The following is a 138,266-nucleotide window of genomic DNA, read 5'->3' as shown; positions in this document are numbered from 1 at the left end:
CAAGAGTCCATACGGGGTGTTGAAGACCAAACTCAGGTCAGCTGCATACAAGACAAATACCCTACCTGCTGTTCTATTTCTTCAGCCTCCCATTGTTGCTTTTGTTTTGCTTTGTTTTTAGTTTGGTGCCATACCTGGCAACGCTCAGGGGTTACCCTGGCTCTGCATTCAGGAATTACTTCTGCCGGTCCTCAGTGGACCATATGAGATGAACCCAGGGGGTTGAACCCAGGTCGGCCACTTGCAAAGCAAAGGCCCTACCAACTGTATTATCACTCTCACCCCTATTTTTGCTTTTTGAAACCAGAGGCTATGCTCCTTAGAGAGCATTCGTCCTGCCTTCTTCCTCTCAGATATGGGGAAACTGAGGCTGAGACAGGGACTGATGCTCCTTCAAGCAGCCACCTCCTTTCGCCCATACCCTGACCAGGTCCTCCGTGCGCTCAGCCCCAGGCTTGTAATTTGCTCACCTCTCTGGCTAGACCAGAGCCCTCAAATCAACATGCAGTCCCGAGAGCACATTCAGGTTCTAATTAATTGTCCCCCTGGCCATCTGGGGGCCTTGCCTCTCACACACACAAAGACACCCACGGTGCTGCCCAGGAAGCTGGATTTGGAAGGAGCTGGGCCACGCTGTGTGCCAGGCAGCCCAGGGCTCTGGCCTCCCAGCTGGCACACCAGAGCCTGCCTGGTGCCCAGACATCTCCCTCTCTCCGCTGCCCCTCCAGCCTGCTGCCTGCTGGTCTCCCTGAGGGCTGACGGGGCCACCACCCCATTTACTTGGCAGGCTGGCTGTCCAGCATGCCAGCGGGGAACACAGGCCAAGTCTCTGCCTGAAGCCAGGCCTCTGGCCCCCTTTATCCATCACTGGTCAAAAGGGGCCAGGGGTGGGGGGCAAGAAAGGACCTCTCAACGGGACAGGAAAGGAACAAGGGTCTGAAGGAGCCAGCAAGGAACTCAGGGCGAGCGCACTTGCCTTGTACCTGAGTTCGGATCCTGGCACTGCAACAACAACAAAATATAATAAAAATAGCAGCAAGGATTTGGGGGAAAGAGGTTTCCCGCCCTCACTGGGGCAGAGCGATAGATGGGATGCGTCAGGGGACCAGAATCCATGGGGCTTGAGAAGTTCTGGACTCGTCGTTCCCTTGTCTTGGGCTCAGCAAACATCCCCAAAGCACCCATTCTGGGGCTCTGCCCTCCAGAGACTGGACGTCACTGTCCTTGCCCTGGGGTGGGGGGTGGGGAGCACTAACTGTCTCCTGAGGGGGCTTGATTGGCTCGGCCACCCCAGGGTCAGTGGGTCCTCTCCAGAGGGAGGGTAGAAAGAGGAGAGAGGACAAGCGCGTCTGCAGGCAGTTCAGAGGCAAAAGCCTGACCTTTGGTGCTGACTCAGGCCGGGCGGGGCAGCCGCAGCACCTGTGGCCTTGTGGGTCAGTGGTCACCTCCCAGCAGGTGTCGGGAAAGAAGGGCAGGATTTGGGGTGCTGGGCCAGAACAGGGCAGGGCTCGGGTGATAAGGAGATCATTCCAGGCATGTGCTGGAGAGATTTTTTTTTTCTTTTTGGGTCCCACCCAGTGATGCTCAGGAATTACTGACTCCTGGCGGTGCTTGGGGGACCATATGGGATGCCGGGGATTGAACCCGGGTCGGCCGCGTGCAAGGCGAACGCCCTGCCCGCTGTGCTATCGCTCTGGCCCTAAGATTTGAGTTTTGTGTTTTGTTACATTTCTCATTTTGGGGAGGGGGCACATCCAGCAATGCTGGGGGGTCGGCTGCTTCTGACTCTGTGCTCGGGGTCACTCCCAGTGGTACCTAAGGTTCCAGGCAGTGTCGAGGATGGAACCCTGGATTCCCTCATGTGAAACTTGTTCTCAGTCGGTTATCTTTCCGGCCCTGGAGAGATTTTGGTGAGGGGAGCTTCAGGGGGCCCTGAAGCCACTCCCAGCAGTACTTACCCTTACCTGGCTATGCCAGCCTGACATTCAGTGCCTGCGTGCAGTGGTGCTGGGGACTGGCACAGAGGCCGCACCAGGCAATGCTCATTGGATTGTGCCATACCAGGAAAATCACATGACGTATGTTGGCCGCGTGCAAGGCCAACACCCTCCCCAATGTACTGCTCTGACCCCTAGAGCTTTGCATTGCATGTGCGAGACTCCTGGCTTGAGCCCCGTCATTAAAAAAATAAAAAAAGTTTTGAAACTGAAAAAGCCAGGGTTGGAGTGATAGCACAGCGGGTAGGGCATTTGCCTTGCATGTAGCCGACCCAGGTTCGATTCTCAGCATCCCTTATGGTCCCCCGAGCACTGCCAGGAGTAATTCCTGAGTGCAGAGCCAGGAATAATCCCTGTGCATCGCTGGGTGTGACCCAAAAAGAAATAAAAGAAAACTGGAAAAGCTGACAGCATTGGGTTGGCATATGGATGAGCCCCTCAGGTGGCTAGAGGAGATCAGGAGCTACTCCTGGGCATCTAGTTTGCCACAGTCCCCACCACTCCTAACTGCCTGTCTAACCATGCTTACCTCAGAACGGCTGACAGCCTGGCTCTGCAGGCCCCTGGACTGGGCCTCCCTTCTGGAACTTGGTTGCCATTTTCTTTGTACTTCTCTCCCCTGTGGCCCTCAGCCCACTCACGGCCACTGACCAGCCGGCTGCCCCTCACAACCCCTCTTCCTCACTCAGCTCCAGCGCTTCAAGCGGTCCCTGTCCCTCAGGACCATCCTGCGGAGCAAGAGTGTGGAGAACTTCTTCCTCCGCTCGGGCTCGGAGCTCAAGTGCCCCACCGAGGTGCTGCTGACGCCCCCCACCCCGCTTCCCCCACCCTCCCCACCCCCCGCATCCGCAGACAGGGGCCTGCCCACCCCGACGCCCTCCCCCTGCCCAGTGCCCCGCCCCCTGGCACCGCTCAAACCCCTAAGGCTGCACAGCTTCCAGGAATACGTCTTCAAGCGTGCCAGCCCCTGTGAGCTGTGCCACCAGCTCGTCGTGGGTAGGTGCCTGGGCCCTGAGCTGGACAGGGTGGACACTGGGGAGGGGGGGAAGTGTGGGGAGCGGGCCTCAACCCGTGCCCCTCCTCCTGAGTGGAGAAATGTGCCTGGAAGGGTTGGAGGAGGGTTTGGGGGTCGGTGATGTGGATCCCTAAAAACCCGAGCTTCGGTGCCAGCTCATACCCCAAAGTGTGCTGGGTAGACACTAGGCCTCAAGGTTGGCCTGAGGGTGACCCACGCTCTGCCACTGTCCCCAGTCCTAGCACAGCCTCCTTTGCTCCTCCCCATGGGCGCATCCTCCCTTGGCAAACCCGGTTCCCCCTAGGCAACTCCAAGCAGGGCTTGCGCTGTAAGACGTGCAAAGTCAGTGTCCACCTCTGGTGCTCCGAGGAGCTCTCGCACCAGCAATGCCCAGGCAAGACGGTGAGTGCTAAGTGGGGAGGGTCCCCTGAGTGCCCCCAGAAACCACCGTCTCGAGGGGAGCACCAAGCCCTGGCGGGCTGTGACCACTCCCTTTCTCTCCACCCTTCCTGCCACAGGCCACCTCCTTCCGCCGCAACTTCAGTTCCCCGCTCCTGGTGCACGAGCCACTGCCAGCGTGTGCCACCAGCAAAGAGTCACCACCCACGGGTGAGTGTCCCTTCCTCCGCCCCAGGTCCCTGATCCTACTGGGGTAGGATAAGAAACCTACATGCCCCTCAAACAAGAAATGAGGTACAGGTCCCATGATACTGGATGCTTCTGTCTCAGTAGAGAGTTCCGTCCTTTCAATCACCCACTTATTCATTCCACAAGCACTTTATTAAGCGCCTCCTAAGTGCCAGGCAATGCTAGACATGGGAGATAGCATGGAAGAAGGTGGAGCGCACGGACTGGTAAGGGAGATGAAAGAGAAGCAGATAACAGATAACCTCATCCTTCCATCACCGCGGCGGGGGTGCCTCACAGAGAGGGGATAGAGGAGAAGCGGTACCCTCCAGTACAAGAGCTGCCAGCCAAGGTTTTCCAGAGACAGGAACAAAATATGTGGGCAAGGGTGTCAAGGCGGGAATGGGGAGGGAGTTCAAGGGAAGGTGGCAAGGCTGGGGCTGCAGGAGATAGCCAGTGAGGAGCTGTGCTATGAGGGGGAGCAGGGGGCAAGAGGAGCGAGCAAAGCCTTGGAGCCCAGTCTGGCCTTTGCTTCTATTTATTTGGGGGCCACACCTGTCAGTGCTCAGGGCTTATTCCTGGCTCTGTGCTCAGGGATCACTCCTGGTGGTGCTCAGGGGATCATATGGGGTGACAGGGATTGAACCTGGATCAGTTATAAGCAAGGCAAGCACTCTCCCCACTGTACTACTGCTCTAGCCCTTGCTCTCTATTTTAAAATATTCAGCTGGTGCAGTTATGGCATCTAACTTGCACATAGTCCAACCTCTGGCACCCCATATTGGTCCCCTGTGCCCCACTAGGAATGATCCCTGAGCACAGAGTCACAAAACTCTAGGCACTGTTGGGTGTGGCCCAACCCTCCCCCTCAACTTATTATTTTTTATTGTTTTTGCCGGGGGTTGAACCTGGGTTAGTTCTGTGCAAGGCCTTACCAGCTGTACTCTGGCACTGGTCTTTGTTCTTTGGAATTTGTTCTGAGAGCATCTGGCTGCTCAGGGGGATGAGAGGAGCTGGAGTGGATGAGGGTAGCTGTCTTGGTTGCCCAAAGACTTTGGTAGCTCAGACTGGGCTAGTCACTGGAGAGATGAAGGGAAGTGGCCGTTATAGAAACCGTTTGTGAGGTAAAGTAGGTGATGGAGTCTGAGGAGAGTGGGGAAGGGAGGGCTGAAGGTTGATGGGGTACCTGAGTGATAGCTGGAGCACAGGCTTTTCATGCTGGAGGCTGGGGTTCAATCCCTGGACCCCAGGATCCCCTGGGCATTGCTGGGGGGCACCAAGCATTGTGCTGGGAGTAGCTACCGAGCACAAGTGTACCTCCCCCCCAAAAAAAGCGTTTGATCTAGAGCAACTCTCACGGGGCTGAGGGGCAGCAGACCAAGGGGAGATGCAGCCCTCAAGCCAGAGCCGGCATCCTAATCTGGGCGGCCCTGGGGACGCCAGGCCCAGATCCAGGCTTTGTGGCAGAGCGAGGCGGACAGGCAGTTGTCCTGTCCAGCTCTGAGCGGAGGTGCCTGTTCCGGTGCCTGGTCGGCAGGGGCCAGCGGGAAGGTGGATCCCGTCTACGAGACGCTGCGCTACGGCACCTCCTTGGCCCTGATGAACCGCTCCAGCTTCAGCAGCACCTCCGAGTCCCCGACGCGGAGCCTGGTAGGCGGGGCAGCGGGGAGGGGGCGGGGCCCAGAGAGGGGCGTGGTCGGCACTGACCACGCCCCGGCCCCCAGAGTGAGCGGGATGAGCTGACCGAGGACGGCGAAGGCAGCATCCGCAGCTCAGAAGAGGGCCCTGGGGACAGCGGTGAGTGGGACGGGCCGGAGCGGGCCCGGGACCCAGATCTGGGCCCGTTCCTGCTGCCTCTCACCCGCCCTGGCCTCTCCAGTGTTCGCAGCCCCGGCGGAGAGCGAAGGGTCAGGCCCAGAGAGGAGCAGCCCTGGGCAGCAGGTGAGGCTGTTCGTGCAGACAGCGGGGAGAGGGGGCGTGGCCTCTCCTAGGTGCAGATGGGGGTGTCCTGGAGAGTTTGGGGTGCACCCAACGTCTGGCCACTTGCCCACTCCTGCTCGCACGAGGAACAGCGGCTCTAGGCTGCGGCTGGTCTCACCGTTCCTAGCGGGCGCCCCGGTGCCCAACACCCCCCACCCAGGGTGCGCGCAGCAGGCGGCGGGGCTACTGTCAGGGACCTGCACCCGCTGCCTCCCGTCTCCATGGGCACAGGGCAGGAGGATGGCGGAAAGCGTGAGGGCGTGGGGTCCTCCCCCCACTGACCCAGAGCTTTCCCACAGCCCCCCAAACCCGCCGTGCGGAAGGACGTGGGGCCCATGTACTCCTACGTGGCCATCTACAAGTTCCTGCCTCAGGAGAACAACGATCTGGCTCTGCAGTGAGTCCTCCAGCCCTCCCAGCCCCGGGAACCTTCTCTGTTCACTTCCGGCTAAGAGACCCCCCCAGAGTGACCGCTGACGTGTGCGTCCGGCCCTGTGCAGGCCATTCTAGAGGGCGTCCTTCCCAGCTAAGGGGCCGTGCATGCGGGGAAGCGGGGTGCAGAGGGCGGGTCCCCCCTGCCCATTGCGCTGCCCAGCTCTGTCCTCCCCAGACCTGGAGACCGGATCATGCTGGTGGACGACTCTAACGAGGACTGGTGGAAGGTGACTAGGTGGGGGGCGGTGGGAGCACCCTGCTGGCTAGCTTAGCAGCCCTCGCGCTCCGCGGGCACTGCCCCCTCCGGCCCTTTGCCCTGTCAAGTCCTGGACCCTCCCTTTCAGCTCGCTCCCTGCCGCAGCTGTGTCCCTCTGCCCACCTCGTGCCCTCCCCAGCCAGAAGAACCACTGAGAGCATCTGGAGGGCAGCTGGAGGACAGTGGCTCTGCGGGGGGGACTGGGTCTAGAGAAAGCGGAGGAGGAAGGGGGGCGCGGTGCTCACTGCCAGCCTCGTCCCCAGGGCAAGATCGGCGACCGGGTTGGCTTCTTCCCAGCCAATTTTGTGCAGCGAGTGAGGCCAGGTGAGAGTGTTTGGCGCTGCTGCCAACCCTTCTCCGGGAACAAGGAGCAGGGCTACATGAGCCTGAAGGAGAACCAGGTGAGCCCGAGAGGGGACGGGCCGGCGGGGGGCGGGCCCCGAAGAGGGGAGGAGGGGGCGGGCCCTGAAGAAGGGGCGGGCCCTGAAGAAGGGGCGGGCCCTGAAGAAGGGGCGGGCCCTGAGAAGGGGGCGGGTCCGGGGGGAGGGTGGATTTTGAGGAGGGGGACGTCCTGAGGAAGTGGAGGGTACCGAGGAGGGGGAGGGGCGGGTCCTGAGGAGGGGGGGAGGAGGGGGCGGACCCTGACGAGGGTCCTGAAGAAGGGGAGGGTACTGAGGGGGTTGGCCCTGAGGAGGGGGCAAGTTCCGGGGAGGGGGTGGGTCCTCATGAAGGGGCGGGTCCTGAGCGGAGAGGGGCGGGCCCTGAGGAGGGTGCGGGTCCTGAGGCGGGCAGGGCCCCGAAGAGGTGGATAAAGGGGAGGGTTCTGAAGAAAGAGAAGGTCCTGAGGAGGGGGTCTTGAGATGGGAGAGGGTCCTGAAAAGGGGGACGGTCTGGGGGAGCTTGCGGAGGGAGGAAGTTGGGGGGTGAAAAAGCAGGGGCAAGGCGGGGCCCTCCTGCCCTCCGCTGGGAAACCGGGTGTCCTCCAGAGGAAGGGGCTTATTCCCGTAGAGAGGGGTCTTGAGAAAGGGGGGGCAGAGGAGTAGGAGCCTAGAGGCTTGTTAGGACCCTGGAAATGGAGATGCCCCAGGGCCATGCAGTACAGCGGTGGAACCCAGGAGTGGGCTCACAAAGCCGGTGCTCCGGCGTCTGCCGCCTTCAGGCTTAGCTGGACGCGGCTCTGCCTAGCTGCGCGCTCGGGCAAGGCCTTTGACCCGTTCCCGCCTCTGCGCTGAGGGGCCGCTTCCCGGGCCTGCGAGGGCTCCCTCTAGCTGCCGTGCTTGTGCCCTCAGCCCCGGTTCCTGCCCTCCTCCCCCTGGTGGGCCCCGGCGCGCCCGCGGGACAGCTGGACTGGCCTCGGTGCGTGTCTCTGTGCAGATCTGTGTAGGCGTGGGCAGGAGCAAGGACGCCGATGGCTTCATCCGCGTGAGCAGCGGCAAGAAGCGCGGCCTGGTGCCAGCCGACGCCCTGACAGAGATCTGAGAGGAGCCCAGGGAGGCCAGATGCCCTTCCTGCACATCCCAGCCTCGCTCCTGGCCCTGACAGGGGGTCCTGGCTCCCCCATCTGCGTCTCATCTAGGGAGCTCACCTGGCCTGGGGCCTTCTGCTGCAGGAAGGTTTTATTTGGGGGGGTTACTCCTCTGGGAGTTGGGGGAGGAGAAAGTGGGAGGGAGGGGGGAAGCTCCAGGGAGACCCCGCAGGGCTCAGGGACCCCCAGCCCAGTGGCCATTCCAAGTCCAGCCCTGGGGGGTGTTCATGGGACACCCCCACTGCTGCTTCCGAGAGTCTTCCTGTGCCCCTTGCATGTGCCCACCTGTCCCCACAGAACCCCTGCTTGGGTCTATGTGTGTGACCCGTGGCTGACCTCGAGGGAGTGGGGCCTCTCTGGACAGGACAGCACCTGCGGGGGCTAGGGGGGGGCTCAGCCCTCCCAGCCATCAATTCTCAGGAAAGTTCTGTGGGACCCGCTCCCATTACTTGAAACCTGGGCAGACGGGGTGGGGCTCTCTGCGACTGGCCCTTCATGAGGACCAGTTCTCCTGGTCGATGGCAAAAGGACACCCAAGAGCGGTCCCCACAGAGAGCACAAAACCGGCCCATGCTCGATCAAGCAGCCCCATTTCACTGTTGGGAGCCTGGGTGTCCCCAGAGGCAGGACCCACGACCGGGCGGTGGGGGGAGACGCCAAGACTCCCCAGTTTCTGCCTGGGAGCCCCTGGCAGTCCTGACCTCCCATCGCCCTGTCCCAGCTCTCAGGGGACCGCCCAGGTGCTGTCCCCTTTCTGGCTATATCAGCTGTGTCCTGGCCACAGAGCAGGGGAGGGAGAGGGGGGTGCCAGGCCAGGGAAGCAGAAATTCTCTTGGGCCACCAGGAAAAGAAGGGGGGGCCCTGGAGGAGGCTAACACACAAAGGGGACCCCTCTGGTGCCCACCTCTCCTCCCAAGCTCAAAGCCTCCTTTTTGTGCCCTTGATCATGCCAGCCAATGCCACCCCTGTCCTGGGCACAGTCACATCCTCTCCCCAGTGGGAGGGACACTGCTTCCCGCCCACTGGCCACCCTCCCCCCATCCCACTTGCCCTCCCCCACACTGCAGTGGGAGAAGTCACACTGCCCTGTTTGCTGCCATGAGGCCCCCCCAGCAACACCCCCGGGGCGGGCCCCTTGCCCACTGTACATGAGGCTGCATGATGGGTCTGCGGGGGCAGTGCGGAGCCCCCAGACTCCTAATTAAATGTTTCTGGTCTCAGCCTGTCTGAGGTGTGTGTGCCTTGGGCCAGAGCAGGACGGGGCAAGGAGTGAGGTGGGGGAGAGGGGGCTGGCTGGCCAGGCGTTGTAGGGTCCTACTGCGCCCAACTACGGGCAGCCGGCAGCCAAGGTGCGCAGTCGGGGGCGGGAGGGAGAGGGGGGATGACGCATTAGGACCCGAGCGAGAGTGCGGAGGAGGTGGGGCGGCTGGGGTGCCACCTGGGACCTGCGCCTGGAGAGGGGTGCGCCACGTGTCTGACCCCGCCTGCATCAGCCTCCGCCTGCCTGCAGCAACAACGCGGTGGCTGGGACGGTGGGACCTGAGATGACTCAATCACGCCGTCATCGGGAGACTGGCAGCAAGGAGCCGGCGGCGCCCCTCCCGCAGCAGTGCCCGCCACCCACCTGCTCCCGCGCTGGCTGCCCCTCCCGCTGCCCCCTCCCGCCGCTGCCCGCGTCATCGCCACGTCCAGGGCTATTTATAGGCAGAGGGGAGCAGCAAGGGAGAGAGAGGCACGCTGCAGGGGGGGGGTGGGGGGGTGCCAGAACACACAGGGTGGAGGAGGGGGCGGCAGGTACCACCCATCCTGAGCCTCAAGGGTTCTGGCCCCCCAAAGCAAGGGAGGTCAAGTGGGAGCATACCTTGAGACCTTTCCCAGGAAAGGTCCTAGAAAGTCCCCCAGGGCTCCAGGGAAGCTCACCCAGGGAAGGTCCTGTAGCTTTGTAGGGGGTCCTTCCTAGGACCACCCACTCCCCCTATAGTGGAAATAAGGCTCACAAACCCAGCTGAGGAAAAATCCCTTCAAGAGGGGGAACCAGATAAGCAGGCATGCCCTGGAGCTGTGCCAGGAGCTAATTTTGATTTAAGCCTCTCCTGGATCCTGAGGGAGGGGTGGTGTACCCTTTTCTCGGAGGAAGAAACTGAGGCGTTTTCCTTGCATGTGGCCGACGACCCGGGTTCGATTCCTGGCATCCCATAGGGTCCCCAAGCACCGCCAGGAGTAAGTCCTGAGTGCAGAGCCAGTAGTAACCCCTGTGCATTGCCGGATGTGACCCAAACAGAAAAAAAAAAAAAACTGATTATCCAGTCCTCACTTTTCGTTCTGTTTTGTTTGTTCGGCCACACCTGGCTGTGCTGAGGGAGGAAAACTACTATCAGGCTCAGGGCCCAGGGGTCACTCCTGGCAATGCCCAGGGGATCATTTAGTAGCAGGGCTAGAACCCAGGACCCTGTGTGCAAAGCAGTGTCCAGGCCTTAGAGCAACCCCCTGCCCTGCGCCTGACCTTGCCTCTTATACCTTGGCTTTTTGTTTGTTTGTTTGGCAGAGGGGGGGCACACCCAGCAATGTTCAAGGTTTACTCCTGGCTCTGCACTCAGGAATTATTCCTGGTAGCCCTCGGAAAACCATATTGGTGCCATGGATGAACTGCACGCAAGGCAAATGCCCTACACACTGTCTATCGCTCCAGCCCTAGTAGTGGCGGGGGTTTGTGTCGCACTGGTGGTGCTGAGGGATCACTTTTGGGTCTATGCTCGAGGCACTATATGCAGGGATTGAACCAGGGTTGCCCACATGTAAAGCAAGCAGCTTGACCCAGTACTCCTGAAAATACCACCTCCTTCCTTTTGTTACCCTGCCAGCCTTTTGTTTTTCTTTATGGGTCACACCCAGTGGTGATCAGGGCTTACTCCTGGCTCTGCACTCAGGCTTCACTCCGGGGGTGCTCAGGGGATGCTCTGTGGTGCTGGGGATTGAACCCGGGGTCTGCCGCGTGCAAGGCAAGTGCCCTACTGGCTGTACTACTCTAGGCCCCTACCTTGCCTTCTTAACTGAGGCTCAGAGGAAGCCAGTAAGGAGGCTCAAGGCCAATTCCTGGTCCAGCCAAACTCAGAATCCAGTCTCTAACCTCCTAGCTCAGCTCCCATGCCAACCCCCCCCCCCCCACACACACACACCCAACCTAGCTCCAGGGTCCCTCAGTGTCTTAAATCAACAAAATGGAAATAGCGGCCTGAGATGCAGGTTCCTCCCCCACAGACTGGAGACAGGGAGAGAACTGCAGCCAAGCATCTGCACCCTCCCCGGTGTCTGCCACCAGCTGGCCTGGACCCCCGCCTCCACCCCGCGCATTTGCCGCGCTGCTGAGCAGAGCCACTTTCTCGGGTGACTGAACCCCTGACAGTGCACTCACTGCCTGGAGGCTGTGACAGCTGGTGCCCCCACAGTGGCCCGGCCCCCCACCCTCCTCCATACCCACCCTGGGGGTGGCAGACAGCAACACCCTTGGCCTGGGGCAGAGGCGGCCCAGGAGGTGCCAGTCCATCCTTGGCTCTGTTTTCTCTGACCTCCAAGTGCCCTCCGTCTCCCCCCAGCCCCCCAACCTGAGCTTAACCCAGCACTCACCACCTGAGAGGGAGCATTTGAGAGACCCCCCCGCAAAGTGCAGAGGACAGGGGGTGGGTTGCCAGGACACAGAAGGAAGGAGCCTCACTGAGCACCCCTCTTCTGTACCACATCCCTCTAAAGCTTGGAGCAGGCTGGGGAAGCTGCCAAATGGGGGTGGGGGGGTGTCTGTCCTCAGACATGGGGCAGGAGACGGAGAACTCTGGAACCCTTTACTAGCTCCTGGCCCCACAACAGCAGCTGTACCCAGCACCTCCCCTGCCCCCTCACCAGTCTGACTCACCCCTCCTGCTCTGGGTACACCTGTACCGAAGCTCTGGGGGTGGGGGGCCCTGTTTCCTCCGGGCTTCAGTTTCCTTGGTTAGAAAGTGAAGAGTTGGGACCCCAAGAATCAGCGCAAGGACTTCACCTGCCTTGCAAGCATGCTGCCACGAATTTCAAGTCCCTGATTTGCCTTACGGTCACGGTCACGGTCACAAGTTCCAGTTCTTGGAGTTCAGCGTGCGTGAAACATCCTCACAGCTCTGCTCTTTGTGATCTGGCAGGCAACTCAGGTGACTTCTCCTTTGAACATCACTAAAGGGGGTGTGGCTGCCCAGCAGGCACATGCTCCAGCCCAGTGGCAGACCAGAAAGTGTGACCTCTGGGGAGCACTGCAGTGACTCCACCCCCCCCCCCACACACACACACTACTATGACCATAACCTTTGTGCTTCAACTCAGTGCGAGCCACGTGAGCACCATAACAGACACGGTAGCCTGATGTGTGACCCTCACCAGCCCACAGCCAAGGAACAGAGCTCCAAGAGATAGGATAGCAGGTCAAACCTACCTTGCACACAACACACACCTGGGTTCGATCCCTGGCACCTTTATGGCTTCACTAAGTACCTCCAGGAGTGATTCCTGAGCACAGAGCCAGGAGTATGTCCTGAGTACTTCTTGGTGTGACCCCAAAACAAGCTCACATCTGGGTCTAGAGAGAGTACAAGGCACTTGTCCTGCAAGCAGCTGAACTGTGTTCCATCTCTGGCACCCCATAGCGTCCCCCAAGTCTTGTCAGGAGTGACCCCAGAGTGCCATAAGGAGTAAGCCTTGAGCACTGCTGGGTGTGGCCTGAAAAGAGAGAAAAGCTCTAGTAACTGTACCCTCAAAAAAAATAAATTAAAAAAAAAAAGAGGGGCCGGAGCGATAGCACAGCTGGTAGGGCGTTTGCCTTGCACGCAGCCGACCCGGGTTCGATCCCCAACATCCCATATGGTCCCCCAAGCACCGCCAGAAGTAATTCCTGAGTGCAAAGCCAGGAGTAACCCCTGAGCATCGCTGGGTGTGACCCAAAAAGCAAAAAGAAAAAAAAAAGAGGACAGCTCTATTTTTTTTTTCTTTTTGGGTCACACCCGGCGATGCACAGGGGTTACTCCTGATTTTACACTCAGGAATTACTCCTGGCGGTGCTCGGGGGACCATATGAGATGCTGGGAATCAAACCCGGTCGGCCGCGTGCAAGGCAAATGCCCTACCCGCTGTGCTATTGCTCCAGCCCCCAAGGACAGCTCTATTTTGGAGGAGAGGCACACCCAGTGGTGCCCAGCAGGTGAGGGTGAGGGGTTGCTCCCTGTCGTGCTCCCCAGGGGACCATGTAGTCCAGGGGATCAAAATCAGGGTTCCTGGGAGCCAGAACGGTAGTACAGAGAGTAGAGCAATCCTCGGCGTCCCGTATGGTCCCCTGAGCACCACCAGGAGTAATTCCTGAGTACAGAGCCAGGAGTTACCCCTGGGCATTGCCAGGTATGACCCAAAAAGAAAAAAAAAATCAGGGTGCAAAACATGCACTCAACTCTTTGAGCTAGTTCTCTGGTCCCTGGACTCATCTTTCATTTTTTCCTTTTTTTTTATTTGGAGTGGGGGCTACATATGGCAGTGCTCAGAGGTCATTCCTGGTGGGATTCAGGGAACCCTGTGGGATGCCTGGGTTGGAACCTAGGTAAGTCACTGCAGAGCAAGCACCCTACTGCTATACTATTTTTTCAGTCCCTGGACACGTCCTCTTCAGTTTCACAGAATCCAGAATCTTGGCGCTCTGGAGTTCCTCCAGGGTATGTGCCTGCCACGGGGGACCCTCTCCCATCTGGAGCTGCCCTGGAAAGGGGTTGAAGACTCAAAGTGAAAAGTGTTGATCTCTAGACTTCGGGGAGATTGAGAAAGAAGTGATTAAACACAAAGTGTCCCAAGAGATAAACATATAACCCTGGGACCCCCTTCTTTCTTATCCACACTCCACAATACCATCAAATAAAAAAAAATCTTTGATTTCGGTACACCTGCAGCGAGAAAACAGCGCCATCTCCTGGCTCAGGTTGGAAACAAGTTTTCTCAGCAGATGGCCCGGAAGTCTGAGGGAGCTTCCCAAGCTTGAGTCACCTAATTCTCCTTCTGGTCTTCCCGGTGTGGCTGGCCGGGAGGCATGGCAGTGGCCTTCCTCCTCTGGTCCAGGCCTCGGAAGGAGTCTTCTGCTCCAAGCTGATAGTTTAGTCAAGGCTTTCCCCGTACACTAATCTTTTGCCTTCCAAAAAGGCACTAAAGTGAGTGCCGAGAGATGGTACAGCAGAGAGGGCGTTTGCCTTGCATGCAGACAGCCCAGGTTCAAAAAATCCCTGAGTGCTAAGCAGTTGTAAGCCTTGTGCACAGCTGGGTGTGGCCCTAAAACCAAAAACACTGGGAAGACCAGGCCTGTAGCTTCCGAAAATGGGGCTGGAGTGGGAGGAGTAAGTGGAAGAGTTGAGATTTGGCTAGATTCAGTGGCAGCTGAGGGGCATATCCAGGTGGAAGGGATCAGTGAAAACAGGCATGTTGATGGGTGGGAAAGCTTTAGAATAAGGCTCCATCGGAGGGCTGGAGAGAGTACAGGAATATACAAGCCTGGGCACCAAATAGGCTTATTCAGAGCACCGATTATGGCCCCAAAGCCTCCCTGTTCCCCTCCCTGGCCCCCTTTCCCCTACCTGAACCCTAGCCCTTTACTCCTTAGTCAGCCTTCAGGCAAAAACCTGAACAGAGCAGTACCAGGGCGGGGGGGGGGGGGGGGGGAAAGAGGAGGGTGTGCGTGTGCATGTGCATGTGCGTGTGCGCGTGTGTGTGTAAAACAGAGGGGTGTGTGTGTAACAGAGGAGGGGTGTGTGTGTGTGTCTGTGTGTGTGTGAGAAGGGGTGTGTGTGTGAGCAGAGCAGTACCAGGGCAGGAAACAGAGGTGTGTGAGCAGAGCAGTACCAGGGCAGGAAACAGAGGTGTGTGAGCAGAGCAGTACCAGGGTGGGAAACACAGCGGGGGCAGGGGAAGGGTTGTGGCTGGGTGGGTTAGGCCCAGCCTGAGCAGTGCCCAGGGACCCTGGATTCTCTGTGACCATCTTAGTTCTTCCTTATGGTGATTTTGTTTTGGGGCACCCAACAGTGCTCAGGGCTTCTCTGTGCTCAAGAATCACTCCTGATAGGGCTCAGGGTACCATGAGATGCCAGGGATCAAACCTAGCTGGCCACGTGCAAGGCAAGGGACCCTACCTACCATTGCTGTCCTGCACTCAGGGATCATTTCTGGCAGTGCTGGGGGACCGTATGACCGTATGTGGTGCCTGGGACTGAAACCGTGTCTGCTGCATACAAGGCAAGTGAGCTCCCCACCTCTCTGGGTCCTGTCTTCCAAATTTTTTTATTTTTTTTTGCTTTTTGGGTCACGCCTGGCGATGCATAGGGGTTACTCCTGGCTCTGCACTCAGGAATCACCCCTGGCGGTGCTCAGGGGACCATATAGGATGCTGGGAATCGAACCCGGGTCGGCCGAGTGCAAGGCAAACGCCCTATCCGCTGTGCTATTGCTCCAGCCCCGTCTTCCAAATTTTACTAAGCTTGTTTTCCCTTTCCCTGCCATTAGTTCTAGCAGTGGCAAAGACTTGACTCACCTATTTATTTCCTTATCTGAGAATTGAAGACAATAGCCCTACTTTACAACTACAGAATAAGTCAGTGTAGTAATAGATGCTCATTAGAGAAACTTATTGGCCGTTATCTAATTTTATTCCTATAAGGGCAAGGTCAAAGTAATACAGTGGGTAGAAGACATACTTGCTCTACCCTGTCAGGAGCAAACCCTGAATTCAGAGGTGGAGTAAGCACTAGCAACCCTGGGTGTAGGCCCTAACCCCCAAAAGGGGCAAAAATAAAACCTATTTCCTGGGTTTGAGCCATAGCACAAGGGACCAGATAGCAGAGGGCGCAGCTTTTGTCTTATGTGTAGCACTGATACTGATGTGATCCAAAGTCATGCCTTAAGTGATGAGTGATCCACTAGCAGGTGGCCAGGTACGAGTTCCAATCTTCTCTCCATTGTGAAAGGGAATAGGAATTCCTCAGGGAATTCTCCAAGACTTTTCAAGTGTATATCTTCTGAGCCTGTGAAAAGCCTTCATGCCTTGTACAACTCTTGGTAGGCAGTTTTTAAAAACCGTGCTGCTCAAATGAGTGTTACAGCCCAATAGTTTAGGCGGTGCAACTTTGGTCTAACTTTAGAGGTTCAGAATTTGTGGCAGCTGAACCACCCCCACCCCAACCTAGAATTTTTTTTTTGGGGTCACATCAGAGAATGCACAGGGGTTACTCCTGGTTTTGAACTCAGAAATTACTACTGGCGGTGCTCAGGGGACCATATGGGATGCTGGGGACCGAACCTGCGTCGGCTACGTGCAAGGCAAATGCCCTACCCTACCTGCTGCGCTATCACTCCAGCCCCTCATGCTGGAATTTTAAGTATATTTCAAGCCCAGATCTCAGGCATTTGGAAGAGGATGCATACTGTTTTCTAACACTTTTTATGTCAACATGACCTGACCATCTCTAGGTGCTGTTCCTCCCTTCCCCATGTCCTCAGTTCTGGTTCTAGCTGGGGAAGTCCCACCAACAGGCGCAGTGGGAGAAGCACAAAGACAGGCAGAGACTTGCAGACAAAGTCTTGTTTAATTCAATGATCAACAGCAATGGAGGCCCTCTGTACAGACAGATAAAGTTGTCTTGTTCCTTGTACTGTTTACTTCTTGGTCTCTTCCTCCTTGGACAGAGTCTTGATGATTTCTTCCTTCTTTGCCTGGAGCCTTTCCTCACGGCGCTTGCGTGCTTCCTTGGTCTTAGACCTGCGGGCCTCAGCCTGGTCACTGGATAAATTGAGGAAAAAAAAAAAAAAAAGATGAGAAGGGATGAACTGCTGGGGCCAGTAGGATCTCCTGCTTCCAGGGACCTCCAGCCCCACCACCTGACAGACAAGGCACTAGTGCATGTCCATTATCTCAGAAGATCCCTAGCTGGAACTGGAAAACACGCAAAGTAACTTACGCCAGGAGCTTCTTGCGGGCCTTGTCTGCCTTCAGCTTGTGGATATGCTCCATGAGGATTCTCTTGTTTTTGAACACGTTCCCCTTCACTTTGAGGTACAAGCTGTGATACCTGCGCATCACAGAAGGATCAGAGTTGGCCCAAGAACTGCTCAATCTGGTATCCACTCACAACCCCATTTTGGCCAGCGCTGCCAGGAAAAATCTGTCAGCCACACGGATGGGGTAGAAATGATGGGACAGACAAATTCTCAAAATGCCCAAGATACACAGCACCCCTCCCCCCAGGTTAATTACAAGGTCTGTTTTTTCTTGGGGGTTGGGTCACTCCCAGCAGTGCCTGGAGGACCACATGTGCCAGGGAACAAACCTGGCTCAGTCATGTGAAAGGCAAAGCTACCAGAGAGGTCCAAGGTCACTTACATATGGCGGTCAATCTTCTTTGATTCCCGGTATCTTCTGAGTAGCCGGCGCAGAATCCTCATCCTCCTCATCCAAGTTACCTTCTCTGGCATTCGGGCATTGGCAGTACCTTTGCGCTTACCTATGCCCATATGCCGTCCCTTGCGGCGCGCCAATGTGTTTTTCCGGCACCGAGCCCGGGAATGGACCGTCACAGGCTTCCGGATTATCAGCCCATCTTTGATCAGCTTCCGGATCTGCTGACCTGTGACCACAGACCCTGGTCAGTTAGCTGCACGCTACCCCCAGTACCGGCCTCGACCCCAACAGGAAACGCTGGGGCATTACCCAGCAGCTTTACTCAGTTCCTTAAGCCTGAGGACCTCTCGTTGTGACCCACCCCAGGTAGAAATACACAAGTATTTACCAAAATAAATAATTTTTAAAAAATGGTCAAGGATCCATACCTACTTGTGCTCAGAGGAACATATCTGGGGAGCCAGGGATCAAACCAAGTTTCAGTTGCGTGTGAACAAGTACCTCAACTGTTTTAAATTGTTTAGGTAATCAGTGTAACCCTAGCTTCTATCTAATTCAATCACAGGAATCACGTTTGTTGTGAAACACACACAATGCACAAACAGATCAAGACCTTCACTAACTTTTGGGGAGGGGACCAGAGACATAACAGCTCAAGATGTTTGCATTTCATTGCCAACACCAAATAAGATTCCCAAGAACTGCCAGGAGTAATTCCACCTCCGGCACTCCCAATACTTCACTGATTTAATTTTATTTTTTTTTTCTTTTTGGGTCACACCCGGCGATGCAGAGGGGTTACTCCTGGCTCATGCACTCAGGAATCACTCCTGGCGGTGCTCAGGGGACCATATGGGATGCTGGGAATCGAACCTGGGTTTACCGCATGCAAGGCAAACGCCCTACCCACTGTGCTATCGCTCCAGCCCCCTAATTTTAATTTTTTAGGGGGTGGGGGATGTCACACCTGAAAATATTCAGGGATTACTCCTGGTGGGCTTGAGGGGCCATATTTCATGTCAAGATCCACCTGGAGTCAGCCACATGCAAGGCAAGCACTCTACCTGCTGCACTATCAGTCTCGTCCTACTTACTGATCTTAATGAAGATTCTCTTATAAAACTTTTTCAGGCCCCTAAACCCTCTCCTAGGTTCACCTGTGCACTTCAGTGTTTGTCTACACAGACAGAATTCTCTATTCTTGTTGTCAGATTCCTTTGGTCTGTCCTCAGAGAGCTCTGCTGTGGCAGATCAGGCGAGTCCCCCTTACCACTAAGCTTTCTCTAGCACATCCCAGCATTTCCCATTGCTACCCACCCACCGCCCCCCTGCTCTGCTCAGACTCTAGCCAACCTTCCCCCAACTAGGACAACTGCAGTGGTGACTGTGATGTGTCCCACAGTTCAAGTCGTTTCCCCTATCCCCTTTACAGAAGCTGCGGACCAGTTTTTACTCCCTGCAAACTAAGTAGATGGAAGGCTATTTGGCCTGCACCAAACACTTCATGTAGCAGTTTTTTATTCAACTAACCACAAATCTATGGTAAATCTTAACTTACAAACTGAACACAGTAAGAGATAAATAAACAACTGCCATAATAAAAGTCACAATAATGGGGGTCTCTCAAAGCCGTGGAGGAAGGCTTGCAGAAATCGTGTGTAAGTCATACTGGTGCAGTCCGCAGGGCATATTCACCTGCCTAGAATAGTTAACCCCAGGCCAACAGCTCTCTGTAGTCTCTGCTATAGCTGTAGCCCATCAGTCTTCCTAGCTCATCACTTCCTACCCGTAACTATCAACAAACCCCCCAGAAAGCAGCCATCACTGCTCTAACATGGTGGTCGGGTTCCTCCATGAACTACTCCATCATCCCAGCTAACGGCTCAACTCCCGGAGCCCCCTTTATTTCTGTCTCTCTCCCCATTTCGAGGACCCCCCCCACCCCACCCCGGAAGAGAATTCCCCAAGGCCTCATTGGGTCGCTGCCATCTGAACGAGGAGCGGCGGCCAGGGTCCCTCGATGGGCCACGGGTCACGAACTCACGCGAGTTGGCATTGGCGATCTCATTGGTCTCGTTGGGGTCCAGCCAGACCTTCTTCTTGCCGCAGCGCAGCACGCTGGAGGCGAGCCTCTTCTGAAGCCTGAGCATACTGGGGCCGAGAGAGCGGCGTGAGCGCGCGCCCGGCCCAGCCCAGTCTCCTGGGGAGGGGGTCCCGGCGGGCGGGCGCGCGCCCCCACTGCGCACCCCTCCTTAGGCCTTCCGGGCCCCTGGGCTCATGTCCCCCATCTCATCGCAGCGTCGGCCGTTTCTTGGGCCAACCCCCAAACGGTGAAACCGTCAGAAAAGCCAGGATCCCCCATTTTCGGCGGCGGGAGGCCACGCGGACGTCACACGGGCGCCAGGAGCCGCCGGGTCCCCGGGGCGCGCGGAGCTGCGGCGGCCGCGGCTCCTCCCCTGGCCCGCGTGTGTCGCCGCCGCCACGTCTGGGCCGCGCGCCCACCCCACCGACTCCCAGGCCCGCTCCGAGTCACCCCAAGGCCTGGGAGCTGCAGCTTCACCGCCGCCCCCATTTGACGCCCCCCACCCGGGGCCGCGAGGCCGAGCCCCGCCGCCCCGAAGAAGCCGAAGCCGAGAGCCAAGGAGCCTACCTCATGGCTGCGGCCGCAGCGGCGAAAGGAAAGAGCTCGGCCCGGCCCGGCTCTCCCACTACCCGCCAGGGGGAGAGCCCATCCCCCCGCCCCGCTTTCGTTCGCACTCCCCACGGTCCTTTCACCCTCCACCGCCGTGAACTTACCTACAGCCTCTATAAAAACCCCGGATAATAGAATTATAATATTAGAAATTGGATTTAAACTTTAAAAACGAAGAAAATAGACCCCTTTCGGTTCGGCAAAATGGTATCGTCCGAGTGGCTAGTCGGCATGCGCGGTAAGGGCACCCGGTCACGTGGGCAACGGGAGCCGGAAGTCAGGCTGCATCGCCCAGGCCGGGTGAAAGTTTTGGCTATAGTGGCCGCCTGAAGAGTGCTCTCTTAGCCGGGGAAGAAATTAGAAGCTAAAAAATGATGATGAGGGTACATATCAGGCAAAAGCACCTTCCATATTCATGTTCTCCGGCGCCGGGTAGCCCCCGAAATGCAAATGAGATCACAAGACATTTTGCCCCACTAAATGCCTAACATTCCTTCTACTATTTCTGTCTTGAAAATTGCCTGAGCTAACAGCTGACGTTCGCTACTTTCCAAGGAAAGTTTTAAGGTCTTCAACTCCTGAATGGTGGAAACCAGTCACATTCACAATAGTCCACAGCTGGCACAGAATTTCAGTTACAATATTGGGGAATAGTGCATTGTCTGAATGAATAAAAAAACTCAAAAATTTCAGTGTCAGGCCATCCATAGTTTTGGTTTCCTTCTGTTCTGGAAAACCCAGTGCAAAAAACCTAAGAAGATCCTGGTGTCTAAGAAACCTAGGATTGAGTTTTTGCTTCAACTCGAGCTGATCTGAATTTTTCAGGCTACTAAACAGGTCAAAAAGAGGAAAGATGGGGCTGGAGTGATGGCACAGTGGGTAGGGCATTTGCCTTGCACGTGGCCAACCCGGGTTTGATTCCCAGCATCCTATATGGTCCCCTGAGCACCGCCAGGAGTAATTCCTGAGTGCAGAGCCAGGAGTAACCCCTGTGCATTGCTGGGTGTGACCCCAAAAGCTTAAATAAATAAAAAGAGGAAAGATGGGAAAGAGGGATCAGTGGTAGAAAGTACCTTATGTGTGTGGTCCGAAGTTTGCTCCCCACCTCTGCAAGAACAAAAAAGTGGCTCACATCTATGTCACTTTCTCACAGCAACACAGTTAATGTCATCCTTGCTTTACTGCTGAGCAAAAATTGGAAGTCCAGATCTTTATAAGAGCAAAACATATATATTCTCTGCCAGATTTTCTTCTTGTGAGAGGTGTGGGTGCGCCACTTCTGGCAATGCTGGAGAGGCCTACTTCTAGCTCTGTGCTTGGATTACTTCTAGAGATGGTCTAGAAGCATCTATTACTAAGCAGCTCTGGGAGTCAAGCCTGGGCCTCCAGCATGTAAAGCATGAGTTCCAGACCATTGAGGCATCTCTCCATCTATGCCAGCCTCTCATGCCAAAGAACAAAGTTGCCGTACTTCATCCTCACTCTCCCCCAAAGTGAATGATGAGGAAAACCACCTAGGATGGCATTCACGGGTGGCGTCATTTTATTCACTAAAACCAACAAGTCTCTGTTGTCCTCACTAATCACAATTCTGTGGAATAGTAAAAGGGTTGGAGTAGGGAGGGGAGAGGTTCTTTTGTCAGGTTCTTTTGACCTCTGTATAGCATGTAAAGTATCTTGGGAAACTTCAGCACTCCAGGCCAGAGAGAGATTGTATAGGGGGCCAGGAACTTACCTTACTCTGATCAACCCTGGGCACCAGATGTGATCCTCTGAGTACAGAGCCAGAAGTTAGAGCCGAGTACTGCAGAGTATGTCCCAATCTCCTACCCCCAGTGTAAGTTCAGCAATTCATCTTATAATGTCATTGTCCCTCACCAGTGACAGACACAACAGTACCTGCAACCCCATCCTACAGAAAGGTGAAGTCATTTATCTGGGGTCATGTAATTAGAAAAAAATAAGAGTCTGAGTCAAACTGGCACTAACACCCTTTGCCAAAAATTCCTGTTCTTCCCTCCATAAACATCACCCTGGGTGTGATCAAACAGGAAAAATAAAAGGGGGGGAAGGGGAAGCAATTCTGGATCAAAGATCAAGATTTTATTTTTTCATATTTTCATTTTCACATTTTTTCATATTTTCTTTTCTGGGTTCTGCATTTCTCCCTCCTCTTTCTCTTTCAAGGACTCAACCCCATTCCCTAGAGTGTAGGTAGAGGTATTGGTGGTCACCTCCAGGGAGTTCTTGTCTTGTTCTTGTCTTTTTTTGTTTGTTTGTTTTTGGGCCACACCCGCTGATGCTCAGGGTTACTCCTGTCTTGGTACTCAGGAATTACCCCCGGCGGTGCTGGGGTACCGTATGGGAAGCCGATCATACCTGGGTCAGCTGCATGCAAGGCAGACACCTTATCTGCTGTTCTATCACTCTGGCCCTCCTATCACTCTTTTGAACTCCCTTTGGACACCCTCCTGGTAGACAGTGCAGGGGATGAAACCTTTCTGTTTGCTTCAAGCTTTGTGGGCCCGGGGCTGGAGTGATAGCACAGCGGGTAGGGCGTTTGCCTTGCACGCGGCCGACCCGGGTTCGATTCCCAGCATCCCATATGGTCCCCTGAGCACCGCCAGGGGTAATTCCTGAGTGCAGAGCCAGGAGTAACCCCTGTGCATCGCCGGGTGTGACCCAAAAAGTAAAAAAAAAAAAAAAAAAAAACAAGCTTTGTGGGCCCACGCAGGGGAGAAATCTGGGTGTCAGGATCAGGGGAAGTTCGGTGGCCCAAGCAGAAGTCAGGGCGGAATGGGGAGCCCCGCTAGCAACAGCGATTTGTGACAGAAGAGGGGGGTCCTTGGCAGCCATGCCAATCCGCACGTCCCCTCTATCAACACTTGGCACCCACGGGTAAAGCACAGCCCCCAGGACGAATTTCTCCACGCAAGGCCCCAGAGTGAAGCGCCCTAGGCACAGGCCTGGAGCTTGCTGGCTTCCAGCCTCCGGGTCATTGGCCCAGGAGGGCGGAGGGCCCGCGAGGGGAGAGGCCGGCGGGCGGAGGGGGCGGGGCCGGCGAGGGGCGGCTACGAGGGGGCGGGGCCAGCGAAGCGGAGGGCGGGGTCGGCGGCGCGGTGGGGCGGGGCCCAGGGCTGCGGGGGCGGGGCCGGCGGCGGGAGGGGCGGGGAGCGGAGAGGGCGGGGGGAGATGCTGAGTCTTCTGGGGCGGAGGAGGCGGCGGCGGCAGAGCAGCGAGCGCGAGCGGGGAGCGAAGGCTGCCAGGGGGCCCCCGAAGGCCGGGCCGGGCGGCTGGACCTGCTGCCGGCTGCGCGGCGCTGCTCTCGGTTCCGACGGCCTCTCTCACGCGCTGAGGGCGCCCGGCTGGGCCGGGCCGGCGGCCGAAGGGGAGGCTCCTCTCCATGGTCCAGAAGAGCAGCATGTCCCGGGGCCCGTACCCATCCTCCCAGGACATCCCTATGGAGGTCTTCGACCCCAGCCCCCAGGTGAGGCGTGGGGGCGGGCTCCGAGGGCGGGGGCCTCTTCCCGCGCGCCTGCCTGGGGTGGGCTCGAGGGGCTCCGGGAAGGAAGGGGTTATAGGCCCGGCGCGGAGGGGAGAGAGAGGGGCGCCCGCGCCCCCAGTCCCTGCGTGTGAGTGATGGATGGGCGCTGGGCCGGGAGTTGGGCTGCGGTGCTGCGGAACCGGGAGGGGGCGGTCGGGCCGCCTGGCAGCCTCCTCGTCGTCTCCCCCGCCTCGTCGGGGTCCCTCCTGCTCGGGGCTCGGCTGCAGTGGGTGGAGAGTGGGGGTGTTGGCGGTGGCACCCGTGGGGGAAGGAGGCTGGGGAGCGAGCCCGAGCCAAGAGGGCGACGCAGAGCACGCTCCCGGGCTCCGGGCGGGGTGGGTGGGGCGGGGGTGGCCCTGGAGAGGGGAGATGGGCGAGGCGGTGGTCAGAGGGCGGTGCCAGCCGGTCTGGCGAGCCGCAGACAGCGCCGGCCCCGAGGCTGGCGAGGGGGCTCACCCCTGCCGGGCCCCGTTCCCGCTACCTCTAAGCCCCTGTATTGGGCCAGCTCCCCTCCCCCCATTTCCACCTTATCTCGGCTCTCTCCCCCTCCAACCTGCACACCTACAAAGTTTGGAAAGTTGGAGGGATGCCAGCTCCCTGTCCTGGAGGGGGAAGAAGCTGGTTACCTGGGGGAGGGGTCAGCCGCCCCGCCCCCACTGCCTCTCTTCCCCTTAGCCCCAGGTTACACCTGAGGAGTGGTATTCTTGGGTGTGGGGTCGCCTCTGGAGTGACCAGCAAGGTCTGAGGGGTCCTGGGAGGGCATTTCTCTGGGACTCTTCTTTCTCCAATTCCGAATTAAAGCTCAGCTCTTATTAACCCTTTCCTTGCAGGGCCTCAGGATGGGAGTGTGGTTGATGGGGCACGTGGAGGGGGCAGGTCAGACCTAAAAATACCTCCCTCCACCCCAGGCCCCTTGGAGGCCTGGCCGCAGCTGGCTAGACCTTCCTTTCAGCTGTCCCTTGTCCCTCTGGGTGCCACTCCCTTTTCTCAACCCGGAGTGGTGGCATGAAAGAGAGGCTGGCTCTCAGTGGTAGAGCCTCATCCCCGAGGGATCTGAGTGGCTGGAGAGGGACTGGGAGCAGGGAGGGGATTGTTCCCACGTGCCCCCCTCTCCCATCTAGGTACCTTCCCTGGCCTCGGGCCCAAGGAGCTGGGCCGCCTTGTTTGCTTGGACTTGACCGTCTTCTTTAGCAAAGAAACTAGGATGGAGGCTGGGCCCAGGCTTGGAGGGCCTGAGCCCTCCAGCCTCTCCCCTACTCCAGGCTGGCCCGGGGCCAGTGTGTGTATTTGCCTTGGGGCGGCCCCGTCGGGCCCCTTACGAGGCCCAGAAGCTCCTGGGTGGAAGTGGCTTTTGAGGTCAAGCTGTGGCCACACCACCCAAGCCAGGAGCCCAGGGATCCGCGGGAGGCTGGGCCCAGTGGCATCAGGTGGAGGTGGACGTAGCCCAGTGGATGCCATGGGGACTGGGTGTGGGCAGTGGTGTCTGGGGGTTGACCCCCTCTTGCTGCCTTTGGGAGAAGAGTGACCACCAAGGAGGGGGCTGAGAAGATGACCGCGGAGCGGGGGGGTGGCCAGCCAGTCTGGCCCCTGGCCTTGGCTGGCCTTGGAGTTGAGGGTGGATGTTTACAAATATACTTCCCTGGTCCGCCCCTCACCCCGGAAATTAGCTCAGGGTCTCCAGTTGCAGGAACAGCCACTCCCCTCCCCATCCCTGAAGAACCAGGTGGCGAGTTCTCTTCCCTCGCGTGGGTGCTGCCAGCATACTCTGCTCCAGCTGAGGGGGCACGGAGAGCTCTCCCCCATTTCTCTCCGCCCCCCAACACTGCAGGCAGTCTCTCCCCTCCCCCCAGGCTGCTGCAGCCTGCCCAGCATCTTAATTAGCTTTGCTTCCTAACGAGCCTCCAGCTTCCCCGCGCCTCCCCCCCTCCCAGCCTCTCTGGCTTCTTGGGGTGGGGTGGGATGGGGGGGGTGGTTCCGGGTGTGCTTCCTAGAGCTCCCTTGCACAGTCCCCCTGGCTGTGGTCTGGGCTCTCGCTTGCTCCCTTGGGGCTGTACCATCTCAGGAGCAAGGGAGGGGGTGTCCAAGTCTGAGCATGCTGCTCCCCAACTTGGTGGCAGCTCCCGGCCCGGTGGGATGAGGGCTGGGAAAGGGCCTTTCTTGACTCCGCTCTTGTCCCTTCCTGGCGTCTCCAGGGCAAATACAGCAAGAGGAAAGGGCGGTTCAAGCGGTCGGACGGGAGCACGTCCTCAGATACCACCTCCAACAGCTTTGTGCGCCAGGTAACTGGGAGCTGGCAGGCTGCTGCCTGGCGTGGGTCGATGAGCTGGGTCTGAGGCTTTCTCCAGGGACCGACCTCGGGGTCGTGGGCACCTCCCCTGCCCAGCAGTTCTCCTGACACCCCATGACCTCTCTCAGCATCTCCCGTCAGCCCCCGCCCCCGCCCACCCCTCCCCCAGCACCAGCCCCTGCCGCCTGCGTCATCTCATTCAGGGACAGCCTGGCCTGCCTTGGAGCTGGCTTCGGGCTGTCACCCACTCCCCCTGCCGGCTGTCTGCTTCCACATCCTCCCCCAGAGTGTGTGACAGCCCGGGGTAGAGAGAGGCAGGTCTCAAGCAGAACGGAAGCCTGACCGCCCGGAGTCCCTAGAGGGCCGGGTAGGGAGAAGGCAGGGAAGCTTCTGGGCTTTCTCACGCAGAGAGCTGTGTGCAGGGAGCGGGGGAGACGACGCCGAGTGTGAGGCTTTGAGGAGCCGGAGCCCCGCACTCCCGCTGAGGAAGGGTCACCAAATTACCTCCTGGGGTCATCTATGCTCACAGAGGGAGAGGCCATTTCATCTTGGTTCCAAACCCCAAGCCCCCCCCCCTCTCCGTTCCTTTCTCCTCCCCCCAACCCCCCCAACACACACCTCAGGCTCAGGGCGAGGCAGCGGGAGGGATGTGGTTGCTATGACTACGGAGCATCTCCGCAAATCTGGTTCTCAAAATGGGGAGAGCAGGGCTTGGAGTCAGACTCCAAGGAAAGGCGGACACGGAGAGCAGCAGGGCAGAGCCTGTGAGGGCCGGGGTCAGCGGAGGGGGAGCCCCTTGGGGCCAGGAGAGGGACGTGCTCAGCGGATTCCTGCAGATTGCACGACGCTCTGCACTGATTTTTTTTTTTCTTTTTCTTTTTTGGCCATACCTGGAGATGTTCAGGGCTTACTCCTGGCTCTGTGCTCAGGAATCACTCCTAGTGGTGTTTTGGGGACCATATGGGATGTTGGGGATTGAACCTGGATCAGCCGTGTGCAAAGCAAGTGCCCTGCTCATTGTCATGTCTCTCTGGTACCCCTTTTACAAATCTTTTTTGTTTGTTTTTTGATTGTACACAGCAGTGCTCAGGGGTTACTCCTGGCTTCGTACTCGGGAATCACTCTGGGCAGTGCTTAGGGGACCACATAGGATGCCGGGGATTGAACCCAGGTTGGCAGCATGCAAGGCAAGCATCTTACCTGCTGTACTATCTGATTTTTGTCTCTTCCACACTTGGCACCCGTGAGCCAAGCCTTCCCTGAGGGGCCCTGACCCCCACACGGACAGGAAATCCTCCTCATCTGTTGGAGACTGGGCCAGGACCAGGGCTAGGAAGAATCTGGGCCCAGTGGGTGACCCCTTGACAGAAAAGAACCTTGGTTCCATGTGTGCGCCCACCAGGCAGCCAGACCCCAGCCTCCAGTCCCCCGTCCACTCAGCTCCCCAGCTTTGACCCCCTGTAGGTGGCAGGGAGTGCTGGGGGGACAGGCCTTGCCACATCTCTGAGCTAAATATACCCCAGCAGTTTGCACATGTAGCAACTCTGCTTGTAACCTGAGCCCCTGGGGGAACGGGCAGTTTGGGCCACCCCTAGGCCGGCAGGACCAGGCATGGAGGGCACCAGGATGGAGGTGCCCAGCCGGACCCTTGTAGTGGTGAGCTGCGGTGGGGGAGGTTGGGCTGGTGATCGAGAGTGGGTTGGGGAAGCCGGTGGGGGGTGGCCTGCACACCGTCTCCTGGCTCCCCTTCGCGCCGTGCCCCTGCCGTCTCCCTTTCTGACATGTCTGCGTGCGTGTGCCTGCGTGTGCCGGGGTGACTCTCTGCCTTCCGGCCTCTCTCTCGCTGTCGAGTCTGGTTCTGGGCATCTTTGGGCATCTGTCTCCCTGGCACTGAGTGTTCCTGTCAGGAGGGGTGGCAAGAGGCAGCTGAGGTGGTTTGCACGCTGCCGTCTTTATGTTTTTTGTCGGCTTCTCTGGGTTACCCTCCCTTCCACCCAACTTACACCTTTTTTCTCCCATTTTCATTTTTGGGCTGGAAAAGGGCTGGGCAGCTCCCATACCTGTGTCACGGTTCTCCCTCTCTCTCTTTTTTTCCCCCTTCTTCTTTTTTCTGGTTTTTGGACCACACTTGACAGTGTTCTGGGCTTACTCCTGGCTCTGTGCTCAGAGATCACTCTTGACAAGGCTGAGGGACCATATGGGGTGCCAGGGATCGAACCTGGGATGGCCACATGAAGGCCAGCGCCCTGATCTCTCTACTGTCTCTCCAGCTCCCTGGTTTTCTCTCTTTCCTATGGGGCCTCTGTTCTGGCTAGTGAGTCCCCCTGCCCCAGAGTCCCTTCCATACCCTCGGGAAAGAATGGCCACCACAACTGCACAGTCCTGCTCACTCCCCATACCATCTCCTGCCCCTCTGTGTAACCCCTACACTGTTTCAGCACCACAGACTAACATAAATTTGGATACCTGGGTTTTTCCCTCAAGTGCGTACACCCTCCGGGTCCCAGACATTGTGGGTGGCCCCCTCTGACACTCGTGTGTGCTGCAGCTCTTGTGCGCAGAGGCGCGCCCAGAGACCACTGGATCCCAGACCCCTGAGGGTTGCACATCCCAGCATGCAGCTAGGAGCCTGTTCATGACTGCGTCTTCCCGTCTGAGGAGGCTTGCCGGTGTCCTACACCATGTGCCTGCACACCGAAAAGAGTTCATTGTGCTACGGGAGGGACCGTGACCGTGTGGGCCCAGCCAGTTTTCTGGCACATCCACACTTTTGAAGCAGTCTTCTTGGCCAGCCCGGATCCCTAGGCCTGGGGAAATACTGGCTCCATATTCTTCATGCGTGTGTGTGTGTGTGTGTGTGTGTGTGTGTGTGTGTTTGTGTGGCAGGGGGCGGGGTATATGTGTGTGTGTGTGTGTGTGTGGTGGTGGTGGTGGTGGTGGTAGTGTGTGTGTGTGTGTGTGTGTGTGTGTGTAGCAGAGGCTGGAACCCATATTCTTCATGGCGTGTGTGGTATGTGTGTGTATGTGGTAGTGGTAGTGATTTTGTGTGTGTGTGTGTGTGTGTGTGTGTGTGTGTGTATGTGTGGTGGTGGTGGTGGTGGTGTGTGTATGTGTGTAGCAGAGCTGGAACCCAGGACCTCCCTGGCCAGACCCTTGCTCCACATGCCCTTGGATCTTGGGTTCTCTTCATTTCTTAGGAGTGTTTGAGGCTTGGAGCTCCCCTAATTCTGGCAGAGGAAGGAGGATTTTGTCTTCCCCTGCCTGGAGCAGGAGATGGCAGGGTTGGGGTGACCCTGACGTGCAGAGCTGGCTGCCAGGCCAGGAGCGCAGAGAGCCTGGGAGGCGGCGGGCATCGGCGGGCTTGCTGAGACTCCGCTGGCGCGGAGGGCGGGAGAGGGGTGGAGGAGCGGCCTGGGAGCCTTGGCCTCTGGCGTCCCTCCCCAGGGCCTGACCCTATCAGGTTCCCAGCCCTCCCAGGGCCCCAACCAGCTGTCCTTGGGCCTGTGTGAACTCAAACTCCCTGCTTGCTGCTTTCACCCTGCCTGGAGCCACACTCCCCCGGAGGCCTGCACACCTCAGCCCTGTGGTTCCCCTGCAGCTCCCCACGTGTCCTGGGGCAGCTCGCTGAGCTGGCTGGGCCTGGAGGCAGCGGGCATTGGTGGGACTCCATCAATGGGCACTGAGCTGGCCCTGTCTGCTTTCAGGGCTCAGCGGAGTCCTACACCAGCCGGCCGTCAGACTCTGATGTGTCCCTGGAGGAGGACCGGGAAGCCTTAAGGAAGGAGGCAGAGCGCCAGGCCTTAGCCCAGCTGGAGAAGGCCAAGGTGAGCGAGCTGGCGGGGCGGGGCTCCCTTCTGCCACTTCCCCACTCTACAGGGAGCCTGGACAGCAGTCCCCGGCCAGTCCCCCTTGCCACTTCCCGCAGTACCTTGGTGTGCGGGAAGTACAGGCTGCCGTATGGCCTCTGCTCAGAGCCGCACTTCCTCGACTGATCTACTCGCTCTGTGATCTTAGGCAAGTGACCCACCCTTCCGGATGGGTACTGTCCTTGCAGAATCCACAGAAAATAATATCTTAGTTCAGGGCTGGAGCCATAACACAGCGAGGAAGGCATTTGCCTTCCCTGCAGCTGACCCAGCCTGAGTTCGATCCCCGGAATCCTCCAGGGTCCCCTGAGATCTGCCAGGAGTGACTCCTGGGTGCAGAGCCAGGAGTAAGCCCTGAGCACCATTGGGTGGGCCCCCAAACAAACCAAAACAAGACAAAAATCTAACTTCATGTTATGATAACTAACGGGAGTGAAACATGGTCCATGGTCTCTTGCACACTAACAGTGGTTGCTGCCATCATCATCATCATCATCATCATCATCATTTATCATCATTCCTCTGCGGGGTACCATTCTGGCTGTATCACTTTGATACTTATCCCTGTCCAGTGCTACCCTCTTTTCTGAAAGGCCTGAATTTTTAGAAATTAGGCCAGGGGGCTCCCAAGAGATGCTCAAGGGACCCAGGAGCTCTTCCCACCTCCACAGTACTTATCCAGTTGGACTGGAAGTTCTGAGCTTGGGTCCGAGGATGTGCTCCTCAGGCCTGTGGGGCTGGGGACTGCCAGGGCCACCCCGGCAGTGTGCTTCCTAACCCAGAGGCTACTTCTGGCTCTGTGCTCAGGGGTCATTCCTGTAGGGCTTAGGGGACCAAATGCGAATCCAGAGATCGAACCACCAGGTCAGCCGTGTATAAGGCATGTGCCTTACCTGCTGTCCTTAACTTTTCGGGCCCCTAGTGCTTGTGAAATTTAATAGACATACCAAAAAATAAAAAAAAACAACCCTAGAAATTATTTAGTATACTGGGGGGTGGTTGCCCTAATAAGGAAGTAACCCCGAGCTTCTCACATGTGGTACATGTACTCTGGCCCCTCAGTGTATGTCTTCGTTACCTATAAAGCAGCCTCCTTCTTTGCCAGCCTGGCCAGGATGCTGTGTCTTGCACTGTCTTACTCCTTTGGTGATCACCCCCTAGACCAAGCCCGTGGCCTTCGCTGTGCGGACAAACGTCGGCTACAACCCATCTCCAGGGGACGAGGTGCCCGTGCAGGGAGTAGCCATCACCTTTGAGCCCAAGGACTTCCTGCACATCAAAGAGGTGGGCAGCACCTGGCATCCACACGGCGACGGGGAACTCAGTGGGGGAAAAAAAACTCTCCGAGCGTAGTGGGGCTGGGCTTCGTGTGCTGTGTGACCTTCCGCCCATTCTGCCACCTCTCTGAGCCTCTAATGCCTCATTACTAAAATGGGAGAGTGGGGAAACACCTTGGTTCCAGGCCCTTGAAGACTTTATGATGAGACCTGTTGGGAGAGTAGCATTGTGATAGGGACACTTTGGGGTCAGCAGGAGGAAGACTCTGAGCACGGGGGTGCCGAGCTAGGGCTGGACTGGTCTGTGGCCTGGGCAGACGCTGATTCCGGTGTGTCCCTGAGGGGTTCCCAGTGGTCAGAGCCAGTGGCACCACCAGCTGGGCAGGGCGGACGGAGCCCGGGGCTGCCTCCCCACGGCTGGCCCCTGCAGTCGCCCTTGTGGCCTCTCCCACCCGCCCTGCCTTTGTCGTCCGCAGAAGTACAACAATGACTGGTGGATCGGGCGGCTGGTGAAGGAGGGCTGCGAGGTGGGCTTCATCCCCAGCCCCGTGAAGCTGGACAGCCTGCGTCTGCTGCAGGAGCAGAAGCTGCGCCAGAGCCGCCTCAGCTCCAGGTGCCTGACTGCCCCCCCCAGCCGTGTGCCTGGACAAGGGGGTGTGGTGGGGGTGGCCGTGGAGCCACCTGCTGCAAGAGGAGCTCTCACATCCTGGGCTCACCGCTCCCTCTGCCTCTCTGTCCCCACAGCAAGTCAGGTGACAACTCCAGCTCCAGCCTGGGAGACGTGGTCACCGGCACGCGCCGCCCCACGCCCCCTGCCAGTGGTAAGAGCTGCCGGCCACCCCCGGGGAAGGGCAGGGGGTGCTCCTGGGCGGGGCGGTCTCCCTCCCGCCTGACCCTCCTCCTTTGCCTGGAGTAAGGGGCACCCCACTCATGAGCCCGCCAGACACAGTCAGTGGAAGCCCCCCCACACCCCCACTGCCCCAGAGCAGCCCCAAGCATGCGGTCAGGGCCCACCCTCTCGTATCTCTCCTCTCCCATTTCTCCGGTAGCTCCATCTCTCCGCCTGCCTCCCCGCCCCGCCCCGTTCATTTCTCCCAGCCCCGTTCCATTCACCTCTTCTTCTCTCTTTTCTCCCCCCCATCCCCCCTCCATCCCTGCGTTCTGTACTGGCGTCTCCATGTCCATCTCCCTCCTCCCCACCTCGCCTCCCTCCTCCCTCTCTCCTGCCTCTCCGCGCGTCCAGGTAACGAGATGACTAACTTAGCATTTGAACTAGACCCCCTAGACTTAGAGGAGGAGGAGGCTGAGCTGGCCGAGCAGAGCGGCTCTGCCAAGACTAGCGTTAGCAGTGTCACCACCCCACCACCCCATGGCAAACGCATCCCCTTCTTCAAGAAGGTAACCACTCTCCGGGCCTCTGGCAGGAAGCTGGGGGCGGGGTGGGGGGGTCAGGGCCCAGCTCTGGGGTGGGTGGGGTGCAGGGAGGACTGGGATGGATTCGGTAGGTGCCAGCCTGGATCTGGGGGCCTCTGGGCCTCCTGCCCAGTGGGGGTGGGAGGGAGAGGGGTGAGTTGGTGCAGGAGGACAGGCGTACCTCTCTCCCCTCTCTCTACGAACCAGCATTCCGGCCTCCCTCCCCAGAAAAGGCCGCTGCTCTCATCCCCTGGGTGGGAAGGGGCGAATAGAAGGGGGTCCGTTCTCTGCTCTGGTCGGGCCTGTGTGCGTTCCCGGGGGTCTCCTGGCTACACAGCGAGGCAGTTACGGGAACGCTTAAAATGGGCAGCTTGGCACATGCTGGGGCAGGAGCTGGGCACCAAATAAGGAGCCGGCAGCCTTCCTGCTCCTTCCCGTGCCCCAGCTGCAGAGTAGGCTCTGATGGAATGTCCCCAAGACCACTGGGCAGATGGCCAGTCCCGCGTCCCGTGCCACCCACCTCTTGAGTGCCCCATGGCATGGGGTCCCCCACCCCCGGCTCTGTCTGTCACTAACACGCATGCCTGTTATCTCTCCTCGTCCGGCCCGCTCCCCCTCCCTCTCTCCTGGCTCCTTCCTTGCCCCCTGCCCCGCGTGGGTCCCCTCCCCTCTCTCCTCCCTGTCCCTCCCTCTTGGCAATCTCTGGACCCAGCCAAACAGAAGCAGAAGTCGGTGAGTATCACAGCTTTCTGTGTCCTCCTCCCACCCCACCGGGATGAGCTAAGGGGACCTTCTAACACCCCCCACCCCCCATCCTTCCTGTGCTCCCTGCATCCCCCACTCCCACCCCCTCCTCCCGGGCCAGGGGAGGAAACGCTGCATGGGGAAGCCTGAAGGCGGGGGAGAGGGGCTGATGCTCTCTCCACTCGGGCATTTCCCCTCCCTGCTTCCCCCCCAGACAGAGCACGTGCCCCCCTATGACGTGGTGCCTTCCATGAGGCCCATCATCCTGGTGGGACCGTCGCTCAAGGGCTACGAGGTAGGAGCCCGAGAGGGAGTGGTCTGGAGGGCCCCGTCTCCAGGGAGCCGCCCTGAAGAGCAACCCCTGCAGACCCAGGTTCCTAAGGGGCCACCCCAGAGGCTTCCGGATGTGCAAAGAAGCCCCCCTGAAGGGCCTGGCCCATAGCGACCCCAATCTGGAGGGTCCCCAGCATTCCCCGCCCCCCCCCCGCCTACCCCCTGGATTCTCTTTGGAACCAGAGACCTCATTGGGGGCTCTGGTTTGACCCGGAAGGAACCTCCTGTCCCCCACCCCACCCTCAAGAAGTGATGGCTTCATCCCAGGAGTTTGGGGAGGAGGGGTGTGAGGGTCGGGGGCAGCACTCCCAGCCCCTGGCATTGGAGGCCTGACTGTCCCCCACGCCCAGGTGACAGACATGATGCAGAAGGCTCTCTTTGACTTCCTGAAGCATCGGTTCGACGGCAGGTGGGTACCAGGGGCCTCTGCTGCCCAGCTGGGACAGTGAGGGCTGGGTGGGCGCCTGACCCCGCTCCCGGCCCTCCCGCAGGATCTCCATCACTCGTGTGACGGCAGACATTTCCCTGGCTAAGCGCTCGGTGCTCAACAACCCCAGCAAGCACGTCATCATCGAGCGCTCCAACACCCGCTCCAGCCTGGGTGAGCCCCGGGGACAGGCTGGGAGGTGGGCGCGCCCCTGTCCCTGCTGCGTCCAGGGGCCCTTACATTCCCCGTTCCCCAGCGGAGGTCCAGAGTGAAATCGAGCGGATCTTTGAGCTGGCGCGGACCCTTCAGCTGGTGGCTCTGGACGCCGACACCATCAACCACCCTGCCCAGCTCTCCAAGACCTCGCTGGCCCCCATCATCGTTTACATCAAGATCACCTCTCCCAAGGTGGGTGCTCGGGCAGCTGTGTGGGGACGGGAGTGCTCTGCGGGGGGACTGTGTGTGCGGAAAGTCGGCTGCTGCTTACTGATGGTAGCGGGAGCCCCGCCTTCCTTCCTGCCCCGCTCTGCTCTGAGGGTACGGGGGAGACGCCAGCTGTGTGGCCGAGCCCTCTGTCATGTCCATGGTTGATCAGACTCTATCATGTGATCGTTATTACAAGCGTGAGTGCCAGGGGGACCTGCCCCATCACGGGCCTCCCCTCTGTTTGTCTTTCCATCCTGAGGTTCTGGGGCCAGAGAGACAGTTTAGTCTTTTGTTTTTGTTTTGTTTTGTTTTTGCTTTTTGGGTCACACCTGGAGATACATAGGGGTTACTCCTGGCTCTGCACTCAGGAATTACTCCTGGCAGTGCTGGGGGACCATATGGGATGCTGGGAATCAAACCCGGGTTGGCCGCATGCTAGGCAAATGCCCTACCCGCTGTGCTATTGCTCCAGCCCCAAGAGACAGTTTAGTCTTAACACACTGGCTTCACTCACAGCCTTCAATTCCTGGCACACATGTGGTCCCTTGAGGACTGCCAGGAGGTATCCCTGAGCACAGAGCTAGGCGTAAGCCCTGAACACTGCTGGTTATGGCATCCATCCTCCCGAGTAAGTGAGGGACCAGAGGGATAATACAAAGGCACTTGCCCTGTAGTACAAGTGCTGTGTAAGGCACTTGCTTTGCAGGTAGCTGACCTGGCTTCAATCTCTGGACCACTATGTGGTCCCCTGAGCACTGCCAAGAAAAATGTGATTTCTTGTGCCTGTGTCACCAACCGGGAGGTTGTATCTGTCTTCATTTCATTCTTGTGCTGTTCTCACTTGGGCAGAGGCTGAGAAAGAATCGGGGATCAGGGAAGGGGTCTAGTTTACTTGTGTTTTGTTTTTTGACCACACCACCAGTGCTCAGGGCTTACTCCTGGCTCTGTGCTCAGGGATCATTCCTGGCAGGCTCAGGGGATTGTATGGAGTGGTAGGATTGAACCTGGGCCAATGTGTGCAAGGCAAGCACCTTACTCTCTGTACCACCTCTCTGGTCCCTGACTTATTCCTATTTTGGGAGCAGTTTTGGGACATACCCTGAGGTGTTCGAGGACCACTCTTGACATTGCTAGAGGACCCTTTGATGCTGAGAATGACCCGGACCTCCTCCCTGCAAACCCTGAACTTATTTATTTATTTAGGCTTTTTTATTTATTTAACCCCGGAGATGCTCAGGGGTTACTCCTTGCTCTGTACTCAGAAATAACTCCTGGCAGTGCTCAGGGGGCCATATGGGATGCCAGGGATTGAACCTGGGTCAGCTGCGTGCAAGGCAAACGCCCTCCCTGCTGTACTGTCGCTTCAGCCCTTAACCCCTGTGCTATATCTGCAACCCTATTTTTTTTTTTTTCTTTTTGGGTCACACCTGGCGATGCACAGAGGTTACTCCTGGCTCTGCACTCAGGAATTACTCCTGGCGGTGCTCAGGGGACCATATAGGATGCTGGGAATCGAACCCGGGTTGGCCACGTGCAAGGCAAACGCCCTACCCGCTGTGTTATCGCTCCAGCCCCGTGCAACCCTATTTTTTGACGGGGGTTTCTGGAGTTTGGGGCCACACTTGGGTGCTTGGGTGTTGCTCCTTTTGGTACTTGGGTCAAGTGATGTCTGGGATTGAATTATGGTCAGCTATATGCAAGGAGGTAATAAACCTTTTTTTTTTTGTTTTGTTTTTTGGGTCACACCTGGCGATGCACAGGGGTTGCTCCTGGCTCTGCACTCAGGAATTACTCCTGGCAGTGCTCAGGGGACCATATGGGATGCTGGGAATCGAACCCAGGCAAACGCCCTACCCGCTGTGCTATTGCTCCAGCCCCAATAAACCTTTTATTTTTTTTCTTCTTGGTCCCTTTGTTTTGTTGTTGTTGTTGTTATTGAGCTTGGGATATTGAGGGCATTATTTAGCTTCTGAGCTTTGGTTTCTTCACCTAATAAAATAGCGAAGGGGGGGGCATTAGAGAGAGAATTGAACAAACCGGAGCATATGCTTTGCATGTGGCTGGCCCAGGTTCAAATCCCAGCACCGCATGGTTCCCGGAGCACCACCAGGAGCGATCCCTGAACAGCAAGTGGGGAGTGGTCCTTGAGCATCGCTAGGTGTTCCCTCCAACGTTTAAAAGGGAGTTCTATCTCTTGTGATACTCATTTTTTAGATATGGGGCCACACCCGGAAGTGCTCAGGATTTACTCCTGGTGGGACTTGGGGGAACCATATGAGAGGGTGGGGCTTGGGCCCAGGTTGGCTGTGTGCAAGGCAAGCACCCTGCCTGCTGTACTGTCTCTCTGGCTTCCGTCCTTGTGATATTCTTGAGCAGAGTAGATGGAATGACGTAAGGAGTCAGTGTTCTCTTGGTGATAATCTGGGATGATGGCAGCCACCCCTCATGCCAGTAAACCCCCGGGCCCCTTGCTAACCTTTCTAAAGAGCCTAGAGGAGACACTGGTGTGAGCTGGGGCCTGGCTTAGGGGACTAGAGTGGCTTTTTGCACCCTGCTCGATTTTGTTTTTTTTTTTTCAATTCTTTTTCTTGGGGGAAACTCACTCAGGCTTACTCCGGGTCTGTGCTCAGGGAGGCCAGTGCCCTACCCACTGTGCTATCTTTCCAGTCTCTCTTTTCTTTGTTTGCTTTTGGGTCACATGTAGTGCTCAGGGATTACTCCTGACTTTTCACTCAGGAATTACTCCTGGCAGAGCTTGGGAGACCATATGGGATGCTGGGGATCAGACCTGGGTTGGCTGCATGTAAGGCATGTACCTGCTATCACTCTGGCCACCCCTTCTTTTTTAAAGATTTTTATTTGAAATCATTTCAAATTTTCTGAAGCATTATAAGACTAATATAAATTTTGCACTCAGATTCACCAATGGTTTGATAGCTTCACTGAGATACAGTTCACATATCATTCGATTCAGCCATTTAAAATATACAATTCCAGGAGGCTGGAGTGATAGTACAGTGGGGAGGGTGTTTGCCTTGCACGCAGCAGATCCAGGTTCGATTCCCAGCATCCCATATTGTCCCCTCAGCACCATCAGAGGTAATTCCTGAGTGCAAAGCCAGGAGTAACCCCTGTGCATCGTTGCGTGTGACCCCCAAAGCAAAATATATATATATGTATATATAATATATATATACACATATATATATACATATACAATTCCAGTTTTTTCAGATTCACTAATTTTACTACATTTACTTTCTTGGTGTGAACATGACAAAGATATGTGTATGAATATGTATTTTTGTTCTTGTATACTTTGAGAGTAAGCTGTAGATATTGTAGATATTTATCCTTAATTATTTCAGTCTGCATATATTGTAGGCCAGTGGTGCTATAGAGCAAGAGAGAAGGCGAGGGAGGGATTGAGCCCAGGGCCTTGAGTGTAAGGCACGTATTCGACCCCTCACACTGCAGCTCCATCCTTCAACATGGATGTTTTCTTTTTACTCTTTTTCTTTTTTTTTTTATTTTTAAAAATTAAAAAAAAATATTTTAAGAAGGTTGTTCACATTAATTGATTACATTCAATATTTCAACACCAATCCCACAACCATTACACCTTCCCACCACCATTCAAGCCTGCCTGCCAGGGGCAAATGCTAAATAATTTATTTTCTATTGCTTATGATGAATATCATGAGAGGTCATGTGGCCGTGAAAGCTGCTGTGCGCTTCTGGAATTCTAAAATTGTTAATGTTTGGTGTCCAGAGACATCTCTGTAGGGAGCTAATTCATTTTGAGATTCATTTGTGAGTCTCTGGATCAAGGCCATTGATGCGCTGAGATGGTGCCCGGAGGCAGATCGTGGGTGTGACAGCCAGGACCCCAAGCGGGTTGGGAGACTGGAAGGGACGGCCGTCTCCGCTGCCGCCATGTGGCCTGGAGCCCTAGTCCTTGAACCCGCGTATCTGGGTTTTGCTTCTGGAAGCTCATGCCCATCAGGGTTTCATCTGGAGTGGGCAGACCTGGGACACCCACTCCGTTTGCGGTGTCCCAGTGAAATTGGCTCAGTGTGGGTTCCAGAGAGATCTCCAGCGAGCTGCTGTTTTCTGGGATTCACTGCTGTGTCTCTGGATCAAGGCTGTTAATCATTTTATTTGTTTTGTTTTGTTTTTTGTCTTGGGACCACATCCAGCAGTGCTCAGGGCTTACTCCTGCCTCTGTGCTCAGGGATCACTCCCGGCAGGGGTGGGGGACTATATGTAGTGTCAGGGATCAATCCTGGGCCAGCCACATGCAAGGCAAGTACCTTAATTAACCCTTGTACTCTTGTATTTCTGGTTTTTGTTTGTTTTTGGTGCTTGGGCCACCCCTGATAATGCTCAGGGCTTACTCCTGGCTCTGCACTCAGGAATCATTCCTGATGATGGCTCAGGGGACCATATGGGATGCTGGGGATTGAACCGTGGTTGGCCGGTCCCTCCGTTGTCATTGTTTGTGCCAGTAATGGCCTTTGTGTCAGTCCCTTGGGCCAGCAGCCAGTCTGGGTGCATGCAGTATTCTATCATTAAGGGGAACAGCTCCTCAGCCTTTTTTGCATTTTCATGACACTGCCATTTTTTATTTGTCTGTGTTTGAGTCATACCTGGCAGTGCTCAGGGGGCTGTGCTGGGGCAGTCACTCCCGACAATGCTGAGAGAAGAGGGGACTGGGCTTGCGTGGGACTGAATTTGGACTCTCAGGGTTGGAGAATACAGCAAGCAGTTGACCCAGGTTTGATCCCAGCACCCCATTCAGTCCTCTGAGCACTGCCAGGAGTAATTCCTTAGTGCAGAGTCAGGAGTAAGCCCTGAGTATTGCCAGGTGTGACCTAAAAACAAAAAAAAAAGGAAAAGAAAAGAACTTGGGCTTGCATATACAAAACTTGCACTCTAGCAGCTCTTGGAGCCATCTCTCTGACTCCACGCCCCACTTTTTTTTTTTTTGCTTTTTGGGTCACACCTGGCGATGCACAGGGGTTACTCCTGGCTCTGCACTCAGGAATTACCCCTGGCCATGCTCAGGGGACCATATGGGATGCTGGGATTTGAACCCGGGTCGGCCGCGTGCAAGGCAAACGCCCTACCCGCTGTGCTATCTCTCCAGCCCCACTTTTTTTTTTTATAGTACTAGGGAGAGAACAACTCAGGGCTTCACACATGCAAGGCTAATACTCTATGGCTAAGCCACATCCTTGGTCCTGGTATCACTGGAGGTGTTAGCCTATATAATATATATATACACACGCATATATATGTGTGTATATATATGTATGTATGTATTGGTTTTGGGGCCACATCTGGTGGTGTTTGGAGATTACTCCAGGTTCTGCATTCAGGAATTACTCCTGGTGGTGCTCGGGGGACCTGATGGGTTGCCGGGGGTTGAACTCCGGTCATCTGTGTGCAAGGCAAACATCCTCCCTGCTGTACTGTCTCCCCAGGTGGTGTTAGTTTTGGTCACTCAGTTCTGCTTCTGTCTGTGTGTTTTAGCTGTTTTGATAGTGGTGGTTTGGGGGCCACACCCAGCAGTTCTGGAGGCTACTCCTGTGGGCACCGCGCTCAGAGGGCGGTATGCTGGGGAACCGTGTGGTGTCAGAAATCATACCTGGGGCTCCTGTGTACAAAGCATGCACTCAGTCTGTCGAGCTCGCTGGGTTCTGCCTGTGGGGCTCGCTACGCGGTGCTCGCCTCTTCTTCCCTCCACACCAGGTCCTGCAGCGGCTCATCAAGTCTCGAGGGAAGTCTCAGTCCAAACACCTCAACGTGCAGATAGCGGCCTCGGAGAAGCTGGCGCAGTGTCCCCCCGTGAGTGTGCAGGCTGGGAACAGCGGGGCGTGATTGGTTCTCGTGGTTGGCCTTCTTGGAAAGAGCAGGAGCCAGAGAAGGGGGTTCAAGCCCCAGAAGCTCATCTCCAGGCTTTGGATGCTTTCTCTTTTAGATGAGGAAGGTGGATAGTTTTGGGTGCGCTTGTTCACATTTGAGAGGCTTCTCTTCCTGGTCACCCTGAGATCTCTTTTTTATTATTATTTTATTTTTATTACTATTATTATTATTATTATTTTGAGATCTCTTTAACTTGGCCCTTCAATCCCTTGACTCCACCCACGTGCACCCAGGCCACACCCCTCCCCTTGACCACGCCTTGTTCACCCTGGCCCCGCCCCTAACCCCGCCTCCACAGGAAATGTTCGACATCATCCTGGACGAGAACCAATTGGAAGATGCCTGCGAGCACTTGGCCGAGTACTTGGAAGCCTATTGGAAGGCCACACACCCGCCCAGCAGCACCCCGCCCAATCCACTGCTGAACCGCACCATGGCTTCCGCAGCCCTGGCCGCCAGCCCTGCCCCAGTCTCCAACCTCCAGGTACAGGTGCTCACCTCCCTCAGGAGGAATCTCAGCTTCTGGGGCGGGCTGGAGGCCTCGCAGCAGGATGGGGCAGTGCCCCAGCAGCAGGAGCACGCCATGTAGGTGGCCCGCCCTGGTTCCCTCTGCCCAGAACGCAGAACTGGAGAGCAGGGAACAAGGGGAAGGAAGGGGAGAGCTTTTATTTTGTAAAAAATGTGGTGAGCGGCAGCTTTTGGTGTCTGTGGTTTTTGGTGGGATTGGGACTCACTGGTGGGGCCTCCTTGGGCCTCTGGGGTAGGGACTTTCTGGAGAGGCAGCCTGCTCGGGGACCCTACAAGTGGCCAGTTGGAAAACACCAGGAAGAAGAGTCACATAGCCACTTGCTGGGCGCCACAGGGCAGGGGCCCTCAGACTCTCAGCCTACCCCATAGAGCAGGGGCTGTTGCTCCAGCATCCCCTCCCCAGTGCCCGTCCCTGTGAGGCCCCTCAGAATGGACGTCTTCTGAGTTGGTGCTCACCTTCGAGCATTCTCCTCATGCCATTACTTATCTGGCACTAGATTGAGTCCAAAAGAAACCTGAAATTATTCTCGATTTTCACTTTACACATTGCCTCTCTGCAGAGCCCCCTGAATATTTTTGGTGGGTGGTGAGGGGGGTCATGGAGGGTTGAGTCACACCCATTGGTACTGGGGGTTCCTTCTGGTGGTACACAGGGGTATCGGCCACATGCAAGCAAGGCATGTACCTTAACCCCTGTGCTCTCGTTCCGACCCAGCCCCCTGAATCTGCAGCCTACAGATCCTCAGAGAAGGCTAGGCCCATGTTTTCTGTTCACTCCCATGCCGCAGGGACTCCAGAAATACTTCTGGGCCTTACCCAGTCAAGCCCGCCATCTCTAGGGGACAATTAGAACATTGCCACTCGAGTCTAATCTGCACCACACCACCCAGAGAAATGAAGCCACAGAGAGAGGGAGAGACCTTTGCTCCGGGTCACAGGGTCACACAGAAGTGACCGGAGCAGGGATCAAACCCTCCTGTAGCCACCATGGTGGCCATGTCTCTTGAGTCACCTGCAGGTCATATTTTTAAAAGAATTTTGGACTATACTGGGTGATGCTCAGGGGTTACTCCTGGCTCTACTGACAGGGATCAATCCTGGCTGGCATGGGGGGACCAGGCGGGGTGCTGGGGATCGTACCTGAGACGGCCGCATGCAAGGCAAGCACCCTGCCTGCTGTACTATCATTCAGGCCCCTCAGGTTACAGTTGTTGGGGACATTGGGCCGCCTCATTGCCTCTAGAAGGGCAGAGCTGCCCATCAGCCTGCCCAGCCTGCTGCCTTTGATCAGGCCTGAGGTACCCCACCCACCTTGGGGAATACCTTCTGCCTGGGGAAGGGGCGCAGGCTGCCAGGGAGGTGTGGCTGAGTTCGGATTAGCGACCTGGATTGTTCCCCGCCTCAGAAGGCGGGACTACAGTGACTAACCCCAGCCTGCTAACCAGTGGCCGAACTAATGAGCTGTGAGCACTGAGTTCCCCAGCGGCTTAGGTGCCATGCATGGAATAAGTGATGAGTGGTGGTCTGTGGGCTCTCTCCATGGTCACCAGGAAAGACCACCCCTCCCACATGTAGGAGGGTGGGGGGGGAGCCTCGGTCCCAAGAGGGAGCAGAGGCCCCGAGGTCTGGCGCCTGGCTGCCCTCCCCTAGAGCCAGTGCCCTCCTGCCGCGGCCAGGCGGGGGTCTGGGTGCCCTCACTAACTGCCTTGCTTTGTTGTGTTTCTCTCACCCCGCCTACCTGCATGGTGTGCCACCTGTCTGCTAACCAGGGACCCTACCTTGCTTCCGGGGACCCATCGCTGGAACGGGCCAGTGGGGAGCACGCCAGCGTGCACGAGTACCCCGGGGAGCTGGGCCAGCCCCCAGGCCTTTACCCCGGCGGCCACCCACCAGGCCGGGTGGGCACCTTGCGGGCCCTGTCCCGCCAAGACACCTTTGATGCCGACACCCCTGGCAACCGAAACTCTTCCTACACGGAGCCGGGAGACTCGTGTGTGGACATGGAGACAGACCCCTCAGAGGGGCCGGGGCCCGGAGACCCTGCAGGGGGCAGCCCCCCACCGGCGCGCCAGGGATCGTGGGAGGAGGAGGAGGAAGACTACGAAGAGGAGATGACAGACAACCGGAACCGCGGCCGGGATAAGGCCCGCTACTGCGGGGAGGGCGGGGCGCCGGTTCTGGGGCGCAACAAGAATGAGTTGGAAGGCTGGGGCCGGGGGGTCTACATCCGCTGAGCGTGGGGGACCGCGTGGTGGGAGAAAGGGCTCGGATCAGGGCCAGGGAGGCGCTGAGGGGCTCGGCACCCGGCATGTTTCCTGCCTCCGGGGACCGCTGTGTCCCCTCAGCTGCCTTGGATCCATGTTGGGGTTTTTTGCCAAGGGGGTAGCACCCCAGCTCCCGGGAGTGTCCCTGAAGCCCCAGCTGCAGGTTTCAACCTACCTGCTGTGGGTGAGTGGGCGCCCCCTTTTCTGCCGCCCCTTCCCCCCCCCCACTTCCCCCACCTCTGGGGGCTCTCTCCCAAGAAAAGGTGCACTTCCTGAACTCTTTCTAGCCCAGGAGCTAATTTAGGCCCCTAACTGCAGTCACTCATTCTTTTCCCAGCCCGGAGTGTTTGCACAGCTTCGGGGGGCTTTTCCTGGAGGAGGAGATTCCAGAATCTTCCCCATGTGGGCTCACTTCCCTGAACCCCAGATCGAGGGCCCCTCCTCATGCTCACCCTCCCTCCAGCTTCCCGGCAGCACTGTCCCAAGCATAGGTGACAGCTACAGCACGGAGCCCTGGGGGAGACTGGACTGGAGGGTCCTCTGCCTGCCCCCCCGGTCAGATCCCCGAGGAGTGGGTGGCGGAGATGCCGCATCCCACCCCACTCCCTCCATGCCTCTCCCCAGCCTTCCCCCAGGAATGAGCTTTGCCTATGACATTCTCTGCCTGCTGCCATCAGAAGAGGGGCGTCCCCTCTGTCTGAGCCCCCTCCAACCCCCCAGTCCCCATCACCTGGGTATGGAGCTGTCGGAACATGCTGGTCACCTCATCTTGAAACCAAAAAACAAAACCTGCTCCTTCACTCTCCCCGCGAGGCCCCTGAGGAGAGGCCCTTGGGGTAGGGGCCCAAGAAATGCCAACTGTTGAGGGGTGCCTTGGGGCCTCAGCACTCCCCTTGGGGGGTTGGCTGCTCGCTGCTCCGCTGCTGCTGCGCTGTACTTGCCTCTTGCCATCCTGTCCCCTACACCCACACCCCGGGGAGAGGCCTCGGCCTCACACCCCGACGCCCAGCAGCCCTGCCCCTCCCCGGCACCCCTGCTGGGCCAGAGCGCCAACTGTGCCAACGAGGGTGGGCCCTGCCGCTGCCCGCCTCAGGGACGGCCCCACGTCTGTCGTCACCTCCTGTGCCAACGTCATCCCACCTCCCGCCCGGAGGGCTGGGTGCCGCTTCCACTCACTGGTTAGAAGACGCCACTGCCCAACCTCTCTTGCCCTCCCTGTCTGGTGTCCTGTGCCCGTCTGTCCGTCTGTCTGTCCTCCCCCAGGAGAAGTATTTTGCCATCTATAAACTGCCGTCCTGTCCTGACGGCCGCCTCTGAGCCTGCTTCTTTGTTCCCGCCGCCCGCTGCAGGCCACACGAGGCCTGGGAGAGCCGCCCCCTCGCCTCCCCACCCCAAGCAGGGAGAGCCGGACCCGTCCCCACCACCATGTTTGCTCAGCAGGGCACTGGGACGTGCGGCTCCCTGATGTCAGGCATCTGCCCAGTCAGTGCTGACCGCAGGCCCGTCTCCCCAGGTAGCGTCAGGGCAAGAGGGAAGCTGAGTGGGGGCCAGTGGGGTGGTCGGAAGGGGTCACTGAGGCACTGGCTGAGGGGCTGTTTCGTGCTCTGCCACAACTAAGGAGCTCCAGTCCCAGCTTTGGGGCAGGAGAGGAGGGGCCGAGAGGATGACGACAGCCCGCTCGATGCCAGAGAGTCCGGGAGAAGTTGGCTGGTGACCACCAGCTGGCTGGATGTGGACTCCCGACAGTTGTCGCTGCTGTCACTGTCTCCTGTTTCACACGGTGCTTACAAACCAGGAAACCAGCTCTCTCCACACAGACATTCAGTCCGTCTGGGGACCGGAGCCCCGGAGTTCTTAACCTGAGTGTTCTCGCCCAAGGCGCATGTGTGTATAGTATGTGTATATGTAGACTGTGTAGTATGTGCATAGTGTGCCTGCAGTATATGAGTGTTTCTGTGGTGTGTGTGGAGTGTGTCCGTGATGTATGAGTATAGTGTGTCTGTGATGTGTGTGTGTGTGTGTATATTTAGAGTACCTGTGGTAAGTGTATACAGTGTTTGTGTGTGGGTGTGTGTAGAACACAACAGACATTCAAACCTTTTGCCGGAGAGGTGAGCAGGCGAGGTCCACGGGGCTAGAGTCTGGGGTGCCCATCCTATGATTGGTGACTTGGAGCTGACCCTTCCTGCCAGCGGGGTGCTGGCCCCTTGCCTCCCAGGGAATCAGGCCTCCACCTCTGAGTTGATGTATTGAGCAAACACTTCTGAGCACTTACGGTGTACCAGGTACACGTGTAAGGGGCCCCAGCCAGCAGGCCAGCACTCCAGGACGCTGAGTAACCATGTGGGAGGAAGGGCCCCTGCAGAGGACTCGTGCCCATCCAGGCGAGATGGGCTTGAGTAGAACCTAGAAGCTTGGTTAGGGGTGACTGGACGAGTGGTGGGCAGAGGAAGCAGTACTGAAATCTGGCACACTTTCCCTTTCCCGGATAATGTGCTCTGGGGGCAGTACTCAGAGAGGCCAGTAGGCACTAGGTCTTGGGGGCTTTGAGTCCTGCCTGGCCTCTGTCCACAAGCTGGAGGGGAAGGGGGTCAACAGCGGAGGTCAGGCCGCCTGGGCTGTGGTGAGGATGAATCTGAGAACTGTGCTGGGAACAGGGTAGACCTTCAGGGGAGAAGCAAGGGGGGACATCAGGCCCCAGTGGGGCAGAAAGGGATGCCAGGGACATGGGTATACTTGTAGGTGACCAGAGATAGCAGAGTCTGGGGTGATGGTGACTGTGTTCTCCCCAGTCAGACTGGAGGAAAAGTGGGCAAGAGGCAGAAGCAATGTCTAGCTCTGCCTGAGCTCATAGTCTCTGTGTGGACTTGAGAGAGCAGAAGACGCTGGGTGCTTGTTATGCATCTTGGAATTCTGCAGAGCTCATATATATATAGATAGATTGTGTGTGTGTGTGTGTGTGTGTGTGTGTGTGTGCGCGCGCGCGCGCGCGCGCGCGCCACAGCTGGTGCTATTTGGAGGACCATGCTGTGTTGTGGATCAAACAGATTAACTGCATGCAAAGAAAGAACCTTAACTCCTGTACATCTCTCTGGCCCCATATGGGGTTACATCACGGAATGTGGGGGGTCAGGAAACATTTGGCAGTAGTAGAAAGGTGTATTTTTTTTTCCTTTTTGGGTCACATCCGGCGATGCACAGGGGTCATTCCTGGCTCTGCACTCAGGAATTACCCCTGGTGAGTATGGTCACAGGACCATATGGGATGCTGGGAATTGAACCCGGGTCAGCCGTGTGCAAAGCAAACGCCCTACCCACTGTGCTATTGCTCCAGCCCCAGTAGTAGAAAGGCTTTAAAGTGAGTTACCACCAAACATTAATTCAAAACCAATCACAAAATTTATTCAAAGAGTCTCTGACAGTGCTCACTTCTGTTGCATTTCCTGAGTGAAAAGACGTCACGAGTGGAAGAAATTTGTAAACCTCCGGACTTTAGGAAGGAAGAGAAGGACGCACAGGTTTTCCTGCCTGATGCCTGGTTCTCCTGAATGTCCCTGGACCCTGGCTTAGTTTTCCTCCGCTTTCCTCTTTTCGTTCTGTATTTTCCAGCTTGAACATAGAAGGAAATTCACAAACAAGAGGCTGCTTTTTCCTGTCCCTTTGCCCTCCCCGCCCCCACTCCCCTCTCTTGGCCCAGGTTCTCTGCTAGTGTCTGGGATCTCTGGGAAATCGCTTCTTGCTCTATTCCTGTCTTCAGTTCCCACTCTCAGGGGACCGCAGAGCTGAGCCTGAGCCATCGGGCTGTCAGTGAATTCTAGAAGCAGTGGCTCATTTATTCCCACAAGTTGCTTATCATCCGGGGACCTGCAAGAGGAGAGCTGGAGAGCTGCTCTTCCCCAAGGGAGCTCATTTGGAGGGGACCCACAAGACTCACACAAGTGTAACAGCAGCACTGTGTCAGGGACTGAATCCTTCTTCCAGCTCAGAGGGGCTGCCCGGGCTGCCTGCGCCTCCCAGCAGTAGGTGCAGAAGGCCCTGGTGTAGGATAGTGATTCTCAGCCCTTCCTACCTGTTTCCTTCCTGGGCCCCCTTGCCCACTGGTTGACCCCTCATTTTAGGTAATGAGCCCCCATTTACACGATTTTTATCCGTGGCCCCTTGGAATATACTAGGGGATGCACAGGAGGCTAAGTGGCCCGCAGTTGAAACCCTCTGGCGGAAGGTCTGCCTTAATGACCAGGCTGGCAACTGCTGATGGGCCGTTGAGTCAGGTACCCTCGATTTGCAGGAACAGATCCCCACAATTCTGGAGTTTTCTTTGGATGAGGGGGAAGATGTGGAGCCTGGGTCCCATTTTCCTTGCATTCCCAGGGCTCCGGAAGGTAAGAGCTTCAAGGTCCTGAGTGCCTGGGATGGTGAGCATCCTCCAGGGTCCTAGGCAGAGACGGGTGGAGCCTCAGTGAGCTCACTGAAAAACTTGCTGGGCCCTCCCCAGGGAGAGGGGTCCAAGTGCCCAGGGAGAACCCTGGGGTGTACCCCCAATGGAGCAACTGGTCATCCGGGGCTCCAACTCACTTGATCCCTCTCCCTCCCAGAGCATCCAGAGATGAGGACCTCCGGCTCAGAGTGCCCCGACTTCCTTTCTTGCCGACCTGGCGATGCTCAGGGCTTACTCCTGGCTCTGCACTCCGGAATTACTCTTGTGGGTGCTCAGGGGACCATAACGGGTGCTGGGGTGATAGAACCGGGGGTCCGCTGCGTGCAAGGCAAGCATTCTACCCGCTGTACTATCTCTCCAGCCCCACGCCCCCGGCATTTGGCAGTTTCCTGGAAATGTGGAGGGAAAGGTGGGATGCTCATTTCCGGTGTCCAGAAGGGGCGCAGGTGTCCGGGCCCGCTGGAAGGAAAACTGCCTAGTTTGGAATCTGCCCGTAGCTTGAAGGAGGATGCGGGGGTTGGTGCCGGGCATTTGTCTCCTTCCTGAGGCTCTTGGTCACCGGGTTTAGCCCTGACCCTGCCTATCCTTCACACCCTCTCACACTCGTCGTGGGACTGGACTGCACGGCCGGCAACACGGTCGCTACTAGTTGTAAGCGCCTCTGCGGGGAGCGGAGGGGGCTGGTCTTCACCCCAGACTGACAGGCACGTGGACCAATCACCAGAGCCCTTCCTTGCAGTGCTCTTCTTCGTACAGTGACTTTTATTCATTGACCCCCTCGGCTTGACATTTGAACCCTGAGGTATCGGGTACCCGCTTCTCCCGCCATGTACCCCCCCCCCAGTCCCTGCCAACCCCCTCTGCTAGCTTGACGCCCTCGGTCTCCTGCCTCCGGGCTCCTTGCTCCCCCTAGCGGCTTCCCTGAGTCCTGCACTCAACTTTGCCTCTTTCGAAGCTCAGGCTTGCAGCGGGTCGCTAGGCTACAAACGTGGTTTCTGTTCCTTAACTGAAACAAAAGCTCTTTCTAGTCTTCGCTGGTGTCTGCCTCGTTTTTGCTTTGCTTTGTTTTTGAGTAGCAAATAGCAAGTAACTCCTTGATACTCTAAGTGAGATACACAGAACAGACCGGCCGCGTGTTGCCCTCTCTCAGGAGAAATGCCTGAGATTTTAAAAAAATGTCAAATTCTGGGCAGCTCCTGTGAATCAGGATGCATTTTAACTAGGTGACTCAACTGCCTACCAAAATTTGGGGAGTCTGCTGCTTTTTTGTTTTGTTTTGTTTATTTGCTTGTTTTTGTGCCACATAGTCAAAGATGCTCAGGGGTTTCTCCTGGCTCTGCATTCTGCAATCACTCCTGGTGGTTCTCCAGGGAACATATGGGTCGCCAGAGATTGAGCCTGAGTCAGCCGCGAACAAAGCAAGAGCCTTACCGGCAGTACTATCGCTTCAGCCCCATACTCTATTATTTTTTTAATTTAATTTTTGAACTTCACCAGGTGGAGCTCTGGGGACCAGGTGGTGCTGGGGGCATAGGTTAGAACATGGGGCTGCTACACGGATGTGCTCCAGCCCTTGGTACTATCTCCAGGCGGCCTAGGAAGATTCTCTAATGGGTCCTACCCCAGAGCAGGGCACTCAGTCTCACTCCTGTTGATGTAGGCAGACAGCCAGATAGGGAAGGCCCCTCCCCACGCGAGGGCAGTAAATTTCCTGGGAAGCAATAGCTCTGAATTTGCAAAGGCCAACCTTGCAGAAACTGGAACTAAGGCCTGATAAAACCCTCACCTGGCCTCAGCAACGGACCCTGAGGAGATTGGAGCCCTCTCTGTGAATGACCATGCCACCCTGAACGCTCCCAATCTCATCTGATCTCGTAAGCTAAGCAGGGTTGGGCCTGGTTAGTACTTGGATGGGAGACCCCATGAAGGAAATTCCTCAAATACCCTTAGACCTCTCCCTTAATCCGATTAATTTTAGTGATTCAGCCCAGAGAAGACTTCAGAACATTCCAGACCAAGACATCCCGAGAAGATACTCTATCAAAGCCACCTTGAACAAAGGAAGGGCGGGTACATGCTGTCCCAGCCCATGTGTTGCTTGCGCCCAGGTGGCCAAGCACAGACGGTGCCTGAGCACATGTGTCGCCTGCATCTCCTCTCTTGAGATGTGGACTTCCATGCTTTCGTGTCTGATGCTGGGATGTGTGCAGGGGCTCTCTCTGCCCTTGGAGAAGCCCGGGTTCTCTCTTGAGCATGTTACTCTCCACTCTCTTTCACTTTCTCTCCCTCCTTCCCTTCAAACCCTCCAAATAAAAACTGCTCGTCTACTCCTGAAATTCCTTTTTCCATGCCAAGAAAAGAACCCAGTAACCCTAGGTCCCGGGTGGCAGAGGCAGATGGGGAGAAAGGGACCATCTTTCTCTTCCCTGCTTCACATAAGCCACCCATGGGCCCCACCGACATCACTGTCTCTTCCCGGTGACTTGTTGCCACTTGGTTAGTGTGAGCTGAAGAGGATGAGACTGAGCCCTTGGTGGCCTGATGAATGAGGCGCTCCTCAGAGCCCACCCCCCAGTCCTCAGCACCCTTCGTGGAGGAGATTGTTCCATGCACACCAGGTCTTCACCTAGAATACTTCAGAGAGCACTTACGGCCTCAACACTACTGCTGAGTTGGGGGGGGGGGGGATGCTCCGTTGAGGTGGCTGTGGGACTCCAGTTGGTCACTTCACCTTTCTGAGCCTCGGTTCCCTTGCTTGTGAGATGCAGAGCTTGACATTTGCCTCTAACGCATACACGGTGAACACTTAATGCAGGATAGCATTAGTTTTTTTTTTTTTTCTTTTTGGGTCACACCCAGCAATGCACAGGGGTTACTCCTGGCTCATGCACTCAGGAATCACCCCTGGCAGTGCTTAGGGGACCATATGGGATGCTGGGATTTGAACCCGGGTCGGCCGCGTGCAAGGCAAACGCCCTACCCGCTGTGCTATCACTCCAGCCCCAGGATGACATTAGTTTTCCAAAAAAGATTTCTACTTATTTTTTTAAATGTTTTAAATTTTTATTATAAAAATATTTTTTAAATGAAGTACAGTTACAGACTTACAAACTTTCGTGCTTACGTTTCAGTCATACAATGATCAAGTACCCATCCCTCCACAGTGCCCATTCTCCACCACCAATGGTCCCAGCATCCCACCCCCCTCCCCCTTCCCCCCAACTGTGGCAGGTGCATTCCCTTTTACTTTCTCTTTCCTTTTGGGTGTTGTGGTTTGCAATACAGGCATTAAGTGGCCATCATGTTCGGTCTATAGTCCACTTTCAGCACACACCTCCCATCCAGAGTGGGCCTACTTGGTGGTCCCTTCTCTATCTGAGCTGTCTTTGCCCCCAGCATGGGAGGCCGGCCTCCAAGCGGTGGAGCAATCCTCCTAGTCCTGATCTCTATTATCTTTGGGTGTTAGTCTCCCATTCTGTTACTTTATATTCCACAGGTTTCTGCTTTTTGGGGCATCGTAATTGTCTTGTCCATATTGAGGGACGTGGGGAGGCCAAGCAGTGCTGGGGATGGACCCCAGGCCCCACATTGTCAGAGCACATGCTCTACCAGTTCATCCACATCCTTGCGGATCCCTTGCTTGGGGGCTGCATGGTGGGGGCGCCTCGAAGGACTTTGTCTCGTGTGTGTGTGTGTGTGTGTGTGTGTGTGTGTGTGTGTGTGTTGTGTGTGTGTGTGTGGTGATCGTCGTGGTGGGGTGTTCCCAGGCCCCCGGGGGAAACTCGATGACCCGCTGTAAACATGCCTCTCCTAACCTTTGCTCTGGCGGGAATGAAAGACTCAGAGCCCCAGCACAAAGCCCTAAGCAGCTCCTGGTGGAAATGGGAACCTGGGGCTCTCAGGCTGGAGAAATCTGCCTTGACAACCGAGGGCTTCTGCTTTGGGGCGTGGGGGTGTGGCACCGGCTCGGGCAGGGGCTCAGGTGACCGCGCCTGGTCGGGCGGCACAGGTTCCCCCGGGCTCCGCTGGGGTCTAGGGGAGGAGCGGAGTCCCGACTTCACGGAGGAAGGAACAAGGGCAGAAGCCCGAGTCCTTTCTAGAGAAAGTCAACGAGCCGGGCGAGCCTGGGGTCTGACCTCTCGCGAGAGTTTGGACAGTCCCGGAGGAACCAGGATCGCCCATCCCGCGGCTATTCCCAGGCTGTGGCCGGGGAGGAAGCCGGGAACGACCGTCGTCCGCACCCAGAAGCCGGCTTCTTCCTCCTCGCTAGGCTCTCGGGGCATAGTCCGCAGATAAAAGCACGGCGGGAAGCCGCGAACCTGAAGCCTTCTCCTACAGAATTCGATTCTAGCGAGGCTGCGCCTGCACCCGGGGGGTATAGCTCAGTGGTAGAGCATTTGACTGCAGATCAAGAGGTCCCCGGTTCAAATCCGGGTGCCCCCTTGCCGGCTGAGGCAACGTTTTGCTTCTGCTTTTGTTATTTCTACCCCTCTCAACTCCGATTTCTCTCTTCCTGGCGGGAGTGCCTGCAACTCCGGGCCGGCTGTTTTTGCACGGAAGGACGCGGTCTTGAGCGGGCGCGGAGCGTGTTTGAGGGTGGGATGCCTGGTTGCCCTTGGTGCACTGTCGTAAGGGTAGGGTGGGCGCCCCCGCCAGGTCGGCAGGTCCTCACTCTCCAAGGCTGCTCCCTGGAAGGGGCTGCGGAGGAGGAATACCCGGAGGGGCCCGTGGGAACGCGCGCTCCGGAGAGAAGCTGCACCGCGGGAGAAGCTGCACCGCGGCTCGGGAACGTGCGCCCACAAGACAGTTCGTTTGTTAAGTGAGGAATTATGAAGGTTGTTTTTTTTTCTTTAATTGCACTTTACTTAGATCATGAGGAGGCACGAGCTCGTAGCTTTAGGAAACATCCAGAATGAGTAATATCTTGAAATCTGTAACTTTTCTCTTTTTTTGTAAACCGTAAGCACCACTTTTTCCCCCTTGAATTTGTCACGGCGCTTGCATAAGAATACTAGATAGAATTATTTGCAGCCACTGCCCGGCAGAGGGGGTATAGCTCAGTGGTAGAGCATTTGACTGCAGATCAAGAGGTCCCCGGTTCAAATCCGGGTGCCCCCTGCGCGGTCTTTTTCTTATTTTCCAAAGTATTATGTCTCCGGTAACCAGTCTCTTAAAAAATTTCATTTATTTCTCCACAATTTTATGTTGACATTTCCTTCTCCGCCTCTGTTAGGGAAGACAGATCGGGTCAAGAAGTGGTAATTCTGGAGCTGTGACTCGTGGACCAGCACCGCCACCTGGCAGAAGATTAGTGAACAGAACCTTGGAAACTTTTTGGAGCACAGAAATCTGTGCAGGAAATTCTGGTATCCCCCTAATAATTCTCTAGGAACTTGCAGTCTAAGAAATTTACAGGTCCTTTTGCATCTAATGTTTCCAACTTGTTTCAGCCTGAGCCCTATAGGAGACCTGTAAGACAAGTACCCCGGACGGGGGACGGTGGGATGCACGGAGAGACCGGGCTAAGGAGCTGGGGCCAGAGGTCGGAAAACGACAGAAAGCGCGAAACACGCGCGTTGCGGCGTGCCGCGAGGCCACTAGGGGGCAGCAAAAAGCCGCAGCTGGAAGCGTCAATCTGATAGTTCCTTATGTGAGAATTGGCAAAATTGGGGGAATTTAAGTTAGACATCAGGGATCATTTACAGCCAGCGCTTGTCTTGTCCTATAATGAAGTTTAGGACGGGAGGAGGAGGTCGTTTGCAGCTTCCTGGGTCCCGAGGAAGGAGGGACCGGGGGTCTGAGACATTAGAACATTAGTAGACATTAGTCTACGTGTCCTGGGTCCCCCTTTTGGGTTTAGGGTCAGCAAACCTGCCCCCTCAGCTCACCCTGTTCCATCTTAAGGGCCCACGCCCACGCGATCTTCTTTCTGGAATCCTCCCCCGCCCCCGTGCTCCAGTCTCGTTCATTCTCTTGGCCACGCTCCAGTCCCGGAGCCCCTCGCCGAGCCCCTCGCCGAGCCCCTCGCCCGTCACTCTTCTACCCTCCAGCTCCTGTCCCGGCGGGAAGTAGGTCAGAGTCAGGGAGAGGCGCCTCTCCTGATTCCTGACCTGATTCGTCTATTAAGTCTCCGAAATTGCGGGTATTTTTATTCTGTCCTGGAAGGGGAGGAAAAAAAGATGCTGTGTCCCCTGAGCCCGGTCCCAGGCGGAGGCGGGTGGGGCCTCCTGATCTGTCTCGGGCTCTGAAGATGGATCGGGTGGGGCGCGGAGTTGGGGGTGGGGATTCCCAGAGAGGAAGAAGGTGACCTCGGTTACTTTGTGGCAGTGGGGACAAGTTTAGGGTATTGCAAAGTCGGTGTGAGCCGAGAAGAGGGCCCCTTGCTCCCCGTCTGCTGGGCCGGGGGTGGAGGGGGGGGGGGACAAGCCGCTGCTGAGCAGAGAGAGGGTGGTGGGCTAAGGTGGTGAGCAGCTCAGTTGGGGAGGGAATCTGGGGGAGGGGGTGTCTCTGCGCCAAGGGGAGATTCCTGGGGGCGGGAGACAAAGCATTAGACATCCACAGAACTCTGGGGAACAAGCCACGGGCAAGTCCGGGCTCCCAGAGGGACGGGGATTAAGGGAGACCCAAGGCCCACGGGGCCCGTTCTTTCCCGGGACCCCTTCCCGGGACCTGGTCCTGCCGTCTGTGGCTCTTTCCCGGAGCGTGGAGGACAAGCGGGAGGAATGAAGGTGGGGGGCCGTCGATGCTCTCGGGGGTCCCGGGGCCGGCCCCCCTCCTGGGCCCCCACCCGGCCCGGGGGAGCTGTCGGGCGCGCTCGGGGCGGGCGGGGAGAAGCGCCGGGAGAGCTCGGAGCGCCGCGCCCCCCGCCCCGCCCCCTCGGTCCCCGTCGCCGCGGCCGTCCCCGTCCCCGTCCCCGCTCCGGGAGGCGCCGCTCGCTCGCGCCCGCGCCCGCCCGCTGCAGCCCGGGACCCCGCGCCCGCCCGCCCGCCGCGCCCTCGCTCGCCAGCCCGGGCCGCAGGGCCGCGAGTGCGGGCTCCGCCATGCGGGCTGAGCTCTGGCTCCTGGCGCTGCTGCTCCGGGGGGCGGCCCGGGCGCTGAGCCCCCAGCCCCGCGCAGGTAGGACCCGCCCGAGTGGGCGGGGTGCGTCCCCACGAGGGGCGAGGCGCCGGGTGGAGGGGGCTGCTCGCGGGAGGGCGGGGGGCTAGGCAGGTGGACGGGACCCCGCTTTGCTGAGGACGGGTGTGTGTGTGTGTGTGTGTGTGTGTGTGTGTGTGTGTGTGTGTGTGTGTGTGTGTGTGTGTGTGTGTGTGTGTGTGTGGGTGGGTGTGTGTGTGTGTGTGTGTGTGTGTGTGAGGGTGACTTGTCCTTTCCTTCTGGAAGGACGCGGGGGACCCTAGGGCGGAGGGGCTCCTTATCCACATTTCTGAGCTCCCCAGAGGGACCCTTGGCGGCGCGGTAGGACCTGAATTCTGCTAAGATGGGGAGCGGGGCACCTCCAGATTCGCCTCCTTCCTCTCTTCCCTGCTTCCACCCCCCAAACGATCCAGTCCCGTTGGTTGCGGGGGCCTGAGTGGGAGCAGCCAGGGTGGAGGTGGGGACCCCGCATCTCTCACCTGAACACTTCTTTTCCATTTGGGTACTTCAGGCGGCCTGCACCTGGGGCTCAGGAAGAAGCAGCTTGCTGTCCCCCATCACTAGCCCTGCTCTGGGAGGCCTTTGGGGACCCCCTCTCCTGCCCTCAGCTCTCCCCCCTGCAAGTCCCTTCTGCCCACCCACATCCCCTGTTGTGTAAGAGAAACAGTTTCCAAGTGAGACTTCCAGCGCCTTTCTCAGTGCCTGGGGAGGAGGGAGGTTTGGGTTGAGCTTCTGGGGAAGGGGACTGGGCACCCCTTGGGGGGGCTGGGCTGGCATCAGGTCCCAGAGACCAGGTTCTTGACTTTACAGGGTGGAGATGAGGAGGCTTGGGGGGGGGCCTGCGGAGAATGGGGCACAGGGGTGGGAAAAGCTGTGATGGCAGGAGGATGCTGGGGAGAACCAGTAGGTTGCAGGGAGGCCAGGCAGAGACTTGGCTTCTCGTCCCAGCATCTCATTTGCTGTGTGACCTTGAGCAAGTTACTTTCCTTCTCTGTGCCTATCTTCTCACCTATGAAGGGAGGTTGTGGGCTAAGTGGCTGGTGTTGGTGAGACAGTAAACCCAATTTTTCTTTCTGGATTTTGGCCATACTAAAAAAACTGGGGCTTACTCCTGGCTCTCTGCTCAGGGGTCACCTCTAGGTCAGGGGAACTGTATGTGATCTTTGGCATCCAATCAGGGTTGGCTGCATGCAAGGCTTTACCTGCTTCTTCTCTGGGTCCCCTTTTGTTTTTTTACAATTATCATTTTAGACTTGTTGGGGAAGGGGACAGGAGAGGTGCAGTCGGGGCTGGGGAGGGTGTATCTTCATTTGGGGTAGTCGATTCTTGGGGAGGCCCAGGAGAAGAGGGGCAGGCAGAAACTTGAACCCCGTATCAAAAGTAAGGATGCTCTGTCCTCCCAGCTGTGACAGGCTCAGTGAGCGGTCTAGGGTGGGAGCGAGGCTCCAGCTGAGGGCACTTTGGGGTCCCCCAGTCAGCCCTGGCTCTCAGACTCCTGCACACCCCACCGGGTCAGGCTGTCCCTGAATAGCCTCTGGGGCTCAGTTGGGGAGACTAATGGAAGTGAAAAGGAAGGGGCTGACCCCCTGGGTCCTGGAGCCGTGAAGCCCCCTTCACTCTGGGAACAGGAGCAGGACAGAGACGTGATCTAGTCCTGAGGTAGGGAGACAAATGTTCGGAGAGGGCAGGTGCAGCGGGCAGGAGCTCAGAGACTGGAGAGAGGCAGAAGCTCGCGAGATGATGTTGCTGGGGAGCGAGGAGGTTCGGGTGAAAAACATGTATGTGTGGAGCGCCCAGGCCAGAGGGCAGGGCCGGCTGGAGAGGGCTTCCGGGGGCCAGGCAGCTGGAGGGGTGAGCGGGGACCCGCCCAGGGCCCTGTGTACCAGGAGGGAGGCCCCAGGGAGTAGGGAGCGGTGGCGCCAGGGGCCTCAAGTGGGCAAGCTCAAGGCGAGTTCCAGGGCATAGAGCGGGGGGTTGAGGTGTGGGGTGGGAAGCCACACCAGGATGGCTGAGTCATGGGGGTTAGCACCCGGCCTGCTGAAGGCCGCCCTAGTGCCTCATGGGGGGGTCCCGGCTGGACTGCCCTGCCCCCACTACCCCTCTGGAGACCTAATTTTAATGTGTGAGTGGGACTAGAGCGATAGCACAGTGGGTAGAGCGTTTGCCTTGCATGCGGCCGACCAGGGTTCGATTCTTCCACCCCTCTCAGAGAGCCCGGCAAGCTACCGAGAGTATCCCGCTCGCACGGCAGAGCCTGGCAAGCTACCCGTGGAGTATTCAATATGCCAAAAACAGTAACAAGTCTCACAATGGAGACGTTACTGGTGCCCGCTTGAGCAAATCGATGAACAATGGGACTCCAGTGCTCCAGTGCTCCAGAGTGGGTGTGACTGTGTACTTGAGTGTGAGCGATTGTGGCGATTGTGTGGGAGATTGTGTATGTGCGTGTGTTTTTGAGTGTGGGCGAGTGTGTATTTGAGTGTGGGAATGTATTTGAGCTTGTGATGGTGTGTGTTTGAGTTGGAGTGATTGTGTGCGCATGTGTGTGACTGTATATGTGTGGCATGAGTGAGTGTGAATGTGAGTGTGGGGGTGTATTTTTTTTTTAATTTTTTATTGTGGAAAGTTACAAAGTTACAAAGTTTTCAGGTTTAAATCTCAGTTATACAATGCTCGAATACCCATCCCTTCACCAGTGCTCATATTCCACCACCAAGAATCCCAGTATAGCTCCACCCCGCCCCCTCACACCCCAAACCCCCCCACGCCCCTAGCCCCCCCACCCTAAGCCCCCCCCCCGCCTGTGTAACTAATAAATTTCACTTTACTTTCACTTTGATTGCATACAATATTTCAACAAAACTCACTATTATTGTTCGGAGAGTCTCTCCCCTAAAGTCAGACCTGCTGAAAAGGAAGCATTAGATAATTTGTTTTCCATTGCTGAGGATGAAGAAGTGTGAGGTCGAGTGACCACACTTAGCGGCCTCTCAGTTTTGGGTTTCTGTAATTTAGTATTTTAGTGGGGGTGTATTTGAGTACGTAAGTGTGACTGAGAGTGTGACTAAGTATTTGAGTGTGTGTATGTGAGTGCAGGGGTGTGAGTGTATAAGTGTGGCTGTGTGAGTGTGAATGTATCTGAGTGTGAATGAGAGCATGTGAGTGTGTGTTTGTGAATCTGTGAGTGAATGTGAGTATATGAGTGGGTGGGTAGTTAGAAATGTGTGAGTGGGCTGGAGCAATAGTACAGCGGGTAGGGCATTTGCCTTGCACGCGGCCGTGACAAAAAAAAAGCAAAAAAAAAAATAGAAATGTGTGAGTGTACTAATGCGTGAATGTGTGAGCCAATGTGTGTGTGTGTGTGTGTGTGTGTGTGTGTGTGTGTGTGTGAATGTGTGTGTACGTGAGCAAGTATGAGCGTCAGGGGCCCATACAGGCACATGGTCCCCTGCACACACATATGTGAGCTGCCAGCTGTGCTGGTTCCTTCCCTGAGCTGGGGCGGGTATTGTGTCGTGTTTAGCCAGAGGGTGAGGGGAGGGGCAGGGAGACGGATGGGGTGTGGCTTTAGGGGGTAAGATTTCAGGGCTGGCCAGGGCTCCCCAACAGCAGCCTCCCCAGGCTCCCATTCTGGACTCTGAGGTGAAACTTCCATCCCTGAAACTTCTTCTTTCCACTCTGCCCTGGCGACCCAGGGCACCGGCCAGAGGCATGCTTGCTGCCCCACCTCCCATTTTAGGGACGAGGAGATGGGGGCCTGCCGAGGGTTACTGACAGTCGGGGATGTCAGGAGCCCCTTTTGCATCCCCCATCCCTCCTCGCCCCTTCCCAGGCCTCTGCCATGGGCTGCGCCGATGGGCCTGCTAGCTGGGGCCAGAGCAGCCTCCTCTCGCCTCCGCCCTGCACACACCCTTCTCTGTTCTGGCTGTGGCCAGGCCCGACGGCCTCTGTAGGAGGAAGCCAACGGCCTTGCCAGGCACAAACAGTTTTGCCTCGAAGGAGCGGGGGACCCACCCGGGAAGAGCGGAACAGGCCGGGCTGTGGGCAGGCTGCCTGTCGGGCACTGGGCCCGGGGCCACCCTGGGCAGCTGGCGGGCATCTTAGGGCAGGGGTCTGGGGCCCACGCCTCTCCTGCCTCCAGCGCATCTGGTTGAGATTAGGGACAGAGAAGTGCGAGGGGGCGGCAAGGGTCCAGCAGGCACCAGCAGCCAAGAATGACTTAATTGGATAAAATATCTAATGACAAACCAGGCCCCACAGCCCAGGCCTGGCCCTTGCCCGCCACCTGGTCCCGGCCAGGCCTCCGCTCAGCCTCTGTCCTCGCTGCCTCCTGAAGTTGCCCCTGGTGATTGAGAACCGACTGTTTGTAGACACCACGGATCTGTGTTTGCAGAGGCAGGGGCGGGTCCCGGCTACTCTTTTCCACTGAGACACAAGATCCTGGGTACTGGGTGGGGCAGACATGGGATGCCTCTCTGTGGTCTGTTCCCCGCATTCACATTCATTTTTTTCTTCCCTTTTTGGTTTTGGGCCACACCAAAATATGGTGATGTTCAGGTGTTCCTCCTGACTCTGCACTCAGGAATTACTCCTGGTGGTGCTGGGGGGACCATGTGGGATGCCAGGGATTGAACCCGGGTGGGTTGCGTGTAAGGCAAGAGCTCAGTACCCTATCTCTCTGACCCCTACATGCCATTTCTGACAACACGAACTGATTCAGAAGGTTCCAGAAGAGTGGTTCTCACTCACATCTTGGGATAAAACCAGGACAGCTTCAAAACTCCTGGGGATCATTTGAAAATCCTAATTCCCAGGCCACAGAAGAGACAGCGTACGTCTGGACCAGCACCCAGATGAAATGATTTTTTTTTTTTTTTGCTTTTTTGGGTCACACCCAGCGATGCACAGGGGTCACTCCTGGCTCATGCACTCAGGAATTACTCCTGGCGGTGCTCGGGGGACCATATGGGATGCTGGGATTCGAACCCGGGTCGGCCGCGTGCAAGGCAAACGCCCTACCCGCTGTGCTATCACTCCAGCCCCCAGATGAAATGATTTTTTATTTCATTTTTGATTGTTTGGGGGTTACACCCAGTGGTGCTTAGGGCTACCAGTGAGTTCTTAGGCATGGCTCCCGGCAGTATTGGAGGGCCATGTGGTGCAGGGACTCAAACCCAGGACTCCTGCCTACAAAGCCTGCACTCAGCCCATTGAACTATCTCTGTGGGGGCTGGAATGATAGTGCAGCAGGTAAGGTGCTTGCCTGCATGCGGATGACCCAGGTTCAATCCCTGGTATCCCATATGGTCCACTGAGCACTGCCAGGATAATTCCTGGTGCAGAGTCAGGAGTAGTCCCTGAGCATTGCTCAGTGTGGCCTCAAAAAACAAAACAAAACAAACCATAATAAACAAACAAAACCCCCTACCTGAATGGTCTTGGTACCCAGGAATTTAAAACAAACAAACAAACAAACAAGCAAACAAAAAACCCACTTTCCATCTTATTTGGCCATATGACTTTCTTTTTTCTTCTTTCTTTCTTTATTGAAAGCTTATTTATTGAAATACTGTGAGAGCAGTTACAAAGTTTTCGGTTTAAATCTCGGTCGTACAATGATGAAAATACAAGGATGAAATTTTTTCCACCATCAAAAACCCCAGTAACCTCCCCATCCCACACCCTCCCCCTACCTGTGTGGCAGATGATTTCCAAGTTACTCTCTTTTTACACTGATTACATTCAATATTTCGACACCAAACCCACCATTATTATTTGGGATTTTACCCCAACACTCAGATCTGCCTAAAAGGCAACACTAGACAATTTGTTTTCTGTTGCTGATTATGAATTGCATATGACATTGCATGGTCGCTATTGCAACCGCACAATTTTGGAATTCTGAAATTTTGATAATTAAATCTGGAGGGATTTCTGCCAAAAGCTGCTGTGTTCCAAGCTTTATTTCTGAGTCTCTGGGATCATTGGCCATATGACTTTCTTTTAAATTTTTATTTATTTTTGGTGCTTGGGACCACACCCAGTGGTACTTGGGAACTGCTCCTGGCTCACTGCTCAGGAATCACTCCTGGTGGTGCTCTGTGCTCAGGGCAACTAATGCTGGGGGCTGAACTGTGGTTGCCCACATTCAAGGTGACTACCCGAACCCTTATGCTATCTCTTTGGCTGCCAAGAATTTAGGGGGAGGAAGGGCCACACATGGCAATGCTCAGGGCTTCCTCCTGGCTCTGTGCTAGGGGATCATTTCTGGTGGTGCTCAGGAGACCACATGTGGTACTGGGGATTGAACCTGGGTTGCTGCATGCAAGGCAAATCCCCTCCTGCTGTACTGTTGCTCTGGCCCCATGCCCACATTTTTAAAGCTTTCCAGATGATTCTGGGTTACGTGAGGTTGAAAATAATCACTCCCTTGCAGACATATCAGTTTAGGATTGGAACTAGTCTGCACCCCTAACCCACACCCATGTTACCTTTATTATAATTATAATTATATTTAGAATAATTATTTTATTTTTTATATTTTTATATTTATTATTATTATTATTATTATTATGGGGTGCACACCTGATGGAGCTGAGGTGGGGTGGGGACTGTTCCCAGGCAGTGCTCCTGGGTTATTCCTGAATGTGCTCAAAGGACACTGGTGCAGTGGTCACACATGTGCTCCAGCCCTTTGAGCCCTGTCCCCCACCCTGTGCAACCTTCAGCCTCTGAGTTGTGACTGAGTCCTGAGTGTGAAAAAGAGTCAGTGCTGTGAATGAGGGGCAGGCTGAGGGTGCTAGGTGCACAGTGCTCAGCAGGAAACTGCACAACTGACTCCCGGGCTGGTCATGTCAGTGATGGCTTAGATTTGGGACACTGGACTGTGCCCAGGCTCAGGACTCAGCTCTCTGTGCCTTGCTTCTCTCAGGTCAGGATGCAGCCCAAGGCCCTGGATGGACTGCCACGGGGACCACGGGGGTCTGGAGCCGGAGAGCCCGCGAGATCCCTGGGCAGGACTCGGAGCCAGACAGGACCCAGCTGACCATGGATCTGGAAGGAAGCACCCTGGCCATCGATACTCTGCCGGACAACGAGACCAGGGTGGTGGTGAGTGCCAGAGGAAGTTAGGGGGAATCAGAGAGCTCCCCGGCCCTCCCTCCACAAATTCACCAAGATCCACTAGCCTTGGGGTGACCCTGGAGGTAAGCAGAGAGGAAGGTCCTGGGAGGGATGACACAGGGCCCAGCAGGGGTGGTCCTTCTGTCTCCACTGTGCCATACGATGCGTCTCTGAGAACCCAGAGAGGTGAAGTGATTTGTTCAAGGAGGCACAGCACATTCACAGGGGCTGGCCCTGCCCTTGTCGCCTTCCTAGGACCTCACTAACAGCTGGAGGTGGCTTCCTGCTCCCGTCCCCGTGGCCGGCTCTGGCCTCTGCCAAACTGGTGGGTCCCAAAGGGTTAATGGCCACAGAGACCCAACCTGAGGGCTGAGCAGAGAAGCAGCAGGGGTGACGCTCCAGGGGAGAATGGGGACAACTATCCAGGCCTGAGCTGGTCTGAGCAGGGGTGGTAAGAGGAGGTCCAAGTGTCAGAGGGGGCCGGTCTTCGAAATGATCTGTTGCCTCCTCCCTCCCCCACCCTGGCTCGCCCTCCTCCACCTTGGCATTTGGGGAGGCTGAAGGAGGCCATTGGCCTGTGTCTATGGCTGAATCTAAAAGCACAAGTGTGTGTCGGTGAGAGCGTGTTTGAGTGTGTATCTGAGTGTCTTGCGTATTTTGTCCACTTCCTGCATGCCTGTACTGTGGGCTATTTGTCAGTGTGTGTATGTGTGTGCTTGCACGTTCATGTGTGTGCATGTGTAAAGGCTATAGGTGAAGGAAGATATGAAATGAGAAGAAATATGACATATTTCTTGCCGCTTCTCTCCTAATATCTTAGTGTTTGGGCCATACCACGTTGTGCTCGGGGCTTACTCCTGGCTCTGTGCTCAAGGGTGACTACTCCTGGCGGGCTCAGGAGACCGTGTGGGGTGCCAGGGATTGAACCTGGATTGGGCTTGTGCAAGGCAAGTGCCTTACCCATTGTGCTATCTGTCTGGCCCCTATTTTTAAATTTTATATTATATTTTATTTTTTTGATTTTGGGTCACACCTGGTGGTCTTCAGAGCTTACTCCTAGCTCTGCACTCAGGGATCATCCTGGAGGTGTTCAGGGAACCAGATGGGGTGCCAAGGATCAAACCTGGGTCGACTGTGTGTAGGGCAAGCACCCTCCTTGCTACACAATTGCTCCTGACCTATTTTATTTTATTATTATTATTATTATTTTAAATGTAGGAGTGCTGCTATTTATTCAGCCATTAAGCTGATTGAATTGGGCATGAACTCCACATTTTAAAAAATAATTTTTTAGGGGCTGGAGCGATAGCACAGCGGGTAGGGCGTTTGCCTTGCACGTGACCGACCCAGGGTTCGATTCCCAGCATCCCATATGGTCCCCTGAGCACCGCCAGGGATAATTCCTGAGTGCAGAGCCAGGAGTAACCCCTGTGCAGAGCCAGGTGTGACCCAAAAAGCAAAAAAAAAAAAATTTTAATTGAATATCCATGAGATAGACCATAACAAAGCTATTCATAATTGGGTTTCATTCACATAATGATCCAGCACCATCCCTATACCAGTGTACATTTCCCACCACCAATGTCCCCTGTTTCCCTACCACCATTCCCCACCACCCTACCTCCTACCCCCAGCCTCCCTCTATGGGAGACACTTTCCTTCTTGCTCTCTCCTTTCCCTTTTGTGCATTATAGTTTGCAATACAGGTGCTAAGAGGTCATGGTGTTTGTTTAGGGCATTTGGTATTTTTATTGGGTTGATAAGGCTGGAGTAGCTTTTCAGTTGGGTGGAAGCTTTGGGGTGTGGATGTGACTACCCAGGCTTCGGGAAGTATAGGGAGGTGAGGGGAGGTAGCCCATCCCAACCCCAGGAAAGCCTGGATATTTCAGTCACAAAACCCACAGCAGATTATGTCTTGGAGGGATCCGTGCTGACTTGGTGGAGTCAGGCAGAGGGGATGGCGTCCTGCCATATTTTATATTTTAAACTTTTTGGGTGTGTAATATCCAAAAGATCAAGTAATGCTGGCTTTAGAGAATCCAAGTCACTGGTCCCCCAGGCTGTACCCTAACCTCTGCTCAGGACCTCTGGAGGTAGGTCCCTAGGCCCCTCCCCCCCAAGTAATTAGTTTGTGCCCTTATGCTGTCTCTGATGACCCTTTGCACATTATCTGCTGGTAGATGGTTCATGGTGAGGGTTCATGCCTCGCAGACTTGAGGCCCTGAGTTGGATCCTGGTCTGTGCTGGTGGTCCCAGCCCAGACAGGCGAGGACCAAACCATCTCTGGGTGTAGTCTCTCTCCACCCTACCCTATACAAAAAAAAATACGTTTGCACGTTTGGAGCTGGAACGAAAATACAGCAGGCAGGGCGCTTGCCTTGCATGCGGCTGACCCGGGTTTGATCACTGGCACCACATATAGTCCCCCGGCCTGCCAACTCCATTGACTCTCGGGTTCTGTAGACTTAAGAGATGGCCCGACTTCAACCCCCCCGTTTCCCACTCATGACTCCTCACCCCAATGTATCTGATGCCCAAATTCTTTTTTTTTTTTGTTTGTTTTTGTTTTTGGGTCACACCTGGCGATGCACAGGGGTTACTCCTGGCTCTGCACTCAGGAATCACCCCCGGCGGTGCTCAGGGGACCATATGGGATGCTGGGATTTGAACCCTGGTTGGCTGCGTGCAAGGCAAACGCCCTACCCGCTATGCTATCACTCTAGCCCCTGATGCCCAAATTCTTGAGGGTCTGCATGCCACTTTCTCCCCTGCCTTGAGCCCTTCACCTCAGCACAGAGCAGCCAGCAGGGAGCAGCTGGGGGACAGATGCTCTTTCTGCAGCCCCCCCTCCATCCCCCAGAGACTTGGACTCCCCCAGGCCCCTGTGAGCTGGGCGGCTGTGGCCGAGGGAAGCATCTTGACCAAGGCTTGGTGGCCACAGGCTGGGCTGGTGGGAAGGTGGCACTTCAGCAGGTGTTTCAGTGCCTTTCAGAAAGTTTTCTTGAGTCTCAAACCCAGAAAAATGTTTCTACTGTTGCATAGCGGGTAAGGTGTTTGCCTTGCACGCGGCTGACCTGGGTTCGATTCTTCCATCCCTGTCGGAGAGCCTAACCAAGAGTATCCCGCTCACACGGCAGAGCCTGGCAAGCTACCCGTGGTGTATTCAATATGCCAAAAACAGTAACCAGGGGCTGGAGTGATAGCACAGTGGGTAGGGCGTTTGCCTTGCATGCGGCCGACCCGGGTTCGATTCCCAGCATCCCATATGGTCCCCTGAGCACCGCCAGGTGCAGTGCCAGGTGTGACCCAAAAAGCAAAACAAAAACAAAAAACAAACAAAAAACACTAACCACAAATTTCACAATGGAGACATTACTGGTGCCCGCTCGAGCGAATCGATTAACAACAGGACGGCAGTGCTACAGTGCTATAGTTGCTACCACAGCCTGTGGTTGCCCCTGGCCCTGAGCCCCTCCACTCCGGAGAGGGATATATCAAGGTGACCAGGACTGGGCCGGGGGCTGCTATGCCTTTTGCCTGCCGCTACGCTCACCCTCATCTTCCCTCGGTGGTCCCCAGTGGCCCTCCTGCCCCAGGCCTCCCTTCTGGCCCAGCCCCTCTGGCCACTCCAGACCTCTCTGACGGGCGCTGACTCACCCCCTTTGCCCCAGCAGCCCTGCCCGGCCAGCCCCCTTCTTCCTACTCAGACCCCTGGCCTTGGAGACCTGGAGGCCTCAGGTCAGCCCGCGGGGAGCGAGCTGCCAGGCCCAGGCCTGACCTTCTCCTTGGGTTTCGCTCCACACCCAGCCAGACCCAGCCAGACCGACCCAAGCAAATAGGACTCTTGCACAGATTCAGGATTTCCAGAAGTTTTCCACCAAGCCCAACCCCGAGGCCCGGAGGGCACTGGTGATTTGGGGAGGCTAAGGGGTGGGGGGAGAAGGCGCTGGGTGGAGCTGTGGTTCGCCTTCACGGTGGGGTTGGTGGTTCTGTTTTCTGAGGGGGAGAAGGGAGGGTTTTTCCCTTGACCCGATCTTTGTGCTTCTAGGGTTCAGAGCTGAGGCAGCTAAAGCAGGGCTGGAGTTGGGAGCGCCCCCCCCCCAAAGATTAGGTTCACCCCAGCACAGAAAAGACCACCCCCACCCCCTGATGGAGCAGAACTTCCCAGCTGGTCATACCCACCCCCGCAGTGACAGTTCAGGCCAAAGCTCAAGTGTGTGACCTGAGTCTGACCCCTTGCCCCACCTTGGGGGCTGTGGCAGTTTCAGATTTGCAGAGTAGGGTGATGAGCGCTGAGCTTTGGGGGGCAGATGCGAGCCACCCCCAATTTTCAGTGTGGTCAGGAATCATGGGGGTCCCCATGCCTGAGGCGGTGGTCCCCACCCAGCTCCTTGGCCTGTTTGGTGGCCAGGAGAGCCGGTCAGTTTTTTTTTTTTTTTTTTTTTTTACCTTTTTCCTTGTTGAGGTGAGATTTAACAGAAGAGCAACCATCTTATTTGCTCATTATTTATTTACTATTATTTTGGGAAATTTGGGGCCACACCTGACAGTACTTAAGGGTTGCTCTTGGCAGAACTTGGAGGACCATGTGGTACCAGGGATAGAATTCAGGCCTCCTATAATCGTGTGAACCTCCTGTCATGTGAGCTATGTCCCTGGTCTTCAAACTAACTGTATTATTTATTTTGTGTCTTTCAGCCGATGCTCAGGGGACCTAGGGTCTCCTCCTGTCAACTCTTTGCTGATAAGACTTGTGAGGCCAGTGCCCCCTCTGCTGTACTATCTCTCCAACCCTATTTTTTAGTTGTTGGGTCACACTCGGCATTTCTCAGGGCTTACTACTGGCTCTGTGCTCAGGGATTATTTTTGGCAGTGCTCGGGGACCATATGGGTGCTGGAGATCAACCCTAGTCAGTCATGTACAAAGCAAGCATCCTATCACTGTACTATCTCTCCAGACTCTCAAGTTGTGATTTTTTTTTAAAGTGACAACCTTAAAATGCACAACAACCTTGTGCAATCATGAAGTCTATCTAGCGCCAAAACATTTTCATCACCCCAAAAGGGAAATGAGACCTTTAAGCATGGGCTCCCCACATTCTGTCCTTTCCGCCCTAACCTACATTCTATTTCTATGGTCTTACTATATATAGTTCATGTGTAAATGAAATCATATGATCAATGGTGTGTGTGTGTGTGTGTGGTGTGTGTGTGTGTGGTACCAGCATCCAACCTGCCCAGTGATCTTTAATACCTGGTTTCTGTCACCACCCCTGCTGTTTGCCAGGCTTATCCACTCAGAGGGGTACACCGGGAGAGACTGATTCTGTTTGTCCTTCATCTGCTGATGGCATTTGGGCTGTTTGCTCCTTTTACTTATGGTAAATGGTGCTGCTACTTAACACACGAACTCAGTATTTACTTAGTACCTGTTTTCAGTTATTTGAGGTCTATACTTTGAGGAATTGCTGGGGCATATGATAGTTCCATGATTAATTTTTGAGCCTCTGCCAAACTGTCTTCCCAGTAATTAAACCATTTTACATCCCCACCGGCAGTGTAGGAAGGTTCCAGTTGCTCTACATTCTTGCCAGCATTTCTTGTTTGCCGTTTTCCCTCCCTTTCTTCCAGCTCGTTGTGGTTTTGCTGTGTTTCCCTAGTGACTAATGAAGTTAAGCATCTTTTCATGTGCTTGTTGGCCTTTTGTATATGATCTTCCTTGGAGACGTGTCTTTTTAAGTCCTTTGCCCATTTTGATCAGTAGGCTATTTGTCTTTGTTTTATTTGTCTTGGGTGGGTTTCTTAATCCATCTGAGTCCATTTCTTCAAACAGAATGCTCTTGAGCCAGTAAACATACTCACGCCCACGTCATGGCAGAGGGGGAGTGAGGACCATTAGCTGACTGCCGGATGATCTCCTGTGGGTTGACCAGTTGTCCTGATTGTCTCGAGATGGTCCTGAGTTTAGCCTGACATCCTAGTTGCAGGCAAACCAGATCCATTGGTCCACCCTGTTCTGGGTGCTGGTTCAGTCAGTAGCATGTATCCTCCTCCTTGTTGGTCTTAATTCAATTTCCTCATCTGTAGGATGGGATGGAGAATGACTCAGACTTGTTTCAGAGATCAGCTGAGTGAGATAATGAAAGTGGTAGAGCAGGCGCCTTGTTTGTGTGAGGTCCTGAGTTCGATCCCTGACATGGATGTCACATGACCCCCTCCAAACCCCCAGCACCCACCCCCCCCAACCCCCCTGCATCCTACCCCCCAGTACTCAATTCCCCAACACCCAATACCCCAGCATCCAAACCCGCAGCACCCAAACCCCAACCCCCCTGCATCCTAGCCCCCAGTACCCAATTCCCCAACACCCAATACCCCCGCATCCAAACCCCCAGCACCCAGCTCCCTCTGCCCTCATCCCCATCCCCTTCCCCCAGTACCCAGCTCCCCTAGTTCCCTAGCCCCCCAGCCCCTAGCCCAGTAATGTCCCCCCAGAACCTGAACCCTGGAGTGCTCTAACCTCCCAGCTTCCAGCCCCCAGCAACTCAGGGGTTTGTTTGCTTTCATCTCTCTCTCACTTTCTCTGGGTAGAGTGTGGCCCTAGTGGGCTATAGGGGAAAGGGTGGTACTTCTTGCCCTCCCTCCCCCAGATCTCACTGAGAAAACAGAATGATAGCAACAAAAAAAAAGGACCCCCTGGACTCCGGGCACTCCTCTTCATATTTCCATTGTTCCCCCAGTGTGGTGGGGGCTAGCAACATGGGGGCTGGAGGTTTGCGAATAATGCAGACGCTCGGGCCCCATAGCCCTACTGAGTCAGGGTCGGATTCCCAGAGGACTCACCTGCCCATAGGCTTCAGAAGCTCTGCTTTACGATACAGGTATCTAAAGAGGGGTTGGGATCCATGGGGTGCGAATTGCACCAAATATATTCCTCCCAGGGCAGTGATGAGAGCACAAAAACTGGAAGCCATCTCAACGCCCAACTGTAGACAAAGGTCGAAGAAAAATGAGGGTTTTCTTCTGCGTAGCTGGCAATAAAGCCGTGAAAAGTGATGCTAGAAGATCATGTTTCACGGTACAAACCACTTCAGGTATCTCAAAATGTAACAGAAGCGCTCTTCAAAGGACTGGCAGGGTAATGACCATGTGAAACTATGGAGTAGCCTGGTGGGGAGAGGCCAGCCTGGCCCTGGGGAGGGGGGGCGGGGAGGCCTGGTTGGTCTGAGATGTGTTTGCACTATCACAAACCTTTAGATGCCTGATGGTCATCCTCAAAGACCATGGTCTGAATTAGGTCCAGGATAAATAATATTTCCATTTCTGTGAACATCAGTGACATTTAAAAAAAAATGTTGTCAGATAACTGCTGGACTCCGGATCGTGTCTTGCGTGTGGTACTTGCACACGTGCTCTCCAGTGCTCGGTGCAACCTGAGGTGGTTCTTGAGCTTTAAAAAATAATTTTTTTAAAAATTGTGGTGCTTACTGGGGGTTGCATCTTCCCCCCCACCCCTAATGTGCTGTCAGTTGCAGAGGTTTACTTACAAGATTTGAGGGTGGGCCCTAGATTCTGCATTTCCTTTTTTTTTTTTAAGTGGGGGGCACGGCTCTTCAGGAGTCTGCAGGACTTACTCCTGGCTCTGCACTCAGGGATCGCTCCTCATGGGGTTTGGGGGGACCATAGGATGTGCCGGGGACTGAGCCAGGTCCACTACAAGCCAAGTCTTACTATGTTGTCTCACCTGTTCAGATTCTGCATTTCTTTACCTGATTTCCCCCCCTCTTTTTGGCTTTTTGGGTCACACCCGGCAATGCTCAGGGGTTCCTCCTGGCTCTGCACTCAGGAATAACTCCTGGTGGTGCTGGGGGACCATATGGGATGCCTGGGATTGAACCCGGGCGGGTCGGCCATGTGCGAAGCAAACGCTCTATTCACTGTACTATCGCTGTGGCCTGGATTCTGCATTTTCAATTTGCTTCAGAAGAAGCCACTGCTGTGGGGTCTACAGGAGCATTTTCAAGGAGCAGGGATCTAGAGAACATTTCTGTTTGTCTTTTGGGGGGGTTCAGGGTTGGTTTGGGCTACACCCAGCTGTGCTCAGGGGTCTACGTTCAGGGATCACTCTTGGTGGGGCTCTGGGGATTGTACGTGGTGTCAGAGATTGAAGCCAGGTCCGCTGTGTGCAAGGCACATGCCCTACCCACTGTACTATCCCTCTCTCCCCCCCCCCGCCCCCCTCCGAATATTCCTGTTGGTCTTGGTTGGCCTCCGGCCTTGGTGGAGGCAGGCAACAGGCTGCCCCTCACCCCACGGCCCCGAGGAATCCCTTAGCACCAGGTGCCCGGTGGACCTGCCTGACAAGCCTGAGTCCAGGCCACTCCAGCAGGTCTGGCAGGGGACCGCGGTTGCCTGCCTGGCATTTCCACCTGCCAGTTGGCTGGCAGGTGACGAGCTGGGGTGAGAGCTTAGCCCAAGTTTCTGTCTAGAGACATCTTGAGCTCAGCCAAGATAAATGTGTGGCTGTCAGAAATGATGGTCCCGTGGCCTCCGGCCGGGGATAATTGAGATGAGGAGACAGGGCCACAGCAGGCGTGTGGGGCGCCTGGGATGGGTGGGAGGAGGAAGAGTCACAATCACGACCTTTCCTGGAAAAGAGCAACAGAATCCTCCTGATAACTCTGCTCAGCAAAGCGTTTTGTGGGCCTGGCGCCGGGCTTGGTGTTCTCTACCGCTCTATCCCGGCTGGGAGAAAGGCTGCCACCGGCAGAACCGGAGCTCCGAGAACGAGGAAAGGGCGGCATCCACTGTTGAGATGCAGAGCAGAGTTTGAACTGAAATCTGTGGGACGCCCAAGCCCCCAGCCTTGGTCCTAGAGCAACGCCTGTCTCTGGGGAAGCCCTTCAGCAGATCGCCCCGTGGCAAGCTAGTCCTGTCTTACTTGTTTGGGGGCCACACCAGGCTGTCCTTGGGGCTCACTCCTGGCTTTGTGCTCAGGGCTCACACCTGGCAGTGCTTGGGGATAGGCAAGCTCGTTACTTTGTACTATTTCCTTGCCCCGAGCCAGTTCTGGTTGGGGCCTTAATGGTTCTGAAGACCTGTTTCAGCGATCGGAGATTTTTTTTTCTTTTTGGGTCACACCCAGCGATGCACAGGGGTTACTCCTGGCTCTTCACTCAGGAATCACTCCTGGCGCTGCTCAGGGGACCATATGGGATGCTGGGAATCGAACCCGGGTCGGCCGCGTGCAAGGCAAACGCCTTACCCGCTGTGCTATCGCTCCAGGTCGGAGATTTTAATGAGGGTGGGGAGACATTCTGTGGGGTTCTGGGCTGGAGAGGAAGAAGGGACAGCCTGACCTTGAGCTCCTGAGCTGCTTTTCTGTCCCTGTGTCCACCGTGATCTTGGTCCCCTTTTCACGTATACAGAGTAGCACTGTAGCACTGTCATTCCATTGTTCATCAATTTGCTCGAGCGGACACCAGTAATGTTTCTATTGTGAGACATGCACTATCGCTCCAGCCCCCAGTGTAGAGTTTTTAAATTTAATGAGTGGCATCAAGAATGGAGCCCAGGGTCTCGACATGGGAATCCAGAGCTTTACCCCCTCCCCAGCCCCCATGGAGAGCTACGGTCTGTGGACTGCCAGTGCCCCCAAGTCCGTGCCCTGATGGCCCCAGAGCCATTGCATCTCTTGCTGGCTGAGTCCCTTTACTGTGTCACTGTGGGAGCAGTGACTCCCTTGTGCCCTGACCTCCTAGGAAAAAAGTTTGTGGAAGTCCAGTTAGGGGGAGCACTCTCCATGGCTCGGGCTCTCAGAGAGGTGGCCAGTTCCTTCCCAGGTGGCTTTTTTGGGTTGTTTTGGGCCATACCCGATGATGCTCAGAGGTTACTCCTAGCTCTGCACTCAGGGATCACTCCTGGCGGACTCAGGGGACCATATGGAATGCCGGGGACTGAACCAGCGTTGGTTGTGTGCAAGGCAAGTGCCCTCCCTGCTGAACTATCACTCCGACCCCCTCGGGTGGCTTACCACCCCCCTGGGTGGTGTGCGATGGTGGGGCTGGGGGATGCACCACATAGGTGCCAGGCCCTGTGCTGGGGCAGGGCTCGGGTGGGGAGAGGCGTGTGACCCTGTCCTGTGGGTGCTGTGCTCCATGAAGGACCTGTGCTGGGGGCCAGTCCTCGCCACACTCCTTGGATTTGGCCGTGCTTTGACCACCGTGCCAGGGGCCTCACAGCTGCTCCACCACTGAGCCACATCTGGGGTCTGGGTGAGAGACCTTCTGACCTGACTTCCGACCCGGCAAAGGCCAGAGAGGCTGTGGGGAGCAGAGGAAAGTCTCTGTGAGCCGTGAGGTGGCCCTGGCTCCAGAGAGGGGCTGCTTCCAGTATGTACAGAGTGGACGGTCCAGTGCCCCATGGGGCTGCCAGAACCACTGTCCCTCCTGCTCCTGCCTGCACCCAAGCCCCTCCCAGCACTCTCTGTAGTGGCTGTTGGTTCTGCCCGGCAGTGGCTCAGTCCCGGGCCGCCCTGCCCCTTCCCGGCCCAAAGAGGGTCTCCATAATGGGGTTTTGAATAGTCATCACCACCCCTGACCCCCGCTTCACCATCCCAGGGGTCATCAATCACCCCCTGCCAGGAGAGGTGAACAACCCACCCAGAACCTTATTTATGTAGCTTAGCCCAGACTCCCCTTGGAACCCTGGAGCAACAGAATCCTCCTGATTAGCGAGAGCCCAGGGATTAGCGAGGCAGGTTCAATCCACAGTTTCAGCCGACAGCAAAGCACTGGGCCCTCCTCCCCTAGGTCAAAGGAAGATCTCCTGCCTCGGTTTCCCTTGGCCAATCCTGCTCCAGTACTAACGATGTGCAGATGGGAGCTGTGGGTGCAGAGAGCACTTTGCCCCACGCTGCCTGTCTGGGCGGACAGACGGGGGCTGGAGAGTGGCTGTTTAAGTGACTTGCAATGGCTCGAAGGGCTGCAGTACATGCTTTCCATGGGTGAGAAATAGGTTCCACCATATGGTCCACCGAGTCACAAGTAGCCCCGCCTGAGCACAACTTGCTACCATGGTGTGGCCACAGATGGTGACCCAAAGCACAGACAAAAAGGCAGACCTTGTGCTCTCACCAAGAGTTCAGAGAAGTCACTCCTGTGAACCGTGGGGGACATCTCAAGAAATGGAGGTCATCCTGAGAGGGTTCACGGTGGAGGGGGGAGGTGAGTAAACTGTCTCGGGGCTCAGGGCTCAGGGGTACATGCCCTGCATGTACATAGGGCTGAGTTTGGTCCTTGCACACCCAAATGTAACTCTGGAGACCCCCCCTGAGAACTGCCGGGTCTGGCTCGGTTGCCTGAATATCTCCGGGGTGACCTCCTGGTCTCCTAAGACAGCTGAGGAAGGCCCCCCTGAAATAAAAATCTAATAAAAGAAGCTGATGTTTGAGGGGATCCTTGAAGGTGGAGGAGTGGGCTGGGGGGTGCTTTGGAGGGTGGTGGAGTGGGCAGGGCATCTCAGGTCAAAGGGGGCGCAGGTGCCGGGTGGACGCGTTCAGACAGGGCCATGACTATCCGGGAGTGTGTACGGGTGTGTGCGTGCCAGACAGATGTGTGTTTGTACATGTGTGCTCAATGTGTGTAAGTGGTCGATGTGTGTGTGCTCAATATGTGTGTGGCCAATGTGTGAGTATATGCTCAATGCATATGTGTGTACATGTATACACACACGCTCAGTACATGCATGTGTGTGTATGCACTCTCGATATGTGTGTGTGTACTTGTGTGCTTGATATGTGTGTGTAGGGGTGTATGATTCCCAAGGTTGCTGAGGAGGAAGGGGCTGGCTCCAGGTGGACTGAAGTTGCAGTCTCGGGCAGGGATGCCCTAGATGGCGGGGGCCCAGGCTGTGCCCTTAGGCTTGCATCTATGAGGCTAACGGTGGGTGGAGGGTGGGCCCCGGGGCTGCACATTCCTCTGCCCCATCATATTTCTTTGTTCCTTCTCCCCCCCGCCACCATCCCCAACCCCCCAAGTGTATCACCTGTCAGAAGAGCTGAATCTGCTCACGCTGTGGTCAGCACAAAGGCTGGCTGGGCAGCTGGCGGGTTGACAGGGAACATGCGGCCACAGCCAGTGGGCAGCCTGATGAGTGACCCTTGATGCCTGGGGGTCCTCATGGGGCAGCAGCCCCATGTCTGCGGGCACCTGCTGCCCTCCCTTTTGGCAGGAACTCCTGGAGGGGGCTCCCACCTCATCCCCTCCCTGGCCTTTGGGTACTGTCTGCCACCCACCTCCCCATCTTCTGAGGCCTGGTCCTGGATCTGCTGCAGGAGAGGTGGGGACAGAGGACCCAGCGCACTGCCCCCTGGCAGGCTCTTCATGGCACCTACCGGCACACCCTGGTAGCTGGAGTCTGGTGGGCCAGATATTGCAATGGGTTGGGAACTGGCCTTTGCATGCAGCCCGCCTGGGCTCAATCCTGGTCACTCCATGTGGTCCCCTGAACACCGCCAGGACTAATTCCTAAGCTCAGAACCAGGAGTAAGCCCTGAGCACTATCAGGTGTGGCCCCCCAAAAAAAGAAAAAAAAGGGAAAGAAAGTCCCTGTGTCTCCTTTCCCTTTCCCCACCCCCGGAGACTGCATCTGAGCTCTGGCTTCTCTCGCCACTGGAGTGTCTGTGTGTTCTGTCTTGGGTGGGGGACAGGCGCAGGGTGGCCCCTACCTCCTGCATCAGACTAGCCATTCCCCAAGTTCAAGAAGCTGCCTCCTCCTTGAAAGCAGGGGTTTCTCTCTCTGCTTCTCTTCCCTCCAGCTCCTAGCCAGGCTGCTCCTGAGAGCTTGCTGAGGACAGGGTCCTGTGGGGTCTCCCCGCACTGAGCTCTGTCTCGGGTGGGCTCTGAGGGGCCTGGGGCCTGTCTGCAAAGGTGGGTGAGCTGGGTGCCAATGGGTGTGGACTTGGCTGACAGAGCCATTGGGATTTGACTAAGAGTCAGAAACGGAGGGGCTCGGGAGGTATCGGGGGTCAGAGCACTTACCTTGCATACGGCTCACCTGGCTCTGGTCCCGAATACCATATATGGTCCCCCGTGCACTGCCAGGAGTGACCCCTGAGCAGAGAGTCAGGAGTGAGCCCTGAGCACCTTTGAATGTGTCGTCCCACCCCAGCAAAGCGGGGGGTTGAACTGTCTGGAGTCAGGGGGCCCCCGGGGCTCCTAGACCCTTCCAGTTGTGTGGGGTCACAAGCCCAGCCCCCTGGGAGCCCCGTGACTCCTGCCCCCAGCAGTCTCGGGAGGCTGCGCGCACAGCGCCTCATAGCCCCATGGCCTTTGTCTTGGTGGCGGCAGGAAGACAACCACAACTACTACGTGTCCCGTCTCTACGGCCCCAGGGAGCCCCGCAGCCGGGAGCTGTGGGTGGACATGGCCGCGGCCAACCGGAGCCATGTGAAGATTCACAGAATCCTCTCGAACTCTCACTGGCAGGCCTCGGTGAGTGTCCGGCCGGGAGGTGCTGCCTTGAGCTGGAGGGAGGGGATGCTGGGCGCCAGCCCACCTCGGCTGGGTGGGGGCATGCAGTGATCTGGGGTGTGTGGTCTGGGGGAGCATCCAGGGAACTCGGGGAGGGGCTTGTCAGAGCTGGGGTGTGGTCGTGGGCACCTGCTCCGGGCACACCTGCCCCCTCCCCTGCCCAGACAAGCATGGCGCTGTGCAGAGGGCGCCCAGCCTCGGGACCTCAGCTCCGCACTGCTGACCTTCTCCTGTCCCCTGCAGAGAGTGGTCTTGTCCTTTGATTTCCCCTTCTATGGGCACCCTCTGAGGCAGATCACCATAGCAACCGGAGGTAAGGCCGCCTGGGGGCGTAGGGTCTGTGAGCTTAGCCCGAGAGGGAGGGTCCATGGAGACAGACCATGGATGGGGAGGCATCTACTTGGGGCTCTCTTGGGAATCCGCTCTCAGGTGGAAGATCAGCCCCCTCCTGCCTGTCGTGCATGTGCGCATGCGTGGTTCCCCGTCTAATGTGGGGGTGGAGGGAAGCGTCTGGAGTCCTGGGGTGAGCTCCCTACCGACAGGATGAGTGAGAGAGTTTCAGGCCCAGGCTGAGGAGGGGAGCTGTGTCCCCCAGAGGGGCCAGGAGGACGTTTCTGGCCTGGGCTGCGCCTGCTCCCTGCACACCAGCCACAGGGTCCCCAGCGCCGTGGCTGTCTCTGCGCCGGGCAGCGAGCGAGCAAGGGCACCACCCCCTGCTCCTCTCTCCTTCCAGGCTTCATCTTCATGGGGGACATCATCCACCGGATGCTCACGGCCACTCAGTACGTGGCCCCTCTGATGGCCAATTTCAACCCCGGCTACTCAGACAACTCCACGGTCGCCTACTTTGACAACGGTGAGGCCAGCACTCGGTGTCCATGTCCCCCCCGTGCTGGGCTCCTCTAGAGGAGCCCCGGGTCCAGAGAGGTCAGGGGCTTGCCCACAGTCACACATCATGGCAGCCCCCTCCTCTGTGATGAGGCCCAAGGGCTGCTGCTGAGCAGAAGCTGAGAAGACCCCCCAGGTGGGAGTGCGGAGGGGAAATAAGCCGTGTGTCCCACCTCCAACAGAAGGACTAGGCCCTTTTGTTTGTTTTGCGGGGCTAAACCTGGGGGTGCTCAGGGGCTTACTTCTGGCTCTGCGCTCGAGAATCACTCCTGGGGGGGCTCTCTGAAGCTGAGCTGCCCACATGCGAGGCGAGCACCTACCCACGGTACCGTCTCTCCAAGCCCAGGAAGAGGGATTTTTTTTTTCCTTTTTGGGTCACATCCGGCGATGCACAGGGGTTACTCCTGGCTCTGCACTCAGGAATTACTCCTGGCAGTGCTCAGGGGACCATATAGGATGCTGGGAATCGAACCTGGGTCGGCCACGTGCAAGACAAACGCCCTACCGGCTGTGTTATCTCTCCAGCCCTGGATGTTTTTTATTTTTTGAGTGGGGGCACAACTGGAGGTGCTCGGGGAGCTGTGTGTGTGTGGGGGGGATGAAATCAGGGTCCACTGTCCCACATGCAACGCACTTGCCTCACCCCCAGGACCTATTCTGGGTTCCCTTTCTTGTTTCTGATACTAGTTAGGTTTTCCCTCAAATGCCCTCATTCCTGCTCCTTCTCCCCCAAGAACAGACAATTCTCCTATTTCTTCCCCTTTTCCTTCCCCAGGGGTCACAATAGGCAAGCATGAGGGGGTCAAGCACTGTGTCTCGGGGTGCTGGGGCTGAAGCCCAGGCTCAGTGTTTGGGCTGCCCAGCTCCGACCTCCAGGCAGGTCTGCAGGCCGCCAGCTCCCCTGGGGCCGGGTCCTGCTAGTGCCTCGGGGCCCTTCTGCAGCTGCTCTCGCTCTTCTCTCCAGGAACTGTCTTTATCGTCCAGTGGGACCACGTGTACCTCCATGGCCGGGAGGACAGGGGCAGCTTCACCTTCCAGGCAGCCCTGCACCGGGACGGCCGCATTGTGTTCGGCTACAAAGAGGTGCGTGAGCCCAGCTGTCCGGCTCGTGGGCTGTGCAGGCCCAGCCCTGCTGAGCCCGTGAGGCCAGTCACGAGAGAGCCGGGCACCGCAGGGATGAGTGTATGCTCGCTGCTGTGACAAGGACTCCCAAGTACAATGCCGGTCCTGGAAAGCCCCATGGGGTACTCAACCTGAACGGGGTCACAAGAGCTGTCCCTCGGAAGAGTCAGAATCTGCTCTGAGGATGTGGGTCTGTGGCCAAGGACCTGCCCAGTGGGAGGCACTAGGTTAGATCCCAGACCCTTCAAAACAAAACAAAACAAAAAACAAAAAAACCGAGTCAGAATCTGCAGGATTCCCAGACCCTGCAAAAAAAAAAAAAAAAAGAGTTGGGACCTGTCCTATGTGAACCAGTCACACAAGCAGAGTGAAGAAAAGCATGTGCAAAGGCCCTGTGGATCTGTGGGCAAAGCATGTGTCTAGTCCGAAAGATACAGCCTGGCAGGAGGGGAGCGAGGGAGGAACAAGACAGGGCAGCGGTACAACCACATTGCCTTGGACAAAGGTCTCTTTGGGTGCTGGAGAGATGGCTTACGTACTTAGAGGGGCCACCATCGAGAAACGGTCTGCTCTGGCCGCAAGCTGAAGGATTGTGGTGGGAGGTGCCTAGAGATGCTGGGAAGGCGTCCAGGAGGGAGACACACCTGTGGAGGTGGAATAAGGTGGCGGGAGAGGGGAAGGTGGGAGAGATTTGTGTACAGTGAGCTGTTACACAGCAGGACTTGGAGGGAAGGAAAGGAGGTGCTGAGGGTGGCCCCTAGATTTCACTCAGATGTGAAACGAGGTCAGATGTGCGGATGGAGACAGCACCTTCGGGGATGGGGGTCCCAGGGACTGGAGGTGCCTCTGAGCACTCGCAGGGGACTCTGGGCTGGCCCCGGAGAGTTGTGTGCGGGGGTCCAGGGCACCTTATCTTTCCTCCTGCAGATCCCTATGTCTGTCCTGGAGATCAGCTCGTCCCAGCACCCGGTCAAGACAGGCCTCTCAGACGCCTTCATGCTTCTCAACCCTGCCCCTGGCGTGCCAGGTAGGTGCCCAGGGACCACCAGACACAGCTCCAGCTGACCCTGGTGGGGGCAGGGGCAGTGTGTGTGTGGCAGTGTTGGTGCCTGGGTGGCAGAGAGTTGAGTGGGAGTGGAGGGAAGGGGCACCAGGACCTCCAGTATTTCTTTTGTTGTTGTTGTTGTTTGGCTTTGGGGGTCACACCTGGTGATGCTCAGGGGTTACTCCTGGCTCTGCACTCAGGAATTACTCCTGGTGGTGCTGGGGGACCATATGAGATACCCAGGATCAAATCTTGATGGGCCGCGTGCAAGTCAAACGCCCTCCCCTCTGGACTATCATTTTGGACCCCTGGACCTCCAGTATTTCTGCGTGAAACTGTTTTCCCCAGTTCAGTCTCCAGCTTATAGGTGGAGTGGGGAGAGGCAGGGATCTTGGTGTGAAGCCAGGGGTAGTGTGTGGGGGAATCCCAGGACCCTTCCAAAAAGCATCTGCTTTGTCAGGAAGATCTCCACCAACCTCAGATCAGGGCTTTTGTTTGTGGTTCTGGAGACTGTACCCCGCCCTGCCCCGCCCAACTGGGGCCTCACCCAGGCAAAGCCATGGTGTCACATCCCCGGCCCAAATGCAGGTTTCAAGTCCTCCCAGAGCACAGCCGCACCTGCCCCTGCACCCCCCACTCCCCTGCCCGGTGACAGAGGTGACCCCCAGGGCTCAGGAGTCAGGGAGCTGGAGTCAGTGTGTCCCGGCTCTGTCCCACCAACCACGCGTCAGCAGCATCTCTCCGGTGCGGGGACCTGCTTCCTCCCAGGGCATCCTTTTGTTCAGCTATCTTAGGAGACCCCAGCCCTTTCTCTCTATGCCTCTGTCTCTGTCTCTCTGGCTTGGGGTCATACCCAGCTGAGCTCAGGGCTTACTCTGGCTCTATGTTCAGGCGTGATTTCTGGTAGGGCTCAGGGGACCATCTGCGGTGTCAGGGGTTGAAACAGGCTGTCCTGGGGCAAAACCAGGCCCCAGCTGCTGTGCTTCCTCTTTGCTCCCCTTTTTGGGGTCTTCTACCTGCCTGCTCACCCGCTGTGGGCTGGGCCTGTGGGCAGGCTGCCCGCGGCTCTCAACTCCTGCCCAGAGCCATGTGAGAGTGACTATTACGGCCAGCTGTAGAGACCCCTAGAAGGTGTGGGGACCCTGTCTGCTCTTCTCTAGGCCCCCCAATGCTAGTTGAGACTTGGGGCCGCAGGGAAGAGAGTGCACTGTGCAGGCTGGGTTAGCGGGAGCGCGTGGGGGCTGGCCCAGTACCTTCCTTAGGGGACTCTGTGGTCCCTCGTGTCCTTCGTTGATGGTGGGGTCCAGTCACCACATGCGCTCTGAGTCCCTGCTGTGCTCAAGGCCTCCTTGTTCTGGGATCTGTCAAAGTTATAGAGACACAGCATAAAGGGGTTCACCGTTTGAGCAGGTTCCCTGTCCTGGACAGAGATCCAAGGGGCAGGGCTCGGGCTGGAGAGACAGTACAGGAGGGAAGGTTTACCGGCAGCTACCCTGGAGCACCAAGGCAGGAATAGCACTGAGCACTGCCAGGTGTAGCCCGCCCCCCCCCCTAAAGCCCTCCTATAGGACCAGAGCTCTTGTCCTAAATCTTTATCCGGGAACTTCTAGGGCCAGGTGAGTGGTAGAATTTGTTAGGGGCTCAACTGGAAGCCTGAGTTTGGATTTGGCAAGTGACTAACCTCAAGTCACTCTGGTTTTTTTTTTTTTTTGCTTTTTGGATCACACCCGGCAATTCACAGGGGTCATTTCTGGCTCATGCACTCAGTAATTACCCCTGGTGGTGCTCAGGGGACCATATGGGATGCTGGGATTCGAACCCGGGTCAGCCACATGCAAGGCAGACGCCCTACCCGCTGTGCTATCGCTCCAGCCCCTCACTCTGGGTTTTGAGGGGACAGCGGTACACGCCGAGATCCACAGGGTGTGATGGGGCAGCACTCAGGGTCAAGGGCGGGGGGGCTGGTCACTGGGATCTGATTTGTTCCCATCCAGCTCCAAAAAAGAAGTGGGAAGCTCTTCTCTTCTTTCAGAAATGTTCCAGCCCTTTCATCCTCCTGGTCCCCCACCTTCTTCCTTTCTCTTCTTGCCTTCTTCCCCAGAGCTGCCTTCCCAGCATGCCTGGCTATGCACACAGACATAGCCTTCACCCCACATGTACCTCAGCTGCCAAGCATGACCCCGGGTACTCACCCCGTGCCCCCCAACACTCCTGAGCACTGAGGGAGGAGGCAGAGGAAAGCAAGTTGGAGTGTTTGGGAGAGGGGAGGGGTGGGCATCTGATCGGCGAATGCTTCTGGATTTTTTTTGGGGGGGCGTCGACTCTTTGCTGGTTCTCTTGGGACTAATTCAGCCATCAGCATAGCCAGGGTGGTTCCCAGACTGTGGTTCTAGGGGGGAAAGGAGAATATTTCTAGTGGGCTGGAGGGCAAAACGCCCGCCCGCCGCTGAGCTGCAGATGTGGTCAGCAGAGGGTTTGGTTCCAGATGGTTCCTCCCGCCCATGCGGTGCTGGAGGCTGTGGCCCAGGCCTGGCCTGTGTGAGAGGGAGGAGTCAGGCCCACGCGTCACCCTCCAGTCCTTTCTCCTCGGCCCTGACCTGGGGTCCCCCTGCCTTGTCTCCTCCAGGGGCACAGTCTGATGCCTCGTGGTTATAACCAGGTGCCCCCCACGCCAGTCCATGACACTCCGTATACCGAGTCCCCACAAGACACCCACAGATGCCCCATGCGTGCCACCTGGCCCTGACAGCCATCCCATCTGTTATTGCTGGTGGCTGGGTGACATGGGGAGTGAAGGAGGTAGGTTGGAGAAGAGAGTTCTCCCGCTTCTCTGCTCAGCCACCAGTGCTCAGGACACACTTGGCCTGGCTCAGGTCAGTCCCAAACTCAGCACCGGCCGTCCAGGTTCATCGTCTTCCCTCTAGCAGAAAAGAATTTCAGGAGGAAGCAAAATGATAAAGCAAGAGAGTTTTTAGTGAAACTTATTTAAAAAGATGTGAGGGGTAGTGAAAGAAAGAAATATGAGTTTAAGAGAGAATACTGGCTTCTTCTCCAGCAAGTCAAGAAACTAGAGACAAAGATGCGAAATGTGGGGCTGGAGCGATAGGACAGCGGGTAGGGCGTTTGCCTTGCATGTGGCCAACCCGGTTTGATTCCCAGCATCCCTTATGGTTCCCCAAGCACCGCCAGGAGTGATTCCTGAGTGCATGAGCCAGGAGTAACCCCTGAGCATCGCTGGGTGTGACCCCCCCCCAAAAAAAAGATGCGAAATATGCACTCAGGGGAGAACAGGGGCTTGACCAGCAAGCCTCACATGAAGCCTTTAGACAATTCTCCCAAATGTTTTGGTTTCTTCCCTTTGGGGGGTTTTATATACAGAAAAACTAATCTGGGTGTTGTCACAGGAAAGCCTTGCGGTTGCCGTCCCTTCATAATCTCACATTCTTTGTAGCTTCTCCTTCTCTGAGGGGTCCGCCCTTCTCTGGGGGGTGGCCTTGGATTCCTGCTTCTGTTTGCTGCCTCGGTTTCTCCTTTCAGAGAGCTCAGGAACCCTTATGTTTCAAAGGGGTGTGGTCTGTAGGCCCTTGGGCCACTCCAGGGCTAGGGAACCTCTTCCTAATCTGTATTATTCCCTGGAAGAACATACCTAGGGCCCCCTTAGCTGTATGCCCATGACACACCTCCATCTTCCCTGCCCTCCTCTCCTCCCCAACACTCCTGGAAACTTCCCTCCTGCTGCTTCTGTCCTAGAGGAGTCCTTGTGTCAGTTTTTCAACCATGGAGGCAGATGCTTTGAGCTCTGCTGTTTGTGTTTGGAGCCATTCTGGCATGGAGGCTCCTCCTTCTACCCTCAGTCACATCTCCCCTGGCTCCGTGAGCCTTGTGAAAGCACGATATCCCTTAAGGCCACTTCTTCCCTGAGAGCAGACCCAGGGCACCCCTCTGGGGCTGTGCCAATTGTTAGAATAGTGCCGTGCTTTCCCTCTGGTTGGTTTGTAGCTTCTTGTTTAAGGGACTGGGGGATAGTTTGAGGTCAGGGGTACATGCCTTGCATGTACAATTGTCCAGGTTTTATCCCTGACACTGCATGGACCCCTCAGCTAGGAATGACCCTGGATGCACCCCCTCCTGCCCCCACCCCACCCCATTCATCTCCAGGGAGTCCCTGCTGGGTCCTACAAGGCCCGGCCTGAGCATAGAACCATCCAGATGACTGAACATTGCTGGAAACGGTTCATGGAGAACCCTGAGCACTGTTGGGGAGAAAGCCCCCCTCCATTCTGAATAACTTGTTGCTCTGTGTGTAACTCCCACTCCTTCCTCTGATGCCCCTTTGCGCCCCCATCTCCTGGGTTCTAGATTCTGAAAGTAGGCACACAGGAACCTGCTCCGTGGCTGCAGTGGCCCCTTCTCATAACTCTGCTGAGCAGGTACAGCCCAGTTTCATCTTCTGACGGCCGCGTCTGTGTCCGCCCTCTCCCGCCGCCTTCCACAGCGAGTACATGACGCTTCTGAGCTTCTGTGCATCAGAAAGCAACATGCAGCCTTACCGGGTCCTGAGTCCCTCACAGTTGCCCTCCCCTGCCTATGGAGGCTCCTGGCCCTTCGGGAGCCTAACGCGGGGGTGGGGAGTGTCTGTTTCCAAGAGCTCCCACATGCTTCTGCCTCTATTTTTTTAAAATTTTATTTTATTTTTATAAAGTTGTTCATAATAGTTCATTACAGATAATATTCAGATACCAATACCACCACTGTGAACCTTCCCACCAACATAAGAGGAAAGTGTATGAAGATTGTTGTATTTTATCTTGGAGTCATTTAAGCCCTTGTATAAGAGATTACAAACATGTATGTTAAACCCAAACAAACTTTTTGGTACATCAGTGGGCTAGAGTATAAGAAGTTGCGCCACGCGCCCACGACAATCTGTGTCACTCTCTTCTGGAAGCTTTATTTCATAGTCTCTGGATCTTGACTGTTGATGAGATTATGTGGCGGCCAGAGGCAGTTTGTGAGTGTGACTGCCAAGCTACTGGAAAACTGGGGAGCCAGGAGGGGAGGAGTCCCAGCTCAGTCCCGTTCTGAGAGAGCTTGGAGATCTCAGTCACAGGTCCTGCATACCTGGATTTTCCTGCAGGTTCCCTGGTAAATGAGGCTTGTCCGAGCCTGTGGAGAATAGCCTTGAGCATGGGTTCTGGAGGCTTTTGGCTGCTGGGGTTCTTTTGGGGTGGGGAGGGAAATTCAATCCGCGCCCCCTCCCGCCCCCACCAAGTTGCCCCGGTGAAAACAGCCTGGCTTGGGGTCAGGACCTGTTTTTTTTTTTCTTTTTGGGTCACACCTGGCGATGCACAGGGGTTACTCCTGGCTCTGCACTCAGGAATCACTCCCTGGCGGTGCTCAGGGGACCATATGGGATGCTGGGAATTGGACTCAGGTCGGCTGCTTGTAAGGCAAATGCCCTACCCACTGTGCTATCACTCCAGCCCCCCCCCCTTTTTTTTTAATTCCAAGGTTCACCACTGAGATTTCCCGAGTCTGACCTACCTCTTTCCACTCTGTTCCCCGAACACCCACAGCCCAAATATAGTCCAGCTGCCTTTTCGGAGAATCCTTGCACCTCTGCTCCCACTCTCACCGAATCCCAACCCAGGCATCACCAGCCTTCAAGACAGGGCCTGGTCTGTGCCCTGCAGCCTCCCCCAGAGCCCTGAGCGTGTAGAGTCTCAGAAAGTGGGTTTGGATCCAGCTGTTGAATGAGGGTGAATCAGAGGAAGTCAGATTCCCTGGGGGCAGCTGCTTCTGGGGCTCCTCTGTGGTTCTGGAGAGAAAGAGGATCTCAGCAGAAGCCAGGGAGACAGGAAGGCGGGATGAAGAGTGGGGGAGGAAGCAGAGCCCACCTGAGACATCAGGAGCCAGGACACCCCAGCAGTCGTCACCCTCAGACTCTGCGGGCCTCTCTCCGCTCCCTCCTGCATTGCCTCCAGCATTCAGTGGAAATCCTGGGGGTGGCGTTCCAGGTCCTGTGTCATGGGGAGCACCTGCCTTTCTGGGTGCATCTCCAAACCTTCCTGCCACACCCACCACTCCCTTTCCAGGCCACCCTGGTCTGTGCGCCCTGAATTCTCCGAACCTGGGCAGGGCAGCTGGGGCCTGCATCTGTGGGGTGCAGCTCCTTGTAGAAGATGCCCCCCACTCAACCCTTTTAACAGTGGGCAACATCATTTCTTCCCTCCATCAGCCCCAAGGAAGGGGCCTCTCCTTCCTGGTACACCCCAGATTATAGCTTTTCTCAGGAGGGTGGCGCCAGGGAACATGGGCAGGCAGACCAAGCCTTAGTTCTCTCCTTAGCCTGACTGGATTTTCCTTTTTTGTTTTGTTTTGTTGTTTTGGGGCCACACACACTGCTATGCTCGAATGTTACTCTTGGCTCTGCTCTCAGGGATCACTCCTGGTGGGGCCCTTGGGAACCATATGGAGCGCAGGGGATCGAACCCAAGTTGGCTGTGTGCAGGGTAAATACCCCACTATCTCTTCAGCCCCCAAGACTGTTTTTCTTTCTTTTCTTCTTCTTCTTTTTTTTTTTTTGCTTTTTTGGGTCACACCCAGAGTTGCATAGGGGTTACTTCTGGCTCTGCACTCAGGAATTACTCCTGGCGGTGCTCAGGGGACCCTATGGGATGCTGGGAATTGAACCCGGGTCGGCTGCGTGCAAGGCAAATGCTCTACCCGCTATTGCTCCAGCCCCAGGACTGTTTTTCTGACCCTTACTCCTGACTCCAGTGACTCTTCAGGCGTGGGTATATGGTGAGGTGGCACAGAGAGTCTGCGGAGTGTCTGTGATGGAGAGAAAAGGCTCCACCAACAGGAGATGGGAGATGAAACTTGCAGAGTGGCTGAGATGCTCCTTCCTGGGCTGGAGGGGTCCCCAGAAGTCACTTTCATATCCTTTCTTTGCTTAAGAAACTCTTCAGTTCACCGCCCATGTGAAAGCAGTTTTAGCGCAGCCCACGTCAGAAGTGGCAGAGACTGGGTCAGAGGATCCTGCGTGAAGGTTTCCTGCTGGAGCTCTGGAAGCAGCCTGCCCCGCACCAGGCCCCAACATGCTGGAACCTTCTCCTTTACTAGAACTTTCCTTTGCTCTAAAAGCCAAAGCTAGACTGGATGAATCCAGAAATGTGTCAGAGGCTTGCGCTGGACCTCTGGGCTGGCTGCGCGGCCAGGGTGGGAGAGGGCCAGGCTGAGAACTGACCGCAGAAGGGCAGGGTAGGAAGGGGCAGCCAAGGTGTGTGTGTGTATGTGTGTGTGTGTGTGTGTGTGTGTATGTGTGTGTGTGTACGATAGGTCCCTTTTATCTTTTTGCCTCTCTGGGTGCTTTAAAGCATTATTTATTAGAGTTATTTTTTATTTATTTTTTATCTTTTTGCTTTTTGGGTCACACCTGGCGATGCACAGGGGTTACTCCTGGCTCTGCACTCAGGAATTACCCCTGGCTGTGCTCAGGGGACCATATGGGATGCTGGGATTTGAACCCTGGTCAGCCGCATGCAAGGCAAACGCCCTACCCGCTGTGCTATCTCTCCAGCCCCCATTTATTAGAGTTATTTATCCATCTGGAAAGACCTTCTTCTCTTTCCATGTTTTATTGTGTTTTTTTTTTCTTTTTGGGTCACACCTGGCGATGCACAGGGGTTACTCCTGGTTCTACACTCAGGAATTACTCCTGGCGGTGCTCAGGGGACCATATGGGATGCTGGGATTCGAACCTGGGTCGGCCGCGTTGCAAGGCAAACGCCCTACCCGCTGTACTATTGCTCCAGCCTCAGTTGTGGGTTTTTTTTTTTTTTTTTTTGGCTTTTGGGGTTTACACCTGGCAATGCTCAGGGATTACTCCTGGCTCTACACTCAGAAATTCCTCCTGGCGTTGCTTGGGGGATCCTATGGGATGCCGGAGATTGAACCCAGATCGATGTCATGGAAGGCAAGTGCCTTAACTCCAGCCTCTCCTCTTTCCATGTTTTCCTTCTTGTTTTTCCCTCTTGGCTTTGTCCCCCCATTTTAAAAACGTACTCATTCTTGGTTTGGGGGCCACCCCCAGTGATGTTCATGAATCACCCCTGGTGGGCTCAGGGGACTTATGGGATGCCAGGGAACTTGTGGGAGTGCCGAAGCACCCTACCCACTGTACGATCACCTGAGCCCCTTGGCCCTTCATTTTCTATTTTGCTTAAGTTCCAGTGGTTTCCTCTTCCCTTTTCTCCTGGGCTGACAGTTTCTGGGGTGAGGGCTCTCATTGTTTTTTTTTCACCTTTGGGGGTTTCCTGTGAGGGTGCAAATCATGATTATTGACTAAATAACAGCAATAGCAACAACCACAAAAAGCAAACCATGAAGGTAGACTGTTTCTCAAGCCCCCCATCCTAAACACTTTCCATCAGAACTCCTCGTTTGGGAGGAAGTTTTCTGACTTCTCATCAGCCTGGCTCTCTCCCGCTGATGCTTGAGGTTGAAAGAAACCAGCCCGGGAAACCGCCCCTCCCTTAAGACCCTTTCACAGGTCTGGCCTGGGCACAACTTCCCACGCGTGGGCCTAGGCTGTCAGACCCTTGGGTGAGTGGAAGCCCAGGACAGAGCGTCTCAAAATGCCCAAACCAGGGCGGGTTTCGGAAGGGTCTGTCGGTCACACAGATGGACGGCATCATCCCCAGACGGGCGGGGCCCAGATGTGGGTAAAAGCGTCCAAAGGCAAATAACTCATTGCAGAAAAACAAAGTGATTCCCCAAGCTACGCACTCAAACAAGTACAAGCTGGCCGCTGAAATGAGCCAAATCCTTTTCCACAGTTTGTGTTTCCCACCCCCCCCCCCCGCCGGAACCCCCGAATTCCCCTACCCGGCAGGTGGGGCTGAGTTGGGAAATCATTTTACTATTTGCCTCCTAAGCAGTGTTCAGGGGAAACTGGGACCCACTCCCAGAAATACTTGGCCAACCAGGTGTGGCTCAGTGCCCAGGCCTTGTAGTGCTGGGACCACCTGGATCACCCCGGCCGTACTCAGCATCCTCCACGGCTATGCTCAGTGGTCTACGTGGGGTCATGTGCTACCAGGGTTCGAGCTCAGGTCCTGAGTGTCTGGGGAGATGGTACGGGGGCTCAGGTGCTTGGCTTGCATGCGGCTGATCTGCGTTTGATTCCTGGTACCCCTTCTGTCCCCAGATCACTGCCAGGAGTGATCAATGAACACAGGGTCAGGAGTAACTTCTGAGCACAGTGGAGTGTGACCCAAACCTCCCACACCCCCTAACAAACAAACAAACAAAGACAAACAAACCACTCAGTGAACTCAGGTCCTGATTCTGTAAAGCAGGTGCCAACCACTGTGCTGTCTCCCGGCCCCTTGCTTGTGTCCCAGTTGTTGTCACCATCATGTTGTGATGTCCAGAGCCCAGACTTGTAGCCCCTGGGATCACAACAGCAGTGCTGGGGGATGATACCAGGTGATGTGAGGTGGTTTGGAGGATCCCACTTGTGGCCTCACCTATGCAAGGCAGGTGTTCCACCCCTGAGCCGCGGCCCCTGGTCCTGGCCTGGTTCTGGCCATCTCTGTTGGTCTAACTGTAAGTCAGTCTCCCTCTCTGCTCCCTAACATACCTGGATAGATTCTGGGGTGCAGGATCTCGGATTCCTACACCCGCTGCCTGTCACTCTTGTGTCTATCCCCGAAAGAATCAGTTCCTTTGACAAGCTTGAGTCTGCGTTTATACCTCAATCCTGACTCCCATGGCGGATACCCATTCACTTCCTTCTGCCTGATGCTTCCCAAAGTCTGTTCCAGTGGTGGGTGGGGGATCCTGGGAGCCTCGTCTCTTGCTCTGAGGTCCTGGAACCACCCTCCTGAGAAAGGCTATAATCTGGGATGCGCCAGGAAGGAGAGGCCCTTTCCTTTGGGCAGCGGCTGAAGTTTTAATAAGTTACTGAACTTTTTCTGTTTATGCACCCTCTGGCTTTGTCCACCATTGTTTCTACTTTTTTGTTTTGTTCCAGTTTCGGTTTTGGTCAATACCTGGCAGTGCTCAGTGCTTAGGGTTTCTTCCTGACTCTGCACTCAAGGGTCACTCCTGGTGGGGCTTGGGACTCAATATATAGTGCTGGGATTAAACCTGGGTCAGTTATGTGCAAGGTAGGATTAGAGGAACAGTACAGTAAGTAAGGAGTTGGCTTTGCACACGGCCAACCCAAGTTTGATTCCCAGAACCCTATACAGTCCCACGTGCATGGACAGGAATAATTCCTGAGTGCAGAACCACGAGTAACTGCTGAGCATGTCTGGATAAGGCCCCCAAAACAAAACAGAACAGAAAATGTGTGCAAGACAAGTGCCCTGCCCCACTGTACTATTTCTCCAGCATTGCCATCATTTCTACTTTTTTTCCTTTTGGGGGGGATCACACCTGGTAGTGCTCGGGGTTGCTCCTGGCCCTGTGCTTGGGGAACAGGGAACTCAGGGGCCCGGAAGGTAATAGGGGTTGAACCCAGGGCTCCTGAATGCATGGCCCACACGCAGTTCCTTTCTTGGGGTCATGTTCTGGACAGGACTGGGTAGCAGCCAGAGGACCACGTAGTACTAGGGATCAAACTCAGGGCTTCCGCTGTGTGTATTACAGCCCTTGGAACCATTTTCCAGGCCCTGAAATATTATTTATTTATTTATTTTATTATTTTATTTTTTTGCTTTTTGGGTCACACCAAAAAGTAGCACAGGGGTTACTCCTGGCTCTGCACTCAGGAATTACCCTTGGCGGTGCTCAGGGGACCATATGGGATGCTGGGATTTGAACCTGGGTTGGCCGCGTGCAAGGCAAACGCCCTACCCACTGTGCTATCCCTCCAGCCCCTGAAATATTTTTTTTAATTTTAATTTTTATTATTTTTAAAATAATTTATTTATTTTTAATTAGTGAATCAATGTGAGGGTACAGTTACAGATTTATACATTTTTGTGCTCATGTTTCCACCATACAAAGTTCGAGAACCCATCCCTTCACCAGTGGCCATTCTCTACCACCAGTAAACCCAGCATCTCTCCCACCCTCCCCAGTCCCGTCTCCCCCCACCCCACACTGCCACTATGGCAGGGTATTCCCTTTTGAGCTCTCTCTCTGATTAGGTGTTGTGGTTTGCAATAAGTGTGTTGAGTGGCCATTGTGTTCAGTCTCTAGTGTATATTCGGCACGCATCACCCTTCCCCTGCATGACCTCCGACCACATTTTACTTGGTGTTCCCTTCTCTGAGTTGCCCAGAATGAGAGACCAGGCCCCTGAAATATTTTTTAAAGTGTAACCAGTATTCACTTAAACAAGCACACCAAAACCAAACTATTTTTTTGTTGTGATTTTGGGGCAACTCAGGTGCTCAGGACTGACTCCCAGCTCTGTACTCAGGGATTACTCCTGGTGAGGCTCAGGGGAACTTATGGGGTGCCAGGGATCGCACCTGGGTCGGCATTGTAAAAGGCAGGCACCGTACCCGTAGTACTATCACTCTGGGGCCCCAAGACCAAGTTGTATGGTGGGAGAACAAGGAGGTTTTATTCACTGGTTGGTCTAGATTAGGCAAAGTACACGAAACCTTAGACCAACCCCAGGGGTCTAAGAACCTGTTTTTATAGGGCATTACTGCAAGCTTGTCATTCTAATTCATGTTCATCACGTAGCAAAGCAGGGATGCACTTATACCATGATGTCTTATCACCATGGCTACCAGGAGTTTCCAAAAATCAGCATTTCTTGGCTAGAACAGGGAAATTTATCACAAGTGCAGCCAGAGTGGTCTTCTCTAAAATTTTCCACCCATAAGTGCAGTCATAGAGTACATGTTGTACAACCAGTATAAAATCAAAGATACATTACATCAATTTCCATTGTAACAAAGGTCCAAATATATGAGTTTAAGCAGAAAAAGGGTGCATGGGGGATATCAGTGTCACACAAAGAATCAAAGGAAGAGCTGAGCCCTGGAGAGACTGGGATGCCATGGCATTACTTGCCTCTCTGCCAGCCAGTGATAGACCCCTTCCTTGGTCTTCCTCATACACTGGCAGCAAGTCCTTCTACCACTCCCCACCCGCATCCTCTCAACATCATTACTAAGCACAAAATAGCCTCTTGGTAACAGGTGATCAGCCCAGGGATGGGCTCTAATTGGTCTGGCTTCACAAGGTGCCCAGCCTGGGTCAATCATGTGTGGCCAGGGTAGAAGAGGGCAGCCCCAATACAGACCACATGTAGGAAGGGGCTGAGATGGTTCCCCCAAAGGTACTGCTGTTTCCAGAAGAAAGAAGGGTGTTTCTGGAAAGAAAGAAGGGTGTTGCTGGAAAGAAATCATCTCTAAGTGACCCTCCCCCATTCTGGGGAAATTCACTCGTACAGCCCAGTGCACAGGTGACTGCCTGGACCAACAGAAGGACGCCAACTCCTGGCTATGGTTCACGGGTGGGGCGGGTGATAGGGGGGAAATCTCAGAGCATCTCAGGTTGCCCGGAAAGTCCTTTCCTCAACAATTCCAGTTGAATCAATTCCCACTGATGTTGCAACCCATGTCTCTTAGATCTCAGAAGGCCCAGGACCCTATGGCCACAGGGTGGGGACAGCACACTGGGAGGAGGGCAAGTGGCTAGAGTCGGCGATAGAGGGTGCTGGCCCTGGGGAGATGCTGCAAGGAAGTGGCCTTCAAGCTGGACTGGAGGGGTGAGTGGGCGAGAAAAAGGGAGATCAGAGCACAGTGGAGACACAGGCATCCTCCTTGGGGACCGTCACCTGCTTATAATACAAGTCAGGGCAGTCTCCCCCCATCCTGCCCTGACTGACTCCGGACTCCTGGACCGAGGTCTGATTCCTAACTTGATTCCTAACTTGAAGTTTTCCTTCCTGCTGTCCGCGGCCTTCCCCAGGGTCTTTTCAGTTCTCTGTGGCCTTCTCAGTGTACCAGACAGCTACACCGGTCTGTCCACTACCGGTCTTCCCAGGTCCTGGCCCTTCCCCCTCAGGAGCCGCTCCTGACCTGGCTCTTCTGTTGCAGAGTCTCGGCGGAGAACCATCTTTGAGTATCACCGTGTGGAGCTGGACCCCAGCAAGGTGACCAGCATATCGGCTGTGGAGTTCACCCCGTTGCCGAGTAAGCAGGGTTGTTTCATGCTGATGTGGGGGGCAGTTGGTCCTCCTAGAAAGGGCCTGGAGTGAAACAGCTGCCCACTGGCCCCGGGGCACCCATCACCTCAGCTTGCCCTCCCCTCCCTCCCAACAGAGGGGAGTGGGGCCCACAGGAAGCACAGATGAGGACACGTTTCTAGTTCTCACACATCCTTGGAGCCCAGGACAGAGATACCCCGAGAACTCCCACTCAGCCCCTCGGAAAGAGCAGCCAGAAGGGAGCTGATTGTCCCATTTCCCTGAGAAGGGAGAGGCCCAAGGCAGAGAGGAAAGAGACCATCTCCCGACTCTGCACCCCACTGCCACAGTTGGAGGCACCCCAGGGCTGTGTGGAGCCCAGTCTTGGGGTGCTTTACAAGGTCTGGGCAGGGCATGGAGGGGGAGAAAGGGAGAGGAGGAAGCAGGCCTGGTGGTAGATTTTTTTTATTTGAGTGTCAGGAGTCGGGCCACATCAGGCTGTGCTTAGGGGTCACTCCTGGCTCTGTGTTTGAGAGACCATAAGTGGGGGATCTGATTGGGGATCTGATCTGTGTGCAAGGCAAGCACCTTAACTTCCGGACTATCTCCCCTGGGAATGCATTACCGGGCACTGTCTGTGCACAGAAGCCACTTCTCCTCCCTCCAAGGACTTATATGAGCATTTACTAGCTTGCATTCTGGCCGTTTGACAGAGCGTGCAGAGTTGTGGGTTGGGGTGACCGCCCAGGCCTTGGGCCCATGTGGGTGCAGCTTGTGAGATGGAGGACAATGCTAACAAGACTGTGAGGTTGGGGCTGGAGTGATAGCACAGCGGGTAGGGCATTTGCCTTGCATGCGGCCGACCCGGGTTCGATCCCCCGCATCCCATATGGTCCCCCAAGCAGTGCCAGGAGTAATTCCTGAGTGCAAAGCCAGGAGTAACCCCTGAGCATTGCTGGGTGTGACCTAAAAAGAAAAAAAAAAAAGAAAGAAAGAAAAAGACTGTGAGGTTGTTGGATTTGCCCTGAGAAAACTGCCAGATGTTCTCATTTACCTGTGGACCCACCCAGGATCCTTCCAGAGGCTAGGCCGATGTCCAGGACCCCACACTCCAAAGTGGCCAGAAGGAGTGAGGCTGGGAGCTGGGGCAAGGACCTTCACAGTGAGACCACAAGGCTCAGAGCTCAGGCCCTGGCTTGGATGGACTGAGTTTCAAGTTAGAGCTGCCTTTTGGCTCTGTGAGAGTGTGTTTCCCGGGACTGTGGGACAAACAAGAGAATCTACCTGCGGATTCAATAAACACTTAATTGCTGGTCGAAGTCAGACTTGTGCTGACAGCCCCAGGTACACCAAGAAACAAAAAGTCATAGAGGAGACAGAGACAGTACATTGGATAGGGTGCTTGCCTTGCGCAGAGCCGACCCTGCTTCAAGAGCACTCCCTTTTGTCCCTGGAGCACGGCTAGGATGGATCCCTGAGTATAGGGAGGAGTAAACTCTGAACACTGCTGGGTACAGCTCCCAAACAAACGAACAAACAAACAAAACAGTCTTAGTGCACTCGCTCAGCTTCAAGCTGGCCTGTCCTATCTAGTTTTCTATCTACCTTGCTGGGCCACAAAGGCCTGGTGACAAAGGGACCCCAGACAACCTACAGTCAGTCCTTCCTCCACAGCCCTAAAGCTGGCTCGCTGTCACCAAGACGTCTCCCCGACACAGGGAGAGTTTATGTGACTCCTCCCCTCCTGCTGACCTCCAGTACCAGCTCAGGACAGCCAGGGTGACGCAGGAAGGAAAGGGTGGAGTCCGTGACCTGGCGGGTCCCTGCGAATGGGAGGCTGTGGGTGATTGATGTAGGAGCAGTGGCCGTGGGTCCCTGTGCTTGTCCCTGGGCCTCAGGGTCATTAGGTCTTTCAAGAATGAAAATATTGAATCATAAAAATGCTCAGACTGAGAGTTGGAAAAGTTTATAAAAGTCTAAGAGAAAGAAACTTTCCCTCCTAGGAGGAACTTAGCATAGGACTAAGTCAAAGTAAGGAGTCTTTGTGTAAGTGTTTTTTTTAAAATTTTTTTTTTTTTGCTTTTTGGGTCACACCCAGCAATGCACAGGGGTTACCTCCTGGCTTTGCACTCAGGAGTTACTCCTGGCGGTGCTCAGGGGACCATATGGGATGCTGGGAATCGAACCCGGGTTGGCCGCGTGCAAGGCAAACGCCCTACCCGCTGTGCTATTGCTCCAGCCCCTAAATTTTATTTTTATAAAGTTGTTGTATTTATTACACTCAATATTCCAACACTAATACCACCACCATTATACCTTCCCACCACCACTATTTCCAATTTTCCCACCACCCCCAAGCCTACCCCGATAGCAGGCCCTAAATAATTTATTTTGTATTGCCTGTTATGAATAATCTGTTAAAAATGATCAAAATTTCCTTAGAAGAAAGTGTGTGAAGATTGTTGTATCTCAGCCTGGAGCCATTAAACCCTTGTATTAGACATTTAGTAACATACTGTTACAGGTTGAGCCTGTGTGCTAATATATTAATATATAATTATGTATAATAAATATATATTTATACATGATATAAATATATTTTTTAATATAGATCAGATGCCTTCTGCTTTACACCCCATACAATGTGATATGCTGCTCCTGGCATATCAGTGGTGTAGAATGTAAGAAAGAAAAAAGAATATAAGATGTTTCGTGGCTGCAAATACCACACAAATTCCAAAATTTTATATAGGCTGATACATCTGGAGTTAAATTTTTAGCTGGACGGTGACTTTGGGGTCCCGAGGCATGTCTGCAGCTTGTTGCTCTCCCCTGAGATTTATTTGTGAGTCTCTGGATCATGGCCGTTAATGAGCTTATATGGCGTCAGAGGCAGTTATTGGATGTGACTGCCAGACTCCCAGAAGAACAGGGAGATGGGAGGAGGTGGCCCATTCCCTGCTTCGTGCAAGCCTGGAGAGTTTGGTCACAAAACTCGCATGCCTGAGTTTTTCAGCAGATTCACTCAACAGATGAGGCTAGTCTGAGCCTGTAGAAATCATCAGTGAGCATGGTGGCGATTGAGTTCTGGAGGTTTTTGGTTGCTGGAGTTCTGTTGGGAGTGGGTGAGTCCCCCTCCCCGCCCCCTCGGAGCTGCTCAGGATATGGCCTTCAGCCTGGGTGGGGTCCGGAGATCGTCTCTGTGTAGGTGTTTTTAAATGAAAAATTTGACTTCTTGTTTTTTCATGTTTGGTTTTATTCCTTGGGGCTCCGATGTCCATATGAAGGGCTGGGGACTGAACTGGGGTCTGTCAGGCGCAGGGCAAGTGCCCTCCTTGCTGTACATCACTCTGAGGGTTCCTTGTGTCTCTTATTAAGTAACAAGATTGTTGTTACAAAGAAGTGGGGATTCTTTTTTGTCTTAGAAGTGGGGAAGCCCTATGGTTAATTTGGGCCTTTTGTGCTGCTAAGAATAACATCCTGTGCATTTGGTGAGGTTTTTCTACTCATTTAAAGGCTTTTAGGTTATTTATCTGACCCTCTGCCCAGGAGTTGCGCGTTAATCTCTCACTGCCTGGTGAGCCCAAGACCTGGGGGCCTGGGAGCTTCCTGTCTCAGGGGCCTGTACATTTCCTCAGCGTGCAGGGACTCATAGGGCTGTTTAAAATGTAAGATGGGGACATTCAAACAGAGCTGCTTGCAGCAGTTGGCAAGGGAAACTGAGGCTTCATCTTTCACCAGAATCCGGAGGGATCCAGGGTTCCTGGGGGCTCCACTATAGGGAGCCTTGCTGCAGCTCCCCACCCCCCCAACTTCTCTCTTGCAGCCTGTTTGCAGCATCGGAGCTGTGACGCCTGCCTGTCCTCCGACCTCACCTTCAACTGCAGCTGGTGCCACGTCCTGCAAAGGTGGGTGCCCCGGTGGGGCCTGGGGAGGGAAGAGACCGGGGGATCCAGGCTACCTCCTGCCTCGAGCCTTGTTGCCAGCCTAAGGGGGTCCCTGGCCAGTCCACACTGACCCCTAGGGCAGGAAAATCACACCAGGTGCTTCTCCCTGAGGTCTGTGCCCGTGGTCAAGGTCAGCAGCATTCATTCACCCCAGGGAAGGGCTTCTCAGAAGGGGCCACAGTTGGGGGTGTCTCAGAGTCAACCTAGACTCACATTCAAAGGTAGATTCTTCGGGCCCATCGCAAAGCTCCCCCCACCCAGCCCAGCAACCTGGATGTGAACTCTGAAGTCCATGCCTCACCTGCAGCCATTTGGGCATGTGCTGGCTCATCTCATGTAGAGGGGAGCACCCCAGAGCCCCCAAACACCACCTCCAAATCTTTCTCAGGCTGCAGCAAGGTTTCCTAAAAGCCAGGGGTGTGGAAATTTCAACCATCTGTGGAAAGGCTATGGAGTCACGTTTGCTTGGTCTGGGAAACAAAATTCTGGAGGAGATTCAAGTTCAGGGATAAAGTTCCTAACTACGGCTCATCTTCCACTCCTTGTTCTGAAATCATTTCCTCACAGATTAAACTCAGAATTAGAGCCCTGTTCTCCTGTCCAAGATAAATAAACGGCAGGAGGAGGCAAAAAAAAATTTATTCCCCCCTGTGGGACATTAGGCTCTCCTGAGAGTGGGAAGGCCCATGAATATGGACTTGAAGATGATCTTGAAAATGTGAGTCCCAGAGGCTCTGTGTACCGTGGGCACTGTCAGCCTTCCTCTGCTCCTTCCTAATTCCTAATTCCTACAGCAGGAGTGTCGCCAAGGCCTGACTCACGGCCTAGGTGGTTCTTTGAGAGTCTAGAGTGGGGATTCTTAGACATTTTCCACTCAGGGATCCCTATGCAGTGCCAGGGATTGGACCCGGGTTGGCTGCATGCAAGACAAGTACCCTCCCTCCTATGCTATGCCATCACTCTATCCTTCATGATTTATTTTCTTTCTTTTTTTTAAAATTTTTTTCCATTTTGAGCCACAACTGGTGGTGCTAAGGGCTTATTCCTGGTGGGGTTTAGGGGACCACATGTGATACTGGGGGTCAAACCTAGGTCATCCGCATGTGAGTGTCTTACCGCCATTCTATCATTCTGGCCCCTCAGGATTCCTTTTCACTCAGAAAATGCAAAATGGGTGAGCACCACCAGAAGCCCTTCAGGTTCATGACCCAGTTGATTTTTCATTCATTTTTTGGTTGGGCCTTATTCAGAAAGCACTTGCACAGTAAGCATGATGCTAATCCCCCCTGGAATATCTCTACCCAACCTAGGCCAAAACTATCAATTAGCTCAAACTAAACAATCACCCTACACTTAACTTTCACTCACAACTTTAAACAATGCCGAAAGTATACTGCAACTCTCTCTTTTGTTTTTTTGTTTTTGGCTTTTTGGGTCACACTTGGCGATGCTCAGGTGTTACTCCTGGCTTTGCACTTAGGAATACTCCTGGTAGTACTCAGGGGACCATATGGAATGCCGGAATGCCAGGGATCGAACCTAGGTCAGCCTCATGCAAGTCAAACACCTTACCCATTGAACTATCACTCAGGCCCAAAGTATATCGTAATTCTCATACTATCCTGAGCCCGAATCCTAACCACAACCCTAAAATTATACCAATCTAAACCCTAGACTATGCCTAAGCTTAACAATGAAGTTAAATTTAACAATAGTCCTAGAATTAACTTTCATGTTCAACCTTGAAAATAGTCAATTCTTATCCAAATCCTCACTTAACCTTAACCTAACTCTAGACTATCCTTACCCAAGCTAAGCCAAAACCTACCAATTAGCCTAAATTGAATAATCCCCCTACACCAAACTTCCATTGTCAACTGTATACATGCCAAATGTATACCCTTAATATCACATGAACCCCAACTCCAACCCCAACCCCAACCCTAACTGTATACTAACCATAGCATACTATAGCATAGGCCAAAACTTAACAATTAGCCTAAATTAAACAATTGTTCTACTGTTAACTTTAATTTTCTTTTTTTTTTTGTTGGGGGGTCACACCAGACGATGCACAGGGGTTACTCCTGGCTCTGCACTCAATAATTACTTCTGGTGGTGCTTGGGGGACCATATGGGATGCTGGGGATCAAACCTGGGTCGGCCACATGCAAGGCAAATGTCCTACCTGTTGTACTACCATTCCAGCCCCTAGCTTTAATTTTCAACTTTGCAAACTGCTAAACCTGACCCCGAGTCGCCGCCCAGGAATGGGCCCTCTGGCTACTGATCAAGCAGCTTAAGCCGTGATCCCAGAGACTCAGAAACAAATCTTGAAACCTAGTGGCTTTTGGCAGAAAGCCCTCCAGATTTAATTATTAAAATTTCAGAGTTCCAAAATCGCATGGCTACGATAGTGGCCACACGACATCATATGCTATTTATAATCCACAATAGAATACAAATTGTCTAATGTTGCCTTTCTGGCAGATCTGAGTCTGGGGTAAAATCCCAAATACTAATGGTGGGTCTGGTGTCGAAATATTGAATGTAATCAAAGTAGAGAGAGAGAGTAATGTTGAAATCATCTACCACACAGATAGGGGGAGGATGTGGGATGGGGGTATACTGGGGTTTTTGGTGGTGGAAAATGTGCACTGGTGAAGGGACGGGTGTTTCATCATTGTATGACCGAGACTAAACCCGAAAGCTTTGTAACTGCTCTCACGGTAATTCAATAAATAAATTTATTTTAAAAAAAATAAAAAGAAAACTGCTAAACCTGAACCTTAGTGCTCCTCTAACCCTACCCCTAACCCTAATGTTAATCCTAACCCTAAACCTGGATGCACCTTAGTCAAGCTTGGCTGAAACCTACCACTTAGCCAAACTGAACAACTGGCCTACACTTAACTTTCACTCTCAAGTTAAAACATTGCTGAAGTGTACCCTAACTCTCATACAAACCTAATAGTAACCGCAACCCAAACCCTACCAATCTACCAATCTTTCTCTAACCTAGGCTAAACTTAGCAATTAGGTTAAATTACAATAGCCCTAGAATTAAATTTTATTTTCAATTTCAAAAATAGCCATACCTGATCCGTAATCCTCACCCAGCCCTAACCCTTGATCCTACTGCTAATCTTAACCCTACCCCTAATTTGAATCAGGCCTAAACATATCAATTACCTTAAATTGAACAATCAGCCCCTACATTTTTTTTCCCCAAGCCACACCTGGGACTGCTCAGGGTTGACTACTGGCTCTGCACTCAGGAATCATTCCATGTTGGCTTGGGAGACCATATGGGATTTGAGGGATTGAACCCGGGTCGAATGTGTGCCAGACCAAGACTTACCTGCTGTACTATCACTCCGTTCCTCATTCCTAACTTTCACTCTCAACTTTATACATAGCAAATGTATAAAATAATTCTCACACGAACCCTACCCCTAACCCACTGCCCAGCCTTAACCCCATACAACCTTACTCTAGCCAAAGCCTGAATTTAACAATTAACCTAAATTGAACAATCTCCCAAGTGTGAGCTTTCATTTTGAACTTTGGGAACTGCCAAACCTAAACTGTCATCCAACTTCATCGCTAACCTTAACCCTAACCCTCATCCTAATCCCAACCCTATTGCAAGACTAACCTTTTTTTTTTGGCTTTTTGGGTCACACCCGGCGATGCTCAGGAGTCACTCCTGGCTCTGCACTCAGGGATCCCTCCTGGCGGTACTCAAGGGACCATATGGGAAACTGGGGATCGAACCCAGTTTGGTTGCATGCAAGGCAAACGCCCTCTTCCCTTGTGCTATCACTCTGGCCCTCCCGAGACTAACCTTATAGGCCGAAACCTCCCAAGAGCCGAAATTGAAAATTCATTCGAGGAGCCGGAGCGGAAGCGTAGTGGATAGGGCGCTTGCCTTGCATGCAGCCGCCCTGGCTCGATCCCCAGCATCCCACATGGTCCCTGAGCACCTCCAGGAGTGATCCCTGAGTGCCTCCCATGTCTTCTTCCCAGCAGCTCTCTCAGGGCATCAGTTTGTTTTCCCTGTGCAGTGGGCTGACCTCTGCATTCGGTGTGAGGACCCACTGTTAGTTGAACTCCAATCGAGCCGAGCCATAGTTTCGCAAAGTGTTCGGGCCTGAAGGCCTAGAGAGCGCCAGACTGAGAGCGTTGAGAGCCACTGTCATCAGAGAGATGTTCCGGAGGAGCTTGGAGGAGCCCTGGAATCCTGGGGGCGCGGGCTGCCAGCGCCTGACTCAGCATGCAGGGAGAGCGGAGCCGGCAGATGAGAGCTGAGCCCTTGCGCAGACGCCCACGTCCCCTCTCTCGCTGAATGCAGATGCCAAAGCCAGGGAGCGTGGTGGTTTATTGAGGGCTGGTGGGTCTGGGGAGGGCGGGTGTGGCCATGGTGGTTTACTGAGGGAGGGCGTGTGGACACTGCCTTTGCTGTTGTTAGGCCGGCCGCAGAGTGGAGAGGCTCTGTTTCAGGGCAGGCCACGCTGACGCAGTGCTGGGAACCACCCGTCCCCACATGCCCAGGGGCCTGGCCTCACCCCGTGGTGGGCTCCTCCTTGCCAGCCGCCGCTGCTCTGACTGAGAGCTGAGTTCAGGGCCAAGGGAGCGGCCCTGGCCGCTGTGGGTTCTCCCACCAACAGCTGCTTCCAATCACCATGTGGGTTCTCTGTGTGCCCCCCACGTCCTCCCTACCCCCTGTCTGTCCGCTGTCCCCTCGGCAGCTTCCCAGAGCACCCCCTTCCTGACTTGGGCTGAGACTGGTCGGAGACCTTCACTCCCTGTGGCAGCTGCCGGCCTTCAGCCCACGGTGCCCGCAAAGGCTGCCTCTGGCATGGGGCCGTGGCTCAGGGAGGTTCACACAGGCCTGGCCTTGCGGTGTGAGGTGCAGACTGGGGTGCACTCAGGAGGTGTCAGGAAATGCTGTTTGTCGTGCCCTCCTCCCATCTGGCTCAGGGTTCAGAGTATGAGGCGCTTAGACCTACCTTGAAGATTCAGTTCCTTAGAATAGTCAACTTGGTCAAAAAAGCAGATTTGGTGCACAGCCCTCCAAAGCCCCCTTTTTCCTTTATCCCCTGCACCTGGGCACAGAGAACCCCTGGGTAGAGGGGTGGGTATGGGCACGGGTCAGGGCAAACAGCTCAGAGGCCTCACCAGTGTTCCACGTCCTTGAATGGCCACGCCAAGACTTGGGTCCACAGAGAGAAGGGAAACGTGCCACTGAGAACATTCTCTGGCTCAGCCTTCGCCCCCGTCCTTCCCGAGGGACGGGCCTGGTGCCTTCCGGCCAGCTGGAGGCCAGCTTCTCCTCTCTCGCAGTCTCTGCAAAGACTGCTCCTTAGATCACAGGGGTGTGTGTGGATGTTGCTCAGCTCCTTTGCAGGGCTCAGGGGTCTTGAGTGGCTGAGGCTAGATCCTCGGTGCTGGCCCTGCCGGGTCAAGTCCCTGCACACAGACGTCTGGACAGACGCAGCCTAGGTCAGGCTAGCGACTGGTTCAGGAGGAATGTGGGGAGGCTGGAGCCTAGCGCCAGGGACAGTATGGGAGGGAGTGTCATGATCAAAGCTGATTCATCATTTTTTTTTCTTTTTGGGTCCCACCCAGTGATGCACAGGGGTTATTCCTGGCTTTACACTCAGGAGTTACTCCTGGCGGTACTCAGGGGACCATATGGGATGCTGGGAACTGAACCCGGGTTGGCCGCGTGCAAGGCAAACGCCCTACCTGCTGTACTATCACTCCAGCCCCCAGATCCATTTTTTTTTTTTTTTGCTTTTTGGGTCACACCCGGTGATGCACAGGACGGGGGTTACTCCTGGCTCTGCACGCAGGAATTACTCCTGGCGGTGCTCAGGGGACCATATGGGATGCTGGGAATTGAACCCAGGTCGGCCGCATGCAAGGCAAATGCTCTACTCGCTGTGCTATTGCTCCAGCCCCTAGGTCCATCTTTTAAAATAGGGAATTCTTACATCCTTTACACTGCTTCAGTGCTCATGTGTATTCTACGAAAGAGACTGTTTTGAAAGTTAAAGATTGTAGATGAGGTGCTTTTGTTAGAGGGTTTTTATTTAAAAAAAAAAAATGTTTGAGCCAGAGCAATAGTATAGTGGGTAGGGTGCTGGCCTTCCACAGGGCTGACCTGGTCCCCCAAGCCCACTCGGACTGCTGGGCATGACCAATTAGTAAAAAGTTACACCATGAAATCTAAAGCCAAGCAAAGCCCAGGGATGTTAGTGCTATCCCGGGTGAGCTGTTTCTCCTCGGGGGCTGGGTCCCTTCTCTGTGCACCCATCACATCTCTGACCTTTGACCCTGCAGGTGCTCCAGTGGCTTTGACCGCTACCGCCAGGAGTGGCTGGCCTACAGCTGTGCCCAGGAGGTGAGCGGCCTGCGGCTCTTTTGCAGGCGTCTGGCTCTCACCTGACGCTTCCCTCCCTGGCTGTTTGATTCTGCTGAACCAGCTGTGGGAGGCTTGGGAGGGCCCTGGGTGGTCCCCAAGACAGGCCCTTCGCTTAACCGTGAGTGGCAGCTCCCCAGGAAGCTCTGGGCACTGGCAGGTGGCATGTTTGGGTGGCCTGGGCCACAGTGGGGTGCTCTGGGATGCTGCAGGCGGAAATCATCCTGGGAGGGATTTAGAATCTCGCAGAGGGATGAGGCACACTGGCCTTGTCTGTGTGAGGCCCTGAATGTGATCTCCAGCAATGCAAAAATCAAAATCAAAATCAACACCATCCAAAACAAAAACAAATACAAAAATCAACCAGAACCCCATATACTCCAAAAAGCCACTGCTAGAATTTTCCAGAACTTTCAGCACTTTGACTCTGAGAGCATCCCCCTCTTCCCTCCTCCGCGCTCATGCACGCATGCGTGCGCGCGCACACACACACACACACACACACACACACACACACACACACACCCCTCACACACCACATACACCACATACTCACACACCTCACACCAGCACAGGCAGAACCCTTCAAGGGAAGGAAGCGTCCCTGCCCCTGGACCTCTCTTAGCACCCTCTGCAGAGTCAGCATTTCACTGCAGCCTACCCAGGGCTCTGATTTAACCCCAGCCGGGCCTGAGTGGGTGAGAAGTGAGTGTTCAGAGAGAATGAACAACCTCTCACTAACCTGAGTCTCCCAGATCCTACAGCCGTCCACCCGTTACTGGGGGCTCCCGAACCCACTCCTGACTCCGGCAAACAAACACTTGCATTTACCCTCAAAGCCACTGGCAGTTAAATCGCACTGGATGGTGTGGGAGGCTTAAATGCATGGAGGCCCCGCTGGGGTGAGAGGGCCATGCTGGGGCCACGCCCGGGCCTGGCCTCCGTCCTTCCATCTGAGCACCTCTGCTCGTCGAGAAGAGCCGCATGCAGTCAGGACCGGGTCTCTTGCAGGCCGAGGGCAGGACGTGTGAGGACTTCCAGGACGAGGACCATTACTCGTCCTCCCCCGACAGCTCCCTCAGCCCCTCAGACAGAGACCTCAGCACCACCTCCTCCTCTCTCTCCATGGACAGCCTCACCACCGAAGGTAAGGAGAGGTGAGGGGCCGCGCGACAAAGACGTGTGCTGGGCCCGAATTGTTCCTGCCGGGAGTCCCTGCAGGCGAGGACATACTCACTGCCCACAGCCGAGGGCAGGAGCCCTAAGCTCTAGGCTCTCGCTAGTGGAAACTGAGCCATGATTAGAAAGAAGACTCTTGCCCCTCCTGGTGCCCAAGACCAAGAGATCAACCCTCGTCTGACTTGCGTTGGTCTCTGGCTTATGAGCCATGCCGGGTGGTGCTCAGGGGTTGTTCCTAAGGGCGCTCACAGGACCATGCATTACTTTTTATTTTCTTTTTGTTTGGGTCACATCCGGCGATGCACAGGGGTCACTACTGGCTCTGCACTCAGGAATTACTGCTGATGGTGCTCAGGGGACCATATGGGATGCTGGGAATTGAATCCAGCTCAGCGGCACACAAGGCAAACACCCGACCCACTGTGCTATCACTCCAGCCCCTGGACCATGCATTTCTGGGGATCCAACCTGGGGCCTCCCATGTGCAACACCTGGGATCCAGTCCTTTGAGCTATCTTGGGGTTCATCTGAAGAGCAGTCCTCTTTGGGCCCGTGAGGTCTGTTCTGGGGGTGGAGTGCCACTGGGCCACAGCCTGAGATGTGAGAGGCAGAGAAGGAAGGATGGAAGGAGGGAGGGAGGCAGGGATTCGCACTAGGCCCTTTCACCCACCAGAGGCTAGTGGAGGTTTGGGCTCCGATGTATATTCAAAGGGCCAGATGGGAAACCAGTCGAAGGGGCTGGAGAGAGTCCAGGGGTTAAGGTGCTGGTCTTGGATAGAACTTTGTTCTGATCCTGCACTAGATATGGTCCCCCCCACCCAGCACCCCCGGCTTGCCCCCCCCACAGGCCCCGAGCAGCACTGAGTCCGCAGGCCCCATTGGGTGAGAACCGCTAATAGGGGGCTTTGAATTTCTGCCCCCCACCCCCAAACCAACCACAACAATAACAACAAAAACCAAGCAGATTCAAATCAGGTTAATTTGCTCGATGGTCTTTAGAGCTATTTTGGCCATTCTGGATGAAGCAGTTTGTTATTTTTCACCCGCAGGAGCAATACGAGATTTAGGGTTATATTTGAATTTTTTATTTAATGAAAATCTCAAAGAAAACATATGTAAATAAACAATTCTGTTCTGTTTTTCTTTCTTTCTGTTTTCTTTTAGTTTTGAGCCACACCCAACAATGCTCAGGGGTCACTCCTGGTTCTGCACTCAGGAATTACTCCTGGCAGTGCTCTGGGGGCCATATGGAATGCTGGGGATTGAACCTGGGTAGTCCTTATGCAAGGCAAATGCCCTACCCACTGTACTATCGCTCTGACCCTTGCTTTTAATTTTTTTATTTTTTTGCTTTTTGGGTCACACCTGGCGATGCTCAGGGGTTACTCCTGGCTGTGCACTCAGGAATTACTCCTGGCGGTGCTCAGGGGACCATATGGGATGCTGGGAATCGAGCCCGGGTCGGCTGAGTGCAAGGCAAACGCCCTACCCACTGTGCTATCACTCCAGCCCCCTGCTTTTAATTTTTAATGGGCTTTTATCCTTTGTTTTGCAATGATAGTAATTTTGTGTCAAATTATATTAAAACTATTATTATTATTATTATTATTATTATTGAATCACCATGAAAAAAGTTACAAAGCTTTCAGGTTTAAGTCTCAGTCATACAATGATCAAACCCCCATCCCTTCACCAGTGCACATGTTCCACCACCAAGAACCCCAGTATACCTCCCATCCCACCCAACCCCACCTGTGTGGCTAATAATCTTCACTTTATCCTCTCTATACTTTGATTACATTCAATATTTCAACAGAAAACTCACTATTATTATTTGGAATTTTCCCCTAACAATCAAACCTGCTGAAAAGGCATCATTTGATAATTTGTTTTCCATTGCTGAGAATGAAGAGCATATGAGGCTTTGGATTTCTGGTATTTTAGTAATTAAGTCCAGAGAAATTTCTGCCAGAAGTTGCGTCACTGCAAGCTCGTACCTCCGGTTAGTGGGCTCTATAAGATGGCGGTCGCCACTTGGCCACCACCACCACCACGGAAAAGAAAGGCCGAGAGAGAAAAACCTTTCCCCTCCCGGGGCGGCATGGGGTCACAGCTCAGTTCACAGTCTAGAGGCATTTCTGTAAGAAGCCGCTGGGTGCCGAAAGTAGTTAATAGGCCTCTGGGATCATGGTATTTTAGGAGCAGAGGAGCCATTCGTGTGCAGCTGCTCTGGGTCTCCAAAACTACTATTATTATCGTGACTATTTTGGTTTTGGGACCACACCCCGTGGGGCTTAGGGGTTGCTCTTGTCTCTGCACTCAGGAGTCACTCCTGACAGGGCTCAGGTGACCAATGGGAGACCCGGGATCAAACCCGGGTCAGCGCGTGCAAGGCAAGTAAGTACCCTATTGGCTGTGCTACCTCTCCGGCTTAATTTTTATTATTTTTTAAGACACCATGATTTACAAAGTTATTCATAGTTGAGTTTTAGGCACATTATGTTCTAGCACTAGTCCCACCACCTGCGTCAACTTCCCTTCCCCAGTGGTTTCAGGCTTCTTCCCCACCAACCCCCAGAATTTTTTCTTTCTTTCTTTCTTTATTTTTCTTTTTTTGGGTCACACCTGGCTCTGCACAGCGGTTACTTCTGGCTCTGCACTCAGGAATTATCCCTGGCAGTGCTCAGGGGACCATATGGGATGCTGGGAATCGAACCCGGGTCAGTTGCATGCAAGGCAAACGCCCTACCCGCTGTGCTATCGTTCCAGCCCCATCCCCAGAATTTTTTGATGGGGGAGGGTTCGGGGTTCAAACTCGGGGCCTCTCGCATGCAAGGAAAGTGCTGTACTGTGGAGTTACATTCCCCAGCCCCAAAAGTCAGAATGACAGGCTCACTCTCTGCTTCACTGGTCTGGGTGTGGCCCCGAGGGCTTCTCAGGGACAGGCCTGCAGGGCAGGGAAAGTGGGAGGCAGGGGAACTGGGAGGCAGGGGCCCCTGCAGGAGGAACAGAGGTTGGAGAGAGCCCCAAGGGCTTGATAGCCCAGGGCAGATATTCTTTCTTTCTTTCTTTCTTTCTTTCTTTCTTTCTTTCTTTCTTTCTTTCTTTCTTTCTTTCTTTCTTTCTTTCTTTCTTTCTTTCTTTTTTTTTTTTTTTTGCTTTTTGTGTCACACCCAGCGATGCACAGAGGTTACTCCTGGCTCTGCACTCAGGAATCACCCCTGGCAGTGCTCAGGGGACCATATGGGATGCTGGCAATCGAACCGGTCGCGTGCAAGGCAAACACTCTACCCGCTGTGCTATTGCTCCAGCCCCCCCAGGGCAGATTTTCAAGGCATCTGCCATGGTCTAGAATGACAGGAGGAAAGAAAAGAGAAATTGTTGGGGCCCTTGTACACCTGTGGACAAAAGGGAGCCAGTCAAAGTCTTCAAATGAGGGGCTGGAGCTATAGTATAGCGGAGAGGGTGTTTGCTTTGCATGCAGTCACCCTGGGCATCCCGGAGAGTCTGCTGGGCACCAGCAGGAGTGATTCCTGAGCGCAGAGCCAGGAGTAACCCTTGAGCATCACCAGGTGTGGCCCCAACCCATAACAAAGGCTTTAAATGAGTATGGAATGGGGAGGTGCTGGCGAGGCGGGTGTGGGGGTGGTCGGGAGGGGGATGTCAGTGCAGATCGCAGGCTGGACAGTGTGGGGTGGTTCTGTGGGCGTCACACTTGGCGCTCAGCTCTGGTCATCTGGAACGTTCTCCTAATGTGGGACCCTTGTCTCCCTTTCCTGACTGACTCATCAGAGAGGAGGAAGTCCAGGAAACTTCAACCATCCGTTCAGATTTAGCAAACTGGAAGACGTGGGCTTCACACCCTGAGGGGCAGAGAAGGTGTTGGGGATGGGGCTATCCTCCTCACTGTACCCTAGGGGGCGCCTCCGAGCAAACAGACCCTGGGACCCTCCCCCACCCCCAACTCCAGTCTCCTCAGCTTTCTGTTGCCCTTTGAAGCCCGGAAAGGCTCCCCCACGCTATCCAGTCTCGTCTCTCACCAGAGCCTCTCACACCCTCTCTACCTCCGACCACAACAAAACGTTTCCCGTCCCACACAACCAGCCCTTAGGGCCCTGTCCTGACTGTTCCTACCCATAGCAGATCTCAGCCCTTCTTCACTTCCTATGTCTGGGTGAGGCCCCAGTCAGAGCTTGATTAGATTCGATTGTGATTGCTTCTCCCCGTCAACTCTCTCCCCTGCCAAGTCAACAATCATGCAATGACTGAACACAAGCCCGGGAAGAACTGGTTTATGGGTCCATTGCTGTGTGACCTGCCGCCAAGCACCTCCCCTCTCTGTGCTTTAGTTTCCTTACCTGAGGCCACAGGTGAGGAGCAGGAATGTGGCTTGGTGGTCCAGCACCTTTCTTGCATGCCTGATCCCTGGCACCACATGAGATAAGTCAAGTGATGGGTTAGACAGAACCTCCTAACTTCCCAGTAAGACCTAAAATGATGAGCTATAATGATTCTGTTCCCAGTAACTGGTTAGTTCCTGAGCAGGTTTCTGGATTTTGCATGTAAAATTAACCCACAAAATTGTTTCTGACATTATAGTTATTTAACAGTGGGTTTCTTTTTTTTTTTTTTTGGCTTTTTGGGTCATACCCGGCGATGCACAGGGGTTACTCCTGGCTGTGCACTCAGGAGTTACTCCAGGTGGTGCTCATGGGACCATATGGGATGCTGGGAATCGAACCCAGGTTGGCCATGTGCAAAGCAAATGCCCTACCCGCTCCTATTTAACACTCCAGCCCCTACTTAACAGTGTCAAGTTAGTTTTACATTCTCAAGTATTCTGTGTCCTGCTGGTTTCTTGCTGGGTCCCATGTACATAGTTCTTGGTCTGAGCTGGCCTCTCACTGGTTCTGTTGCTTACCATCCCCTGCTGCTGTCCTGCTGTGGCCAGTGCTTTCTGGTCTATCCATGGGCTCTGTCCCAGTTTCTCCAGGCCTGCGTCCCTGCACCATATTGTCCCTTTGGCTTTCCTTGGTTCTCTGGCTTGGGCACAGTGAGAACTGTCCCTTTCCTGCCATCTGCCAGACACAGATGAGGGGGCCCAGTGTGCTGCCATCTGCCTGGGACAAGTGTAAGGCCAAATGGAGCTGCCAGACCTGTGTCCCCCGTTTTTTTTTTTTTTTTTTTTGCTTTTTGGGTCACACCTGGCGATGCACAGGGGTTACTCCTGGCTCTGCACTCAGGAACCACCCCTGGCGGTGCTCAGGGGACCATATGGGATGCTGGGAATCGAACCCGGGTCAGCCCCGCGTCCAAGGCAAATGCCCTACCCGCTGTGCTATCGCTCCAGCCCTGGCCTGTGTCCCCTTTTTATTTATTGGAGTGATAGCACAGCGGATAGGGCGTTTGCCTTGCATGCGGCTGACCCGGGTTCAATTCCTCTGTCCCTCTCGGAGAGCCCAGCAAGCTACCGAGAGTACCCCACCAGCACGGCAGAGCCTGGCAAGCTACCTGTGGTGTATTTGATATGCCAAAAACAGTAACAACAAGTCTCACAATAGAGACGTTACTAGTATCTGCTCAAGCAAATTGATGAAAAACGGGACAACAGTGCAGTGCTACATGTTTATTCATTTGGCTTTTGGACCACATCTGGTGATGCTCAGGGGTTACTCTTGGCCCTGCACTCAAGATTCACTCCTAGCAGTGCTCAGGGAACCATATGGGATGCCAGGGATTGAACCTGAATTGGCCACATTCAAGCAAGTGCCCTGGACTATGGCTCCCGCCCCTGCATCTCCCTTTTAAATCTTATTTGTTCTCTGTTCCCACCCCTTCTGTTGTCAGTTTATTATTCATTTATCCACTCTCAATCATCTCTTGGACATTTTCATCATCTGACTATTCCTATTGTTGTTGAGATTCTGGTTTTGATTATATATTTTGGGCCACACCAAACCGTGCTCAGGGATTAGTTTAGACTCTGCTCAGGGCTCACTCCTGCTTGTCTGAGCCAAATGTGGTGCTAGAGTCAAACCCAGGTCAGCTGCGTGCAAAACAAGACCCTACCCACTCGCGCTGGATTACCCAGCGTCCCTGCCCTTGGTGCCAGGAGCTCATGGTGTGCTTCTCTCCTTTTCTCGCAGATGACACCAAGTTGAATCCCTATGCAGGGGGAGATGGTAAGTCTGTACCTGCCACACACACACACACACACACACACACACACACATACACACACACAGACAACACACACACACACACAGACGCCTGGTTTCTAGGCTTTGGTTTCCAGTGGGATGAGGGGTTGGGGAGAAACATCAGCCACAGCCTCCTAGACCCCGTGCTGTACAGGTGCCACTGCCCCCCGCCCAAAGTTAAGAGACATGTTGCATTCGGACATCTCACCTTAGCCAGGAACCTCCTGAGCTCTTTCCCAGCTTCTTAGTTCTTGGGTTCATAGCAGAGAGGAGGTGCGGGTGCTGGGGGGGTGGAGGGCTGATTTGGGCCAGCCTGCAGAGCAGGGGGCTGTGGCCATGGGCTCTTGTTCTCTGGGGCTTAAGCCAGGAGCCAGGGGAAGGGTGGAGGCTGCTCCCCTCACATCAATTCTTTTCATTCCCACCCTTGATTGGTTTCAGTTATCAACAATATCCACAATTTGAGTCGGGCATCAGAGGGTGAACCCCCATCCCAGAACTGCCCAGGGGAGCGTCACTCTCTACCTAGGGTGCACCCCCCCACACACACACCGACCGTCCTTCTCTTTGCCCAGAACCAGCTCCAAATTTTACTACAACCCGTGCACAGGAAAAGGCCTCCCCGTCCAGGGGCTGGGAGGGGCTTCTCTGGGATTCCCACACTGAGTTGGATCAGGCCTCCCACCAGCGGGGCCCGACTCCTCTGCAGACCCTGGGTGTAAGTTCACGTGTGTGCGTGGTGTGGGGAGGAGCTGCAGGTGGGTCGTGTTTCCCTCCAGGTACACAAAGTGCTCATTAACCCAGGCCATTGGCTCAGCGGGGTCCTTAGAAGCTAGGGGCACTGGCCACATCCATGGTGGGCCTAGCTTGGTGCATGGCCACCCCAACTCTCACCTGTTGGCACCCAGAGGCCAGGCACTGACGGAGCCAGGTGATTCTCTCCTGCTTTTCCAAAGAAAGGAGCTGCACAGCCACTGACTTTGAGTGCAGGCGGGGTCCAGAAGCCTGGCGGCGCCCAAGCCAGTCCTGGCTCTGCTCAGGAGTGACCCCTGGTGGTATTCAGGAGACCATGTGTGGCGTGGCCGATTGAACCCGGGTCAGACACATGCAAGGCAAGTGCTGTACCCTCTGGACTACCTCTTTGACCTAAGTGACCTTGTTTTAAACCTCCTCATGACTTCTTCTGGAAGGATTCATTTGTCACCTGTGCTCTACAGAAGTGACAGCTGATACCGAGAGGTTCATTAATGTCCTCAAGTCCCTCTGTAGGGGCTGAGAGATAGTATAGGAGTTAAGGCACTTGCCTTGCATGTGGCTGACCACAGTTCAATCCTGGCATCCTGTATGGTGCCCTGAGCACTACCAGGTGTGACCCAAAATACAGAGAGAGGGAGGGGGGAGTGTTTTTTTTCTCTTTATTTGAGAAGTACACTTGGCTATACTCAGGGCTTACTCCTGGTTCTGTGCTCAGGGATCACTCCTGCTGGTGCTCAGGGGACTATCGGGGGCGCCAGGGATGGGGCATATGTCTGGGAAGTGCCCTACCTGCTGTAGCATCTCTCCTGCCCTAAGAAAGAGAACCTTGATGGGCCTTACACTGAGGTCACTTTTGCCTGGTTTGAAGAAGCAAAAGAGCCTGAGCTGCATCCACAATGGCAGCCCCACCGCCATCCCCGGCCATGCCCGCCTGCCCTTTGTGATAACAGCTCCCTGTCGGTTCTCCTCTTTGGAATGTTGCCAGACTCTGGGACCCCAGACCTCACCTTCTCTCATGGTTTCACTACAGGCCTCCAGAACAACCTGGCCCCCAAAACCGAGGGTGCCCCTGTGCACCTGGGCATCATCGTGGGCATCCTGCTGGCAGTGCTCCTCGTGGCAGCCCTCATCCTGGTGGGGATCTACATCAACAGCCACCCCACCTCCAACGCCGCGCTCTTCTTCATCGAGGTCAGTGGCAAATCCAGCCCCAGGGATAAATCCTCCACCCTGCTTCTGCACCCCAGTTTCCTGGCCACTCGGCGCCTCTCTCTCATTCTCCTGACGTTTCCTTCCTTGTTCTCCCCTGTCCTCCCCGCAGGCACATCTTGTCCCGGCTGCTCCCCATTTAGTCCCTCACTCCCACGACTCTACCCCTCGCACCTCTCCAGCCCCCCTGGCCCTTTGTGGACGAACCGCTTGCTTTTGCCCCCGCTCTGCCATTTGCAAGGAGGGAGGAGTCCACAGAACAGAGAGGAGACAGTGCAGCACCTTTCAACGGCTGTGCACCAGATCTCTGTGATTTGGGGCTTTTTCACCCCAAATCTGGGCCCTGTGCGCAATCTAAGCCCCAGGGGACCCAGGTTCCACCTAGGCTGCTGCTGGGAGCTATAGATTCAAGTCGACAAACCTTGCTAAGGGGAGTTGCTCCCTCTGGGGCCCTGTCAGCTCTCCTGCTGATCCACACAGAATTGGACTGCCTGGAGGATGATCTTGACCTTTCTCGAATCTTCCAGATTATTCTGTCTCTTTCCCACTCCCTCGCATTCTGTGTCAGGGATCCCCTCAGGACGCTGCTGGCCCTGTGAGCCCCGTCCCGCCCGCACAGCTCCCACCAGGCTTCCTTCCTGCCGTGAGGGCTCGCAGTGGGAACCTTCTCGGAGGGGACGTCTCCGGAGGCCCCCAGCAGCCTTGTCCAAGGGCCTTGGTGCTTAGCACTGTCCCTTGGGAAGGGGAGTCAATGTAGGACAAGGCCCTGACTCTGTGTCCATGTCCCCCACAGCGGAGACCCCACCACTGGCCGGCCATGAAGTTCCGCAATCACCCCAACCTCTCCACCTACACGGAGGTCGAGCCCGTGGGCCACGAGAAGGAGGGGTTCGTGGAGGCCGAGCAGTGCTGAGTGTCGGGCTCCCCACAGAGGGAAGGAAGGAAGGAAGGAAGACCCGGGACCTCCCCCTCCCCCCCGAAAGAGATAAGTCCACGCATAGCAGCCCCTGAGTGACCTGGCTGGAGAGCTGTGTGGAGCCAGAGCTGCAGCGGGCCTGACCAGGGTTAGGAAGAGCAGTTCAATCTCATCCTGCTAGGAGGCCCGGGCGCCCCCCTTCAGGGTCTCTCACAAGCGAGTCTGTGGTTGCCCGGTGCCTCCTCCTGCCCGGCACTCTCCGGAGCCTGAAAAACCCCAGCCTGTGACCCTTGGGAACGGACGGCCAGCTTGGGGCTGCTGCTTCCCAAGCTCCCCAGAAGTGTCCTCACGGCCGGTGATGGGTGTGTTCACCGCAGCTGCTGGAGAGGGACCCGCTCCGTGTGCTGACAGCGTGTCCCAGAGCAGGAGAGAAGGGCCCAGGAACTGCAGCTCTTGGCGTGGCCCCTCAGCATGGCTCCTGCTGAGAACCAGAACTAGTGCATCGACTAACTGCGCACATAGGCACTTCCTGGCTTCCTGGAGAGCTGGGCGGCACACAACCTATCCTGGTGTACAACCCACCCGGTGCACAGCCTGTCCTGGTGTACGAAGCGCCGGGTGTACAGCCCATCCCGGGGTACAACCTACCCAATGTACAGACCATCCTGGTGTACACTGCACCTGGTGTACAGATTGTCCTGGTGTACAACCTACATGGTGTACAGCCTGCCCCATTGTATAGCCTGTCCCAGCATACAGCCTGTCCCATTGTATAGCCTGTACTGGTGTACATCCTGTACTGGTGAACAGCCCCTCCTGGTGGACAGCCTGTCCTGGTGTACAGCCTGTCCTGATGTACACACCTGTCCTAGTGTACAGCCTGTCCTGGCGTACAGCCTGTCCTGGAGTACAGCCTGTCCTGGTGTACAGCCTGTCCTGGTGTACAGCCTGTCCTGATGTACACACCTGTCCTAGTGTACAGCCTATCCTGGCGTACAGCCTGTCCGGGAGTACAGTCTGTCCTGGTGTACAGCCTGTCCTGGTGTATAGCCTGTCCTGATGTACACACCTGTCCTGGTGTACAGCCTGACCTGGAGTACAGCCTGTCCTGGCATACAGCCTGTCCTGGTGTACAGCCTGTCCTGGTGTACAGCCTGTCCCGGAGTACAGCCTGTCCTGGCATACAGCCTATCCTGGCGTACAGCCTGTCCGGGAGTACAGTCTGTCCTGGTGTACAGCCTGTCCTGGAGTACAGCCTGTCCTGGAGTACAGCCTGTCCTGATGTACATGCTTGTCCTGGCACCCACAAGTTCCTTCATGCCCAGGTCCCCATTTTCTCACTGATCTCACCTGCTGCCAGGTCTGTGTCCCCCTCTGAGCTGTGTCTGGAGACCCTCTCGAGACAGGGTAGCCAGAGCCCATCTCTCAGCATTTTTAGCAGGGCTGGTGGGCAAGCGGAAGCGGGCGTAGGAAGGAGTGACGTCCTATGGAAAAGCTTAGCTGGGCTCCGGGCTTCTGTCCCCCCAGCTCCTGTCTCCTCGCTTCCATCTCCCCCACTCTCCCAGAAGCTTGTGGGGTGGGTGAGGAGAGGTTTAGCTCCTGATCTTAGCCTGGCTTGAAGAAAGCCTGCCCCCCAGAGCACCACAGAGTGGGAGCTGCATCTGAAGATGATCTAAAATGAACATTCCTGTAACTCCCACGCCTTCAAAGACACAGCAGCAGCAAATAAACAGTGGGTCCGGCTTTGCTCCGTCCTGTCCCGGCAGCAGCAGAAGGCCCAGTGATTGTTTTGCAGCATCAGGGATGGAACCCGCGCTGGGCACGGGCTCTACCTCGGAGCCGCGTCCCTGGCCCCGGAAGTTAGTGCTTGGCCCCCAAATGCAGGGGTGGGGGCTGCAGAGCCAGGACCCATCCCTACACTGGAGCTGCATTCTCCAGCCACTTGGGGATTTTCCTGGGGGAAGGACAGCCTGACCACCAGAGCTGGTCATAAGCTGGACCTGCAGAGGCCTCCTGAACCAGGCCAGGAAGGTCTGTGGGGAGGGTCAGAATTTGAAACTGCAGCCGAGCAGCTGGGAGCATTCAGGTTTCCGGAGGCCGGAAGGGCGGGGCGGCCGTTTGCCCTGCTCACCAGAGAGCAGCAGTGGCGCGGCCTCCCCGGCCCAGCTGGCCTGCCCGCAGGACAGGGCTTTTGTGTTCTTGCCAGATCAGCAGAGCAGCTCGACCTTGTGTCACAGACGGCCAGTAGGTCTGTTCCCCCGGGAGCCAGTCTCCCTCGACCCTCTGAACTCCAATATGCATCTTCCCTCGGGGAGGGCTGCCTCCCCCCCCCCCACTGCCAACCCCTTTCTGGATTCCTGAAGGACGTACCCAGGCAGTGAGCTCTAGGGGGCAGGAAAGTTTGGGAGGGCCTTGGCCCGCTGGGTTCACCGGTGCTGAGGGAAGGGGGTGGCCTGCTGCGCTTACAGCAGAATGAATACGGGGTGTTGCTAAGATAGGGCCCCTGGATGGTGAGAGTGTCTGGATTTCTCGGGTCCGCACACTCCCACAACTCTCCCAGGCCCGTCACCTTGCTGGACCACTGCCAGGTTCATCTGCACAGTTGTCGCCTCATCTCTGGAGAGAAGCACCACTTCTTTAGAGCAGGTTCGAGAACTGGAAGGAGATGGGGCTGCACTGGGCTCCATCAGCCACCTTGGGCATGTGTCCAACCTCCCCCCCACACACACCGCCCCCGGCCACTGGGCCCTTCGGGCATGCACAATCTCCTAGGGAAGCAGCTAGGATGCTCTGGGGATGAAGGGGGTCTTTGGACCAGCCACAGTGACCCCACTGCGGGATAGGCAGGGGCGGTGCAGACAAGCACGTGCCTGTGTCAGCCTCAGCCTAGACTTGCATTGTGCCCAAGTCTCAGCACGGCCGGTTCATGCTGCAGCTCTTACGAGAAGCTTTGAGAAAAGGGGACTGGAAGTAGGGGAGTAGCGGCAGAGCGCATGGGGATCCCTGGGTCAGGCTCGGAGCAGTTTCCTCCTCCTTTCACTGGCAGCTCTGACCGTTGACCCGCTAGGACCACTTCCCGAGTGCGAACAAGCCCAGCCATCACCACCGGCACCCAGGAAGCTGGAGGAAGAGCTCCCATGGTTCCCCAGCCTCTCACTGGCCACCCCCCTGCCCCGAATCATCAGGGCCACTCACCCATTCCTGTGGACACCTAAGTGGGAGGCCCCTTCTTCAGAGCTGGACCTGAGATTGAAAACGTTCTTCTGTCCCTTTCAGAGGTTCCTGGCAGGACCGTAGAAACAGTCATTGTGTTTCCTGTGTTGGAGCTGGACTCCTTGTGTGAGTGTGTGTGTACGGAGGTAAATGTACACACACACAATAGAGGTTCTGCGTATGCACACACACATAAGTGCACATATATGGATATGCGCAACAGTTAGATGCATGCATACACGGTTCGGTAGCTGGATCTATAAAAGTAAAATAGTGGCGAAAACTGACCAGCCCACCACACCGTGTGAAAGCAGGGCATCCCCAATTGAACTGTGCACTCCCCGGCGGGGGCTCAGCTAAAGCTCTCTTCCCCAGGTCTCAGAGCAGGTAACACTTACAGCCAGGGGCTAGAGCAATAGTACAGCAGTAGGGCATTTGCCTTGCACGCAGCTGACCCAAGTTCGATCCCTAACATCCCATACATATGATTCCCCTAGCACTGCCAGTAGTAATTCCTGAGCTCAGAGCCAGAGGTAACCCCTAAGCATCTCTAGGTGTGATTGAAAAAGTCCCCCAAAACAAACACAAAAAACCCACCACTGCCAAAATCCGACCTTCTCAAAAAACAAACAAACAAACAAACAAGCTTGGAGCCAGCCTTTCTTTCTCTCCTTCTCCTGCCTCCAATATCACTCTCTCCTTCCTGGTCTCCTTCCCCCTCTCCCATCACTCTGCCTCTCCCCAGTTCGCACTGCAGTTATACACACACCTGAAGTTCAACACCATGATAAAGATCTGGGGCTCTGGGTTGCACTGTAGTCATGGATTCATTGCAAGTCCTCAGCACTGGTTCTCAGTGCTCATAATAGAAGGAGACGTTCTTTCTCGACCTCGGCTGTGTGCAGATGGAGCCTCAAGAGTAGCAGGAGACTTTCTGCAGCGCGCGCAGGGCTGTGCTGAGCATCTTTATCCAGCCTGGCCTGAGCTTTTCCCCAAATCCTGTCCCAACTCCAGGAGAAGCAGGACCCCGTTGTGTCTGGATCCTGGGTCTGTTACATCCCTGGAAGGAAATCTCACGGGTTTCTAATCTACTCTCTCAAGATACAAAATAAATCTGCCTGAGTTAATGCTGCCACCTTTCTGGAGTCTTATTTTTCTTCAAACTGCTTTAACAGCTGTAGCAGCCTTGTTGGATTTCTATGACTTGGCGGGGGGGGGGGGTGTTGGTTTTTTTTTTTCCTTCTTCTTTCTTTCACAAAACATTTTACATGAACCCAAACAAAGAGAGGGAAAAGTGAGCCTCATAGCCCCAGTCAGCTATGCCAGATTTCAGGTTTCAAACAAGCCAATTTATAAATAAACACGCTGTGCTCGCCAATGCAGAGGAATGTGGAGTGGGCCGGGAGGGGAGCAGGCAACGTGGATTGGGAGAAAAAGTGCTGCGCTAGGCTGAGTCAAGCCCCTCTCTCGCCCGCCCGCCTCTGAGCTGTGTTATGTGCCCTAGGTCACCCAGCTCCTCTGAGCTTCTGCAAAATAAGGGCCTGAACAGAATTAGTGAATCTAAAGTGGGAATATGTTTCTCTCCTTTTTTTTTTTCCTTTTTGGGTCACACCCAGCATTGCTCAGGGGTTACTCCTGGCTCATGCACTCAGGAATTACTCCAGACGGTGCTTGGGGGACCATATGGGATGCCGGGAATTGAACCCAGGTCGGTCACGTGCAAGGCAAATGCCCCACTGTGCTATCACTCCAGCCTCATGTTTCTCTCCTGAGCAAACAGTTCTTCTTCTTTCTGCGTGAACTATCAGTTCACGCAGCTTGTCAGACTACAGCATTCATCTCTCATGTGAGAAACCGGGCTCAGGGGGAGGGAGCTTCCCTGGCATGTGTGAGAGCCTGGGTTTGATGCCAGGACTGCAAAGGACCCCTTTCTTTCCCCCTTATCCTGAGAGGGTGACCCGCTTGTTGCAGCTAGCCAGACTTCCCCCCCCAGTCTGACACTGAGAGTCCTGAGTCCCAGAAAATCCCCCAGAGCATGCAGGGACAACTAGGAATCCCTGGGGAAATCAAGTTTAGTAACTCTACGTGCTGAGCCGGGGAGATCGTGCGATGGGTAGGAACTTGCCTTGCACAAGTCTGATCCTGGCACCCGAAACAGTCATCTGAGGGCTGGAGTGATAGTACAGTGGGGAAGGCGTTTGCCTTGTACGCGGCTGATCCGAGTTCGATCCCCAGCATCCCATATGGTCCCCCGAGCACCGCCAGGAGTAATTCCTGAGTACAGAGCCAGGAGTAACCCCTGTGCATCACCAGGTGTGACCCAAAAAAGCAATAAAAAACAAACAAAAAAGGAAAAACAAAAACAAATAGTCATCTGAGTATCTCCAGAAGTAACTCCTGAGCACTCCCAGGCAAAAGGAATGTCCTGTGCTTCTAAAGCAACTGTGTGAATCTTAGACCTGGTAGTTACTCCAAATACTGCAGCGTTAGCATCCCTGGGGTATAATCTAGACTTGCCACAACCACGAGTAACTAGCCAAGACAACTCAAAGCCCCAAACTCACATCTTGGGAGTCCCATATGGGAATGTTGGCAGTGTACCATGGGCGATGTCAAAACTGTGTGGTTGATTTGGTTTTCTATTACGGCCATAGCTGGCAGTACTGGGAGCCAGGTTCAACGGGCACAGGATGCCAAAGACCAGACACTGAGCCCCATCCGTTACCCCCTGAACGACCAGAGTTTCACTTGGAAGCTGATTTTAGGCTTTGGGTGGTCCTCAGGGGCTAATCCCAGCTTGGTGTTGAGGGTTGATCTTGGCAGTGCTAAAGGGACCATGTGGTACCAGGAACGAAGGCCAGGGCCTCACACATTCAAGGCAAGTGCTCTATTGCTGAGCCACATCCCTCCTTGGAAGCCGCTGCTGGATGAGAAATATCTGCCTGGGCCTGCAAATACACAGTCTTGGCCTGAGAAACTGGCAGCTTATCACTCTCTCAGTAAGCGGCTCAAGTGCTTGGAAATGTCCTTGTTGTTGCCGCCCCTTTGCAACCCACACCCCTTGGCCCTCCCCCAGAAAGATGGGGAGTTACTTTCCACAAGGCTTTTCAGAAGCCCACGGCCAGGCCCCTGAATCGAGGCTTCAAGGCCACCAAAGGGCTGCAGAGAGGGAGACGGGAAGGGGAGAGAGACTCGAGAGAGAATCCTCGCTTGGACTGCGGGAACAAAGAGGAAGTTTTCAGGGACTGATTTTTCTGGTGTTTATAAAGTAGCTTTATATTTGGTCCCACAGTTTTCCTTAAAGCTCAGGGCACTGGAAAGGAAGACTGAATAGAGGCCAATAAGATTTCCTCATTTGCCCCAAGGCTTGGGTTAGAAGCTTCCTGGCTTCATTTTCCTCCTGACGAGTTTTTATTGGGATTGGACTGGACCCATCACGGGGTCTGGCAGAGGAGCCAAAGGGGCTAAAACTCATGATGTTTGAGATGCTGAGAAAAGTCTGAAAAGCCTCCGAAAGTCAAACACCTCCCTCCCCGCCCACGCTGCCTCCGGCCCCGCTAGGGAGAGCCTGAGTCAGTAGAAGCCGCTCTCAGTGAGGCGGGACAAGGTCCCGTGGTGACCCCCTTGCCTGGACACCCCACTCCTGAGGAATGCTAGTTCATTCTCCAAGTACCTCCTGGAGGCCAAAGGGACAGCGCACCTGCCACCCTCCCCTCTTCGGAGCTGTCCATGTCCCTCTCTGTCCCTTGGTGTTTTTCTCCCTCCAGCTCCCGTGGCCTGAGCAAAGCCTTCCCGGCGGAGCTTGTTCTTCCCTTTGCCTGTTTCAGGGCAAGGAGGAGCAGGAGTGGGCACCGGCAGCTCCCATGCAGAGACCCTGCTCCATTGACTTTTTAATTTTTTTTCTTTTGCTTTTTGGGTTATACCTGGTGATGCACAGGGGTTACTCCTGGCTCTGCATTCAGGAATTACTCCTGGCGGTGCTCAGGGGACCATATGGGATGCTGGGAATCGAACCTGGGTCGGCTGTGTGCAAGGCTAATGCCCTACCCGCTGTGCTATTGCTCCAGCCCCTCCATTGACTTTTGAACCTTGACATGATGGGGGTGGTGGCGGTGATGGTGTTAGTGGTGGTACTGGTGGTGGCAGTCATGAGACTGGTGGTGATGGGGGTGATAGAAGTAACACGTTATCCCTCAGGGAATAAACCCTCTTGAGTGTTCCTCTCATCCTTCAGCTACACATGTTAGAGCTGCCTTAGTTTTTCAGAAAGAAACTGGAAGACACCCACCACCCCGGGAAAACCCCAGAATGATTTGCCCGGGCCATCACAGACAGTGGGAGAACCAGACTGCTGGCCCCTGTGTGTCCCTGAGATCTCCAAGCCCAAGCTGAGGCCTGGAGAGGCCACTGTCCCCCTCCTCCCAAAGCACAGAAATACTGTCTAGAAATGACGGGTTGGCTGACAGAGAAACAACCAACTCGGGGAAGCGCATCCAACCAGCACAGGCTGGAGAGCCAGCTGCAAAGTGAAGAAGTGGGGTCTGCTCTCCTGGCCCCCAGAGCCACACAGCCTGTCATATCACAGATGTTTCCCCGGAAACTCACACATGGTCATGAGGGGGAACAGTGTGCATGTGCGGCTGAGGAATATAAAATGGACATATGTCTCACGGACAGGAAATGGGAGACGAATAAGCTCAGGGCATAATTTTTTTTTGTTTTTGTTTTTGGGTCATCCCAGTGATGTTCAGGTCTTACTTCAGCTCTGCACTCAGGGAGCACTCCTGTCAGGGTTCAGGGGACCCTGTGGAATGCCAAGGCTGGAACCCAGGTCAGCTGCATGCAAGGTAAGTGCCCTGTACCCCAGCCCAGGGGTATGATTTTTTTGTAGGGTAAGAGGAGAAAGATGACTGGGGATGGAGGAGGGATCCCCCGCAGTCTCCACCTGAGGTCACTGTCAGCTCTAGGGCTCGTAGGTTTGCCTTGGCCACTTCAGGCCCAGATATTGGATGGAGGAGGCTTCTCCCAGGGAGCATCACCTCAGGGCAGCCTGCTTTAGGTTCCTTAACCCCCCAAGTTTTGGGAGAGAAAGAGAGAAGGGGCAAAGTTTCCCGAAGTTTTTCTGACACTGCACCCTATCTCTTTGGTGTTCCTGCTCACTTCCGGCAGCGGCTAAATGGAAGCCACAAAGGGCAGGAATGATAGTACAGCAGCTAGGGTACTTGCCTTGCAAGCGGCCAACCCTGGTTTGATTCCAGAATCACAAAGGGTTCCCCCAGACTCTGCCAGGAGTGATCCCTGAGCTCAGAGTCAGGAGGAAGCCATGAGTACTGCTGTATGGGGTCCCCCTCAAAAAAAAATCCCAAATTTAAAAATATCAATCAATGGAAGTGATGAAATGCATAGCCCTGGTCTCATCAGGCTTAGAGAGGATTAGACATTCCACCTTGTTAGGCGCCAAGAGTCCGATCAGTAAGTGCATGGCTAGTCTGGGCACCTTCCGAACTTGTCCATTACAGAAGGCTGCCCAGTCCATTTTCCAGGGCCGGGAGTGGGTTTTCTGGGCCTTCCTGAAGCCTCCCAACAAGACCGGAAGGAAGTGTTCTAGGCTTCCTCTCAGGACTCACCCCATGGTGGAGATGGGGTCAGCTGTCCCCGCCCAGGCGGGCACCTGGGCTCCTCTCTTCCCTCTGAGAAGGAGACCATCTGCTCCTTTCGGCTTTCCACATTTGTCTTTGCCACACCTGTAAACTTTATGTTCTTTAGGGGGAAGACGAGGAGTATGAAAAAGATCTTGCAGGATTTGGCCTGCAAAATCCAAACCCTAGAAACTTTCCTTAGTTTCATTTTTTGTTTGGCTTTGTGAGCTTGGGACTACTTCTGGCTCAGTGCTTGGGGGTCACTCCTGAGGGTGCTCAGGGGACCATGCGGTGCTGAGGATAAAACCTGGGCCTCTTGTGTGCAGAGCATTTGTTCCAGTCAGCTGAGCAGTAGGACCCAAAGTGAACTGTTTGAGAATAGGCCAGGTGAGTTGGTAGGTGTTAATTTTCTCTCTCCTTGCTTATTCCCCTTGGTTTTAGGGCCACACCCAGCAGCGTTTAGAGACTATCCCAAGTTCCTGTTTGGGGATCCTGATGTGTTCCCGTCTTTGGAGTTACCCATGTCTCCAGACCCTCAACCCCGTGCTTCCCACCACCCACCTCTCTCTCTCATTTCTTTTTCTTTTATTTGTACGTGTGTGTGTGCTTGTGTGTTTTGAGTCAAACCTGACTTGCTCCTAGCTCTTCACTCAAAAATCACTCCTGGAGGGGCTCAGGGCATCATAGGGGGGGATGCCAGGATTCGAATCTGGGTGGGCCACATGCCAGGCAATCACCTTACCTGCTGTACTGTCTCTCCAACCCAATCCCTCTTTCCTTTGAAACCTCAATTAGATTAGATTGAGGATGTAGTTCAGTGATAAGGCACTTGTTTGTGAGGGGCCCTAGGTTTGCTTCTTGGCACCAAAAAAGAAAAGCCTTAAATGAGATTAATGGTTGTAATTCCTTTTTAGAAATAGGTTAAGCTGAGGACCAGAAAGATAGTACAAGATTTAAGATGCTTACCTTGGGGGCTGGAGAGATGGTACTGGGGCTAAGGCTCTTGTCTTATACATGGTCAACCTGGGTTCAATCCCCAGCACCCTATATGATTCTCCAAGCCCACCAGAAGTGATCCCTGAGCACAGAATCAGGAGTGGGCCCTAAGCACTGTCAGGTGTATGTCCCCCTCCCTGCCCCCGCAAAAAGACACCTTGCAGGCCACTGACCCTGGCTTGATTCCTGGTACCACATATGATCCCTCAAGAACTGAAAGAAATGATCCTTGAGCCCAACCCTCCCCCTCCCGTCACCCCCACCCACCAGTATACAGGTGAAGCCAATAGATACCTACAATGAGTTCTGACTGCTGTGCTCTGCTTTTATTTATTTATTTATTTATTTATTATTTATTTATTTATTTATTTTGCTTTTCGGGGTCACATAGGGCAATGCTCAGGGGTTACTCCTGGCTCTGCACTCAGGAATTACCCCTGGTGGTCCTCAGGGGACCAGATGGGATGCCCGGGACAGAAATTGGGTTTCTATCATGCCAAGCAAACGCCCTTACCTGCTAGACTCTCGCTCTGGCTCCACACTGTGCATTTTGGAACAAGGTTTAAATTTACAACAAGAGGCAGGTCTCTTAACCCACACAGAAATTAATTTTCTTCATCTGAGACATTTTGAGGGGAAGACAAAAGGTGAAAATCTCTTATGTTCTTTCAAAGGCATGTAAGGCGAGACAAGCCCAGACAGAATTCTTCTGCAGGTTTGTGGGTTCTGATGGGGGCGGGGGCTTGCCACTAGGAAGACAGAGGAAAGAGGGAATCGCTCATTCCTAACCAGAGAATAAGTGAAAAAAATCAAATATAAGAGCCCTATTTTTCCCATGTCTGCTATCATAATGGACGAAAGGTCATCAGAAACTGGGCGATAGGACATGGAAGCAATTTCTATTCAGGGGGCCCCACGGTTAGGTCTGGCAGGTTCTGTTATTTATCAAAAAATCCCAAATTACCTCTCAATTCTCAGCACCCAAATATATGACTCATGGGCAGCCCACGGCACAAAGGGAGGCCAAGGGAGTGAGGAAATACGGAGCAAAGGGCCAGAGGCACCATGAGTGTTTCTGGGACCGGGGCCTCCAGGGCCCTGTCTGCAGAACTCAGCTGCTCTGCTTCTGGGGAAAGTCCCTTTCAGCAATAAAAACACCTCAAAAGACGGGAGGTTGCTCCAGGCAGAGTGGCAGCAAGCACCATGAGTCTGCAAAGAAATCCCTGCTTAATTTATTTGGGAAGATTCATCCTGAAGGCCCAGTAGGAAGTGCTTGGAGAGCTCAGAGAAGCAGCAAGGCTTGTTCTGGGCCTTGGCCAAGGTTTCTCACAGTCCTGCTCATATCTGATGGCTAATGAAATGACCCCCGGAGGCATCTCTGTTACTGCCTCCTGAGTTTTTCCTTTCTAGGCAGCCGTGCGGATAGCCAGCAAGTCCAAGAACCCAGATGCGCAGGTTCTCTTGCACCACGTTCCTCCCTGCACTCCAGAGAAACAAAGCTCCTCTCAGCTTGCCAGAGACGGGGCCTCGCCTCCTCCTCAAGCTGAGGGAGACAGAGGATCGAGAAGGGATATCCGGGCTCCCCACCTTCACATCAACCAATAGTATGCCAGTGTCCCAGGGGCGCTCCATAATTTCTAGGGTTTGGCTGAGATAGGAGTTCCTTGCAGGGGCCAGAGAGGTCACAAAGCGGGTAACCTGCCTGCTGAGCATGTGGCAGACCCAGATTTTATCCCTAGAACCCTGGAACCGGGAATGATCCCTGAGTGCAGAGCCAGGCATTAGACTTGAGCACTACCGAGTATGGCTCCAAAAAGAAAGTTGGGGGAGAAAGAAAGAAAGAAAGAAAGAAAGAAAGAAAGAAAGAAAGAAAGAAAGAAAGAAAGAAAGAAAGAAAGAAAGAAAGAAAGAAAGAAAGAAAGAAAGAAAGAAAGAAAGAAAGAAAGAAAGAAAGAAAGAAAGAAAGAGAGAGAGAAAGAAAGGGAGAGAGGAAGGGAGGGAGGCAGGGAGGGAGGAAGGAAGGAAGGAAGGAAGGAAGGAAGGAAGGAAGGAAGGAAGGAAGGAAGGAAGGAAGGAAGGAAGGAAGGGAGGGAGGGAGGGAGGGAGGGAGGGAGGGAGGGAGGGAGGGAGGGAGGGAGAGAGGAAGGAAGGAAGGAAAGAAGGAAGGAAGGAAGGAAGGAAGGAAGGAAGGAAGGAAGGAAGGAAGGAAGGAAGGAAGGAAGGAAGGAAGGAAGGAAGGAAGAAAGAAAAAGAATGTGATGTTGGGTTCCTGGTAGGGAGAAAACTTTATAAGTGCCAAAGGAGGGTGACCCGAAAGCCTAGCTCCCATGACACCCTCTGCACCCTGCACCATTGGTGAGGGTGCAAGGAGGGATGCTGGTTTGCTAGAGTCCTGGCTGGGCACTTACAAGCATGGAGTAACTAATGAAGACTTTTCTAGCAATTAATTTATTTCTTTATTTGGGGGCCGCACCTGGCAGTGCTCAGTGGCGGGGCTTGGGGGACCATATATGGTGTGGGGACTTGAACCCAGGTCAGCTGCATGCGAGGCAAACACCGTACCTGCTGAACTATCTCTCCCAGCCCAGACAGTTTATTTCAAATGCAGACAGTAAGCCACTTGCTCCTGGCGAGCATGTGTTTGAATATGTCCAGAAATGGGGTCATCCACTGCCTTCCTAGACAGAGCTGGTGGCCACTGGTGACTATTGTCTCTCTCGAAGCAGGAATCTGTCTGTCTGGAGTTTGCTCCTTGCATTCCTGACACCCGCAGAGGAGGTGACCCACTTGGCTGTCTTGGCCGTGCCTTAAGGGTGGGCTGGCTTGCTCTGCTCTCCAGGTGACCTCAGACCTTCCTGGAGGAGCACTTCCCTCCCCGCCTGGCTCCCTGACCTCCCTTCCCACACCCTGACCCAGGTGAAGTCGGAGTACCTGGACCACAGCTGCAGAAATGCCTTATTTTCTGTTCCAGGGCAGGCCTCGGGGCACTGTAAGGATAATTATCTGCCTGCTGTGCTGACAAGTTCCCATCTGATGCCAGCTGCATGCTGGGGTTTCCGAGAAGAGTGCAGAGAAGGCAAGTGCCCGGCCCACTTTCACAGACAGGGTGCTTGGCTCTAAAGGGGGAAACGAAATGGAAGGAGTTAGGGGTGCGGGAGCAGGCCAGAGGCCTGGAAAGGAGAAGAGGAGGAAGAATGTGGGATGCTAATGAATTCCTTGTGATCACTCTCCTGCTAGGCCAGCACAGGCTCCTCTGGGAAAACTCTTGGGGCTGCCTTGCCAGCTGGAGTCAGAAATGTGCCCAGGTAGACAAAACTCCGAGTCTGAGCTCCATCCAACGAGTGCCAGCTGCTGGCAAATGGATGAATGCCCAGGATAAGAAACAAGAGGAGGGCTGGAGTGATAGCACAGCGGGTAGGGCGTTTGCCTTGCATGTGGCCCACCTGGGTTCGATTCTCAGCATCCCATATGGTCCCTTGAGCACTGCCAAGAGTGATGCTGAGTTCAGAGACAGGAGTAACCCCTGAGCATCGCCGGGTGTGACCCAAAAAGCAAAAAAAAAAAAAAAAAAGAGGAGGCAGGGGCTTGAGTCCAGCAAGGAGGGCACTTACCTTGGTCCCCAGTATCCCATATGGTGCTCCAAAACTTCCTGAGCACAGGTTCAGGAGTAAGTCCTGAACACTGCTGGGTGCTCCCCCCCCAAATAAATAAGTAAGTAAAAAAGAAACAAGAGGTTGGATCTGTGAATGGGATACCCCTTTGGTGTTGCTTTCTGAGGGAAGATTCTCCTGCTCTGCCCACCCACTCCACAGGGACGGCAGAGACACGAGCCCAGGAACATTCCCAGCCAAGAGAAGTGGCATCACCAGACCCAACTGTCACCTCTGTCCTCTACCCACCACCTCCATCGTCCAAAGAGAAGAAGAGAGGCTGGGGGCGAGCCCAGCAGGCCCACCGCAGGCTTTGCACGCAGGCGCCCCAGCTAGGTTCTGCCCCGGCACCTCCAGAATTGATTCCCGAGCACTGAGGCTGTGATAGGCCCTGAGCATTGCTGCTTATAGTCCCCACCCCAGACACACACACACACACACACACACACACACACACACACACACACACAGAAAGAGAGAGAGACCCACAAGAGCATCTAGGGCTAAATTGAATCCCAGTTCCATTTCTCCAGCTGGAGCTGCAGCCAGCGCTGTGCTGCCGGCCTTCTGCTAACAGTGACCACAGCCCATTGTTCCCAAGAGCTGGCATAGCTGGCATGGTGAGGCTCAAGTCAATCCGTCTTCCAATTATTGAGCATCCACCAAGTTCTAGGCCTTGCCCTAAATGCTTTATATAACTGCAGCCATTTTTTTTTCAGCCAGTAATTATTATTGTTTTGTTTTGGGGCCATACGCAGCAATGCTCAGGGCTTACTCCTGGCTTTACACTAGGGGATCATGCCTGGAAGGGCTCAGGGGCCATATGCATTGCTGGGAATCAAACCCGAGTCTGCTGCGTGCAAGGCCAGCGCCTGACCTGCTGCGCTATCTCTCCAGTCCCCTAGACTATATATAGGTCTTGCCTTCCATGGAAGATATTTCACTATATGCAAATGCTTAGACCATCTCCTTCTCCCCCTGCCGCAGGATCCATGGAGGGAACTCAGAAACCTGGTAGGGCAGATGAGACAAGTTCCTCTGAGACAAGTTCCCGAGAAGTCAAGCTACAAGGCGGAACACACCAACTGCCACAGCAGATGCGGACGGGCACACCACGGGAGCTGGAAGGCAGCGGCCGGACTGCGTGACGGGGAACAGGGGGATCGGGAGGTGTTGGCAGCGGGGAGGTGGAGCGAGGGGCTTGGCGGGGGGTGAGGGCCCGGGGGTGCCGGGAGAGATGCAAACAGCTTGCTCTGTGGCCCTGTGTGACAGAGCAGAGAGGCTGCATGCTGAGCCCCACGCTCCACCCTCGTCACTGTGACGCTGAGGATGGCCTTACTCAGGGATGCAAGTGTTGGTCCCATCTGTGGGCCTCCTGCTTGGCGCTGCCCACCCGTCTCGGTAGAAACCTGGAGGCTCTCTGTGGAACTCTCTTGCTAGCGGCGCTGTCTCTTGGGGGTTGTGGCTGGTGGAGGTGCAGCCCCTGATCTCCCACAGAAGAGTTTGAACTTGAGTCCTCAGTTTTCTTCTCCCTGGGAGGATGTGTGTGGGCGGGGCGGGGGAGGGGGTGGCGGGGCTGATGCACCCTCCGAGAGATGGTCTATACCTGCTGGGAGTTGGGGCCAAAAAATAGACCCCAAGTGGGGATGTTCATAGGCAGAGGGGAGAGGAGGGGAGGAAAGGTATGGAGGCAGGAAGGGCCTCTTCCTGAGCAGAGCGTTGGGCCTGGATGAGGCAGGAGCAGGGAGAGAGGCTGGAGGAGAATCTCAAACAGGAGGCTCGCATGCCCTGGAGCTGAGGAAGGGACAGGCAGCCCGGCTGCACCTTCCTGTTCCATACTTGGAAACACTCCTGAGTGGGCCGGGGAGATGCAACGCATGTCCCTGGCCCAGGGCCCAGCCCTGGCACCACATGGCTTCTGAGCATCTGAGCAAGGTGTAGCGCGGATGTATCCCCAGAGTAACCCTGGTAGTGCTTTGTCTTAGCATTTTGGAGAGGGGGTGGCACTCAGGGCTTACTCATGGCTCTGTGCTCAGGAGTCACTCCTGGTGGTGCTCAGGATGCTGGGATGGAATCCAGGTCAGCTGCGTGCAAGTCAGGCGCCCTTCCTGCTCTGCTCCTTCTCTCTGGTCCCCTTGGCCTTAGAAATGAACCACATGCCCACTTGGCTGAGTATTACAGGGAGTGGCCCCGGGCCCCACCTGGGAACCCTCCTGGCTCCAAAAAAGATGAGCATCGACACTAGCCTGGCTGGGACGTGTGGCCTGTGCAAGCCCTGCACTCCATCCCTGGCAACCCCCCAACCCCCCAATTTAGCATAGAAAGTATTGAGATGAAGAAGGAAATGGAACAGGAGGGCCCAGCTAGAGGCCCTGGGGACAGGACTGATCTGCCTGCTCATCTGTGGCCCGCAGCCTGGAAATACGCCTCCTACTGGCTCTCAACAGCCTGGAGACTGCATTATTTTTGTTTTGTTTTTCTGATGCCTGGAAAATAGTGCTCAGTAAATAAATAGTAGCGTCTCTGGCACACAGTAGGTACTCAATAAGGAAGAGTGTCTGGAACACAGTAGGGGCATAATACAGATTTATTGAAAGGGAAAACAAGCGAGTGAGGGAAGGAAACAGTTCCTGTGCCAGGCTGTGGGGTTGGTGGAGGGCAGAGGAGAGGACAGGTCGAGCCGCGGAGGTGGTGGTGGTGGAAATGGCCGGTCCCTGGCATTTCAGGAAGCGCATCTGCAGGACTGGCACAGGACTGGCCGTGGGAGGAAGCTAGAGCGAGTCTCCAGCATGTCAGAGAGAACGATGGCGCAGACAGAAATGAGACGCACGGGAGATGCGGGCGGAGGGAGGCACTGCACAGGCTGCTTGTCACTTGGGACATTTCTGGTGTCATTTCCCTGGAGCTGTCCCTCTGGCACACACACATGGAGCTGCCCTCGCAGGCGGCAGAGCAGACAGTCTGGTGGCCCCGGGCAGAATGGGTGAGAGCTGGGGAGCTGGCAAACAGGCCTAAGGGCAGAGCCTCAACTGCCAGCACTTGTGGGAAGAGAATGAGGGCGTAGGAGGGAGCCAAGGAAAGTCTGGAAGGGGCAGGATCAGGAGATGGTTTCAAGCAGGGGAGCGGGGACTGGGATTGGATGTTCCAGAGGTCACGGGGCCTGGAGAGGGCCCTGTGCATCCGGCCACAGAAGATCTCCCTCTCTCTCTCTCTCTCTCTCTCTCTCTCTCTCTCTCTCTCTCTCTCTCTCACACACACACACACACACACACACACACACACACACACACTGGAGTGACAAACACAGAAAGGGTCCCAGATCACAGAAAGTCAGAAAGGCGGGGCCACTGGGCACCAGAGAAACGGTCCAGTGAGGAGGATGCTGGCCTGGCGTGTGGCCAATCCAAGTAGCCCAAGTTTGATCCCCACAAATGGTTCCACCCCCAAGACTTCCAGGAGTGACTCTTGAATCAAAAGTAAGCCTGAACACCCCTGGGTGTGGCCTAAGCCCTGCCATCCACCAGCCACCCTACCCCCTAAAACTAAAGAAGTGGGTGGAGAGAGACAGCAGGCAGTCAGCAGAAAGGCAGCCATGGGGAGGAGAAAGGCAGGAGCGTGGCTTGAAGGGGTGGGGTTGGGAGAAGACAAGTGTCTGAACGGGTGAAGTGAGGACAGACTTGGGGAGAAAGGAAGCCAGGGCATTCAGTGGAGCCTAGCAAGGTCCCAGAGAAAAAGAAAATCAAGAGAGCACCTTTTTTGGTGGCGTAGGGGTGGGGGGAGGGCACACTTGGTGGTGCTCAGGACTTACTCCAGTCTCTGTACTCATATTTCTTGTGGTGAACTCTGGAAACCATATGGAATGCCATGGGTTGAACTCAGGCTGCTGGGTGCAAAGCAAATGCCTCCCCCCACTGTACTATTGCCCCAGTCCCAAGAGAGCACTTTTTAAAAATATAGGAGTACTGCTTTTTATTCAGCCATTGATCAAGCTGATTGAATTGGGCATGAACTCCACATTAAACATTTAAAAAATGTTTAAATTGAATACCCGTGAGGTAGACCATTACAAAGCTGTTCATAATTGGATTTCAGTCATACAATGATCAATACCCATTCCTCCAACAGTGTACATTTCCCACCACGAAGGTCCCCTGTTTCCCTCCCAACACCTCCCCAACACCCCCTCCACCCCCAGTCTCCCTCTATGGGAAGCACTTTCCTTCTTGCTCCTCTTTCCTTTTCCTTTTGTGCATTATGATTAAGAGAGCACATTTTTAAAAAGCCTACAAGAAACCAAACAGCAGTAAGTCATGACATCTCAAGTCCTTACATCTCAAAAGCAGCAAAAGACAAAGTGCATCTGTGTTCAATCTCATTAAATTCTTGCGATGAGTCTATTATCACAACTTTAACTAAATCCCAGGAAGTCAAATGACTCACCCAGATGACACATCTCATAAACAGAAGAACTTGGCACAAAAAAGTTAGTCAAGGGGCCAGAGAGATAGTACAGGGCCTCAGGTGCATAGCTTGCATGCAGTTGACCCTGGTTCTTTTTTTCAGCAACACAACAATGATCCCTTAGCATTCCAGGCACAGGCCTGGAAGCCAGGGCTGGGGTGTCCCCGGAAGCAGCACCACATTCTCCAGCCTTGCTTTAGTCCAGGTAGCTGAGACTTCACCCCTACCCTGTGAGGGCCTCCCAGGCTTTCTGAGCATCTCTGGAAAGGTCCCAGAATAAAACAAGAGGAAAAACAAGTCAAAGGAGAGCTGCTCACTGATTCCATAGTTGCTGTGCCAGCACTGGTAGGTGCCAGAGTGCCCAAGAGAAGAGGAAACGATGCATTCACAGCTCACAACCCACTCAACGACCAAGGGCTACACACAGAACAAATATGCTCCAAGACTGAGCCAGCAGAGAGCACTTCAGACAGAGTGAGGTGGCTTCCAAGCTGAGGGGATGCTGAGTGGACGCTGAGAGGACAAACACTAGTGTGTTGACAGGAATGGGCCACAAGGGGAAAAGGACCCCACTGTACAAGGGCCAGAATCTTTGGAGCTTGAGAGAATCCACCTGACTGCAGTAGGGCAGGTGTGGAGAGGCCGGGGCCAAGGTCAGGGGTGGGTATGGCATGCAAATCTGAGGGAGACTAGGGGCCAGAGAGATAGGACAGCAGGACAGCGTTGCACATGACACACAGTTTTGCATGTGACCCACCCAGATTCTATCCCCAGCACCCCATATGGTCCCTCAAGCACCACCAGGAGTGATTCCTGAGTGCAGAGCCAGGAGTTGGCCCTGAGCACTGCTGAGTGTGGTCCCCAAACAAATTAAAAAATCCTGAGGAAGTATAATTAAGGATCTAGCACTAGTGAAGGGCTTTACTTTATTTGGATCTTGGAGTCACAACAAGCAGCTCTCAGAGCTTCTGCATCTGTGCTCCAGGGATCACTCCTGACAGTGCTTGGGCGACTTATGGAGAGTCAGGGATCAAAGAAGGGTTGGTTGCATGCAAGGCAAATGCCTTAACCCCTGTACTATCTCTCTAGTTCCAGTGATAGGTTTTAAGCACGGGGAAGATCTCACATTTGCATTCTAGAGCCAGCACGCCACATGGAGATGCCAGGAAGGTGTGCGGAGGAGGGATTAGAAGCAACTGTATAGAGAAGAAAGCAGTTGGGATGCATGCGATGCAAATACAGTGACGCAGGCAAGACAGACAGACAGACACACACACATATACAGAGAGAGAGAGAGAGAGAGAGAGAGAGAGAGAGAGAGAGAGAGGCAGGCTCAGGACACCTTGGAGTGAGAATCCCAGGGGATGTCTGCAGGGAGGTGCCCAGAGGTAGCTGGATTCAAGGAGAAGGAGACCTGGGAACTATCTTTGCAACATAAGGTATCTTAGCAACGTAAGGTAGCAGTTAGAGACCCAGGTAGAAGTGGGATGAGTGGAGGGAAAAGAGCGAATGGTCTCCTGTGTAGCCTGAAGGAGCACGGTGTTCATGAAATTAAATGAAAGAGGGGCCAGAAAGTCCAAGGCTTCAGCCCTTGCAGAAGGCCAGCCCTGTTTGATCCTGGCCTCCCCCCCATATGGTTCAGGCCTCACCAGGAACGGTTCCTGAGCAAAGAACAACTGGGGGTCCTTAGTACCATCAAGTGGGGCCCCCACCTCACCCCCAATTTTTTTTAATGATATAAAATAAAATGTAGCAACTCTAGCACTGTCCTCCCGTTGCTCTTCGATTTGTTCGAGCGGGCACCAGTAACATCTCTATTGTGAGACTTATTGTTTTTGTTTTGTTTTGTTTTGTTTTGCTTTTTGGGTCACACCTGGCGATGCACAGGAATTACTCCTGGCTCTGCACTCAGGAATTACCCCTGGCAGTGCTCAGGGGACCATATGGGATGCTGGGATTTGAACCTGGGTCGGCCACGTGCAAGGCAAACGCCCTACCCGCTGTGCTATCTCTCCAGCCTCGTGAGACTTATTGTTGAGGAATGTGAGAAAGTTGTAAGAAAGAGGCCAGAGGGCAGGAGGAAACAAAGAGGAGAAGATGTGGGTCTAGAAGACACAGACAGGGCTGTCGGGGGTCCTAGGCTGTTCATGGGGGGGAAGGTATGGGGGGAACTGGGGAGCCCCCCACCAAACCCATCTTTGTTTGCTTTGGGAGGGTCAGGGGAAGGGACCGTTTCCGGGAAGGTCTGAGGCGTTAGAAGGGAAGAGGAAAAGGCTTTCTGTGGGAGAGAGTGTTCCGTGGCTCCCTCTCGCCTTCGCTGTGCTTCCTTCACTCTGGCTGCAGTAGGTGGCGGAGCACAGGAAAGCACGTGAGCCATGAGATGCGGAGCCTCAGACGCTGAAAATATTTCTGTTCTGGGCTCCAGAACCAGACACGCTGAGAATGGAGCCTGGCCAACGCGAGCTCGCTTGTCCTTAAAAAGATTCCTTTGATAAACATTAAACCGTGCCCTTTACCAGAAACGTTAGGCAAGGGAAATAAACAACAGGGCAATTTAGGAGCATTTCAGGATGGAAGTGGCAGAGAAAACAAGAGGCAAGAGTGACCCAAAGTAGCTTGACCACTGCTGACCTCGGCTGCCCTGGAAATTTTGGTCTCCGCCTGACGCTCCATAACTCCCTGGCCGCCAAAGCGCCACGCTTCCCATGCTGGCATCAGTCCACACGTGTCATGCTTAAAGGACGGGGCCTCGGAGGAAAGAACAGCATGCAGAGACAGGGAACGCCGTGGGATCAGTACTCCTCAAAACCCGAGTCTTCTCTGATAAGACTTGAAGAATTTGTTTTTGTTACCGTGGTGTACTCGCTATGCCAAAAAACAGTAATAAGTCTCTCAATGGAGACGTGCCCGCTCGAGCAAATCGATGAGCAACAGGATGACAGTGATACAGTGATGTTGTATGATGCTAAGGGGCTGAACCTGGTGATGCTTGGCAACCCATCTGAGGTACCAGGATTCAAGCCGTTGTCACAGTCACATCCACATGCAAGGCAGGTGCCTTCACCTTGGTCCTATCTCTCCAGGCCCAAGAATATCTTTTAAAATAACTGATGCAGACTGTTATCTAGCTTCTCTGGCCGTAGGCTACCACCTCACCTGGGGCTAAATAACTGACTGTGGAGCTGCAACAATGGAAGGTTTCTGAACATGTAAAAGACATACATTAATTAGAAATCAACCATGTGATGAATCCAAGGTGTTTCTGATAGCGCTGTCCCATGATGCATTTCTTTTTTCTTTTTTTTTTTTTTTTTTTGCTTTTTGGGTCACACCCAGCGATGCTCAGAGGTTACTCCTGGCTCTGCACTCAGGAATCACCCCTGGCGGTGCTCAGGGGACCATATGGGATGCTGGGAATTGAACCCGGTTGGCTGCGTGCAAGGCAAACACCCTACCCACTGTGCTATTGCACCAGCCCCCCATGATGCATTTCTTTTTGTTGGTTTTTTTTTTTTGTTTTGGGGCCACACCTGGTGGTACTCAGGAGCAACTCCTGGCTCGGCACTCAAGAATCATACCTTGATTGGCTTGGGGAGCCATATGAGATGTCAAGGATCAAATCCTGGTCAGCCACAGCCAAGATAAGTGCCTTACCTGATGTACTATCTCTCTGATTCCCCACAATGCATTATTTGGGCAAAAAAAAAAGGTGAGTGTGAAAAATTTAAGATGCTTTGGTATAATGGACCCGGGTACCCCAATTGACATTCCTGCTGCAAACAACAGAAAATTATGGATAGAGACCAAGGAGATAACTCAAATGGTGGAAAACTTTTTTTTTTAAATTGAATCACAATGAGATACACAGTTACAAAGTTGCTCATGATTGAATTTCAGTCACACAATGTTCCAACACCCATGCCTTCACCAGCGTACATTTCTCACCGTCAGTGTTCCCAGTTCTTTCTCCATACACCCCCCCCACTCCCCTAGTGCCTCTATGGAAGGACTCTCTCTGTCTCTCTCTGTCTCTCTGTCTCTCTCTCTCTCTCTTTCTCTCTCTCCTCTCTCTCTTCTCTCCTCTCTTTCTCTAAGTGGTGGAAAACTTGTGTAGCCCACAGTGCTCTTCCCTTCCCCCCTAACCTCCCCACCACCCATCAAGTGTAGCCCTAGGCCCCCCAGCACCACTGAAGGTGGATTCTATAAAAAAAATTCAGCATAAAGTGATAAAAATATCTTCATCTAAATGCATGAATTAAAGTAAGGAATATTCAGCCAAAACAGAGTGACTGCATGCTAGACTCCAGAGACACAGATGGAGCAAATGCCAAACCAATTTGGTATCTCAGTTTTCAAGAAATTGTGGACTGGAGACAAGATCCCAGACATTGCCTTGTGTAGAGAATCTAACCCAGTGCCCTTCCATTCAAGTGAGGCTGCTAGTAAGTAGTAAGAAATAAACTTGAGGGACCAGAGAGACAGTACAGCAGGTTGAGTGTTTGCCTTTCACACACCCAACCCAGGTTCGATCCCTGGCATCCCATATTGTCCCCCAAGCACCGCCAGAAGTGATTACTGAGTACAGAGCCAAGAGTAACCTCTGAGCATTGCCAGATGTGGCCAAAAACAAAAACAAAAAATTTAAAATTTGTATTCTGGAGGGCCAGAATGATTAGTGAGTGAGTAGAGCACTTGCCTTGTATGTGGCTGTCTCGGGTTTGATCCCCGGCACCCAACATGGCCCCAAGTCCATCAGGAGTGATGCCTGAGTGCAGAGCCAGGAGTAAGACCTGGTCACAACCTGGTGTGGCCCAATAACAGACAAACAAAAAGAGATTATATTTAGAGTGGAAAAGATAGAACAAGGGATAGTATAGAGATAGTAAATGTACCTGACCCCCATTTGACCCCTAGTGTCACATACAAATTCTCCCCAAACATCATCAGAAGGGACCATGTGCACAGCCAAGAGTACCCTCTGAACATTCTTAGAGGTGGCCCACAAGCCCCAAACCAAAATAAACCAACAAAAAAAAAATTTCAAAAAAGTAGGGTGGGTGGGGAAGGAGAGGGTGGGCATTCTGGAAACACTCCGAAGATACATTTTCTTTTTTTTTAATTTTTGTTTTTGTTTGTTTGTTTGTTTGTTTTTTGGTGCCGAAACCCAGGAGTGAACCAGAGATGAATTTTCATCTTTGCTTTGGACTATACCAGACAGTGCTTGGAGGTTCCTCCTGGTAGTGCTCAAAGGACCATGCACATTGGGGATCCAATGAGAATCTCCAAAGATCTTTTTTCTGGGCCTAGAGAATAGTACAGAGGGTGAGGCACTAGCCTTGCCCATGGTGGAGTCATGTTTGATGCCCAGCGTCTATGACCATCTGACCCCCTGAGCATGGCTAGAAGCTCTGCGGTCCTGGGCCCCAAAACAAAACATTTTTTTTCTTTTTATTATAACTTATTCTCTCATGTTAAATACTACAATTTCTATATCTCATTAAATGTATTTGTGAAGTGCAATGTAATTCTAAATGAATTTTTAGAATGTTACATTCAATGGGGAAATGTGGTTCAGCCGGAGAGAGCTCGTGTCTCACCCTTGTGCGACCCTGAATTTGATCCCTGGCACTGCAAATAAAAAGTATCTTAGTAGGGGCTGGAGCGATAGCACAGCGGGTAGGGCGTTTGCCTTGCACGCGACCGACCCGGGTTCGATTCCCAGCATCCCATATGGTCCCCTGAGCACCGCCAGGGATAATTCCTGAGTGCAGAGCCAGGAGTAACTCCTGTGCAGAGCCAGGTGTGACCCAAAAAGCAAAAAAAAAAAAAAATAAAAATAAAAATAAATAAAAAAAAATAAAAAAAATAAAAAAAAAAGTATCTTAGTAAAAATGTTTACCTTAGGAAAACCTTTGTCGCTGTGTCCTCACCTGTAAATCTGTTTCTAAACAGTTAAAGTGCTTTCAGTTCTCTACTGTTAAGGATTTTAATCCTCATTCGAGAAAGCTCTCTGCTGCCATCTGCTGGAAATTTGGACTTTGTAACACGCAAGTCAGTCAAACTCATTGGAGATGACTCCGGGGTTTATTTGAATAATGTCAGTCAATGGAAGTATAATTTTCTGAGTTTATCCAAGTTTTTGCTTTTAATTTGAAAAATATTCTAAGTGAGTCAAGCCTGAAATATGACTATGTAAAATGAATATTTAGTAGTTTTTTTCCCCCACAAAGAATCTATTTTTTCTACTTGCCTTGATTTTCACAGTGACTATGCTTTAAAAGCTACTCAGTTACTAATGGAAATGTTTGTTCTCAATGTCTTATAAGTATTTAATGGAACAAATTATTTTGTTTTGCTTTATTTGGGGGCCACTCCCAGCGGTGCTCAGGGATTTCTCTTGGCTCTGCGTGCAGGAATCACGCCTGCTGAAGTACAGGGAACCATATGGGATATTGAGGATCAAGTAGACTGTATGCAAGTCAAGTGCCCTACCCACTGTACATCTCTCCAGCCCCCTATTGTTGCATTTTTACCAAAGCAGGATGATATATATGTTACTTTATAACCTGATTCAATTCAGTAACATCTACCTATTAGTTTCAATGTCTTCTCCTTTAATCACTGTATCATTGTCATCCCATTTTGTTCATCAATTTACTCAATTGGGCACCAGCAACATCTCCATACACTCAGCCCTGAGATTTTAGCAGCCTCTCCTTACTCGTCTTTCCCAATGATTGGAGGCTTTTTCAGGGTCAGGGGAATGAGACTTATCATTACAGTTTTGGGCGTATCGAATATGCCATGGGTAGCTTGACAGGCTGTGCCCGTGTGGGCAGGATACTCTCGGTAGCTTGCCAGGCTCTCCGAGAGGTATGTATATATCTTTTACTGTATTTGGGATATGAATACGCCATGGGGAGCTTGCAAGGCTCTCCCGTGAGGGCAATAAACTCTTGGTAGCTTATCAGGTTCTCCAAGAGGGAGAACAAGGCTATTAGATGTTGCACAGCCGTTTTGCGGCCTCGCGCTTCCAGGAATTTGGTTTTATAGTCTCTGGATATTGGCCCTTGGTGGGATTACACGGTGCCAGGGGCAGTTTGTGGGTGTGGCTGCCAAAGTGCTGGAAAAGCTCCTTTAATACCCATATACAAATCACAGTGAAGAAATAGTTCAATGAGCTAAATAAAGCATTTGCTTTGCATGTACAATGTACGGTTCAATCCCCAGCACTAAGAATGCCTCAAAAAGATGGACTAGGACTTGGAAACTAAGAAAATCAAACTAAACAAAATCAAAAGGTTATTTTATCTGAAAAGGGGACATTAGAGGTGGTTAGAAGCCAACTATTTCTCTTCTCTATCAACAATCAATAGGAAATTGGTTTAGGTGTTGCTAGATTAATTGGGACATTAAAAATTATTGGGCGGGATGGAGCGATAGCACAGTGGGTAGGGCATTTGCCTTACACGTGGCTGACCCAGGTTTGATTCCCAGCAACCCACATGGTCCCCCAAGCACCGCCAGGAGCAATTCCTGAGTGCAGAGCCAGGAGTAATTCCCATGCATCGCCAGGTGTGACCAAAAAAGCAAAATTAATAAATTAAGGGGCTGGAGAGATAGCACAGCGGGTAGGGCGTTTGCCTTGCACGCGGCCGATCCGGGTTCAAATCCCAGCATCCCATATGGTCCCCTGAGCACGGCCAGGGGTAATTCCTGAGTGCAGAGCCAGGAGTAACCCCTGTGCATCGCCAGGTGTGACCCAAAAAGAAAAAAAAAAATTAATTTAATTAAACTAAAAAATAAAAATTATTGGGCAAAGGATGGAAACCAGAAGACTGAATAGAGCAAAAAATAGAAAATAAGTCTTTACAAGTCTCATTTGTACCAAGATTGCTATTGTACTCTGATACCAGCTTGTTTCTTCTTATCCATGAATAGACCATTCTCTCTTTTTGTAGCTGGATGCAGGTCTTCCAAAATATTTCCCAGTTAGGAATAATGACCAATTTATTCCATGCTTGAAGGGCCCTTGAAATGGGAAAGAAATCAGTTTCTCACTCCTACTGGCTAAAATGTGGATATGATGACTTGCGCACAAGGTAGAAGCCACAGGTTGAGAATGTGTGGAGATAAAGGAGATAAAGGAGCCTGAATTCCATAGGATTGGGAACATGACTGGACTTAGTTTAGTCAAGAAAAATAGGGCCAGAGATAGTACAGTGGGTAG

At 54.5% G+C, this 138,266-nt stretch overlaps 4 protein-coding genes and 2 non-coding genes across 11 annotated transcripts in view; 5 read left to right on the top strand and 1 right to left on the bottom strand.

The window, feature by feature from the left end:
• Positions 1 to 9,055, top strand: part of STAC2 (SH3 and cysteine rich domain 2) — a 14,118-nt gene extending 5,063 nt beyond the window's left edge. Inside the window, exons 2-12 of one of the 2 annotated variants that reach the window (XM_055133873.1) lie at positions 2,687 to 2,791; positions 2,939 to 2,993; positions 3,317 to 3,414; positions 3,531 to 3,621; positions 5,177 to 5,289; positions 5,364 to 5,436; positions 5,519 to 5,580; positions 5,919 to 6,016; positions 6,230 to 6,281; positions 6,574 to 6,711; positions 7,685 to 9,055. In XM_055133873.1, the coding sequence (XP_054989848.1) occupies positions 2,687 to 2,791; positions 2,939 to 2,993; positions 3,317 to 3,414; positions 3,531 to 3,621; positions 5,177 to 5,289; positions 5,364 to 5,436; positions 5,519 to 5,580; positions 5,919 to 6,016; positions 6,230 to 6,281; positions 6,574 to 6,711; positions 7,685 to 7,789 (990 nt within the window). In that variant the 3' untranslated portion in view covers positions 7,790 to 9,055. Of the gene's footprint in view, positions 1 to 2,686; positions 2,994 to 3,316; positions 3,415 to 3,530; positions 3,622 to 5,176; positions 5,290 to 5,363; positions 5,437 to 5,518; positions 5,581 to 5,918; positions 6,017 to 6,229; positions 6,282 to 6,573; positions 6,712 to 7,684 lie in introns of both variants that reach the window. The other variant, XM_055133872.1, reaches the window with a different exon arrangement.
• Positions 9,056 to 16,443: 7,388 nt separating this feature from the next.
• Positions 16,444 to 19,973, bottom strand: RPL19 (ribosomal protein L19). The gene is made up of 5 exons (XM_055133875.1): positions 19,925 to 19,973; positions 19,319 to 19,425; positions 17,257 to 17,500; positions 16,835 to 16,945; positions 16,444 to 16,656 (listed from the first exon to the last, which is right to left on the bottom strand). The coding sequence occupies exons 1-5, from the start codon at positions 19,927 to 19,929 to the stop codon at positions 16,533 to 16,535; spliced, it is 591 nt and encodes a 196-aa protein (XP_054989850.1). The 5' UTR covers positions 19,930 to 19,973; the 3' UTR covers positions 16,444 to 16,532.
• A 3,182-nt stretch (positions 19,974 to 23,155) lies between these two features.
• Positions 23,156 to 44,320, top strand: CACNB1 (calcium voltage-gated channel auxiliary subunit beta 1). 4 transcript variants are annotated; one of them, XM_004608723.2, is made up of 14 exons: positions 23,157 to 23,453; positions 25,703 to 25,789; positions 29,502 to 29,621; positions 30,825 to 30,947; positions 31,417 to 31,553; positions 31,685 to 31,761; positions 32,184 to 32,338; positions 33,312 to 33,392; positions 33,781 to 33,839; positions 33,922 to 34,031; positions 34,114 to 34,265; positions 40,038 to 40,133; positions 40,510 to 40,695; positions 42,509 to 44,320. In XM_004608723.2, the coding sequence occupies exons 1-14, from the start codon at positions 23,370 to 23,372 to the stop codon at positions 42,971 to 42,973; spliced, it is 1,932 nt and encodes a 643-aa protein (XP_004608780.1). In that variant the 5' UTR covers positions 23,157 to 23,369; the 3' UTR covers positions 42,974 to 44,320. The 4 variants fall into 4 exon arrangements, with proteins under 4 accessions (XP_004608782.1, XP_004608780.1, XP_004608781.1 ...); XM_004608724.2 differs by lacking the exon at positions 32,184 to 32,338 and adding an exon at positions 33,066 to 33,085 and having other exon boundaries at positions 23,158 to 23,453; XM_004608725.2 differs by lacking the exon at positions 42,509 to 44,320 and having other exon boundaries at positions 23,156 to 23,453; positions 40,510 to 40,905.
• A 7,492-nt stretch (positions 44,321 to 51,812) lies between these two features.
• TRNAC-GCA (transfer RNA cysteine (anticodon GCA)) lies at positions 51,813 to 51,884 on the top strand. The gene has a single exon. It is a non-coding gene; the product is annotated as a tRNA-Cys (tRNA).
• Positions 51,885 to 52,487: 603 nt separating this feature from the next.
• TRNAC-GCA (transfer RNA cysteine (anticodon GCA)) lies at positions 52,488 to 52,559 on the top strand. Its single transcript has one exon. It is a non-coding gene; the product is annotated as a tRNA-Cys (tRNA).
• Positions 52,560 to 54,030: 1,471 nt separating this feature from the next.
• PLXDC1 (plexin domain containing 1) lies at positions 54,031 to 115,526 on the top strand. 2 transcript variants are annotated; one of them, XM_055132553.1, is made up of 14 exons: positions 54,031 to 54,169; positions 61,507 to 61,685; positions 75,047 to 75,190; positions 75,473 to 75,542; positions 75,963 to 76,085; positions 77,082 to 77,200; positions 78,167 to 78,266; positions 91,358 to 91,453; positions 95,273 to 95,354; positions 101,742 to 101,802; positions 102,832 to 102,967; positions 109,146 to 109,181; positions 110,983 to 111,143; positions 111,955 to 115,526. In XM_055132553.1, exons 2-14 carry the CDS (start codon positions 61,623 to 61,625, stop codon positions 112,072 to 112,074), a joined length of 1,311 nt encoding a protein of 436 aa, XP_054988528.1. In that variant the 5' UTR covers positions 54,031 to 54,169; positions 61,507 to 61,622; the 3' UTR covers positions 112,075 to 115,526. The 2 variants fall into 2 exon arrangements, with proteins under 2 accessions (XP_054988528.1, XP_054988529.1); XM_055132554.1 differs by lacking the exon at positions 54,031 to 54,169 and adding an exon at positions 54,374 to 54,557.
• Positions 115,527 to 138,266: the final 22,740 nt, after the last annotated feature.

This window comes from Sorex araneus, chromosome 3, assembly GCF_027595985.1.
Source record: "Sorex araneus isolate mSorAra2 chromosome 3, mSorAra2.pri, whole genome shotgun sequence".
Classification (NCBI taxonomy): domain Eukaryota; kingdom Metazoa; phylum Chordata; class Mammalia; order Eulipotyphla; family Soricidae; genus Sorex; species Sorex araneus.
Note: the sequence above shows the minus strand (reverse complement) of the source record. Positions and strands in the feature narration are given on the sequence as shown.

Coding starts and splice junctions, on each gene's coding strand:
- RPL19 (XM_055133875.1), bottom strand. Junction 16,946..17,256: donor AAGAAGATTGACCGCCATAT/GTAAGTGACCTT, acceptor TGTGATGCGCAG/GTATCACAGCTTGTACCTCA. Junction 16,657..16,834: donor GCCCGCAAGAAGCTCCTGGC/GTAAGTTACTTT, acceptor CAATTTATCCAG/TGACCAGGCTGAGGCCCGCA.
- PLXDC1 (XM_055132554.1), top strand. CDS start 54,482: ATGCGGGCTGAGCTCTGGCTCCTGGCGCTGCTGCTCCGGGGGGCGGCC. Junction 95,355..101,741: donor TGGTGCCACGTCCTGCAAAG/GTGGGTGCCCCG, acceptor TTGACCCTGCAG/GTGCTCCAGTGGCTTTGACC. Junction 101,803..102,831: donor CCTACAGCTGTGCCCAGGAG/GTGAGCGGCCTG, acceptor GGTCTCTTGCAG/GCCGAGGGCAGGACGTGTGA.
- CACNB1 (XM_004608723.2), top strand. CDS start 23,370: ATGGTCCAGAAGAGCAGCATGTCCCGGGGCCCGTACCCATCCTCCCAG. Junction 23,454..25,702: donor TCTTCGACCCCAGCCCCCAG/GTGAGGCGTGGG, acceptor TGGCGTCTCCAG/GGCAAATACAGCAAGAGGAA. Junction 40,696..42,508: donor CCCCAGTCTCCAACCTCCAG/GTACAGGTGCTC, acceptor TCTGCTAACCAG/GGACCCTACCTTGCTTCCGG.